Source organism: Suncus etruscus, chromosome 6 (genome assembly GCF_024139225.1).
Source record: "Suncus etruscus isolate mSunEtr1 chromosome 6, mSunEtr1.pri.cur, whole genome shotgun sequence".
Lineage (NCBI taxonomy): Eukaryota > Metazoa > Chordata > Mammalia > Eulipotyphla > Soricidae > Suncus > Suncus etruscus.
The window spans coordinates 110,085,504-110,229,682 of record NC_064853.1 but is presented as its reverse complement, the minus strand read 5'-3'; the positions used below and the strand labels follow the sequence as shown (position 1 = coordinate 110,229,682).

The 144,179-nt window shown below is 35.4% G+C and overlaps 1 protein-coding gene across 1 annotated transcript; it reads left to right on the top strand.

Moving 5' to 3' along the window:
* The first annotated feature begins 35,243 nt into the window (after positions 1-35,243).
* Positions 35,244-134,451, top strand: LOC126011858 (interleukin-1 receptor accessory protein-like). The gene is made up of 5 exons (XM_049775627.1): positions 35,244-35,415; positions 90,178-90,242; positions 129,947-130,232; positions 133,551-133,763; positions 134,436-134,451. The coding sequence occupies exons 2-5, from the start codon at positions 90,179-90,181 to the stop codon at positions 134,449-134,451; spliced, it is 579 nt and encodes a 192-aa protein (XP_049631584.1). The 5' UTR covers positions 35,244-35,415; position 90,178.
* The last annotated feature ends 9,728 nt before the right edge of the window (positions 134,452-144,179 follow it).

Sequence of the window (144,179 nt, the reverse complement as noted above, 5' to 3'; positions counted from 1 at the left end):
AAGAAGACATATGAAACCGGTAGGAATATAAAGACTAGTTCATGTGACTTATCAGGAAAACACAAATCAAAACAACTCTGAGCTCTCATTTCACATTATTTAAAATAGCATCTATCATAAGACTAGAAACATTTAGTGTTGAAAATGTGGTGAAAGGTAAGTTTCATTCACCATTGGTGAGAGTGTTTTCTTTCAATTTCTGTGGAAAACTATAGGGATATTCAAAAAACACATGAAAAAGAATAGAACTCTCGTATGATCCAGTGATTCCTCTTTTTAGTATCTACCCTCTAAATATAAAAATACTGATTTAAAAGGATATATGCACTCTTATGTTCATGGCAGTGCTTATTATAATGGTTAGGCTATGGAAACAACTCAAATATCTAAGAGGAAATAAATGGAGTATAATACAATATATATGCTATATATTAATAATATAATATATACATGCACAAAGGAGTGCTGTGGAGCTTTAAGAAAAAATGGAATCTTAAAGTTTGTTTCATTGTGGGAACAACTGAATGGTAATATATTCAGCAATATAAATTAAAAAAAGAAACACCCTCTTTCCTAGCCTTCACCCTATGACCTATGCAAATAGCAAGATCTTCAGCTACAGAGACAGAATGTCATCACCCACATTTGAGCGGAAAGTCTTCTGGCACCATAAAAAGACCGTGGGGTGTGTAAAAGAGTGAGTACAGAACCTGTAGTTATTCCCATGGCAGTATGCTTCAAGTGCAGAGAAACCCTGTATCTCTTAGGCCAAGAGAATTTCCATTCTAATTTCCCCAATGTTTACTGTGCCTATGAAAAAAAAGAAACACAACCTTTTTTTTTTGTTTTGTTTTTTTGTTTTTTGGGACACACCCAGCAGTGCTCAGGGGTTACTCCTGCTGTCTGCTCAGAAATAGCTCCTGGCAGGCACGGGGGACCATATGGGACACCGGAATTCGAACCAACCACCTTTGGTCCTGGATCGGCTGCTTGCAAGGCAAACAATCGCCGCTGTGCTATCTCTCCGGCCCGAAACACAACTCTTTTTTAAGAAGTTGCTGGTCTGTCATTTTTATCTTTTTTTCTTTTTTGTTTTAGGTTTTGTTTTTGTGTTATTTTTTTTTTGATTTGTTTGTTTCTTCGTAGCTGATGGATTTGGTTTTTGGTTTACACTTTTTTTTTATTAATGCTTTTTGTACTTTTTTTGTTACTACCTCATTGGTTTTTTTGTTTGTTTGTTTTGTTTTGTCTTGTATCATTTTTTGTTTTGTTACTTCTTTCTTCTTTCCCCTTTCTTCTTCCACCTAGATAGACTCCTCCCATGTCCCTTCTTATATCTCAAGTAGAGCCACATTACTGGAATCACTTTGATCAGCATCATTATTGGAGAGAGAAAAATGGATGGTAGCAAGACCAGACAGTTGTATGTCCATGTGGTGGAAATAAAAAAATGATCAGACTTGAATATGAAATCTGAAGTCAATGACAACAGAAAGAATACCCAATCTACATCAAGCTGTACATGGGGGGGGGGGCAGAGAACAGTTGCACTAGCATTACAGGGAGGTTGAGGAGGGGGAAGTGGGATGCATGCTGGGAACAGGGGTGGAGGGAGGACAACATTGATGGTGAAAATGCTCCTCATTCGTTATTACTATGTTTTAAATATTACTATTTAAATTTTAAACATTACTATTAAATATTACTGTGAAAGATTTGTAATTCACTTTGTCCACAATAAAAAATGATAAGGGAAAAATTCAGGATAATTTTACTCATCTGTGTAATAGAAAGCAAGAAAACAGGCAATAAAATGTATCATTCAATAACTAGGAAGTTCTCTTGAATTAGAAAACTGAAATCACCAGGCAAGACAGAGAAGGGTGGAAGAATGGTGGGGTGAAGAGGTAACTTAGATATAATTAGAGAAAGTGGTAGGAGGTCTAGGTACTTTGGTGGTGGGGAGGGCTGTGAAACTTTTTGCATTCATAGTATAATTATTAAGATTATTGTAATGATTTACCAAAACTGTAATAAAACACAGAGAAAATGTCATTTGGATATGCAGTTTTTTGAATTAGAATTAAAAATCAACGCTAAAGCTAAAGTCCAAAACTAACTCAAAATCCTGTTTTTAATTTGGTATTACTTGATTTCCACAGTCAGTGAATATGAAATATGAGGAATGCATCAAATTAAACAGGAAGGATTGGAAAAGTTTATGTGCAATTAATCTATTTTGTTTTATGTGGAGAGCTTCTGTGATATGACCTAAGTGTACTCCCTAATTTAGGACATGTTTCCAGTAAAAAGGTTCCTTTCATCATTGACATGTCATGTTTGTGTCCTTTTTGAACCAAATGTTTAAAACCTTTTCTCAAAAGCACTCTCCTCTAATTGTTTAATACACTTACCAGTATCTAAATCCCCTCACAATTTTATGGCTAGCATCATTCTGCCGTACTGAGAGAATGCTGAGTACAAAATGCTGGTTGCTAAGCCATGCCTATTTTTACCCCACTTGAGTAGAACAGAGAGTCCCACTCAATGAGAATTTATCACTGTAGTTTGCTCTTTTGCAGGCTTTTTTCACCCCCTGGTTTTTGGGCTACACTGGTGACCCTCAGGGGTTACTCCTGGCTATGCACTCAGAAATCGCCTTTAGCTTGGGGGACCATACGGGATGTGGGGGATCGAACTGCTGTCCATACTAGGTTAGCAAGTGCAAGGCAAATGCCCTACCACCTGCGCCACACCTCCGGCCCTTATTTTGCAGGTTTTTTTTACTTAAATACTCATCAGTATTTCTATATTAACTTTATAGACTGTATACTTTAGTATTCAAGATGAATTACAAGACTGAGACCAAGTACCTGCTCAAGGTATGTCTCAATAAAGTAGTATAAAAAAACTGTTAAAACATTAAATTATCAATTAGTTATTGAGTTTCTACTGTGGTTTATGGCTCTATCCAGGAAAATTTAAATTATTGAACTAAAGAATTTGGCCACTACTTGCTTATTGCATAAAGCTTTAAATGGAGAGTAAGACATATTATCAAAGGCACTCAAGTGACAATTTGCTGTTGTTATTATTGTTGCAGTTCCAGGAACTGAATTCAGGATCTTTTGCATGCAAGGCACATGCTCTGCTAGTGAGCCACATCCCTGTCCCTCCAAATGATAGATTGTCATAAAAATATAAATATATCGCTGAGGAAGAATAACAAAGAGAAAGAAAATTTTTTTCTATATGGAATAAAGAAGACAAGATTTCTGAAGTAAAGGTGCAGAGAGTAAAGATGATATAAAGATTTGAAATATATTCTGAATTAAAGTCATAGTTTAAATACATGCTGTGACTGATGCAGGGCCAGGGTGTGACCTGATTTAAAAAAAAGGAACATGGGGCAGGGAGGAAAAGAGTTTACCATAAGGAATTCATGCAATCAATATAAAAGTGACAGCTGTTTAGTAAGGAGATGAGGGAAAATTTACAGATAGGTATTTTATTTTTTTATACAGAACATCATATAACATTGTATTCCATTTATACAATTAAATTTGATACATGTACATGATCAAACTATGAGATATTTACTAGTAGAAGAAAATTAATAGAAGAAAAATAAAGCAGGGATACCTGTTACCAGATTATGGTTCAGGAGAAGGAATGAAAAACTTCATGATGAAGAGAGAGTAGAGATAGCAAAATGTAAATCTGAAATATAATTAGGAGGAAGAATAAAAGAAACTTTATGATAAATAATAGTGTTCTACTACACGCCTGTTACATTTATGAAGGTCCATATTTTGGTTTTTAGCCATTTTGACCTTTTTGTTTTAAAAATTCCCTCAAACCCTTTATTTAGCACTTAGTAGTCCATTAACTCTATACCAAAAATATCCACTAACTCACTAGTGGTGCTTCTACTGCCTAGTCAAATCACCATCATCATGCATGGAGACTATTTCAAAAGTCTCAATCTGAGTCTTTTTACCTCTTTTAGTTTGTAATTTGTAGCATATGACAAAACTCAGAAATAGACCTTAAAGATAGATCTGGGCACCAGAAAGACAGTACAAAAAGTAAGATGTTTACTTTGCACATGGCCCACTGTTCAGTCCCCACCAACATATATGGTCCAGCAAGCACTGCTAGGAATGTGTTTGTGGAACAGAAACTAAAAACAGATCATGATAATAATAATGTGTTCCAAATCTACTTTTAGTGGCAGCACTTTTCACTTTGCACAAGAGAATTTTTCATAATACTTAAAAGGCTCTAGAGAATCTGCAGCATTGATCTTGTTGCTTTTCTCAAAATTTGATTCTACCCCAAAAATTGGAGACTCAAAGCAATATTTATCAAATTTCAATGGCATTCCTTAATGGCATGAAACAATACTACTAGAGTTTATAAAGTCAGAAATCACTTCTTCCCGAAAATTTAAAGCAATACTGAGGTAGATGTGAATGGGCTATGAGATGGTGCAGCAAGTAGAGATGTAGAAATAGTGCTTAACATGTATACTACTGACTAGGTTGGATTTCTGGCACCATTTATGTCCCTGAGCTCCAGGCGTGATCTGTAAGTGCAAAGCAAAGGGTAAGCTCTGGGACCACCAGAATGTGATAAAGATATTCTAAACAAAAAGACAAAAAGATGTTAGGTGTTATATTACCCGACTTTAAATAATATCATGTTAAAAATATTCTGAGAGAGCATGGTACTGGAATTGAAGCTAACACTCAGAACAAAGACTAGAGTGACAAACAAGCCATAAATATAAAATGGAAAAAGGAAATCCTCTCCAATAAGTGTTTCTGGGAAAAATATTAACTACATTCAAAAAATGAAACTAGAACATTACCTTACATCATATACGCCAAACAGGTTACATTTTGTTATTAAGCTAAATTATCAAATATATATGCATATATATATATATATATATAAAATAGGACAAATAGTCTATGTAGTATTGGCTTCTGTGCCATTTTTAGTGATTCAACCCCGCTGGCAAGTAAACAAAACCAAAAATGAACAAATGGGATTCTGAACTATTAAAGAAGCTATCATGGAAACAGAAAGATCTCTTACAAGTTTGGAGAAATATTTGCACACCATACATCTTACAAAGGCCTTTATGGTACATATAAAACTCAACAACTACTACAATAAAATTCTATATTAAAAAAATAAAAAAGAGAAGAAAAATTTGAACAGAATAGCTTTCCAAAGACACGCTGATATTGAACACACAAATAAATAATGATCATTATTGTTATTTACCAGGGGAAAATACAAGGTACAATACAAAAGCATCTTGTGTGAAGATGGACTAAGTTTAATATAATAGCATTTATATCCTCACAGATATCAAGGACTGATAAGGCTGTGGAGAAAAGTGATCTATATCCTGTGAGTCAAAAAAGCAAATTAGTTCAACTAGTTTAGCCCCTTGGAATGTAATATAAGTATTTATCTCATTCAATTTTTCCTGTACTTGTCAGATATTCTTATGCTCTTTTAATACTTTATTAAATTTTCTATTACAAGATACTTTAAAATTCATCACACACATATATATAAATATATATATGTAGATATATATATATATATATATATTCCTGTTTTAGATACCTATCCAAAAAACAGCATCCAGAATAGTTGTAGCCCTGAGAAATGTACTATAAATATTTGTTGAATGAGGGAGTAAGAGAATGAATGGATTAGATGCAGATTTAATAAATAGGGCAGTTAGGGTATAATTTTCTTCCCACAATCTTGCCTTTTATGGTAACACCAAAAAATAACTGAGACTTTTGTCTAAAACATATTATTGGCAATATTGCTGCACCTAAATTTACTTCATTCTCAAATGCTATTGCTAAAAAAAACATTCTAAGAAAGGTGTATGGAAATTTAAATTTCATTTATTTTAAATTACTAAACTTTGCTTCCTTCAGTCAGAATTAATTACTTTCTCCTCATTACTTCCCGGCTTCTCATGCCCTAATTAGAGAACTTATTTTATTCTTCCTCAGTTGTCTTGTCTCTCTTTCTGTCCTCACTAGGGTACAGAGATCCTGACATCAGGGACCATGTCTTATTTTGTTCAGTGCCCATAGCACCAAGGCAGCTAACACACAGAAAGCTCTCAGCAAGTAGTTAAAATGGATGAAGCTCTACAAAGAGAGAATATGAGAATAAGATTAACAGCCATTGTTTGAAACAAGAATAATTTAAAGGACAAGGAACGCATAATCAAATATCTAAGTTCTTTAGCTGAATTATATTAAAAGGGTGTAATTTAAATTTGAATACTTATAGGTTAACAGGAACCAAAGGACTGAATCCAATTTCCCACAAGGCTAAATAACTATTATTTCTACCTCCTCTCCCTGATGTTTTCAGTTTTCCACAAATTCCAGTATGCCAGAGATTTTATGTTTTACATGCAGAATCATAAATCTCTTAAAATAATCTTTAGAAAAGGAATAGCACTTTTTGATTTAAAGAGATAGGAATTGTTGAAGCAACAGTGAATAAATAATGTTTTCATAGTTACATAGACCTGACATCTAAGCAACAGCCCTTTAACTACCAGGTCGTCTCTTCTGTCAATCTGCCAGGGTCTACTATCTTAAGATATGTTCATGAAATGCATACTTCATAGTTAACTGCTACACTATTAAAATACATGTTTCTTGAGCAAAACACAGGGCAGTGCAACTGAAATAATTTAATGCTCCAATCTTCAAAACGGTTGCTGTTCTCTTAAGTAGGAAAAAAAAGGGCATATTAAAAATGCACAAAGCTACTATTCTTAAATATCAATTTCCTAATAGGAAATAAATGAAAAAATAATAGTCAAGATATATCACAAATTAACATTATACAATATGTACAACTTACTTAGTTTGAGCATTCAAACAATTAGGCAGTATTACAAAATGATAAGCTAAACATTCCTAGCCACACAAATGTTCAGTAGCTGAGCTAAAATTCATACTTGTTTCTGTGACTTCCATCTATGACTATAAACTTTATAAAGCAGATTCTTCAAAACTTCAGTACTTGGGCTTCAGCGGTGGTGCAGAGCTGTAAGGCTTCTGCCTTGTCAGCTCTAACGAAGGACGGACCTTGGTTCGATCCCCCAGCATCCCATATGATCCCCTAAGCCAGGAGCAATTTCTGAGCAAATAGCCAGGAGAAACCCCTGAGCATCACCGGGGGTGGCCCAAAAAAACAAACCAAATCAAACAAAACAAAACAAAACTTCTGTACTTGAACTATTCTAATTGTATATTTAAGACCAGGGAGGTGGTAGAGGAGATAAGGTGTATGCCTTATATACAGATTACCCCTATTTAAATCTTGAGTACTACATATGGTCTCCTGAGTAATACCTGAGTAATACAAAATCAGTAATTATCCATGAGCAAAACCAGTGCACTAAGACAGGATAATGGTAAGGTACTTGCCTTGCATGGGGCTGGCCTGCTTTCAATTTTCAATGGTTTTCACGGTATAATATGCCCTGCCAGGAGTGATGCTTGAGAACAGCACCAGGAGTAATAAGTTCTAAGCAATTTTGGGTAAGCTAAAAAATTTTGTTTTAAAAATGATTTTAATAAAATAAACCATATGCCAAAGCCATACATTATGCCAACATTGTGATAATATAATTCAATTGAATTATATTCACTATTCCATGTAATGAAGTTTGAACACTATTTACTAAAGTGCTTTGTATTTGGAGCACTACATATTATGTATTAAGCAGAGAGTTATCCCCAAGTCCATAAGTCAGAAAATTGCTTATATTTAATTTTAATTGAAGAGATATGTGGAAAAAAAATTTTAACAGATGGGAAAAGAAGTATATGAAGTGTAATGCATGTGTGTATAAAAACATATACAGAGTACTGTCTGAATAATATGAAATATGTGTACTCTTGTATATATGCACATGATAATTCAACACCATATATTTATAGTTGCCTTATATTTTATGTATAAGAATTTAATTGTTTAATTTTAGCAATATCCTTAAATCTAGCTTTTTTAAAAAATGCTTAAAGTGGGTCTTTAGGTGTTTATGTGCTAATTCAGGGCATTACATAGGTTGCTGAAGTTTGAACATGTGTAGTTGCCAGACAATACAATGTATATCACTCAGAAAAAATTGCGCTTGACTTTAGATATTATTTTCTATGATAAGATAGTACTGATAATTTGACCATCATTCAAGTTTTGAAGCCATAGGAATCCCAAGAATAATTGCATAAAATATGAAAACAACTGACCTTTAATTTATAAAGATAATATAAAAAACTTTTTAAGAGAAGGCATTTCTTTACAAGTACTTGAAATTTTCTAATCAGTTCATTTTTTAATTTCAGACTTGGCACATTTTATGAGCATGCCTTATTGTCAAATTCCAAATTTATAACTCTTCCTATTCTCTAGTCTCAAATTAATTTTTTCTGTCATACCTTAAAGAAATTCAGGGAAAAAATGCTCTCATTCTGTTCCATTTGTCTTGACATACATAAACTGTGAGTTTATAATAGTCATTTCATCCAACTAACCTCTTAAGAACATTTTTATGTTAGTCATCATAAAATTCACATGTTAGAGCAGACCACTTGCAGACCACTTATTATATTCACATGTAAGAGCAGACCACTGACCTTTAAAACTCTCAGCAATGAGCAGCACATTTTGTGATCAGATGTTGTCTCTCCACTAGTGCCCTTTGTAAGACATGGTCCTAAGTCAGAAGTGATGAAGTTGTGTCAAGAAAGCTAGACAAAGTCACTGCTGCTCTAAAAAATATACTAAAATTTCATCATTTCCAAGTCAAGATTTTTGTTGTGAAAAATAATATACAATATTTAAAACCACCTTATGTCTAATTCTAAACCCTTTCACTCTAAACAGAAGATACAGAAATAAAAATATTTACATATTGTTAAGGTTTCTAATATTTTGAAGTTTTTCTTTTTTTAAAATTAGTATAGAACCTTTACTATTTTTCCTTGTTAATTTAAACACCATGTTTACAAAGTATTTTATGATTGAGTTTCAGTTTTATATTGCACACCACCAATTATCCATGAACATTTATGAACACTAATGTCTCTAGTTTACATACCACACTCCTTGCATGTCTCTGGTGCAGGCATTTTACCCACCTGTTTTTCTTTTTATCCCCTTCTAGGAACTGTGGTTTGTGCTATTGTTAATGAAGGGGTGCCATGCATATCATTTTATCTTCATTCAATACCTAGCTATTGTTCAGAGTGATCATTTCCAACTATCATTGTTATAGTGGTCCATTCTCTACCATAACTCTCCTCTCCCACTTTCCCACTATTGGTGGCAATCTTCTTACCATGGACTGGTCCTTCTGGCCTTCATTTACATTGTCTTTGGATATTATTACCAAAATATTTTTTTCTTATATCCTACAGATGAGTTAGATTATTTTATGTCTATCCCTCTTTCTCTGACTCATTTCTCTCAACATAATATTCTCATATCTATCCATGAATAAGTACATTTGATGATTTCTTTTTTCTAATAGCTATGTAGTAATCTATTATGTAGATATAACTCAGTTTCTTTAGCCACTTATCAGTTTTTAGGCACTCTGGTTGTTTCCAGATTCTGGCTATTATAAATAGTGCTCTGATGAATATAGGAGTGTAGAGGGCTTTTCTGTATTGTGCTTTTGTGTTTCTGGGGTATAATTCTCTGAGTGGTATTTATGAATAATATGGGAACAAAATTTCTAGTTTATTGAGGAATATCCATATTGTTTTACAAAAATGTCTAGTCTCCATTCCCAACAGCAGCAAATCAGAATCCCTTTTTTTCCAGCATCCACACCAGCATTGATTTTTCTTGTTCTTTATATGTGCCAGTTTGTGGTGGGAAATGATATTTCTCAATTGTTTTGATTTTGTTTTAATCCCTAATGCTTAGTGATGTGGAGCATTTTTCCATGCCTTTTGACTAACTATATCTTCTTTGATGAAATGTCTGTTCATTTCTTCTCCCCATTTTTGGATGTGGTTAGATGTTTATTCTTGGTGAGATCTACCAGTGCTTTTAGATATTAAGCCCTTACCAGTTTGGTAAATAGTTGCACCCATGTTGTAGACAGTTTTAGTATCCTAGTCAAAGTTTCTATTGAGGTGCAGAAACTTTTTGGTTTAATACAGAGTTGGCGAACAGACGGCTCTCGAGTCGCATGCGGCTCCCAGCCAAAATGAATGCGCTCTTTGCCTCTTATCATTCTTTTGTATCCTGTGGCTCTTTGTCAAGTTTGATTTTGCTCTGCTGCTTCTGAGGAGGGAACCTCTGAGGAGATCTCCGAGCATGTAGTCCCGCCCCAGGCTGCGTCCTCCAGTCTCTCATTCCTCGGAAACAACTGCATGAGCCAGCGAGCGGGGGACCCGTGTGGCACATGTTGGGTCACATCTTGCTGTTCTTTCTTAGTGTGGAGGGCGCAGCACACCCTCACCATCACTGCAGAATTTTTACCCTCACTCAAAATGGCAAAATGCAATATGTGTTTAATAGATTATTGTTAAAATTAGATGTTTTTGTGTGTTTGTCTGTTTTTGCAGGTCACTGCGTGGTGTGGCTCTCTGACTCTCACAGTTTAAAAATTTGGCTCTTAGTGTCGAACTTGTTCTCCACCCCTGATTTAATATAATCATATTTGTTTATCATTGCTTCCACTTGCCTGACAAGTTTCATCTTTGAAGATGCCACAGTTACCCAATACCACTTGTTGAAGACGATTTCCTTGCTCCATTTTATATTTATTGCCCCTCTATCAAAAATAAATTATTCATATATATGTGGGTTAGTTTTATAATATTAAATTCTATTTCATTGATCTTAGGGTCTCTTGTTATTCCAGTACCCTGTTGATTTAGTGATTACTACTTTACAGTACATCTTAAGGCTAGGGAAAGGATTTCTACCATCTTCTTTTTCCTAATGATTGCTTTAGATATTCAGGGATAATTATTTTTCCATATAAATTTCAGGAGTGATTGATACCTTCTTTTAATAATGTCATGGGTATTCTTATAGAGATACCATTAAAGATGTATAATATGGAGCCAGAGAGATAGCATGGAGGTAAGGCATTTGCCTTTCATGCAGAAGGTAGATGGTTCGAATCCCAGCATCCCATATGGTCCCCTGAGCCTGAAAGGAGCGATTTCTGAGCACAAAGCCAGGAGTAACCCTTAGCACTGCTGGGTGTGATCCCCCCCAAAAAAAAACAAAGGTGTATAATACTTTGGGAAACATTACCATGTTAATGATAATAATCTCCCAATCCATGAGCAGGGTATATGTTTCCAGTTTCTAGTATCCTCTTTCATTTCCTGAGGCAGTGTTTTGTAGTTTTCTATGTGTAGATCTTTCACCTTTTTAGTTAAATTTACTCCAAGATATTTGTTTTTCTGAGGCACAATTGTGAATAGGATTATTTTAAAATATATCTTTCTTCTCTTTCATTATGTATGTAGAAAGTCATGAATATTGCTGCTTTTTCTAAAATTTATTTTTTCTAAAAGCATTTTTGTGGAATCATTATGATTTTCTAAATACAATATTATGTTATATGCTAAAAGTGGGAGCATGACTTCTTCCTTTCCTATCTAAATTAGCTTTTAGTTTTTTCCCCATTGAGTATATTTGGAACATACTTGTGCTAGATGGCTTTGACAATTTTGAGGAAAGTTCCTCCAACTCTTTATATAAATTCGAGAATCAAACATATTCTGATTCTGAATCAAGAAATAAAAGTACTGACAGAACCTAACAAGAAAAAAACATCTGACCCCATCACAAAATGGTGAGTAGAAATGAACAGACATTTTCTCAAAGAAGTACAAATAGCCAAAAGGCACATGAAAAAATGCTCCACATCACTAATCATAAGGAAGATGCAAAACAAAATAATGGTCTCATGCCACAGAGACTGGCACAAATCACAAAGAACAAGAACAACCAATGCCGGCATAGATGTGGTAAAAAGGAACTCTCATGTAAATGTACTGCTGGTGGGAATGCCATCTAGTGCAGTCTTTCTGGAAAACAATATAGATATTCCTCAAAAAATTGGAAATTGAGCTCTCATATGATACAACAATACCACTCCTAAAGATATACCCTAGGAACAAAAAATAAATCACAATACAAAAATGACCTCTGCATGCCTATGTTCATTTTAAACAATAGTTCTACCACTTTTGTGACTATCCCTTCACCAGTATTCCCAGTCACTCACCCACATAATTTGTGGAATTATGAAATTATGCTCAATGGAAGCACAAACAAATTTATTTCATACTCCTTTTTATTTATTTTTCTTGTGTTTTTATTTTTGGTTTTTGGGCCATACCCAGTGGTGTTCAAGGTTTACTTCTGGCTCTGCACTCAGAAATCACTCCTGGCAGGCTCAAGGGACCACAGGGGATGTTTGGAACTGAAACCTTGGTCTGTCCTGGGTTGTCTGTGTGCTATCAGTCCAGCTCTTCATACTCCTTGTTAAAATACAAAGAGACTAGTAAAATCTAATCTTAGATAAAAAGTATTGAAATTATTGTTATAACTCCCTATGGTATTACTAAAATAAGTGTCTAGGGATTTACTGGGCTGTGATTTGGTGCTATTTGAGCTTCTATACTACTGGTTAGGCTCCCTGAAGTGGGTAGATTACTATGACACTTTCTGCTCAGATTTTCTGTGAAATTACTGGGCTGACATTTTGTGGGCTGTTATTGAGGTATCATGCAGCAGCTTGAGGTCAAGCAGCTCAGGATTTATAGAACTAAAACAAATTAGATGGCTTTGAAGTTTAATAATGTTAATTTGTGAGGTGGCAGGGAAGGTGTTGGGCTGCTACCATTCATGCATAAAGAGGAAAGCTCCTTCTTTCTGAGACTGGCATAGGCCATAACAGCAGCCAACATTACTTGGACACCTTCTGACAGAAAGGGCCCATCTCCACATGAAATCATACATTATGACCAGCTAAATTATCGTTTGAAATGGGACTACAGGGCTGAAATCTCTGGGCATTTCTGGGTTTTTCTGGAATCGGGTGGAGCCAAGTCCTCTTGCACCAACCTCAACACTGGAAATCCCATCATCCCTTGTCTACAGCTGCCATGTTCCCAGAGAAAAACAGATTATCTATGTCACCTTGCTCCAGAAAAAAATAATGGCCACCAATATTTCCTAGGTAGTCGGGTCTGGGTTGATACTTGTGTAAGTTTCAGAAAGGAGGGAGACAGATTCCCCTTTCTGCATATAAGACCTTTATTTTTTCAAATAGTGACTGATTCAGCAAGAGTCAACACCAGATACAAGTCTCAGCAGACTTCTTTAGAACCTAGGAAGATAAATGGAAGAGAACATTTTTCAGATGGAGACAACTAGATTTAAAAAGATCCTTATAACTAACTCCCTTGCACTATGGAGTAGTGTGTAATTCTCATTTTATTTTCCTTCCATGACATATACTTTGTACTCAATTCTCCTCTGATATTAGAACACTTTGTTGAGAGTAACACTGCAGATGGTTTGGAATATCATTTTATATGAGGCCTTGGAGTACTTTGAACATAGTAGTTGCATGTTGAACAGTAACTGGATATAGACAAGAGAAGGAATGCAAGACTATTCAGGGCATGTCAATTATAATGAATTTTCCCCAAGTCATTATCTAGTCAATCAGTTCCAGATAATCATTTTTTTTTCTAAAAGATATGCCAACAGAATGAGAAAGAGAGTCATAGGATTGTTTTCTAATACATCCAGGTTTATTACTGAAAGATATCATCTTATTCTATCAGTACTATTCGCCCGATGAAGCCAAGTCATCTGGCATCCAGTCTCATGTCAGATAGTTTCCATTAGGGCTGTTTGAGAAAGAAGATACTGCGAGTCTTTGTCTTGAAATGCCACTTTCATTGCAATCTAGACATTTGCACCCACTCATTCAATTCTATAACTCTTTGCAAAACCCGAGCTTTAAATTGTGGGTCTTCAAAGCTGAATACATTAAAATAATGATGCTTACCTAATATAAATAAAGAAGGCAAAGAACTGGTTAAGAAATCCTTATGAAAAAGTAATATTTCAATAATTTAATGAGAGCATCTTTTTTACGGGAAAGTAAACTTTGTCTCATTAAACGTCAATCTGTTACTAGATTGACACTCAAAGTTAAATGGTATGAAATCTACTGATTAATAAATTTTCTAACTCCAAACAGCCTGGATGATAGACAAATAAAGCCAGAACAGTAAGCCTCATGACCAACCAAGACTATGCCAAAGATGCATTATGAAGGGAATTTGGTGCAGCAGTCATAGATTCTGGTTCCTTTGCTAATATTTGTAGTGTTTCCAGATACTTTACAGATTTGTGCTTCAGAATAAGTTGTAAATAATACATCCTGGATCCTAACTTTCTAATATAATTGTTCCACAAATTAAGTTATAAATAAAGATGTTCTGAAAAGTATATTGAGAAGTATAGTAATTCTATAGACACAAGTAATTGTAATTATTACAATATTTCTAGAAGGAATATTTCTCAGTTCTCAAATAGTAATGTGGAATCTGACACCATACCTATTTCACTTCTAGATCTTGGGACTGCTTACAATAAGTCATAGTAAAACTTAGTAAACATAGTAAATAAACATAGTAAAACTATATATCTTTTGTTAGAACTTCTTATCTGTTGATAAAAAGTGCTTCTGAACTGTATTAACCTTTATGAGGCAGGGTTTCTCAAACTTTTTCTGACTATGGCTCTCATCCAGCAGTTTCCTTTTCCTTTATCTCCATGTTGACTTCATATTGTTATGCACAAGAGCTCTCCAAACCCATTCAACTTACAACATTTCACATGTAACCATTTGGAATAACCTGGGAAATTATTAGTGGGCATATAGCCCTCAGTTGGAAAATGTTAGTTTAGAGTACTATTAATTAATATGTAATGGTAATTATATATTTAACATATAATTATATATTATGTATTCAGGATATTTAAAGACATATGACAAGCTTTGTTTGGAGCCCACAACCAGCTGTTCTCAGGACATATACCTGGTGCTTTCTGTCCAGGAATCACTTGGATCATTTCTCATGAATTGTATTCAGTGATGAAGATTAAACAGGTCACCATGTGTACAGGTCTTCACCCCTATACTATTACTCAAAACTATTTTTAAAAAACAAAAATATATGGGGTTTTGTTGTTGTTGTTTTTATGCCTCACCTGGAAGTGCTCAGGAATTACTTCTGACTCTGTGTTCATGGATCATTCCTGGCAGAGTTGGAAGACTACATGAATTTGGTTGTCAAGCAAGCACTGGGGAGCAAGGCAGTGCCTACGAACTTCATTATCCCATAGTTCCCTAAAATGTACAGTTTTGCTGTGCAAACAATATTTATAATGTTAAAAATAATTAATTTTTCTTTAGCTTAAAAGCTAAAATATTATATTCACTAAATAACAGTTCCATGTTTTCTCTTACTCAGAGTCCTAAAATTTTTTTCTAAAATTTTTATTGAGGCCACTGTGAATTACATGTCTTTCAGTTTTATTTTAGGTGTTTAGTGACAGTGAATTAGGGCCATTCTCACCACCAATGTTGACCTCCCTCCACCATGGTTTTTCACATGCATTCCAAACCTCTACACGTAGCCCCTGGACTACTGGTGTAACAGGTCCATTTTGTGTTTAGTTTGTTATAATTTGGGTCTCTTGATTCTGTTGTCATTGACTTTGGCTTTGTTATTTAGATCCGACCTCTTTTTTTTCCACTGAACGTTCCTGAGAACACTTGGCTCCTGGACCCAATCCACTTTTTTTTTCCTTTTCTCAATTTGTAAAAAAGACAGAAATATGAGACAGAGCAAAGTGATTCGAGTTTTATGGTTCTAAGGAAAAGCAGGAGCCCCTATCTTAGTATAGGTAAAATTAAAAAAAGAAAAGAAGAAAAAAATGGGGGGGGGAGTAGAGGGGCAGGTGTGACTTTTTTAATTTCATAGACACATAAAACTTCGGGGAAATTCAAAAGAAAATTCCAGGGGCTGGAGAGATAGCATGGAGGTAGGACGTTTGCCTTGCATGTAGAAGGATGGTGGTTCGAATCCCGGCATCCCATATGGTCCCCAAGTATGCCAGGAGCAATTTCTGAGGGTAGAGCCAAAAGTAACCCCTGAGTGCTGCCCGGTGTGACCCATAAAAGAAAAAAAGAAAGAAAATTCCACTGGCCTAAGAGAAACAGGGTGTCTCCACCCTTGAAGCATACTGTCTTAAAGACCAACTACAGGCTCTGAGCATGTTGGTTGTCCAGCCCAATGTACTCTTTAGAATCTAAGAAAAAATTCTGCTCAGTTGCAGTTGACAAAGTCAGTCTTTTGTGTTAGAAATCTTGGTATTTGTACAGATCCTAGGATGAAGCCTAGGATAAAGTCGTTCCTTGTGCTCCCAGAAAAAGTTCGCTTAGTTACGATTGTTGTAGAAAGTCTTTTGCAATTAGAGATTTTGCTTCTTGCACAGATCCTAGGACAGAGCGTCTCCGATTTCATCTAGCTGTTGGTTGGTGAGGTAGGGCAACCTGCCCTTAGATCAAATTTTTGCTGTTTCCTCATTAGGGTGTCTTATGAGTCTATTATGGAGCAGATTGGTGCCAGGGCAGCATTTGAGCCTCCCCCAGAGAGAGTTAAATCTTGGTGCTGGTTCCATAATCTGTGCCTGTACCAATATCTGGATCTGAGGTTCTGAGTTGGATGATCAATATTCAATCCATTGGGGCCTAAGTCATGTCTCCATGACAAATTCTCAGTGTAAAAGGCAGACCTGCACTATAAAATTTATATATTCCTATCGCTATTATATAAGAACTTCTTTCTATATGTAAGATTTCCCCATATTAGTGTGCCTATGCAAAACTGAACAATACTATATGATTAAAAATAATTTTTATACTTTATGTTTTTATGAATTGCTATACTTCAGAAATCTCATATAATTTGAAACATACTATTGTCCACCATTTTATCTCAATACATTTCATTAATCTAATGTCCTTAAGTTTTATTATTCACATTGGAGCATATGTCAGTGAGTTCCTTTTAAGGCTATATTATAAATTATATGTTATATATGTGCCGTATAGTATTATAAATGTGAGTTAAATATGTGAGTTATATATAGTAAATCCTAAATTTTGTGTGTCTATGCGTAAATAAGTTTACTTTTATTTTTTTACTATTGAATAATCTTATTTGAATTTTAGAATAACAAACACCTATTAAAATACTGCTTTCAGTTATTTTTGAATATATATACAAATCTGGAATTGCCTAATAATATAATAATTCTATTTTATTTTATAGTCAGTCATCATAGAGTTTTTCATAATTTTACATCTCACCAGTATATTGGTCATAGCACTAAGGGATAACTTTTCACTTTTCTTTAAATTCTATATCAACATCTGTTGCTTATTTTATAAAATTTTTTGTTGGAGTGACACACCCCTGGGTGTTCAAGAGCACATCCACTTTGTGTCTAGAGATCAATCCCAAGGATACATGAGACCATGATTTACAGATGTCAAATTAGGATTGTTTTATGTGAGGCAACCAACCAAACATCTGTACCATTCTAACCCTGTTTATTAAAAATGTCACTCCACAGTAGTATGAAACTGTTATTGACTTATTCATATATTTTTCACTGCTAGAAATATTGAACATCTAGTATTTGCTTATTGGTCATGTGTTTTCTCTTTAAAGAAATGTCTAGACAAGTCATTTGACTATTTTTAACATGGTTATTTGGTTGTTTTAAATCATAGTAGGTTTTTATAAATCATGCATATTTACTTCTGGTTAGCATTATATTTTAGTATATACGTGAAGAGATATTTTGATCTTTGAATGTTTTTAGTTAATATTTCTAACATTAGCATATTAGGCCTAAAGAATATTATCTTGACCATTACTGTTAAATTGTTTACTTAGAGCTGTGCTTATTAACCTTAAAAACATGGAAATTAAACACTGTACCCATAATACCAAAATTTTCTAAGCAGAATTACTTTTAAGGGTGGTGTGGGTGTACCTATTTAAGACCCTAGACCCACCCTTTTCTGGGAGGGGTCTTGGGAACCGGATAATAGGTGTAACTTTACCTGCGAGCCCCTCCCATTCCTGGGAGGGGTCTGGGAAATGTTAGATAAGGCGGAACCAAGGGGATTCTGCCCTTTTGGCTTTTTGGCCTTTTGGCTTTTTGCCGCTTTTGGCTCTTGGCCCTTTCTGCGCTGCTGGGCGCTCTGAGGAAGATGGCTGAAAGGAGTTTAGATGCAGGGCTAAGAATGGCTAAATGCTTGAAAGGTTATGAATAGGCCATACACACGTGGTGGCTAGGGCTTAAATAAAGTTGATGCTTCCTGAAGCCTGCCTGTGAGTGAGTCTTGATTACGCCGATTACCTGGGCCTGAAATCCGCCAGCTGGATGGGGATGAAGCCACGTGGCTGGGGCCTAAGCACAAAGGCCTCCATCCATCGCCATCCAGCCCCATCGTTAATTATTTCATGCTACAGGGTGGTTTTTTTTTGCTAGTAGTAGTGTAAAAATGTCCTTCATTGTATATATTTGCATTTACTTGGCTTACAATAAAATTGAATACTTCTTATATTTTTCCTAGCTACATTCTCTTATTTATTAGTAGTATGATTATCTCCAGGCCTATTTGACAATTGGAAATTGGGTGTTTGTCCCATGAATTTCTGAAACACTGTCTGTATACAGATATTTCTTGGCTATGCCTTATTTTTTATTGTAAAAAATGTCACATATGTGCATGCTTAATAGTTAATTGCATCTTTGTCTTGAAATGGGATGCTAGATTCGACTTTCTGCTTCATTTTCTCTGATTTTATATTTTCTGATTGTTTTTAAAGCAAGGTCAACTTGAACAAAATTTTTAGGTACCTCACAACTGACATTCCAGGATGTGGAATTTACACAATCTCCTGCTCTCTTGAGTGGTGACCAAAATGTCAGCCTATGCTATTACGTGGCCAGCTGAACATATTGGGGAAGGAAATGCATCTTTTTGAAACATAGTGCCAATAAATAAAGTGGCCTTCAGGGGCAATGAAAGTGTCCTGGTGTCAGCAGCAGCAATCAAAGCTGTATTGGAAGGAGAGCGGCCAAAAGGAAAAACAAACATACAGGTAAAAAATCCTGGTTTGTGGGGGAAAGCTGAGAAATGCTGTCCCAAGAATTTCATAGAAGCAATAAAATTAAGGCCTTCGACTAGAGAGAGTTTTTATAAAGACCCAGTTTATATAAAGATTTTACATTCTGAGACCTTGGACAAATCCCAACTTGATAATTGCATTACGTCATTAAATTTCCTCTGTAGTTTCTAATGCAATACCTTTCTGTGCTTCCTGATGCCAACCTACAATATATTGTTGCTCTGCATTATGTAACCAAGGCCTCTGCTAACCTCATTTCTTAGAAGGCCTGGAAGTTACCAAGAGAAAAGATATACATTTCCTGTTATGCATTTCTAAAAATCCTGCTTCCCAATACCTGGGTTGTGTTAGAAAAGTTCAGAAAAAAATTTAATACTCATTAGCATGACTATACTTCCATGACAGCTTAGAACAAATTTTGGTTGTTGGGTACTGTATAAAGGATCTTTTGACTTTGGATTAGACCTTCTGAATAGTTGTCCAACTCTTCTAACTCTTATTCTATGTGCTTAGAGACAGTTTATTCTTTAATCATCAACTTTTAAGGGCTTCACTTGATTTCAAATAAATAATGACTTTTATAATGCCACATCTGCTGTAACTGGTATCTAATAAGCTTTTAACATTATATCAACCTAATTCTAGAGTTACAGATTGTCATCAAGAAAACTTAATCAGGGCCCAGAGAGATAGCACAGTGGTGTTTGCCATGCAAGCAGCCGATCCAGGACCTAAGGTGGTTGGTTTGAATCCCGGTGTCCCATATGGTCCCCCGTGCCTGCCAGGAGCTATTTCTGAGCAGATAGCCAGGAGTAACCCCTAAGCACCACTGGGTGTGGCCCCAAAAAACAAAAAAAAACAAACAAAAAAAAGAAAACTTAATCATTTCTTTTTTCCTCATTGTGTACATACATACTACTATGCCTCTTTGTTGAAGTTTCTACTTCTTAAATGTTCCCTTTTCCTTATCATCTCAATGAAACTTATCAATTTTTCAATACTGACCTGAACATTCATATCCAATACATTTCAGCTGGATATTAGTTGTTTCTATACCAAAAGTATGAATCTATAAAATAATCCACATTTTGACATAAATTGATCTAATGTTGTTGTGCATTTCCTGTGAAAAAAATGAAGAATTAAATACAGCATATTTGATTTAATTTATACATTGCTTTAATCTTTATTTAATGTGAAAACTTAAATATTAAAGCAAATATTAATTACACAAACTATAATAAGATTTAAGTTTTATAAGCTTATATAAGTGCATTCAAATAATCTCTTAATTGAATTTTCTGTGGATTTTATGGCATTCAGATATTATACATGTAAAAGTTAACTAAGTATATTTTAAATTTCCTAATCTCTTAATCTAATTTAGTGAGTTTTTCTTTCAGACAAATGCATGCAATCAAAATTACTCATTTCTAAGCAATTTTTTGGAGTCAAAGCAAGTGACCATTTGTGAAGCTTTCTAAATTGATATTTGAACTAGTATAGGACCTTTGACATACAGCTCTAAGTTGGATGATAACTTGAAAGCAAACAAGTCCAATGAATATTTTCTATATAGAGTTTTTATTTAGACAGTGGTCACACTTGGGGATACTCAAGGTATAACCTCTGGTTCTGTACTCAGGAATTACCTTGCAGTTTTCTGAGAACTGTATGAGATTCCAGGAATTAAACCTTGTTTAACTGCAGACAAGCTGAATGCGCTGCTTGCAATACTATTTCATAGATCCATACAGTTTCAAAAATAGTCTCACAAAATTCCCACAAATGTGTATAACATAAGTACTACTAATTTATTACAAAAATAATCAAAATAATAAGCAAAATATAAGTGCACAGTTAGTTTAGATACTTAGATGATTAATTCAAAGGCAAGGAATCAACAAAGTGGAAGTGCTATTCATGAAAATGACTGATAAACAAACAAAAAGGATCACTGAGAACTATGCTAGAAGGGAGTCACTAGCTAAGTGTCTCCTGCTGCCTTTCAATGCTTTAGAACTCAAATATTCTTTTTCTTTTTTAGTCTTTCTATATAAACAAACCCTGCTTACTCTCATTTTTATAGATGACATATATATGTCATATATATAGAAATATAATCATATTTACAGGTTATATCTATCTCATATATATTTATATCTACATATACATACATTTTAATGAGATGAAGAAGATCTCCCTGGCCACTTCACTTTTTGCTACATAAGACATCAGCTTTCCCCCAGGCCAAAAAACTCAAGATGTGACTATGGCACTATTGTTTAATAATACAGTACATGGGGCCAGAGAGGTGGTGCTAGAGATAAGGTGTCTGCTTTGCAAGTGCTAGCCAAGGAAGGACGGCAGTTTGATTCCCCCGGAGTCCCATATGGTCCCCCCAAGCCAGGGGCGATTTCTGAGCGCTTAGCCAGGAGTAATCCCTGAGCATCAAACAGGTGTGGCCCGAAAAAACAAAACAAAACAAAAATAATACAGTACTGACTTAAGGTAGCAAATGTGCTTTCTAAGGAGAAGCTATCTGTTACTGATTTTCCAAGCAAGGTAGGACTCAGTAACTTATGATTTCCCATGAATATTGAATGCATGAGTGAAACTACAGGGAAAGCTTTTTACAGCCAGAGAAATAAAAATACTGACTACTATATAAAGTCAAACTCTATATGTTGCCTATGGTAATGTGATTGTTAAAAATATACAGATTCCAGTTACACATAGGCCTGCATTTCTTTTTAAAAATCCATCATGTTGTATACAAGATATAATTTTATGCAATAATTTTATGCTTCCATAAAATATTTATTAAAAATACTAAATATACCAATAGTAGAGCCTGGCATTTAGAACAGGACAGATTAGGAAAATGACAAGTTCTACAGTCCAACTTTAAAACAAAGGCCTTCCTCTTTATGACCTTGTGATAATTAGCTCACTGAAAGAACATCCTATATCATAAATTTTGGTATCTCTCAAACGGGAAGTCATAATTTATGAGGTGCTATGAAAATAACCAGATATTTTCAAGAAGCTTCAGAATTAGAGAGCATCTGACCCTCAGCGGGTGTCACCAATTTGTTTAAACTATATTTTTATGTTTAGCATTCCTTCGGAATAAAAAGATTAATAAATCAGAGTTAATATTAAATTCAATATTTTCATTGCCCTTTACTTTCTAGTTTTTTCTCCACTCCCTCTTATAGTCTCTACAACTAGAGTCAGAGAATTCACCCTGCTCCTAACTTCCTACCATCCAATGCCACGTACAAACATACACACTATATTTATATGATGGATTTTGCTTTCTTTCTAAAGCACCCACAGTTATCATGTTGTAACTACTGTGTTCCTTTAAAATGTATATGTGTATACATACATAGTAATAGTTTAATAGAAGAAAGAATGAATGTCTTTCAGTGTACTATAGTTTCTTACTCCTCTTTATCATTATAGGTATTAATTAAGCATAGATCCTCCAAATGGAAGCATTTTTCCTTCTTACATTAACACTATGAATACTTTATTTAACATCATATATTTTATTTATACCATCCCATTTATAAAAATGTGAATTTTATAAGCTGGTAAATGTGGGCTTGCCAATGGTCTCAGTATTAATAGGCACTGTGGCCTTTGGCAAATAAGTTTTTTGACTGATTTCCTTATAAATAAACATGAAAATTCTTCTATAAGCTTTAGAAAATACTATGTGTTTGAAGGACACACTTCTTAAGAGTTTGTCAATGAGAATAAAAAAATATTTAAATCTTTTAATACTTATAAACATCATGTCTTCAGTAATAAAAATATAGACTATCTCAGCATATTTCATTGTCTACATATAGAGCAAATGTTCAACAAATGTTTGAATAATTGAGTAAATAAGAGATAAAACTCATTTCTCAATGCTGAAGACACTGTGAAAATAACATACAAATCTCTTGAATCCCAGAAGACAATTTGTAATGTCTCTTGAGATAGTATAACAGTGACTTACCAACTAGGTGATCATTAAATATTTTTGTTGCTGCATAAATAAGAGCTGAATAGCACAACCTACTAATATTGATGTTTGGACAAGTAAGTATTAGCATGATTTTAACTGACACTCACTGTTGCTCTTCACCAGATGGTGACCAATTAGATTGTCAGTCATAAAGAAAATTAGAATGCTTTGGCAGCTAGATAATACAAGTGATGGTATATAAACAGAATATAAACCCAATTTAAATTGGTTTGTGTTGAATGGAAACTAATAAATGTATTGTTAAGTACTTACAAGGCCAAGTTAGAACCTTAAGAGTAAGTTTCCTCTTTTTGCATGCAAAATTCTTAAATTTCCTGCTGTTGTGAAGTGTCAACATTGCATAATAACCATCCTCCAAGACTTTATTAAAATCCTGACCTTTGCTTCAAAGCCTCTGTTTGAAAGGAGAAAAGCAAGATGAAAATATTAGGTATTTTCAGGATTAGGTGATGACTGGAGCAATTTTGGATACACATAGGTTTCGCCTCTTGAGTACTAAACAATGTGTTAGTAAGGTCTATCTATATAGGTGGTTACCCTATGCAGTATTGTCCACAGTACCTTGTGTAGCGAATTTCCTTTCTTAAAGAGGAAGTAACTGTGTGGTTTTTATTTGACATGGATTGAACTGGTAATAATGAGGAGGAAAAGGTAAAAGAAGAAAAGGGAGAAAGAAAGAAGTAGTGAGAAGAGAGAAGCAAAGAGAAAGGGAATGCTAGTTTGCTTGAATGTGTTCGATGAGTAGGTCTTATAATGTAGGTCTGTGAATCGCAGTTGCCTGCTTCAGTGGTCTGGCTGGTCACATGCTTCAGGTCCTAATAGAGGGCATAATCTAGAGATAAAGGGTATGTTAAAGTGTTTTATCAAGACATTTTCATAATGCAAACTGAGTATGGTATCTAGTGTGGCTGAGCACCGAGGTGCTCCAGTCATCACCTAATCCTGAAACCCTCATTCAGGGAGGCCCAACCCTATCACTATCAAACTCCCTAGAAATTGAGAAAACCTCCCAACTTCGACACACTGGCCCAATCTCTCTTAGTTGATTTATTAGTTTCTTTACTTACTTGTACTATATTTACCTATTTTTCTGTTCTCATCTTATTTCTTGTTCTCCCCTTCTCTTTTTCTTAAGATATACCTAAGCTAACTATTGTATGTTTCTATGTGGGCATGAGCACATAGAGATAGGGCTCCTCCATGAGAGCCAAACCTAAATTGTAAACAACCCATGCCTATAGTGTATATAACCCCTCCCATATATTATCCCCACTCCTCCTTTCAGAAATCCTACTATCCCTTTACCCCCCAATTCCAACTTGATTTCCCACCTTATTAAAACTCTTTACCCTCAGTTCTTAAGCCACTAAGCATCAAGATCGACTTCCTGCACCAATAAGTCATTACCCAGCATAACTCATCCTGTGTGGCCCTCCTTCTCACCTCTCCCTAATGTGGACTGTTGATTGATACCTGACTCAGCTCCAAAATGATCCCCATCACAAGAACTCTACCCAAGACCTCTCTGCCGCAAATCTTTTCTCAATCTCAAGAACACTGGGGTGTGTGATAAAAATGCGCCTTGGATTCCACACTCCACAAGAAAATCTCAAGACAATGGGGAAGCCTATACTTTCTTTTAAATTTAAGACTTATATAATACTACTTCTTAACTTGTTTTTCCCCCAAATGTAAGGTAGTCTCCTGCATTGCTTTGTTCCTTTAATTGCTTTTTATAATTCATTTTAAAAATCCTTTTTTCTTTATATATATATATATATATGTGAGTATATATATTTTTATTTTTTGTCTTGTTTCTGTTTCCTTCTCTTCCTACCCCCAAATACAATAGCAATATAATGTAACACCATTGTTTCCTGCAAAGGCATACTAAAAAAAGGGGGAAATTTTACATATAAAAACAAGCTCTTATCTACTAGGGATAAGAACTCATACTTTATTCTTTTTTTTTTTTTTTAAATTTATTTTATTTAAACACCTTGATTACATACATGATTGTGTTTGGGTTTCAGTCATAAAAGGAACGCCACCCATCACCAGTGCAACATTCCCATCACCCAAGTCCCAAATCTCCCTCCTCCCCACCCAACCCCCGCCTGTACCCTAAACAGGCTCTACATTTCCCTCATACATTCTCAATATTAGGACAGTTCAAAATGTAGTTATTTCTCTAACTAAACTCATCACTCTTTGTGGTGAGCTTCCTGAGGTGAGCTGGAACTTCCAGCTTTTTTCTCTGAAAATTATTATTACAAGGGTGTCTTTCATTTTTCTTAAAACCCATAGATGAGTGAGACCATTCTGCGTTTTTCTCTCTCTCTCTGACTTATTTCACTCAGCATAATAGATTCCATGTACATCCATGTATAGGAAAATTTCATGACTTCATCTCTCCTGACAGCTGCATAATATTCCATTGTGTATATGTACCACAGTTTCTTTAGCCATTCGTCTGTTGAAGGCCATCTTGGTTGTTTCCAGAGTCTTGCTATGGTAAATAGAGCTGCAATGAATATAGGTGTAAGGAAGGGGTTTTTGTATTGTATTTTTGTGTTCCTAGGGTATATTCCTAGGAGTGGTATAGCTGGATCGTATGGGAGCTCGATTTCCAGTTTTTGGAGGAATCTCCATATCGCTTTCCATAAAGGTTGAACTAGACAGCATTCCCACCAGCAGTGGATAAGAGTTCCTTTCTCTCCACATCCCCGCCAACACTGTTTATTCTCATTCTTTGTGATGTGTGCCATTCTCTGGGGTGTGAGGTGGTATCTCATCGTTGTTTTGATTTGCATCTCCCTGATGATTAGTGATGTGGAACATTTTTTCATGTGTCTTTTGGCCATGCGTATTTCTTCTTTGTCAAAGTGTCTGTTCATTTCTTCTCCCCATTTTTTGATGGGGTTAGATGTTTTTTTCTTGTAAAGTTCTGTCAGTGCCTTGTATATTTTGGAGATTAGCCCCTTATCTGATGGGTATTGGGTGAATAGTTTCTCCCACTCAGTGGGTGGCTCTTGTATCCTGGGCACTATTTCCTTTGAGGTGCAGAAGCTTCTCAGCTTAATATATTCCCATCTGTTAATCTCTGCTTTCACTTGCTTGGAGAGTCCAGTTTCCTCCTTGAAGATGCCTGTAATGTCCTGGAGTGTTTTGCCTATGTGCTGTTCTATATATCTTATGGTTTTGGGGCTGATATCGAGGTCTTTAATCCATTTGGATTTTACCTTTGTACATGATGTTAGCTGGGGGTCTAAGTTTAATTTTTTGCAAGTGGCTATCCAATTGTGCCAACACCACTTGTTGAAGAGGCTTTCCCTGCTCCATTTAGGATTTCCTGCTCCTTTATCAAAAATTAGATGGTTGTATCTCTGGGGAACATTTTCTGAGTATTCAAGCCTATTCCACTGATCTGAGGACCTATCCTTATTCCAATACCATGCTGTTTTGATAACTGTTGCTTTGTAGTACACTTTAAAGTTGGGAAAAGTAATTCCTCCCATATTCTTTTTCCCAATGATTGCTTTAGCTATTCGAGGGTGTTTATTGTTCCAAATGAATTTCAAAAGTGTCTGATCCACTTCTTTGAAGAATATCATGGGTATCTTTAGAGGGATGTCATTAAATCTGTATAATGCCTTGGGGAGTATTGACATTTTGATGATGTTAATCCTGCCAATCCATGAGCAGGGTATGTGTTTCCATTTCCGTGTGTCCTCTCTTATTTCTTGGAGCAGAGTTTTATAGTTTTCTTTGTATAGGTCCTTCACATATTTAGTCAAGTTGATTCCAAGATATTTGAGTTTGTGTGGTACTATTGTGAATGGGGTTGTTTTCTTAATGTCCATTTCATCCTTATTACTATTGGTATATAGAAAGGCCATTGATTTTTGTGTGTTAATTTTGTAGCCTGCCACCTTGCTATATGAGTCTATTGTTTCTAGAAGCTTTTTGGTAGAGTCTTTGGGGTTTTCTAAGTAGAGTATCATGTCATCTGCAAACAGTGAGAGCTTGACTTCTTCCTTTCCTATCTGGATTCCCTTGATATCCTTTTCTTGCCTAATCGCTATAGCAAGTACTTCCAGTGCTATGTTGAATAGGAGTGGTGAGAGAGGACAGCCTTGTCTTGTGCCAGAATTTAGAGGGAAGGCTTTCAGTTTTTCTCCATTGAGGATAATATTTGCCACTGGCTTGTGGTAGATGGCCTTCACTATATTGAGAAAGGTTCCCTCCATTCCCATCTTGCTGAGAGTTTTGATCAAGAATGGGTGTTGGACCTTATCAAATGCTTTTTCTGCATCTATTGATATGATCATGTGGTTTTTATTTTTCTTGTTATTGATGTTGTGTATTATGTTGATAGATTTACGGATGTTAAACCAGCCTTGCATTCCTGGGATGAAACCTACTTGATCGTAGTGGATGATCTTCTTAAAGAGGCATTGAATCCTATTTGCCAGGATTTTGTTGAGGATCTTTGCATCTGCATTCATCAGTGATATTGGTCTGTAATTTTCTTTTTTGGTAGCGTCTCTGTCTGGTTTAGGTATCAAGGTGATGTTGGCTTCATAAAAGCTATTTGGAAGTGTTTCTGTTTGTTCAATTTCATGAAAGAGTCTTGCCAAGATTGGCAGTATGAGAACTCATACTTTTTTCAATACAGGAGCACCTCCCACCTTGAACATATGTCATGTGGTCCCAACTTAGACTCCAGGTTATTAGACAGAGACAGTCCAACCTTGAACACTGGATCCCAGACATAGAAATGACACAGCTCTCCACAACAGCTCCAGGAACCAAACCCCCTCTGGGATATCTTTAATACTTCTCTGGCACCAACATGTGCCAGTTTTGATATGATATCCTGAAAATGAGGAAATGGTAACAACTTGATCTAAGAGCAGATTGTCTACCTCACCATTTAACAATAAGAAAAATCAGAAGACTTGTCATCCTTTGATTTGTGCAAAAGCCAAGATTGCTATCTACAGATGACTGACTGTGACAACCATGACTGGGCAGAATGTATCCTGGGACCAATAAAAAAGCCCTGGCTTAGTTTTTGGCCTATGATCTGTATATTAACCAAGATCCCTAATTCCAGAGGTCTGACTGAGACAACTGCAACTGAATGGGTGTTCTGGAAACATAACGAAAGACTCTATCCCAGGCTTTATCCAAGTTTCAGCACAATGACCAAGACCACCAACTACAGAAGACGGATTAAAACGACAGTGAAGAAACAGAACTTCTAGAACCTTTACGAAAGACTTCATCATAAGCTCCATTCCTTGACCTGTGCAGATACCAAGATCTCTAGATACAGAGGTCTAATTTTATCACCCATGATGGAGCAGAAGTCTTCCATACACCACACAAGGACCTAGGGGAGAGTAAATGAACATGCAAGGAGTCTGTAGTTATTCCCATGACAGTATACTTTAAGGGCGGAGAAACCCTGTATCTCTTAGGCCAAGGGAATTCCCTTTCTCATTTCTCCAATATTTACTGTGCCTATGCAGAAAAAGAAAAAGCACAAAATAATCTTTTTCTTATTTATTTACTTTTTTTTGGTTTTATTATGTTGTTGTTTTCATTGTTTTATGCTCTGTTTTGTTTTAATCTCAGGACTGTGGTTATTATGTGGAGCTTGTCTTTATTGCTGTGGTGGACTCTGCCCACTTCCAGCTTGTTAGATTTATACCCCATTTTATTGCTTTTCTTTTCTTCAAACAGAACCACATAACTCGAACCATCTTGTTCCACCTCTCAAATTGAGGGGAAATTATGGAGGGTACCAAGACCAAACAGTTGTATGAGCACTAAGTGTGACAAAAATGATTGGAGTTAAACACCAAATCCAAAGCCAACTACAAAAGAATCTATACCCAATCTACAACAAATTAGACACAGAGAAGACCACTTATACTAGCAGCCTGGAGGGTAAGGGAGGGGATATGGAATGCAAGCTGGGGTGGAGGGAGGACAACTTTGGTGATGGAAATTCCCCTGATTCAATGTTAATATGTACCTAAAATATTACTGTGAAAGATATGTAATCCACTTTGGTCACAATAAAAATTATTATTATAAAAATTAAAAAAGAAAATATTAGGTATTTTCTAACAGTCTTCTGAAGCTTTACTCCATAGGCCAAGAAGACTTAGTCTGTTTTGGAAAACATGTCTTTGCCTGTTACTCCATCACTCATCTAGCTCTGTTCCTATGGTGAACTGGAGAAGCATCATCATGAAGACAAGCATTCCAGGGGAGGTTAAGTCTGTTTTAAAAATGAAACAAATGGGGTAATTAGGTATTGATTTTCTTACTTTGGGTGTTCTGTGAGTCAACACACTGACCCTTAAAATCTACAGATCTCTTAAGATTATAACAATCCCATTCAAGCTCCACCTCTAGATTTAATAAAAAGTCTAGCAAACCCTCTAACATCCCAGCCTGTAGCTTGCAGTGCCCCCAGCTGTGCCCTAAAAGGTTAACCTGAAAAACCTCAAAGCTAACAGGAAAGTTTGCTCTGTGTTTTAGCCAATATCTGATGACAGAATTCTTCTGCTTTTCCTATTGCACTTATCACAAAAAGATTCACAATTGTGAATATGTACATCTTACAATTTAAAAACATCTTGGGCAAACCAGGAACACAAGGCCTTTAAAACATAAACATTAGATAGGATAGGGTAACTCTCCATTAGTCTCTACAACAGGATGCAACTATAATTTCAATAGCTATCACCATAATATATAAATGACTTAAGTGTACCTAGACTGTCCACTTCTTTGTAAAATTGTTCACTTCTCGGTTCCCAGCTGAATCTCTAAATTTTTCCCTTCTTTTTCACCTCTAACCCCTCCTTATAAATCTTGTTTTCATAATCCCAACTGAAGCATAGATTTTTTGCGCAATGTCTGTTATTACTGAATAAATTTTGATTTTACTGCTTTAATGTCTAGTTATATTTAGTTTTGTTACCCATTCTAAGCCCAGGTGAAAAAACACCCAATGAAGGGTTTAATTTTTCATTACTGGGCAAGGAGAGTTGTAGATAATATCAGGGATTTCCTTATCATCTATGTTTTCAAGTTGAAACAATGTGGCCAGCTAGACTGAGGGGGTTAAATAAAGAGAATCTTCCACTGGATAGCTTCATTTTTTCTACTAAATGTATATTTGGACAAATGAGCAAACACTTGAGACTAGAGAAGGGTGAGTCTATAATAACCTCCTCCATTAGGTGGCTGTTCAGAGTGCAGTTAGAGAAATAACTACATCGAGAACTATTAACAATGTGAATGAATGAGGGAAGTGGAAAGCTTGTCTAGAGTACAGGCGAGGGTGGGGTGGGAGGAGGGAGATTTGGGACATTGGTGGTGGGAATGTTGCACTGGTGAAGGGGGGTGTTCTTTACATGACAGATTGTGGATTTATAACTTTAACCAAACTGAAAGATAAAAGAATTTTAACACTTTATTCTTAGGATAGAGGCAGGATAAAGGAAGAGACAAAAATGAGAGAACATAGAGGGAGCAAGTCATGACTAAGCACTAAAAGCATTCAGAAAGCAGATATGGGGTGAGGTAATGGGAGTAGAAAAGTTACAAAAATAAGGGAATACTAAAGAATTGGAAGTTACTTCCTCTCTCCCTTTTATTACATGTTTCTTCCTTTTGTCACAATCCTAATGCTTACATTCCTACAAGAAACTTAAAATGTTTATACACAGTACTTTCTTTACCCTGTTCACAGCTAAGAAAAGCAATTATTGTTTTTACTTTATTGCTTTCTATTCCTCTGACCTCCCAAAGTATAAGTCAAAGGACAGAAAAAAAGTAATCTTTGGTCTTACGTTAACTATGTGAGCTGGATCTGGATTAATTTAGCAAATTTTATTAAATAAAATTACATGCAAAGTGCTATTTGCCAAGGAAACCACATAATATCTTCCTTTGCATTCTAGTGCAAGAGCTACTTAATTAAAATGAAGAAAGCAATTACAACGAAGGAAGTAAAGAAGTCGTATTTGATATATGGATTGGAGAGATTTTAATGAGAAATTGAACAAGTTGTTTGCTATAAACATGAATGAAAGGAGGCATATTCCAAGAAGAGAGAGTAGTGAAAAAGCACCATCAGTTTGAGAACCCTCAACATCAGCAAAGTGCTTATCTTGAACATTCTAAAGACTCTCAATATCAAATCGTAGAGGCCATGGTAAAAAGTTATAATGACCAGTTATTGACTATTAAGACCAGATTATGTCATATCATTGCTAATAACAGCAAAAACTAACAATTATATAGTCCTATATGAGTGTAAAACCAACTTTAAGGTTACTCATTATATTAAGCTAAGTAACTTGATTAAGTTTCAACAACATGGCATAGAATTTGAATTTGAAGCCGTCAGTCTAACTACACAGTTCTTGATCTCAACAATTGCCCTCAAATCTCTTAATTTCCATTTAGAAAGAATTTAATCATTCTACTTCTAGGACAGAGAAACATAGAGGTAAGAGGGAGAGGAATGGTTGAGAACACATCAATAGAGCAAGTCATGATTGCATATTAAAAGATGTCATAGACATCCAGAGAGCAGATAGGGGCTTTCCTCATGCTGAAGTGTGAGAAATAGATTCTGAGGCAAGAGCATAAACAGAAAGAAGTGAGAATAGAGATGTGGTGGCTATAATGTAAGAAGGACATAATGCTTAGTTGGAGATATGTTTTGAAAGTGAAGAGAACAATAAGTTGGTTAATGTATTGCCTCTGATTTATAAAATAAGAGGGAAGGCTCCATTTTGAATCCAATAATTTTTGGCTCAGCAAAAATATGATATGCATCTTTTTAATTATGGAGAGGCCTTGAGTCATATCCAGCAGTGCCCATGCCTAACTCTTGACTCTACTTGTTCAAGTCACCATAAGTGATGTCAGAGATTGAACTATGGTTGGTCACATACAAGAAAATTATTATTTCTAGCCTTGAAAGATAATTTATTTCTTAGATATTTGGGAAACTAGGGGGAAGGTAGTTTAGTGAAGTAGAGAAAATTATTTTTAAGATATGAAGTTTAAAATGTAGAAGAAACATTTAAGAAGAAACATAAAGGTGCGTATAGTCTGGGTGTCAGGGCTCTTAGATTTAAATAAGCAGATCTGTATCATATACATATTTGAGAACCGAAGTGTCTATAGTAGAGTTCCCTAGAGAGGGAGTATAGCACACCAATGACTGAGTGCCTGGGACACAGGTAATGAAAGGGTAAATGATCCAGTCAGAGTCTTGAAAGGAGCCATTGATGAAATAATAGAATGCAAGGAGACTGAAAAGAAATGTAAGTTTGGAACTAAAGAGACTGCCTGGTCAAAATGCAAGCCTTGCATATAGTGACCTTGGTTTGATCCCCAGCACTACAGGGAGCCACAACACACATTATTATGGAGTTTTACTACACAGAGAGCAGAGTCCTCTCTAACATTAACATGTTCCTAGTTTCATTCATTCCTTCACTCATTCACGTGAAGCTGTTTATTGAATATCTAGCCTATGAGTTTTAAAGTATATTTGTTTTTTCAATAATGTCTTGATATCATAGCAAATTTTAAGAGAAAACATATCTAAACTCCCATAACTTTAATAATGTATTGTTTTCACTTTCCTTTGCCCATGTTTTCATAACTTTTATATAACCTTATTAAATTAAATTCTGAGCTTTTCCCTTTGCAGTTGTTTACATAATGTGTTAATTAGGGTTGCAAATACTTTATTATATGAACATTCAACATTGATAATTCAATGGTTTTAATTTCTGATCATATGGAATATTGTTATTATTTATCTAGGAGTCCATCAAGCTCATAAACAATAAATACACAGACTCTCAAATTTAGGAGTCTTTTCTGGCTCAATTCTCAACAACAGAATGATTCTGAGATAGCACAGTTTTTAAGAAGCATATGAGACTTGAGTTAAGTAGTTCAATGTGAAGGTTGATTGTCTCAGGTTTCCCTTGCTATCTCCACCTACGTGTATGTAGCCTTAGAGCCTTTGGAAAGATAAGGATTGGGAATGATAATGAAAATACAGAGATTAGAGTACATGCATATGGCATAGATTGATCCAGGGTACCACATAACCTAATGAACAACAGCTGGGTTCCAAGCATTTTCCAATCTGGAGGTTCCCAGGCATTACTAGGTCTGGCTCTAATGCTCCCTGGACTACAGGGCCCAAAGAACACCACAACTATATTCCATTTTGGCATTGAGTGACTAGCCCCATTATTTGAACATCACCAATAGTGGCCTAGGTCTTCTCTACACCATTTGGAAGTCACTGTCCTCCATTCCTCCAAATTATACAACTTCCTTTGTCTTACATACAGTTTTAGGAGAAAATAATAGCTTTGTATAGGTTGCTATGACAATAAAAAAGCTAATATATAAAAAAATGACTATTACAAAGTAAAGAATAAATTACACATGTAATTTGTTGTCTTACTACAGAAATATGTTGATTCTTGAATATAATCCATGAGTGAATGACACATCCAATAAGAGTTTTATTTTTCATTTATGTATGTTACTTTTAAAAATTCTTTTGAATGACTTCCTTTTTCGTTTAAGAATCAAGCTGTGGGGCCTATAGCATATGAAGGTATCCATAGATGAATACTTTTATCCTGGAATTAATTTTCATGTATGATATCAATCATTAAATTTCAAGAACCTTTCTAAAGGGACAATTAGACTGTCATCTTACCATGGAGGGTTAAGCTCTGAGGCGGAAATAGTATTTGACTATTTCTGAACTGTTCCCTTTCGCTGCTTCTTCTCTGAAGTCCATTTCTTCCGACACATATCTACTTACCCTTCTTCTCTCTCAACTGCTTGATCCATAGTATTTCTACTTCTCAAATCAACATATCAATAAGATTTCATTAACTCTAAGAGAGCAAGAAAAGCCAAGGTGGTGACAGTAAACCAGATAATGTGTGGAGGCAAGTCACTTGGACAGGTCCTTCTATGACAGAAAAAGCTCAGAAATTGGGACAAATGAGGAGGAGCTCCTGGGGAGCAGGAAAAGGAATCAGCAAAGAATAAGAGCAAAGAGAAGGCTCTAAGAGGTTGAAGAAAAACTGACTCCAGGAAATCATACAAACCTAGAGTGGTACAGGACAGGAGAGGTTGATTGCAAAAACAACAACAACAACAACAACAACAAAAACAGAACAAAAGCTGGGGTCAATAAAACAATTCTTTTGAGATGATCTCCTCCAGTAAGCACCCATCGTCTTCCCAATGGACACATGCCCACTGCCTACTTTGTGCCAGACCCTGGGTCAGACAGTGCCCACATTCCACTGAAAACCACGACATCTCCAAGGTGAGACTTGTTCTTTTCTTGCCAGGCCTCACAGAGCCAAGAGTAAGTAGCTGGACCGGGTTCCTCCTGCCTCCCTGGGACTCACACTTGCTGAGGGCGCAATCCTGTCGCCTGCACGGATTCTCAGCCTGGCTGAGGGATGAGTCAAGGCCCTCGATGACTAAAAGGCAGGGACAGGAGGATCTCTCCTGGGAGGGGGAACCGAGAAGCCAAAGGCTGCGCAGCCCGCGCGCCAAGCTGGGTGCCAAGACGCAGGACGCGCGCTCGCCGTGCCCAGCGCCGGTGGGGCCGGTGACAGCCACCCAAGGGCGCCTCGAAGCGCTTGGGGGCGCGGACCGGTGCCCCGGCTCCTCCTCTCCGCGGGAGGAGGAGCTGCCCGTGGAGCCGCCCGGATCCGAGCGCGGGTGGCGGGTGGAGCCCGATCCCCGCGGCCGCCAATCGCGGGGCGCTGGGGGAGGAGCCCCCGAAAGGGGAAGAAGAAAGTGCAGCGCCAAGTAAGACGCTCGCGGGGGGAAAGGCTGGCCGGGCCGGGTCGCGCGTCCCCGGGTTGCTCGGCGCCCTGCGCACGGACCGCAGCGCTGCGGGGAGACCCCGACGCCCCAAGGGGAAGGAAGGTGAGGTTCACGTGGAGGGTGGGGGGATCGGATCTTGGGCTCCCGGGGTTCTCCCAAACCTCGCCTCGCGGGCCGACCCCTGGCTCTACAGACGGGTAAACTGAGGCACGGGCTCCAGACTCCAGCCCGGGAGTGAGTTCTGTAGCCCGGACTCGAACGCGCCGACTGGCAGAGCCGCGTCTTCTTCGCCCAGGGGGTTGGACGGATGTGCCGGCTCGCCGCCGCGGGGCTCCCTCGCCTTGCAGCCAGCCCTGCCGGGGTCTCGCTGCCCGGTTCCCCCGAGCGTGGTGACATGACAGCCGGGCAAAGGCTCCCTGCAGCGAAAGCTTCGCTTCTCTCTCTCTCTCTCTCTCTCTCTCTCTCTCTCTCTCTCTCTCTCTCTCTCTCTCTCTCTCTCTCTCTCTCTCTCTCTCTCTCTCTCTCTCTCTCTCTCTCTCTCTCTCTGTCTCCCCCCTCTCTCCTTTTTCTGTCCGTCTCCTCTCCCTCTCTTATCTCTCTCCTCGCTCCTTCTCCTCTCCCTCTCTCCTCTTTTTCTCTTTTGCTTCTCTTTCCTCTCTCCCTCTCTCCTCTCTCTTTCTCTCCTGCCTCTTTCCCTCTCTCTGTCTCTCCCCCTCTTTCTTTTTCTCTCCCTCATGTCTCTCCCCTTCTCTCTCTTCTCTCCCTCCTCTCTCCTGTCTCTTCCTTTCTCCTCTTCCTCTCTCCTCTCTCCCTCTCCTCTTTCTTCCTGTTTCTTTCTCTCTCTCCTCTCTCCTCTTTCTCTCATGTCTCTTTTCCCTCTCTCCTGTCTCTCCTCTCTTCTCTCTCTCTCTCTCTCCTCTCTCTCTCTCTCTCTCTCTCTCTTCTCTCTCTCTCTCTCTCTCTCTCTCTCTCTCTCTCTCTCTCTCTCTCTCTCTCTCTCTCTCTCTCACTCTCTCTCTCTCTCTCTCTCTCTCTCTCTCTCTCTCTCTCTCTCTCTCTCTCTCTCTCTCTCTCTCTCTCTCTCTCTCTCTCTCTCTCCACACACACACACACACCCTCATTTGCTCTGTGCCTTGGCGGTCTCTTGGATTTTGGGAGAGATCATTTGGGAGAAGTGGGAACCACCGACACCTCGGTGCTGGTGATCTTAGGGGCTCCTGGTTCTCTCTCCAGCCCGGGAGGAAGCTGCGCTGCGGGCATCAGGATGGGCTCTTAAATATTTAGGAATGATTGATTTGATTTGCTCCTAAAGCCGAAGCCCTCTCCCCTTTAGGAGTTCTGGGGTCCCAGGAGAAGGGGGGACGCCTTGAAGGGGAGGGAGATATCGCAAGCACTAAGGGAAACTTGAGCGTTCTCTTTAAGACGATTCCCGGGGTTTCTGGCTTCCACCCACCGGTTGTGAAACGAGGAACCCCGGTTCTTCTGGAAACCTTGTGTGGCTTCACTCTGCAGATCTCCGGGGCTGACTATGGGCTGAGCAGAAGGGTTTGCCAGGTTTTCAATGACACTAGCTCTGTGAACACGGGCAAGTTTTCTCTTTCTTTTCTTTCCTACTGGGAAGGCTCAATTTCTTTTTCTTTCTTTCTTTCTTTCTTTCTTTCTTTCTTTCTTTCTTTCTTTCTTTCTTTCTTTCTTTCTTTCTTTCTTTCTTTCTTTCTTTCTTTCTTTCTTTCTTCTTTCTTTCTTTCTTTCTCTTTCTTTCTTTCTTTCTTTCTTTCTTTCTTTCTTTCTTTCTTTCTTTCTTTCTTTCTTTCTTTTCTTTCTTTCTTTCTTTCTTTTCTTCTTTTCTTTCTCTTCTTTCTCTCTTTCTCTCTTTCTCTCTTTCTTTCTTTTTCGCTCTCTTTCTTTCTTCTTTCTTTCTTTCTTTCTTTCTTTCTTTCTTTCTTTCTTTCTTTCTTTCTTTCTTTCTTTCTTTCTTTCTTTCTTTCTTTCTTTCTTTCTTTCTTTCTTTCTTTCTTTCTTTCTTTCTTTCTTTCCCTCTCCTCTCCCTCTTCCTCCCTGCATCCCAGTGGCTGGGAAACCACTTGGAGTTCTGGAGATAGTCAGCCACATGCAAGGCAAGTGCTCTACCTAGTGTATCAGGCCCTTTCATATGTTTTCCCCCCACTTAAATAAAAGAGATTAAAGTGTAACTAGAAGACTGCCATGGAGTAACTCAAATAACATGATCACAAAGCTGGGCTATAGTCAGGCTGAAATTAATAATAAGTATTATTGACAGTGTTATTGGTGTTATTTAATAACCAAGGAGAATGTATTTTGAAAACAGTGATTTTTGATAAGTTATTTCATGCTACCAAAAAGTTATTTAAATTCAGAAAGATTTGATAAGAACCAGAAAAATCTTTACATTTCCTTCCTTCCTTCCTTCCTTCCTTCCTTCCTTCCTTCCTTCCTTCCTTCCTTCCTTCCTTCTTCTTCTTCCCTCTGTGCTTTTATATTGTGTTTCCTAAAGGTTGCCTATCTGCAACTCTGAATATGGCATCCTGGCTTGCATAAAATCATGTATTATAAAGTTACTCAAGGATACCTCTTCCTTGATGTATTTAGATTAAACCTTAGGTCTGTTGAGTCTCTGATTTGGGATTTTCCTTAGGAGAGGTAGGAAGATAGGCAGAGAAGTTGGAAATTTTATCTAAAATCATAGACTATTTTAAGTCTATGTTAAGTATTTATTTCACTTATTCCTTATAAAGGTCAGACAAGCACCTTTATAGAGTTCAACTCCAATAGGAATACAACAAATGTTTCCTTTATTTCTTTTGGAATATGCAGTGATATTATCAGATCCAGTTCCCTATCAACACACACTTTCTTATTTTAACACAAATAACTCTCACAGGATCATCCTAGTCTGGCTTTATAATTGACATATTAAGATGAAATATCTCCCTCATGCACACCCACCTACTAAGAACAATTGATTTTATTCAGATTAACTTCATACAGTTATGATTTACTTCATACCATTATCTCTTAGCTATGTTCTAAGTGCCTAAGTTGAGCATCCAGCATTTTTAGTTGGCTGCTTCCTTCACAGACCTTTGCATTTGCTTGTGGCACTGAAGAGTGCATGAAGGGGTGTGATACATTTTGAAGGATGGAGGGAGCTTGGTGATGCCTTCCTCAGTAGCTGCTGCACTAAACATTTGCAGAGAATATGCTCCCTCCATACTGTCAGCCTATTTCATGTGCACGCATTGTGATGAGCTGGCCAGGATACATCTGCACACAAGCCTGAGAGATTGGGAACTTGTAGAGAAAAGGAAAAAGGTTCAAAATAAGGTCAGAACAAGGGGATGGAAGGGAGATTGAAAGTTAATCACCTGGTTTTACTGCTATTTTTTTTTCTTGGACTGTGGCAGTGCTCAAGACTAGTTGACTTTGAGTTCAGGGATGTCACAGATCTAATTCTGGTTGGCCACAAGCAAGGCAAATACTCCCTAGTCTGGTTCTCAAGGAAAGACTACTTAGATGTAATGTTTCTCTTTGTTCAGATTGTTGCTTCCTTTTCACATTCATGCATAAACTTCGAAATTTTCAAAGTGTATGACATATATATTACATTCCAGGCTCATTTTGAATAGCCATGACAGAATGAACCAAAAACTGAGAATGAAAGGAATCCAATAGTTGGGTCAAATTAAAAACCCAGCCTCAGTTTCTGTGTAGCTACATAATACTGAGAATTTAATCTTACCATTTACAGCTTCTGTTTTTAATCTGATTCTAAAATAGGGTTGAGGCAGAGAGTTTACCCCAATGACTTATGGGAGTATTATATTAAGTGGAATAAAGTAGTTTACCTGTACTGAGAAGGTATGCATTAAATGATATCTTCTCTTTGCTGATGTCAGTATTTTGAGAAGAAATTGATGAGACTGAATAATGGGCAGTCACCATGAGTGACATGGTTATTTTAGTGTCAGATTAGGAATAGGGTTCATATTTTCTTCTTTTTCTTCTTCTTTTGCTTTCCCCATCACACCCTGTCACCTCTTCAAAGAGATCTTTAGCAGTTTCTTTCAGTTATTAGATTGATCTTTTTGGGTGGTGATAATAATGTTTCCTTTGTGTCCCAAAGAGGAAAATTTCCCTCCTAAATCAACCATTCTTAAACATGCTCAGTGAAGTTTATGGGGCCAATTCTCAGAAGTTTCAAAGCAATGACATAGCCTTCCTAGTCTTCTATGTGTGTTGTTAGCACCCTAGGAGGCGGGTTCTTTGACGATACAAATTCTTTGTCACGTTTCCTTCCTGTTTTGAGTACATTTTCCCCTCAACCTTCCTCAGATTATTTCTCAGATTAGTAAAAAGATTGAGGAACAAACATCATGAATGACCATAGCATTTTCCACTTCCTTTCTGTGGGTTAAAGGATGAAATAGAACTGTAGGAAGAGATGGCATTTTCAGAAAAAAAAAAAAAAAAAACCCACAAAGACCATGACTTGCTTGAGAAACTGACTTTCAGATCTCCCTGTGGAAACCGATGGCTGCTGGCTTAGGTAGGAAAGAAAACAGATCTGGTTCAGTCCAGGCAATGGGGCCATTTATGTGTTGAAACTCCCCACAGGCCATCAGGCTGCTTTGCTTTGCTACAAGCAAAAAGGCTTGCAAATGCAGTCCTGGGAGAAACATTTTGCTCCTTGCTTTTGGCATTCAGAAGCATATATTTGCTTTTGCCAAAAGGTAGGCAGCTAGCATCTTACCTGGCTCAATTAGAAAAGCAAACTATGACTGGAGGAAATCAGAAGAGACAGATGGGAGAAAGAAATCTCTAATATAGATACAATTTTACCTATTGCTCAACTTTGTTAGACTTTTGCTGGAGACACAGATGTAGGATCTGGTGAGTCACTGTTACCTTGCTGGTGAAATATTAAAGAAAGCCACCTACCTTGCTCTGAGCCTGTTTTGGAAATTGTACTGTGAGAGAAGTAGATTCTCCAAAGTAGATGAAAGAAGGTAATCCAACTTTTGGTATCTAGTACTTTGGGGGATTAATTCAAGTTAGCCATTCCTTGGATCAACTTCCCTTCTCCACCATTTTTGAAAATGAGAATGCACGGTTTCTTTTTTTTTTTTGGGGGGGGGGCACCCTGTGATGCTCAGGGGTTACACCTGGCTCTGCGTTCAGATATTGCTCCTGACTTGGGGAACCATATGAGATCCATCCTGGATCAGCTGCATGAAAGTCAAGAGCCCTGGTGCTACCTTATATTCCTGCCCCTGCATAGTTTCTACCTATAGTGTGTTTCTATTTCCTAGATTAACTTTATTCTGATGAACTCTTGCAGCTGAGACCATGTGGAATTTGACCATGACTAGCATCTGAGGCAAGTCACACTGTTGAGATGGCATCAATCATTTAGCTGAGAAGTGGGACATGGAAGGAAGTCTATTTGGAAGCCCTTATCTCAGAATCATAGAATCATAGCGGACATTTAATTTCCATGAAAAATCATTTCTTTCGTCACTGGTTCTAATGTATAAATTTCTTAATTTGCAAAAAACCCACAGTTAAGTGCTTGTCAATTACTGAAATCCATATTGATTTTTATTGTTTTATATGTGCAATTTTATTCAGCCTTGGTGATCAGACCGTGACTATGTTTTAGCAAATGAGACAAAAAGTGTGAAAGCAGTGTAATCTATCTCACAGCAAAAGCAAGTATAAATGCTCAGTCTCATCTATGAATTTCATATTTTAGGGCTGTAAGTTGTGTGGCGTCTGAGGCTAGAATTGACCACAACTTAAACCATCAGTTAACCCCATTGCTATCTGCCATTCAGAACTTCGGATGCCTTGACCATGATGAAAAAGTCACTTTACCTTTGAGTCCAAAATGGAGAACACTGGAACTAACAATTTCTTAAGTTTCTTCCGCTATTTTTTCTTTAAAATTACTTTCTCCTCTAAAATTCTGTCCTCATATTTCTTAGCAAAAGCCAAGGCTAAAAGGGGCAAAAGGGAATAAAGAAAAATATCCTTATTGTTTTATGCCAGGAAATCTATTTTTCGGTCAAACAGAGGAGGGCAAGAAAAATCAGCATTCATTGGTGCATGTACTTCTGTCATTTCATTTAAGTTCATAAAAAGAACTCTCAGATATATATTATTGCCTGACTTTTACATATGAAAGAACTGAGGCTCAAGGAGACTGTGTCTTTCTCAAGGTTACCCAATTGGAGTTAGAATCACTGTGTGACTGAGGACAAAGCTTTTGGTCCAAATTATGGTGTTTACTAAGCACTCTTTAAAATTTGAAGGTATAAGACTAGATTCATTAATACTTCCTCTCTATTTTTCATATTGCACCTTGACCTCTGCTAATATTCTCTTTACTTCCTTCCAAACTTTCATCTCAATTTTTTTCTTGATATTTTTTTAGTTCTAAAAACACATTGAGATGTTTATAACATCTTCTATATCTATTGTAATTGATTGATTGATGGTTTTCTCTGAACTAGTAATATGTCCCTTTGTGACTTTGCCCAAGTCCTTGATTAGTGACTAACTAAAGGCATTGTTAATCATGCAATTGCCTAGCACAGTGCTTTCAGTTGGAGAGATGTAGAATTGAATGAACAATGAATGGACTAATATTATGTCAGGTATAGTTTTTTTTAAATCCATCATTACATCTTTAATTATCTTAAAGGCTATCTCTACAGACTAATAAATTTACTTTAATTTTCTTAATCTTGTTGTTAGACATATGATAAGGAGTCATAAACATTAATGTGAATGGGCACCCTGGCTCAATGATAAAAAAAAATCCCAATAATAAAAGACAGTCAGCAAACACAGTGAAGGGTGACACTGACTTCCAGGCCTGTAATATATTGATAACAAGACCATTGTCAAGTATCATAAGTATATTTACCTGCAAGAAAGTAGAAAGTTTAAGGAAAAGTGGGCAGTTGCAATGAACTGTAATCTCAATATTTATAAAAGCAGTGAAGAACTCACATCAGTCCAAACTATTATTTAATGTAATAGGACAAAAGAATGGGTGAAATTTCCTGTTGAGTTTATATCTAAAAGATGCCTCTGCTTTCTACCTAACTGACATCTCTAAGTCCTTATGATTACATTGGTTTCCACCTTTCTGATTCAATGCTAAAAGCAAAAGAGCAAGCAGTTTATAAACTCTGATATCTGAAAAATATATGACAATTATGTAACATAGTTTTTTAAAGCAGTTACCTTACATGCTATGGTGACCTAAAATTGTATCTCCTCTGACTTGGACATCAAACCAATCTCCCTAGGTTTGATTTTGGCAAAGATTTTGGTTTCATTTTTGTCACATAAAAAGAGAATAATAGAACTCATTTCATAATCCCTTTGATGGCTATCATATTTATTAAAAGTAAGATATATGCAGTTTTAAAATTTATTATATTATAATTAAAATGCATGTCTAAAAGGATTCAGTGTTGTAAAATTTTTTTTGTTTACCTAAATGTTTTTCTTAAAATGCCTATTTTGTATAAATTTATGTACACATATATGTACATACATACATTTATATTTATTTCAAATATGAAAGTATTGCCAATGATAATTTTTATGCTCTTAGAGGCTAACTATATGCTGAGTCTATACAGTCAGCCTGTAGTGGATCTGGGCTTGAAATCTACCTTTATTACTTGAGCTTATGCATTTTCCCTCCTACTTGTTCAGTGCACCAGTCCTGATAATGGTTAGCTGCATTTCTTTCTCCAAATGCTATTTTTTTTATCATCTTTAAAATTCAGGTTTAAGTTGAGGCATTCTCTTGTGGTACATTATTCCATGAATCTATACTATAATGACTTGGGAGATGCCATTAAAGACTAAAAGCAGAGACTCTGATATTAGTCTCTCCCCGCTTCCAGTGTGAGAGCACAAACCTAGCATGTGTGGGGCAACAATTATTTTCTTCAAAATATCATGTTCTTGACCCGACTTAACTGAGGCAACTCCCCACTACCCTGGTAACTCCCCACCATCCAAGGGCTTTAGCACTATAAGTATTGAGCCCCAGATCACAGATATTTCCAAAGAAGCAGACCTTTATGGCATGTCAACAACATGACTCCCACTTATACAAGAAAGCCTGATTGGTCTCAGTGAGAATCATAAATGAACATTACACAAAGAGTCAGATCCACAGAGACATTTTGTATAAACATAACGAGATGATTTAGAGCCTTTGCTACATTCCCAGACCTGCAAACTGTTTCCTCTCTCAGATTTAGAGTTGTAGATATTAGAAAAAAATTTTTTTTCATAAATATTTATTATTTGGAAAATGAAATAAAAGCTCTTGTATATAAAATCTTTATTTTTTTCTTTTTTTTTGGTTTTTGGGTCACACCCTGCAGCGCTCAGGAGTTACTCCTGGCTCTAGGCTCAGAAATCGCTCCTGGCAGGCTTAGGGGACCATACAGAGTGCGGGGATTTGAACCACCATACTTCCACATGCAAGGCAAACACCCTACCTCCATACTATCTCTATGGTCCCATATAAAATCTTTCTACCACTTTTAATCACCAAGTTTTCTATAAAGAAATAATGGGGTACAATGTTTTCTTTTATTTTGAATTGAACATTTATGAGTACATATTTCCTTTAATTTAGAGGGGGTTCTCCTAGTTGATTCTGAGAAGGAAATCCAGCGGTTCCCTTTCTCAAGCTCTTTTGTGGTATGAATGATCTGCACCCTCACCCTCTTGTATGCAGTTACTTTATTGTTTCTTCAGTCCCCTTTTCTGCTTCTTTTGAATTAATTTAGTCTTCATGGAAGAAACTTCACTTTGTAGAAATAAAAAAATGAGTTCTTTTTACCTTATGGAAATATCACTTAAGTGTGATAATGTGTACTAGCTAAATATTAGTTTTGTGGAAGATCAGATGTCAAATTGTCAATTACTGATTAAGGTAAATAAATATATGGGTGGGGATATTTACTGGGTAGTGAGTGGATAGTGAAAAATTAGTTGTCTTTGGAATTAGAACTAATTTAAATTTTAGATATTGCTGTTTTCTCAAACTTGCCCAATTAGTTTACTCATTTATTTTTACTTATTTTTTAATTTTTTGAGGTGAGGGTTAAGTTGTAGCACACTCAGTTGTGTGCCTGGCTAACTTCTGGCTCTATGCTCAGGGATAACTTCTGGCAGTGTTTGGTGTACTCTATAGGGAGCCAAAATTAGGCCTGAGTCAGCTGTCTTCAAGGAAAACTCCTTACCCATTGTACTATATCTCTAGTTCCTTTAGTCTACTTATTGATTGCGGAGTATGAAAGCATACTCTTTCTCCATACTAAATCTGTTTTAAGCTTACATAATATATAATGTCAGATATTATTTGTATAATGTGTATGTGTATATATTAAGTACATAATATTTAATATCTGGAACCTAAAAAGACATTTCATAAATGTTAATTTCTTTATATTCATCCTTTTTTTCTTGAGGGGGTGCCGTGCAGTGGGAAAGTTGGGCCACATCTAGCTGTGCTTATAGCTTACTCTTGGCTTTGCACTCAGGAATTACTCCTGACAGTGCTTGGGGACGATATAAGGATCAAATTTGGGTTGGTCATGTGTGAAACAAGCACCCCTTTCATTATATTTTCTCTCTATCTTTCCGTTGTTCATTCTGTAGAACAATTTGTCCCCAAATTCAGTCATTTGATGAGATTCAAATGGAGAAGGGAAGTAAAGTGAACGGATGTCTCAGCTTGTCTATGGCAATGCTTTCCAGTTTAGTAAACAATGAAAAGGGAAGATTAGGAAGTTAATATGCATTTACTTAAAAATATCAGGAAAGCTTTTCATGTGGAGAAGAAATTTGACCAGTGACAAATTGTGGTTGCATTTCACCGTGCTTTCCATCCCTACTCCTGCTATTTATGATTCCTGTCCTCTGATTTATGCTTTCTCCAAGTACTTGCTCTGTCTTCAATTTCCAGAAGCATCTTAAAATTAACTCATTAAGATTTTTCATATTGGTTTACCATGATGGATTTTAAAGGGTTTAGATTCACATCTCAATATATGTGTGATTTTTCTCCACTCCCACCACCACAGTCCCAATGCCATTCAACTAGCACATAGACCCATCTGCTCATTCCTCCCACCTCTTCTTCCTTTGGTAACCACCATATTTTTTTTTCTGAGCCTAAGAATTAGTTTTGTTGTTTCTGGCTAGTTTGCTTGTTTTACATATTCATGTTCTGTACATGAGTAAAACTATATGATCATAATCTATCAGCCTACTTATTTCACTTAATGGATTCAACACATGTTCTGTCAATATTATTCCAAAAGATATACATGAATCATTGTTCTTATTTTTAGACCACACCTCATGATTGTTGGGGTTACTCCTACCTCTGGGCTTGAGGACTCAGGGAAACATATGTGGTGCAAGCATACAAATCAGAAGTGCTTTAATGTAAGGCACGTGCCTCAACTCCTACTATCTCTCTTGTTTTTATAAGATCTTTTAAAAGCTTACATATTCCATTTTATATACTTATAGACTATCGTTATATATCACATAGATATGAAAAATATCGATTCAATTAATATTTTCATTACTTCAGAATGATTTTGCTGAGTCAGATGAAATTTGCATATTGTTAAAGGACCCTTACTAATCTTTTTTAATAGGCTGCTTTATTTTTCTATTATTACCCGCAGTGGTATAGGTTTACTTTTTCATTGCAAATTCACCATCAAACAGTATTTTTGGTTCAAACCATTCTCTCAGGTGTGATGTAATTTCTCATTTTCTACTTGATTTGCATTTCCCTGATAACAAGTTATGTTGAAGATGTTATTGTTTGTCTGTGGACCACCTGCATACTTCATCTTCTTTAGAGAAGTATCTATTTAGTCATTTATCATGCCTTTTGCTCACTTTAAAAAACTTAGTTGCCCTTTTCATCACTCTGATTGTGTTACTCTATGTGTGTAGTCCTGTGCATTTTCTCTCATTTTTGGATATTAATCTTTTGTCTTATACATCTACTTTTAAATGTATACTCACATTTTTACATAGAATTGCTATAACTGGTAATGCATGGAGCTGTTCCTGATTAGGGACCCGGCTTTTGGTGGACCATGAAGTACTGGAGATTATTCTCAGGATTTCTGCATGATTGGCATATGATCCAGCTCTTTTAGCAAAATTTTCACTCTTAACGTTCATATTACATTGAATTATTTAGACTTTGCTTATTTACTGCTCAAGAATTCTCAACTGTAGATAAAAGTCTAAAAGAACTGGGACCTTGGTTTTGCTCACTGTTACATCTCAGCTGCTTAGATTATTTGTGTCTAAAAAAGTGAGAAATGATAAATACATAGATGTGTAGATAGATTTTGAGTATAATTAATTGTTCACAAGGAACAGAGAAAAATAGAACTGGAAAAAAGCAAAGACAATGTAACTATCAAAATGAAAAAATGTGTTATGCACATGTATGCATATATATTTAGAATGCTGAATATACATCTAGAATGTTGTTGGAATAAGAATGAATCAGATGTAGGTGCATATGCATATTTATGTATTTCTATTCTTTTTTACCTATCCCATATATAGCATAACTGTAAAATACTGATCTATACAATATTGTCCAAAAAATAGGAATCAGAGGTTTCAAGTGATTTCTATTTAGGATAATTTGAGAGAGGAACATAAAAAGAATAAGCATACAACAAATGGACAGAAGCAATAAAAATGACTTTAGTATAAGAAACTAGTGACTCAAACCAGGGAAACAATATAGGATTAATGCTCCTGATCCTGGTTGGATAACTGAGTACTGATAGGTGTGATTGTGGGGTGTCTGAGCATATCCTATGTAGGTTGGCTAGTATCTGGCACTGCAGGGTTTCACGCATCACTCTAAGTCCCAAGCAGCATCTCATTTTTAGCCCTACATTGAACCATCATTTTTTCTAATAAAGGCCTGCTGCTGAGAATTGCTGAAAACGACCTCTGTGTCTCCTAAACATTTTCCCCACCCTTAAAGAAATTATTAACCAAGAAGACAACATTAACAACAATGATTCATCAATATGGGAGAGGACCATTTTAAAAGACAGGGTAGGGTGGGATTTTTCTGAGAAGATAACGTGGAATAAAAAGTTGTATAGAACTAAGATGTCATGATTAAGCTGACAAATACAAGGAAGGAGGAAGATAAATACTGAAAACAAGAATCTAAGTAAGCAGAGCCTTAATCACAGTGTTTTCTCGCTCTGGTAGGGTGCTTGAATTTGATGCAAAACACAACAAAATATCACTAAAATTAAATAGGATGGCGACCAGATTTGGCATTCTTTGGACCATCAGTAGCAAAAAAATAAAAAAGTGGAAACACTTATTTATAAGATGATAAACAGTTTTGCCATTATTTAGGCTCCTAGGAAGCAAGGAGAAAAAAAATTGAACTCATTGATAGATCTTTCTTAGCTTTTTTTACCTTGAGAATTTTTACGTCATTTGGTAAAACCATATTTCTTTCTTATCTCTTAGCCAATGCCAACTTATTCCAAAATGATTAAGTAACGGTTGAATGCTTCATGTAATGTTGCATGAAACATGTAGTGATGCGAAGTTCAAATAATCTATAAACTATTGTTCTTGTGGAGGTGCTTTATGAAATCAGTATGTCAAAACACTGGACTTGGAGTACTTTTCGTTGTTTTATGGCTTTGGGCCACACCCGGTGATGCTCAGGGGTTATTCCTGGCTATGTGCTAAGAAATTGCTCCTGGCTTGGAGGACTATATGGGTCGACCAGGGATCTAACCAATGTCCATCCTGGGTCAGCTGTGTGCAAGGCAAATGCCCTACGGCTGTACTATGGCTTCAGCCCCTGGACTTGGGAGTATTTTCTTAAGTTGTGGGCATCAATTCCTGAAAAATGCTATACTCAAGTGTAAGCGCATGGAAGACAAGTTTACTCCTTCCTCTACGAGATCAATTCCTTCTTCTGAACTCTTAAATCTAAACATACTTGATTCTTCAAAATGTAAAGTTCCTTACTGGCTTAGTAATGAAAATTAAAGGTATCTTTATAATGAATATATCAAACATCTCTTCTGTTTGTCTTAGGTACTTTATATTAGTCTATTGAAATCTTAAAATAACTCAAAAAGGCAGGTGATATTATCACTACTGTTTCATAGGAAACTAAAACCTGAAATCACAGGATCAGTCAGTGGTTGAGCCAGTATTTGATCTTGGGCAAGTTGGATCACTGTACTATTTTCTTCTTTGATTTTAAGATATGTCCTGAATATTTTAATCGCCTTATTTGTTGCATTTCATGTGTGTTATGTTTGTTCAAAAATTGTATCAAATTGGTGAGGGAATGTGTAGTCTTTCAAATAGTGTAATAATCATGAGCATATTGTGGGAAAATATGGGGCTTAGATTAAGATGTGAGGATAATATTATTCTCTACCTCTGGGATATGAAACAACTATTTAATATCACTAAACATGTTTGTTCATCTGCGTTGTTGGCACTGGAGTTGATCTGTTGTTAGGATTAACTATGTACATGAAGTGCTTAGCACAATGCCTGCAGCATAGTTTGTGCTTAGGCCATTTGAGCTGTTTTTGAACAAAATAATTTTTCTACACTTGATTCAGTACACAGTTTTTTTTCAGTTGTACTTGTTTAATTAACTTTTCTTGAAAAATATTAAAGCTCAAATCATATAAACAGTGATTAACATCCCCCCAACCCCCCAGGGCCTATTCTAGCACTCTGGATACTTTGGAAGGTAGAAGTCAGTCCAGGGGATCAAATGACAGCAGTAAAAAGCACAAGTTTGCTTTCTCTTGCCTCCAAATATCTGCTGTAGATTTCTTTTTTCTTTTCTTTTTTTTTTTTTTGTTCTGGTTTTGGGCCACACCTGGTGATGCTCAGGGGTTACTCCTGGCTATGCAGTCAGAAATTGCTTGGTGGACCATATGGGATGCTGGGGGATCGAACCAAGTTCTGTCCTAGGTCAGCCGCAAGTGAGGCAAATGCCCTATTGCTTGCTCCACTGCTCAGGCCCTGCTGTAGATTTCTAAACATTTTCCTTTAAAGTCTGGACCTGGTTTGCTGGAAAATTCTTTAGCATTCTAGTTGTAGCCCCAGGGCATTCTTGGTAAGTAGGCAAAAGCAGCACACTACTCAGTTTTTACCCCAGATAAAACTTAATGGGACTAATTTAGAGTTTGCTGGAAGTTTAGGACCTCTTGCTTGTCATAATCACTAATATTGATCTAGTATTTCTTGAGTGCCTGGAGCTATGTTTAGTGATTAATTAAATTCTTACTGCAATCCTATGAAAGTTTTAAATTTTCGTTGCAAGCCTCAGAAAATTAAAGAGTGTCACAGTTTCTAAAGTGTACATTGGGGGGATGCTGTGATAATAGAATCAGGTATATTTCCCTGTGATTAGCCACATTTTCATTCTAAAACAAATTGTATTGGGTTGTAGCACCTTTATGGTCTCCTAGGACATATCCTGCTGTGTAGAGATGTCTGGCAGAGAAATAAGTCAAAGGTTGTATGCGCAAGAAAAGAAGTTGCATTCTAGTTGCAGTTTATTTTGCCCTTGAAGAAGATAGTAATGATTCATTCAGTCCTATTTAGTTGATTGTTTTGCTTGCTTCTTTATAAAGAATGAATATTGTGCTCATTTACAATACCATTTTTTCTTTACAAAAATATGTGAATTTTTATCTTTCTACATCTACATTTGACAATTTTCTTTGGCGAAAGGTCTATGCACAATGAACATATATATATGTGTATATATATATATACACATTATTTTTGTTTGCACATTGTGTATAGGGAAGTATCTTAGGATAGTTGACATTCACTACGGTAATTTTTTGAATGCATGATGAAGTAAGCAACATTCTTTATCTGAGACTGTCAACTACCACAGGATTTAAAAATGGTGTAATTTCAGACAGATCAATAGTATAGTCAGAGGACTATTGAACACAGCTGAAGTGGGTTCCATACCTGGCACTACATATAGTCCCCCAACTTCTTCTAGGAGTGATTCTTGAATGCAGAGCAAGGATTAAGCTTTAAGAGCCACTGGGTGTCTCCTCCCAGCCCCCAAAATTTCAATGCAACTTGTTCTTTTAAAATTTTGTTGCAAAAATAATTTCAGAATATTATTTTAAAATATATAACAGTACTTAATCTTGCTGATTCAAGACATTATATTGGAATAGACCATAAAACCTTTCAAATTTATTGAAGTGATCTCATATACTCATATACTAAATGGTGCAAACTGATATCCTTTTAAAATTGTGTCATCTATCATAAATTTTCTATCCTTTTCCCCTTTCATTGTATGCTGTCTCTGTTTGCTTTTGGCACATATTTCTTTAATGATTTTTTCATTATACTATGTGCTTATCCTGCTTTAATATATACTAGGAAATCTATGAAAACGTTTAAAATTATGTGTATGATTAGAATAAAGAATAGAAAGGTAAGGTGAGTATTGGAACTTTATATATGTGGGACTATGTCATGTATTGGGTTTTAGTGACCTCTGATTTTATTTTATTTTATTTTATTTATTTTTTTTGGGCCCATATAGTGCTCAGGCCTTACTATTGGCTCTTTCCTCAGATACCAATTCTGGCAGGACTTGATGACCATAGTGGGTACTGGAATTAGAATATTGGTTGTTTATCTGAAAAGAAGGCAAGCAACCTATGTCCTGGATTATCACACTGACCCCATCAGTGACCAGTGACCTTTGTTTTTAAAAAGGAATAGGGATGGGCAGCTCACTTATTGTGTTGGAATGCAAATATTTTCTGAGTACTCTAGGCAAAATACTGGCAAAAAGATTAAAATTTAATCATTACAAGCACAGTTCTTAGGGAGTAAATGTTCATAAATATTATGATAGATAAGATATACACAGGTGTATAAATTTTGGAAGAATGTATAAGTAACTTAAAATATGATAGGCATTTTTGAAACTTAGATGAAGACCATTATTTAGAAAAAGTGAATGAGGTACATTTGATGTGCTAAACATTTTGATTCTCTAAAGAGATGAACAGGGAAGATGTACAGACTTAGGGTTTGATAAAAAAAGCAAATAGTATGTGCATGAATGTAATGGTGAATGGAATTTATTATAGGGCTAAGACTATAATTGTTGTATAAGCAAAGAAAGATTCAAAGTGTAAAAAAGAAAATAGTCACTAAGAACCTTGGGGGAAGTGTCTATGAAGATGGTAAGATAATTTCTGTATTTGTGGTAAGCAGAAAATCAGGGTGAGAAACTGAATATATTAGTAGAAGAGAGCATTCTGGAATTTATGTAGACAAACTTTAGCCCTAACTCCTTCTTAATCTATTTATCTTGGCACTGTGGTAGCCTACAGTAGAACTTAGTACACTTAATCATGGTATTTTATACTTGCCTAGTTTTAGACTTAGAGAAGTCTAATAAAGTTAATGAGATAAGTTTGCTACCTGTATGTGGTGAGTTATTAGATCAGTAGGAATGTGCTTGATATTTAGTGGTTCTCAGGTATCTTTTGAACTTTCTCAAAGATATGGCCCCTCCCTCTCTTTTATCAGCATCTTCAGCACATTTCTTCATGTCCAGTTCTAAATAGAGCCATGCAGAGAAGAGACTAGAAAAATATAATTTCAGTTTAGCTATATGAAAATAGTTAAAAAAAAAAGTGGTTCTCTAGCAGTGGTTTTCAAACATTTTAAACAGGGGGACAGTTCACTATCCCTCAGACAGTTGGTTGGAGGGCTGGACTATAGAGAAAATAAAAATTATGAACAAATTCCAATGCACACCGCATATATCTTATTTTGAAGTGAAGAAACAAAACTGGAACAAATACAATATGTGGCCTGTGGGTCGTAGTTTGAGGACCACTGCTCTTTAGAAGGATCTCTTTAGAAGAGATCATGATGGATATCTAAAGTGACTGAGGAAAATTGAGTGATTAAGAGCTGCTGGTAAGAGTTGGGAGATGTTTGTTAATCTTGGTAGGTTTGATTGGAAGATATTGTATTAGCCCAGAGTCACTCAAGATTAAATTTAATAAAGGTAATCAGTTGTTTTATTATTGAGGATCTTAAAAACCCTACTGGGGAAGAGAATTTGTTCTTAATCCTCTATGCAGTTTCTTTGACAGTTTTCAAAGTATGCAATGTCCCCTTTCTTGGTGCAATTGGAGTAAAATTTTAGATACAATTAGAAGTATATTGTGCTTGCTTTCTTACATGGTAGATTTCTAGGGTGTGCTGAGTAATTTTTTTCCTGGAAAGGGGATGATGGGCTAAAAAAGTTGGGAAGCTATTCTCTTGTAGTGATGCATTCAGAATTATTAATCAAGGAAGGAATATTATTAGATTTCTGTATTATACTGGTTTGCATTGGGTGTTAAAGCATTTGAGCTTAGAAGGGACATAGAAAGGACATTAATGAGAGTTCTATTATAGTAGATCAGATAAGAAAATTTTGTGTCCTAAGAGAGCAATCTTCTTCTGTTCTCATGAAAGAAGATGAGTCAGAATCATACCTAAGTTGTTCAGGCCTTTTTGATAGTTCCTCCCACTTTAGCCTTTGGACTTCATAAGTTTTACATTTTTCCTCTCAGGCATATGTTGCAGTTTCAACTGTGATTCTTTACTAAACCCTCTTGTTGGGTTTTCACCACCATATATCAAAGTATAGAGTAAATTTAAGGTAAAAACGAAAGCCTTCTTTTTAAAAGCTTACTTGAATGGGAAAACTAACTTGCCCCGGATATCCCTACATCTTTAAGTTATTCCATAAGTTTTATTTGACAACTCCAAGTTCATATTTCTCAGTGTTTGGAACATAAATCTTCTGGATTCCTGGGCAAAACACAACAGCACTTGTTCAACTATTTTGACATATTTAGAGCGCATGACTACAAGACAAACTGTATCACCTGAAATTTCAGCAACCAACAAGTAAATACAAAACCTATAAAACTCTACTTGGTTGATTGCCTGTAGAATTCTGGGATCCTAGAGGAGTTCTTAAATATTTCCTTTGGGGCATATGGATGATTCTAGTTACTGATGTCCTGAAGTGGTCTTAAATAGTAGGAAGAAACTAGGGAATTCAGATTTTCACAGTTGTTCTTAAACAGAGTGCTATTAACTTTTCTCTAGGAAAAATTGTATTATAGGGGTCAAATAAACCAAAGCTAGCTTTCTTCTTTAGAGTTAGTCAAACTTTTATACAAATGATTACCAAGTTCTCATTCAGTGTACATTCTGTTTTGATATGATGTTTCTCTTCCTTTGATCCCTTCATGTTAGTAATATCTTCATTTTTCCTTACATACATGTACATATTTTGAATCCTTATATATGTTGCAATGTTGTAGAGAAAAGTTTCAGAGCATCAAAAGTTAAACTTCTAGTAATACAAAAACTAAAAAAAATTATAACAAACATTTAATGATAGACTTATTATAAAATTATTTTATATAATCCTTATAGCTAATTCAATGAGATGGTTTAATGACCTACTCACCAATAAGAAACTGAGATTCATCATGTTTAAAAAATGTACACAGCATGGAAAATTGGAGCCCAGATCTGTGTAACTCTAAATCCCTGCTGATACCTTGTAATTCCTGTATATTGCTGAGGTGTGTCTTCTATTCCATAGGCTCATTCAATTTGTTTATATTGTATACAGGCATCTGATAACAGACGTTTAGTCACATATCAATTTGTCTCAGAAATTACTCCAATACTCCAATATATAGCTTGTACTTGTCATTGGAATTTCTTTTTATTGCTTTCCATTCACCAAACTATCTACTCCTTCTATAGCATAGAAGCTATATTAATTTATGCTAGTTTTTTCTGATTTTAATGACATTTTGATTTCCGCTATAATATTTTCAAATTCAGGGGTTTGGAATGACTAGGAAATGAATAACTACTTCCTTAAAAATCCTACTGTCTTCTCTTTGAAAATGAGACATAAAGATGTGAAAAATATACTTTCAATAGGAACTCCTGGGTTCTATGTTTATAATTTTCTGAAGAAGAGGAAGGCATTTTCCTAACATGATTCAGAAACTGATTTGAACAGGTGGGTAGAAATTCCAAGAATCAGAATCCAGCTCAACATAGTATAACACACAGTCAAATTCTTGCCACATGAAAACCAAAGTTTCACTATTGAGGTCACAGTCAAAGATATATTTAAAAAAGGCCCAGATATCTGCTTGGTGAGGACATAACAGAAAGTTGATTACTGAAACAAGAAGTTTGATTTCAAATGACATTTAGGGCCTTTCCGGCCTTGAAATTCAGACTAGAATACACTTGGAAACTTTATATTGAGAATAAAGGTTTCCCCTTGTTATAATTAACATCAATGAGTGATGTTGCCTCCTCCCTCCCCCTATGCTTTTCCTGTCTGAACAACTACTCAATTTAATAAGGGGCCTTAGGATGAGGAAGAATGTGGTTCCTTTCCTTTTGGCAGCACTCCGGGTCAGAATGGAAGACTTGTGTCTGGACCTGGCACGGATCTGTCCGGCCCTCTGAACTAGTCCAGTGGTGTCTGTGACCAGAGCATGTGGGCAGTGCATGTCCGTGTGAAAAACCTACCACAGCTGCCAGCTCTGGAGTTTACCCCCAATTACTAATGAATTCAGTCTTGCCCAGAATTCTTGGGGGAATGAAGACATGCTCTTAAACAAGTTCAAGTTAAACCAGACAAGCATCTCCTGCAATATATTCTCTGCAGTTTGGTATGTGAGAATGTGTGTTTGAGAGCAGTTTCCTCTTGTCATTTCAAAGGAGAGCTGCTTGCAGGCCAGGAGTGCAACATTTCTTTTCCTTCTTCTATTTTCCTTATTACTATTTTTTTTCTTTTCTTACATTGACTTGCTACTAATCTGAATAGTGAGATGTTTTAATGTTATTCCCTATGATTTAAATCAGAATTGAGATAGCTCTTTATTTTTTGAATTGAGGGGTACAATAATATGAAGCACCCAGAAGATGATTAATTGCTTTGATTTGAAAGAACTAAAAGGAGAGATACTAAAGCTAGAAACAGGTCACATTTACCAGTGTATAACCAAGAATGGACCACTTTTTTCAATTAAAAATGACCTTTACCCTGGTGAAATTACAAAAACACACTCCCAATTTCTAACCCAGTTATATATATATTTATATATATATATATATATACATATCTGCATGTATATATATGAAATGTACATTATATATAATTAAATTATAAATGTATAAATCCCCCTGAAATGTTGTACATTTTATATATATATTCTATATAACATGAATTATATATAATGTATATTTCATATATATACATATATATGTATATATTCCCCTAAAATGTTGTAGCTAAGTGTGCTCTTGTTCAAATATAACAAGTTTTGAGGGATCAAAGTATGAAATATTAATCTATGGGGAAGCTTTGGGAACTCACAGCTTTCCAAAGTCAGGTCAGCCCCTCTGTCTGCTAGAAATAAACAAGATGAAAAATTCATAGCTGCAGGGATTCTTCTGGGATCAGGTCTAACACTTCCCAGAGGCAATCGGATCATGATTTTTCATGCACACCATAAATATTTACCAAGTACTGCAAAGAGAACTGAATCCTTAGTGCCTCAACCAGCTCAGTATATTGTTTCTGGCTACATGGGGCTGTTTTGACATAGGACCATTACCTGGTTACACATGACACTTTCTCTTGATTTAACTGGGGTTTTATTTTTTGGGGGGGAGGGTTCTATTTCTTTGAACATTTTTAGAGTTGGGAGGCAGAATTGAAAAGTTGTCTTCATTGGAACAAGTCGTGAGTCAAATACCTGCTCCTAATATTTGAACAAGTCATCACTGACTTCATTGACTTGCCGACTAAGTTTCTGTTTCATGAATGTTATCTCAGATAACATCATCTGACCTCTAAAATTCTTCCTTATTTTTTGGAGGTCACCTTATTAAGAGAAAGTTGGAGAGAATTATAAAATGGCTAGGTCAAGGTAGATATTAGACACATAATTTCTTTATTTTAACTAAAACTTGAAAATTCTGTTACAGATGTATGAAAAACTTGTGCATGTATGTACTTTGGATTATTCTGATTTTCCTTACTTGTTTTATTTCTATTTGCTAAAACCTGACTAGAAATCTGAATCATAACTATGAGGATGTGGAGAGATCAGCACATTCAGTTCACTGATTTCACAACATAATAACCTCAACAGTCTTGTCCACAGTGAACACAAGAGCCTTGAACTTAAGTGCCCAGTAATGTTGTGTAATTTATTTAAAACTATATTGCCTATGCTGATTGTTTAGCAAGAAAGTATTTACAGGGGAAAAACAAATATCAGATTCAGTTATCAAAATTTACTGAATCTTTATAATAGAGCTTACTAGACAGATAAACATGCTAACAAGGAGATGTACCTCAAAATTTATAAATCACATGTTTTCCCCATAAAAAAAACAAAATGTTAGACATTTTAAACAAAAGTTCCTTTTGTGTAGCTGAAGTCTTAATTAACCAACATTGCCATTGTTTCTCATTTGACTGTCTTCTCTTTGGAAAACGGTGCCTTCTATCTTACTCTTAGATCTCAACCAAGCCCTTCTCCGATCATAGTATTTTTTTCTTTCAGTTAAAAAAATTAGCTTTCTTTGAGTATTCATATATCAGCTCCTGATTTCCAAATTTATGATTGTGGGATTTCTCCTAACAAAGTAGGTAAGATGCACTAATCCCAAACTACAGCTCTCTGACTATTTCTAACAACTAGATAACTTTGAATCACTCATAGTGTCTTGGTACATTTATTTTCCTGACTCTCAATGGAGCTAGTGGGTTCAAAGGCATCCTAGGTTTTGCATGATTTAGGACTGCATTGTAACTATTTCAATAGAATATCTTTCTAAAGTGAGCCCAAATCACATGGAGAGTATTCAGAGAAATGATACCTTCCATTAATAATGTACGGCTATAATTTTGATTAATTAATTATTTCTTATTGTATGTATTGATGGTGTCAGCACTATTGAAATATGAAATACTCTATTTCAGATGGTCTCAAACACCCTTGTCACTTTTGTTTGTTTTTGTTTTTTGTTGCTTTGTTTTTAATAGCTAAGTGTTTTTACTACCATCAAAGTGGAATGCTTCTCCCCTTAAATCTAATTTGTTGTTTTTATTGTCTTTGGGATAAGGATTCAAATACTAAAGTTATTAGAATCTGAAAGAATGTGCTACCAATGGAGTTGTTTTTTTTTAAAGGCCACTACTGCAGTTGCTCAAGGTTTACTACTGGCAACATTCAGGGAAAGATATAGGGTACCAGGGTTGGAACTCTGGTTAGCTGCATGCAAAGCAAGCATCATACCCACTGTTCTATCTATCTGGTCCAAAAGTGAAGGTGTTTTTTTATTTTTATTTTTTTAACCTTTTTTTTAATGGTTGGTATTAGGAAAATAGTTTTCCCACTAGTTGCAGCAGGAAAAAGTCTACACATGGTACTTTAGTGATAGTTTAGTAATTGTATTACTAGTATAATTTCAGTCTTTTCTCAAGATATTCTTTTATTCTGTGTTTCTTCTCTTTTCTATAGATATGAAGCTTCATAGTTACTAAAAACAATCACTATTTAATTTTATCTTTTGGTTTCAGAGAACCTAATGAATTTTTAAATCAATACTAATGGAAAACTATTATGGCATGAAAAACAAAAATGGAAAATTAAAAAAAAATTGTTTGTTTTTGGGTCACACCCGGCAGTGCTCAGGGGTTACTTCTGGATTTATGCTCAGAAATCACTCCTGGCAGGCACGGGGAACCATATGGGATGCCGGGATTCGAACCACTGTCCTTTTGCATGCAAGGCAAACACACTATCTCCATGCTACCTTTCTGCCCCCCTAAAAAATGTCTTAATTATGAAATGCATAGAAATACATAACAATGTGTTAGACAATGGAATTTTATGTAGTTATTGTAAAAAAAGTTTTGTGCATTGATGTCAAGAAATGCAAACGGAATATTGTCATTTAAAAGAAACAGCTTGTAGACCCACATATATGTTGTATTTAAAAATAAATAAAAATGATAAATGGTGAAAATATGAATTAGTAGCTATATGTGCTTTTGATAGTAATGGGATTATTTAATCTTGGTTAAAAGAATTAGAATGGAATATAATGTTTTTGATTCCTTTATCCAAATATTACAGGATTAAAAGGATTAAAATAGTATTACAGGCAACCACCAACATTTTATGATGGCAATTAAAAACATTAAGGAAATTAAAAAATGTATAATAGATACACATAAAACTTCCATTAAAGTTCTGCTATTAACATTATGTACTATTTCCCTAATCTCTCTCTCACTCTCTTTCTCTCTCTCACACACGAACACACACACACACACACACACACACACACACACACACACACACATTCAATTCTATCACTATGGGTGGATCTTGTGCTTTTAAATTTTTCACAATTTTATTTTACTTTTGGGCCATGCCCAGTGGTACTCAGAGTTAATTCCTGATTCTGTGCTTTAGGGTCAATCCTGAAGTTTCTTGAGGGCCTATATGGGATGCTGAGGATTGAATCTGAGTTAGTAAAATGAACAAGGCAAGTGCCCCAACTACTTTGCTATCGCTCCAGCTCCAATTTTTTACAATTTTTAATGGAATTGACCTTGCTAAATGAAACAAATAATCTACTCCAAAGAACCATAATACCATTTGTAGTATACCATATGTACCATATACTTAGATATATTTATATATGCATATGCATATTTATATAATATATCGCATGACATAAATAATATATATTAATTTTGTTAAATTACTTTATTTAAGCACTGTGATTTAGAAGGCTGTTTATCATATAGTTGTTTTTTTTCCCTTATACATATAAAGTTGTTCAGTCATATAGTGTAAAGCAACCTTTAGCAGTGTACATTTTCAATCTCAGTAACATAGCTAGTTTTCATCTTGCAAGACTGAAACTGAATAGCCATTAAATTGTAACTCCCCATTACCACTACTCTTGTTCCCTGCCAATCACAATTTCACTTTTTAATTCTATGCATAGGACTACTACTGATTCTCAGGTTAAAAATGAATCATCTATTTTTATTTTTTAAATTATTTAGATACCAAGTTTACAAGGTTGTTCATGATAGGTCTTTTTTTTTTTTTACAATTGAAAATTTGGGGGCCGAAGTGGTGGCGGGAGTGGTAAGGCATCTGCCTTTCCCCTTACCAGCTAGTGCTGGCCTAGGACAGGACCATGGTTTGATCCCCAGGCATCCCATGTGGTCCACCAAGCCAGGAGTGATTTCAGAGCGCATAGCCAGGAGTAACCCCTGAGCATCACCGGGTGTGGCCCCAAACCCCCCTAAAATAAAGAAAATTTGTTCATGATTAAATTTCAGTTATATAATGTATACCACTCTTCACAAGTGCACATTTTTCACCCACAATGTCCCTATTTTCTCTCCCACTCTCCTTCCTGGCTGCCTCTGGGCAAACATTCTCTCTCTCTCTATTTCTCTCTCTCTCTCCTGTCTCTCTTCTGTCTCTCTCTTCTGTCTCTCCTTTTGTTTCTATTTAAACTTTTTGTTTTGCAATATTTTTGCTGAATCAGTATCATGCATATCACTTTATCTCCTTTCAGCACCTAGTTCTTGTCCAGAGAGATAATTTTCAACTATTACTGTCCTAGTGGTCCTTCTCTGCCGTAACTCCACTCTCTATTTGTGGCAAGCTTGCTACATTGAATTGGTCCTCCTGTCCCTTGTCTCTATTGTCACTGAATATTAATGCCATACTATCTTTTTAAAAAAAATCTCAAAAATAAGTGATATGATTTGGCAACTGTAAATAATTTTTATAGAGAGGTTACTCAATGCCTTTACTTAGATATTTTTTATTATTAAAAATAATACTGACAGAAAAGTCTCAGGCATTGTGAACTTGAATTAGCACTGAATCTGAATTATATAAATGTTTTATGCATTATCCTCTCATCCCCAGACTGGTCCCTTCCAACTGTGAATCAACTCTGCTAAGTTTTTTCATGTTGGGTATGGGGCTCTCTAATATCCTCATTTATTTTCTTTTGTTAGGATATGTTATTATGAAATGTTTCTGGAAAATATCAGTTTTTAAGACTAATAAATAATTTGTAATTCTGTTACTTGATTGTAGGGTTCTGAGTGTCACACAATGCAAGGATCTTAGAATAGATCTTAGATGTGTTAGATCTGTTATATCTAAAGATCTTAGACTAAGGCCTGTTTCTGTCCTACACAGTTTCTTTTGAAGAAAGGTTATTTAGTTGAGGGACAAGTGTGCTTTGTTGAGAGACAGTTGTATTGAATCATAATTGTTTGGGGTGCTTTGAAATAAATAAGAAAATGTGAAATGTGGATGACTTTGGACCAGACTAAAATTCTAGTATATTTTGTTCCTCTTACTTCTTTTTAACAGTTGTAAATGTCCTCCTTTATGGACCCCAGATTCCTTATCTGCTCTTTGTAGATGCATTCTAGATTCACCAGGTTTCTCCTTTTCTTCAAGTAAATATCTCACCAACTTTTCTGCTTTCAAAATTGCTCAAATTATTTTCTTCCACTTTGTAATGTCTTCTGTCCTTTTCTCTGCTCTATTTTCTGTTTACTTCCTCCCTCTGTGTGGTCATTCCCTCGCTCCCCCCACCCCCGCCAACATACATTCACTCTCACACTTACTACATCTCTAGATACCTGTTTGAATGTAGCTTTTCTATGAAACCTTTCTAAGCCTATCAGCTACACACAATCACTTCTGCCTTAGCCTTTCTATAGCCCTCTATGATATTTTATCATGAAGTTGGTTGCTTTTCAATCATTTGTGGAGGATCAACAACAGCATCCTCTGGGGGCTGACTAGAAACGCAGAATCTTGAGCCCTGTCTTAGACTTACTGAATGATCATCTCCATTTACCAACATCTCCAGCACATCCTTGTACACATTATTATTTGAGAATAGCTGCCTCACTCATACCCAACTTTGTCTTTCACTTGATTGCTTTTGTGCCAGTGACTCTGATAACTGTGTCTTGTGATCAGGGATTGTGACTTCTTCATCTTTTATGCTCAGGGCACAGCAGAGGCTCTACCCACAGCAAAGGCTCCTCAGTGTGCATTGTTGAACAAAAAAGTCAGCTTTGCCAAGGAAGGCTGTGTGAGAGAAATGGCATGAATGCTGGCTATTTGTCAGAGAAGTGTCTTTCAGGTTGTCTCATTTCTGTCATTGTTACGGTTGGATATTACAGACCCTTATACAATAGGGCTTAACCCATTATCAGATGTTTCCTCCTGTCATTTCTTTGAGAAATGCCACAGTGAGAGGGGATTTTAAAATCCTCAGAAGCTCATGTGAATTTGCTGTCTGCATGTAAGCCAGCAGGAGCTATTCTGCATTGAGATTTTGTTAATTGGGTTGCACATGCACAACAGGCATAGCTGTGTATTTGTTTCACACATGGGATGATGGACCACAAGGTTGGAAATAGATTTCGGTGCATCTGACCTCAGTAAAATAATATTGCTTTAGGTGATCATATTTGCTTTTGGAAAACATGGAAGGACAAAATTCAAAATTTCATTAAGGAAAGATGTCGCTGCAGGTTGCGACACATGTTTTTTCTCCTGTCTTCCCTGCAATGCATGTTCCCCTGACAGTGTAGGCAGGAGTAGCAGTGCCATATGAGACACTCCCAAACAAACAAACAAACAAAAAAAAGAAAAATGAAAACTCTTCTTCATATTTGTTAGACTCTTTTTAGATTTCTTTTCTTCCAGAATCTTCATTGTTCTCTCTTCCCCTGACATTGTTGTCTATTCTCTGTTAATTCATATCTTTCGGTTTTAAGTGACTTTCTCTCCTACGGTTTTTTCATTCACTCCACTCATTTCCACACTCAACACTTTTGTATTATTCTGAATTCTGCTTCTGTTCACATTCCATCACAAAAATCGAATTTAATTAGGAAAATGGAAATAAATAAAATAAATATATAAAGAATAAAAATAAAGAACAGACAATAATAAAACAAGTAAAATGAAATAAATTTAAGTAAAAGAAAGAAGTCATTAAAATGAGTATGTGACTTATATAATATAAATTTTCATAGAAACTTGCCTTTTAGTATTTTCACTTCCTTCCTGCTGTCAAAACCAAAGCTTGATTTTACAATACACATTGCATCCATTTCTTGCAGATTGTTAAACTTTTAAAGCCACTTGAATGCTGTGATATTGTGATTATGAGAAACACATTTGTAATTCCTCATTCACAGATTCCAAACATCGTAGAAATGGCTAATTTGTTTTCTAAGTGATACTCTTGTTTTTGGCTATGCTGCATGCAGAGGCTTTTTGGGGGGAAGCACCTTGGGATAATATTTGTCTAGCTAATCAATTATGTTATTCAAGAACTGGATCTTCCTTAGACCTCTGAGGAGGGTTGAAGGGCTGGGGATTAAGTTTAAAAGAATGTCTTTCAAAACTAATTAATGAAGCCTACATAAAATCCCCAAAGGAAGGCTTTAGCGAGTTCATGTTGGTGAACATGAGATTTTGAGAGAATGACATACTTGGAGAGAGCTTTGAAGCTTTATGTCCTTTCCCTGTACCACACCCTTTTTATCTCTCCAAGCAATAATTCTGAAAGCTGCATTTTGTACTAAATGGATGATCTAGTGAGAGGCTTTCTAAATTCTGTAATCCACACTAGCACATTAATTGAAATCATGGAGGGATTCCTGTGACAACTGATCAGTTAGAAAACATATCAGTTAATTTTAAGGAGGAGCTAAGGGAAGCATCAGTCTAGAGCTAATCATTTATAAAGCGAGGTGATTGCTGGACTTCTGCTTGACATCATTAGTCATGAGTTGTCCTGTAAGACTGAGCCCATCTAGTCTAATACTTACTAGTTGAGTTGGACACTGAGACACCTTTTTAGAGTCTGGTAATTGTTATTCTATTTTTTTTAATGTGTGAAAGCTTCCAAATCATTTACATTTGGGATGGGGTCCAGAAACTCCAAAGCAAAACCATTGTTACTTCAATTAAAATTTCAAACAAGCATACTCAAATATTTCAATCAAGAAATCCTCTTATAAAACTAAGAGAGAGGGAAAATATATAGCAGGCACTTGTCATGCACTTGGTCAACTCAACTTCAATATCCAGCATCCCTGATGGTCCTTCAAACACGGCCAGCAGTAATTCCTGAGTGTAGAGCTCAGAGTTTACCCATTCAAAAAAACCCACAAAAATAAAAAAAAAAGAAAGCACTTTTTTAAAAAGTATTTTATATTAAACCAATATGATGTGCATATCAGCTAGCTAGCCAAATAAATTTCAAATATCACAAAGAAATCTCACTCCTTCCTACTGCCAAGTAATGGTGCACATATTTTTAATAGAAATAATGATATGACCTCAAAATGACTTGCTAGTTATCTTTTTACTACTTTATAAAACTTTATTTTCATTGTTACTGTTGACTCTGTGTATGGTATTTTCCTTAAGATTCCTTTAGCTTCTTCATCTTTCTTGACTGAAATTTGGTGACTTCCTCTTTTCCTTGGAGCCATGGCAACCACATGTTTACAGTTGATACTATGAATTTTACATTTGATAGTTATAGTCCTGGAAGTCTTCAAATAAGGCATTTCCAGGTCACAAAGATGACAGAATTCACAGATAACTCAAGTAAGTGGAATTGTTTATTTGACTATCTTTGACTAGTATATTTCACATTGTATGTATTCCAGGCTCATAATTTGTCTCATGTTACAGAATTTACTTTTTTAAGCCTGAATGGTATTAAGTGGTATATCTATGTAACATTTTGTTTATCCATGCATCTCTAAAAACATTTAGCTTGGTTCCACATTTAGATGTGTGAAAATATAGTTGCAATGAAATGGGAATGAAGAGAGTTCTTCAAGATGCTGAATTCAACATTTTGGGATAAATACTTCAAAATTAGGTTGTCAAATCTGAAAAAAAATAAGATGGTTTGTTGCTTGGAGTCAAGTACCCTGCAAAAATTAAGCTTGTGCCCTTTTATACTGGATACTGGAAAATAGAGTGAAACTTTTCTTTATTTTCATTCAAATATGTTATTCCTAGGTCTTTAAGTAAAATAGTTCTATGTCAAAAAATTGACAAGATCTATCTAGTTTACAGAAATATTTATGTATATCTCAGAGAGGAGAAATTATGTCACAGTTGCAAGTTTTCAAAAGTGTTATGACATATATAAACATATATATAATACATCTCTACATATTCCATTTTGAGGTGACACTGGTTTAAAAGAGTGCAAATGTTTATATGTATAAGGGCTACATGCTCTGTATACTCTCAAATTGTCAATACCCCTCTTATTTCTATTTTGGAGTTGACTTTTATGAAGGTAGGGAATATTTCGTTTGCTTAACTAATCTCGTTTCTATTCATGTCTTATATATTTATTTAAGGAGTACACTTATTTTTATATAAGATATATAAATATTTATTTATTAAATATTTTATATAAGACATGTATTTTTATATACTTGTGCTGAAACTTGAGCCTTGTGTACCTTCATAACAGAATATAATTAGAAAACTCATTAGCCTGTAAAATGTTTATTTCATATTGTGGTCAAATATACATATACATCTCCATTTCAACACTTAAAAAGCATTACCATTCTGTGACACCGAATACATTTCCAGTCTTATGACAACCATGCTTCTATCTATCACCTGGATTTTTTTCAACTTCCTCAATGAAACTGTATCCTATAAACACTAACCTCTATTCCTCCAGGGCTAACTCTCTCCCAGAAACCACTGACTTCAGCATTTTAACTTACCTACTAAAAACTGCCTGTGAAATTTCAATATCCTGCCTATAGGAAATAAGTAAAGTTCTGTTTGTCCAGAATTTAAATCACAATTGTTTTCTTGGGAAACTGACGGGGTAAAACAACTTTTAAAACTTTTAATGCTTTCCCTCACTTATACAAGGGATGCTGCACTAATTACAAATTATCTAAGTCCATGCAGTTCCCAGAAATGTCTAATTTGTGCCACTCCATTACTTTCAAAGTAATGAAAATCACTTTTCCAGAGAAATATATTTTTGCTTATATTTATTTCAATGATTTTCCTAATGTTGTTTGGCATTTTTCATGACCTTTGCTCCAGTGAATATTTATCTCCCTTAATTGATCTTTTGGGTTCTTTTGTGAAATACTGAAAATAAATATTGATTACTTTCTTCTTATATTTTTTCTTAGAATCTCTCATGAGTATTAAAGAGAATGATGTAAAACATAGGGCAGATAATCTTCTGTAATCAGAATTCTATTTAAGACTAAGGTCTACTATTTGATTGCTGTGATATCTTGAGTAAGACATTTTACCCTTTTGGCACCTAATTTCTTCATCTATAAAACAGGAAAATTATATTTCTTTCTGAAAAGTGTTGTGAATATCAAATAAAGTCAGACATTTAGAGAAGCACTATATATTGTCAATGTATACATTATTTCAGTTGAGTAATGCACACAGCACTTAGTAGGGACTTTGAAAATATTCATTCAAATGAACAAGTATTATTCTCACTGTTAAATCTCCTTAATTTCTTTCTCTCTGCACACATCTGTATCTTGGTCAGAATCCCTCCACTCTTTGCTTTCCCCACCTTTCTGAATACATTTTTTCTTTTCTCCAAACTTTAATCAAACCTCAAAAGACAAATACTAAACTTCCAGAACTTATATTTTGAAACTGATATGAAGGAGATAAAAGCATGTTCAGGGCCTCCAAACTACCCCCTTTCACCAAAGAGTAGTATTCAGGGATCACTCCTGACTCTAAATTAAGTGATCACTCCTGATGAACTTGGAGAAACATATGAAGTGCTGGAGATCTAACATGGATCAGTTGCATACAAGTGAAGTGCTCTAACTGTTGTACTTTCTATCCAGACTCCAGTTATCAATCTTTTCTAAGTCTAAATAGATGTTTCCTCAGAATTTCAGAAGGGTTTGAAATGGCAATTAAACATCTAATCATTTTATGGAACATGTATGAGAAGGAAGGGATTATTGTCTACAGTAGTAGAGTGTTCAGGGGGTTTTATATGGAACCAAAATAATAATCTGCAAAAATGTCAAATCAAATTTAATTACAAATTAACTTCCAGGGTTAGGCTCAGACTTTCCTTAGTAAATGCTTGGAAAGAAATTCAGTGAAAGACTCAGTTGTTCTTTTCATTTACATGTGCAGGTTAAACACAGTGCCTATATTATAAGGGATAATTAAACCTTCCACGGATAAAGAAGATGAGGCCTCCTATAGTAACCTTGGAAACAGTATTACAGATTTTAGTGAAAAAAAAACTTACAAAAATGATTTGGATAAATAAATGAGTGTAAGATGATAGGAACTATAGAAAACAAAGAGTTATTATACTTTCCAGGATTGCTTAACAGCCAGTGCAATCAGTCTAATCAAAATTCAGCAATTATCTAATATATGATCTGAGCACTTTTCATGAGCCAGGATTTGAGTTAATCCAGTAAATTCATGATATAAAGTGTAAATAATTATCTGTAGCACAAAGTAAAGGGTTGCATTGCTGTGACCATAAGAAAAGTTATAAAGAGAGGATAAATGACCTCTGGTGAAGGGTAGGAAGAATGTTTAATGAAGGAAGTGTTTTTGGAAAGGGCTCTTGAAGGATGGACAGTGTCAGTGCATATGAAAGGGGAAATGCAGGCATTTCAGTCAGAGCAATGATTAAAAGTGAAGGGAGGAAAGGGGTGATTTATTGAACCATCTGTATGTCTACCAATGACCAGAATCCAGGTTATATGAGGAGAGTCGTAGAAAAAGGTTTGTTGCCAAAACCTGGAGGATTTGGAATGTCAGATCAAGGACATCAAGGGAGAGAGAATTAAGATGTGCTGGATAGGAAAATTGATTTGACTCAAACCATCCGTCACCCTTTTCAGGTGTCTCCATGATACCATTTGGGCTTTAGAGCCTTTATGCTAGAGGTATAGTAAACATCTCTTCCTTGAGTGTTAGAAAACAAGATCTCAGTCTATTTTATATCAGCATCAGTGGATAGAATATTTATGTGAAAAAGCTACTGATTTTTAGGTCAGCCTAATGAATACATAATTTTTTTCATTTTTAAAGATAAGGGCATACCAATTAAAATAATAGCACTTGTATTTTTTTGCATATTTTTCAGATTCACAGAAGAGACCCATATCTTTTTTTTTTTTTTTTGGTTTTTGGTTTTTGGGCCACACCCGGTAACGCTCAGGGGTTACTCCTGGCTATGCGCTCAGAAGTTGCTCCTGGCTTGGGGGACCATATGGGACACCGGGGGATCGAACCGCGGTCCGTCCAAGGCTAGCACAGGCAAGGCAGGCGCACCTTACCTTTAGCGCCACCGCCCAGCCCCCTGAGACCCATATCTTTTCTGGGTCTCTTTGAGTATTTTGATTCCTTTTGTGATCTATAAACTTGAACTACCTTCGTTTTTGACTCCTTGTCTGGTGTATTTTGCTATAATTTGGCAACTCTAAGCATTCAAACATTGGAAGTGAAATCAAAATGATCAGAATCAAAATCAATTAGCTATACTGATTGAGAGCAAAACATTCCATACTTATATTCACCAGCATGTCGTGTGTCTCCTCTTAGCTAGTTATTTAACTATTGTTTCTTTATCAATTTGCCAAGTGTATATAGCTTCTCATATTAGGAAATTGATTGGAGTTTTCCACTTTTTTCCTTAAACAAATATTAATGACCCTATCCTTACTAGGACATTTTCTAATACACTTCATAACAAAATTTACAGAAATTTCTAAAATTTTATAAGTAAAGCTAAACCTCATTTTGAAACTGTCCATCAGCATTTTTTTTATTTTTAAAAATATTTTTATTGAGGTGCTGTGATTTACATTAACAGTGCTTTTAATGATAGTTTGTGCACATATTATTCCAATACACATCCACTGCCAGAGTGCATCAGCATTTTTAAACTGAGTCAATAATCCTCATGCTTGGGAAATACTTGAATCAAGGCTGCTTAATGTCAATTAAGTTTGAGGAACATTATAAATGATTCTCAAATAAGTTAGTATTATGGTATAAATAATCATGCAGACACTGAGTCTTTAGTCCTGTAGAAAAGAATCGTTTTCACCTAATTGTTCTTCTAATTTTATTCATCTACTGAAATATTTTTAAAATGAGGTTTTCTTGAAATAATTTTGAAGTATTTGTGCAGATGTCCAAGCTGAACGATATGGATAAAAAGGTGTCCATCAGCATGTCTAAATAATACTAAAATAAAATGTAAAAAATAGATATGTAAAGAACCTAATTTTTGGAAGTATAAGTAGGCTGTGCATTGAAATTATACCATTTCTACCTACCATGATTTATATGAAAAATTTTCTTTTTATTAACTTAAAATCTTTTCTGCGTCAACAGAGCTGCTACACCTGATATTTTTCTGGAATCTAAAGAAAAAGCAATGAGGTCTGAACTACTGAGACAGTGAAGTCCTCTGCAGAATGCATGTGTTGCTCACCCTGCGGGGTTATTGCAGAGTGAGATTAATTATGCAGATGTGCCACCCTAGGCTTTGGAGTTGAAGTACCCTGTTGTAATTCATTGCAGGATCATTCATGTAGCCAGCATATTGATATGATTATTATTCCACTAAGGTTTTATCTGCCCCTAGACAATTACAGAACCACTTACCAGCATCTCTCATTGACTTTTTATTTAAAATTCTCGGGGCCACAGCAGACTTTTGAGTCCTTTTGTTGGCGACAGCTACAGATCAATGGCTTGAAGAAACATGAGACTGCTCAGGATATGATGAATACTGGAGAGAGTTTGCTAAGGAAACAGAGACATTCTGATTCTAATAGAAAACACTAGTTCGCTTGACCTCCAATTTCTAACACAAGCCTTTTTTCATTTAAAATATCATGTATTATGATAAATAGAGCAATTATGTTCTAGGTGTACAATAATATTTTATCCCACCACTATCAAACTTCCAATATCCACTTCCTTCCCATTGTCCCTATGTTATACCCACTCCCTATTCCCTTTCACTCTTTCAGTTTTGTTGACAGTATCTAAGCTTGTTCATATTATTGTTGTCTATTTCCTAGCCTTTATAATTCATAAAAAAGAGATAAATTTGTCTTTCTCTTTCTGATTCACTTTACTTAGCATAATAGTAAAAGTAAGTAAAAATAGTAAGTAAGTCTTCAATCTCACTTTTTTTTATATAGTTGAGTAGTATTCTATTGGACCAATATACCTTATCTTTCTTTTATCTGTTCTTCTGTTACTGGGTATGTCAGTTATTTCTACATATCTGTATTGTAAGTACTAATGCAACAAATATGGTTCTGAATATATCTTTATTAATTAATGTGTATGGTTTTCTCTTGAGATAGACACTTTCTTGTAATGGCTACAAGAACAAAGAGGAAGCCAGTAGAGGATAGATAGTGATATTTGGTTTCTTTGTCTGAGTTTGACAACTAACTAAAGTATGTATTATGTTTGGAACGTGGAGAAATCATCATTTCTTCTATAAAATTGGATTGTTATTAAATACTGAAAATCAGGCAGTCTTTGGAGGTTGAGATTAATATGTATGTGTGAAAAAATGTTTCATGAATGATAAAGTGCTTCAATTTTTTTGTGTGAGAATGAGAAAAGCTGTTCATTCTTGAACTGGCACTGTTGGTATAATGGAACATACCTTTTATAGCTTCATTGCATGGGTAATGTCCTATTAAATTCTACAGTCATGGTACTTCTACCTAGGGCAGAATGTGGCAACCATGCATAGATATTATTAGTATCTCCAAGGACCACATGCCCTTGTAATGTTATTTAGGATAAAATTCCCATTCTTAATCACTTTTCCTAATTGTGGTTTTACAGACTTTATATTTGAGACAATATTCACTTAATTTGAATGTTCAGCAAATTTCTGTTCCTATTTTATGCTCAGTCTATATAAAGTAATATGCATTTTGTTTTGATTTTGCCCTAAAATATCTGTTAATTTCTTATGCATGACTATATTCCAGAGAGTGTGCTGTCTCCAGAGTCCAGCTGTATTGCCATGTTATGTAAGGTACAAGGATTCTCTCCTTTCCCACTATTCTCCTTTTCCCAATAAAATGCGAATAATTTATTCTTCATAGTATGTTACTTGGATTAATTGTTGTTAATAGCTACTGTAGTTGTTTTGGGGCCACACACAGTAGTGCTCTCTGCTGTAGAACTGTATAGGGTTTTGAGGATCACATCCAGATTATCTGCATTCAAAGCAATCACTTTACTTGCTGTATTCTCCTACCCTTTGAGCCAAATTTGTATATTTAAAAATGCTCAAGAAAGCATAACTAGACTGTTTTGTACATTTAAAGAACTTAAAGTATAGATTAAAGACAAAATAAAATTATATTGGACATATAATATATGTTAAATAATATTGTTCTCACAATAAACAACAAGTTATTCCAATCTTACATTTGAGGTAGTTAAGGCACAAACCAATGAAGTAACTTGTGCAATTTGTCATATATACTAATTTAGTAATATATGTATTGGAGTTCCTAAGTGATTGGGACTTGTTAACATAGGATCTATACTTTTAACTTTAATACAGAGAACATATAGATTTTGTTATTTTATTAGCATTTCTTATAAAAATATCTTTGGAAAATATATGGGATAGCAACAAAATGCCATACTTGTGTTCTGTATATAATTTATATTTTTTAGAATATATTCTGCCTTTCTGTTTGTTTTGTCAATGCATTTAAAACAATATATTATACTGCTTGAATATCTCTTTTTAGGACACTGTTACTCTATTTTTTCTCTTAAGCAGCTGTATAAAAAGATAGACATACTTATTGAATTAAGGTCACTTGATTATTTTAGGGTCTTTTAGTATTGCTAATAATTTATAAATCAGTAGATAACAGCACTGTAAAGTCCTTGCTTATTCTCAGATAAAAGAGGGAATGGTATGGACCTACTTTATTTGCAATGGAGTCATCAAATGTCAAATATATACATGAAGCACTGTGACTGAATACCCCACCCCTTTCTTTCATCCAGACTGGTCTGGTGGAATGAGGTCACGTCCCAGACTAGGGGATTGGTGGGTGAACATTGCCATCTGTCAGGATGATCCTGGTGTCCAAAAATCAGTGAAAGAAGCCATAGAATTTTCTCAACAGGGACAAAGACTCATACAAACCTCCTCAGTGTTAGTTCATGAGGGGATTTTCTTTAACACTTTAGAGACAGAGAAATAATATTTTGTTTAATAACACTTCTAGGTTTTAGTTTACATGGGTTCCTATTAAGACTTCAAATACTATCTTTGTATTTTGGGGATGAGTCTGAGAAAGTTTCCTAATGTTGTCCAATTGATAAATACGTGAGGGAGAGCAAATTTGACATCCCTATGCTTTATCTCACAACTGCCACAATACCAACTTGTAACCTCTTGTCATTTTTGTGAAAGTTTTAGTTGTACCTGTAGCTCTTTTGAATAAATTAGTTGCAAAATCTAAGGCATTTGGCTAATAAAGTGTATATAGAAAAAATCATAGAGCTAATTCTTCTGTGAACCCTAACTCATCCGTCCTAAAATGATTCTCTCTGTACTCTTAAAATGAAGAGTCCTCAGGTGCAGAAGGCAATGTTTGAGAAGATAACCCTGATTCAAGGTTTTATGTTGGTCAACAGGAAGTAAAGCCAGTAGTGATATGCTATTATTATGATGTTTCCTAGGAAGTCAATCTGAACAGAGGAAGGGGTGAGAAACAATGACCCAGGACAGTATTTTTTGAAAAGAAAACCACCTGATTTGTAAGAAAAAGATGGCTTAGATCAAATTCAAGTCTAATCTCTGAGGACAAGTTTACTTAGTAGGCAGTGATCTTGAATCAGGCAGAACTCAAAATGATATCTGCTTAGATTTCCCTGAAGGGACCAGAGTTGATAGCACAGTGATAGGGAGTTTGCCTTGCACTCGGCTGACCCAGGACAGACCTCAGTTCGACCTGTGGCGTCCCATATGGTCCTCCAAGCCAGGAATGATTTCTGAGTGCATAGCCAGGAGTAATCCCTGAGTATCACTGAATGTGGCCCAAAAGATAAAAAAAATAAATAAATAAAGCTTTATCCCTGGAGTATATTGAATTTTCTGGATTGCTTTTAACCCCTCACTTTAAAAAACAAAATAAAACAAACAATTAATCCAAGGTGCTTGCAAATATGTGAGTGAAATAAAACATCAGCACTTCATAATTGAATTACACTACATGCTGAGACTTCTTTATGAATAGTTTCTAAATTGGTACATAGGGCATCCTAGGAAATAGTTGTCATCTTGGTCTGTTGGTAAATAAACAAGGCTTATTCCAGAAAGCTATACAGAAGTTAAGGCCTATGTTGCTTTGAACTTTGATACAGTAGAGATGGTCTGAACGTTGAGTACATTTGGAAAGAGATCTGAGCAGAAGAGTCATGAATAGCCCTTGAACATCACTGGATGAGGCCCAAATATTGCCTCTCCCCAAAATATAATGTATTTTTAAATTAGGGTACCAGGCTGTTGATTGGCCTTAAGTAACTTATTAAAAGGCGCAAGGTTAAGAATTACCAGCATTAAACTAGAACAGAACTCAGTAGTGTTCTAGGAAGCTGTTCTTTTGACTACTGCACAGTTGTACTTTTTATAAATATTCATTGTGTAACAGCTTTGGTCTAAATACTTTGGGCACAAACTTGGAGCCCTAGTTTTAAAAGGGAGGTGAAAAAACAAAATACCCTAAATAACACAGACCAGGTCTGAGTTTTCTTAGGGCTCTAAAGAACTCAGTGTAGAGTTTCTATAAAATGTATTTAAAGTCACTAGCAAAGTCAAAGCAAACCAAGAAAGAAGTTGACATTGTGTAAAAGTTAGGAATCATGTATTCATGATTCATGTACATGCCTAGCTAGTATAGATACTTAGTACAATCTACTGATGTGGTCCTAAAACAACAAAACAAAATGTCACCATATTTTGTAAATTTTCATGAAAAAGATATATTCCATGTAACTTTTCAAATGTGTTTGGCCGAATAGTTTTTCTTAAAGAATGGTTCTTCTGGAAGGTAATAGTTTTGAAGATGCATCTTGTTCTAGTGATATCATATTTAATTTACTTGTTCTTTTTTTTCTGTGCTCATTTTCCTTTAGGTTCTTTTTTATTGTGTTATATGTTTGACTTTGTTCCTAGATTGTGAGATCCATGATTATAAGACTGGTGTCTTCATTTCTGTGTACTGTAACGTTTTTATTAAAGTATATGAAATAGAGGTTCAGTAGATACTTCTTGATTTTGAACAAAAATCAATTCTGCAGATTCAGAAGCTCGAGTTACAACGACTTTATGGTGAAATTTATGAAAACTTGGCCACAATTCTGATATTGTTTTCTTTCTAATAGTGAGTGGATAGGTTTTTTAAGAACCTCACTGACAGGTTCATGACCTATACACCATCTCTTTGAATTGGAGAATTTATTAGTGATGCTGCTATGCTTTGAAATTTAAGGAAAGAAAATTATAGCTGCTAAAAAGATTTTCTACAAGAAAAGCAATGTATATTTTTAAGCCAAACAAACTTTAATTTGTCTACCAATAGCTCCAAACTGACCGTTTAGGGTTGTCCAAGATTGTCTCTTGAAGGAGACAAACCCAATGTCATGATTCAGATTATATAGGGAAGAGATATAGAGAGGTTTTAGCTGTTTGATGATCTTTAAAATGATTGGCTATTGTCTAGGATACCTTACTATTACCCCCTGTCCTTTTCTAATAGGCTACTTGGTATGGCCAGGTAGCTTGGGATAGTGTTAATGGAAACAGGCTTGATGAAACCTAACATGTGGTTTACATGTGGCCTTTACAAAACTGTGTGCCTCCTTATTCAGAACCCAGGACCCCACATTCCTTCCTCTACTATTGGACCTGAGTCAAATCCTTGAGGTTCTAAGTCCCAGTCCCTGCTTATGGGCACATACTAGGACCTTAACACAAGCATCTTAATAGCACCTATGCATGCTTGAATAAAGTGGGTGAGAAAATTAATTATGTAAGGACCTATTGAGAGCATAAATAATAAACAGTAGCCTAGCCAAGAAAGTTATCCTAGGTTATAGAGTGAAACATTGCTCAGACTGGGAGGCAGAATCTTTCCATTCCTGCTGCAAACTGCCCTTCACTTGCTACAGCATCCCCTGGATGACCCCTGCCCCAATCTGTTCCTTTTGAGTCATACACAGTTCACCTTGTTTTAGGTCCAAATTGCTCATGTTTTGTAAGCCCAATTCTATTAAGGAATCCAAAGAGTACTCTGGATGTATGCTGACAATTTCTGGGGCAGTCTAATCCTATGTTCTTTTCTGCTCCTTGCTTGATGGTGGGACTTACACTGGCACCTTAAGGCAGTATTGAGCTGCTATCTCTCTCTTCCTTATTTGCCTTAACTAATGCTTCCCTACTAGGAAGTTAGTTTGTATACATTCTCCCAAAGGTCCTACTGATATTTGGGCTAGGCAGCTCTGGTTAACAGCACTCCCCAAACTCTGCCTCAGACCTCTGTCCATAGCCTTAGGTTCTGGCTCCTTCTGTGTTGCCAGGTGACTTCCCTGACAAATTTCTATACCCTGCAGAGAAAGTCCTCTCTCCCATATTTTTGGGGACTCTATTTCAGACAATCATAAAATGAAAATGCTCTCAGGGAAACTTCCCTATCCAAGGACCCGAATCTATGGGTTAGTACCCATTTCTTTCTTTCTTTCTTTCTTTCTTTCTTTCTTTCTTTCTTTCTTTCTTTCTTTCTTTCTTTCTTTCTTTCTTTCTTTCTTTCTTTCTTTCTTTCTTTCTTTCTTTCTTTCTTTCTTTCTTTCTTCTTTCTTTATTCTTTCTTTCTTTCCTCTTTCTTTCTTTCTTTCTTTCTTTCTTTCTTCTTTCTTTCTTTCTTCTTACTTTCTTTCATTCTTTTTCTTTCTTTCTTTCTTTCTTTCTTTCTTTCTTTCTTTCTTTTTTCTTTCTTTCTTTCTTTCTTTCTTTCTTCTTTCTTTCTTTCTTTCTTCTTACTTTCTTTCATTCTTTTTCTTTCTTTCTTTCTTTCTTTCTTTCTTTCTTTCTTTCTTTCTTTCTTTCTTTCTTTCTTTCTTTCTTTCTTTCTTTCTTTCTCTTTCTTTCTTTCTTTCTTTCTCTTTCTTTCTTTCTTTCTTTTCTTTCTTCTTTCTTTTTTTTCTTTCTTTCTTTCTTTTCTTTCTTTCTTTTCTTTCTTTCTTTCTTCTTTCTTTCTTCTTCTTTCTTTCTTTCTTTTCTTTTCTTTCTTTCTTTCTTCTTTCTTTCTTTCTTTTCTTTCTTTCTTTCTTTCTCTTTCTTTCTTTCTTTCTTTCTTTCTTTCTTTCTTTTCTTTCTTTCTTTCTTTCTTTCTTTCTTTCTTTCTTTCTTCTTTCTTTCTTTCTTTCTTTCTTTCTTTCTTTCTTTCTTTCTTTCTTTCTTTCTTTCTCTTTCTTTTCTTTCTTTCTTTCTCTTTTCTTTCTTCTTTTCTTTCTTCTTTCTTTCTTTCTTCTTTCTTTCTTTCTTCTTCTTTCTCTTTCTTTTCTTCTTTCTTTCTTCTTTCTTTTTTTCTTATCTTTCTTTCTTTCTTTCTTTCTTTCTTTCTTTCTTTCTTTTCTTTCTTTCTCTTTCTTTTCTTTCTTTCTTTTCTTTCTTTCTTTCTTTCTTTCTTCTTTTTCTTTCTTTCTTTCTTTCTTTCTTTCTTTCTTTCTTTCTCTCTTTCTTTCTCTCTTTCTTTCTCTCTCCCTCTCTCCCTCTCTCCCTCCCTCCCTCCCTCCCTCCTTCCTTCCTTCCTTCCTTCCTTCCTTCCTTCCTTCCTTCCTTCCTTCCCTTCCTTCCTTCCTTCCTTCCTTCCTTCCTTCCTTCCTTCCTTCCTTTCGTTTTCTTTCTTTTTTTTTTTTAACACTTATGCCTCAGTAGTGGGAGATCTTATGGAGCAAAACCAGAAACCCCCAACAAATCACATAAATCAAGGTTAGAAGACAGCTGGATTTTTTAAACTTGAATCCAAGGGATCTTGTTATGCATGCTACTGTGACTGATTTGTATATGGTGATTATTCTCTTATTTGATATTCATATGATATCATAGTCCACTAGCAATTGTTCGCTGCTCTGTACACTCTCAGGACTGTGCAATGCCTCAACTGCTGCCTTGTTTTTGAAGGGATCTGTGTGTTGGTGTGCTGCAGGGCTGAGAACTCCCTTGAAAATAGAGATGTTTCTCCTCTCTTTATTTTCTCAAACTGTGATTGCATTTCTCACATTTTTCTTCTAGCCTTAAAGCTCCAGTAGTTGACTTCTCATTACATTCTCTTTGTGTTTTAAGCTGCTATCACTTTAAAATAGATGTTTAGTTTAGTAATGTGGCTACACTTGAAGTAATGATTATAGTTTCATATATAATGTCATTGAATTACTATAAGTGTGCTCATGGCCACCATCAGTGAAATAAAAAAAGAACTCTGATTATTAAGATAAATGTTTATAGTATTTGATACTATGACTTTGCTGTTTATAATTATCTCTCCTTACAAAACTGTCTACGACTCTCTACCTCTGTGCATATATTAATTCCAGTTCATCTCATTGTTCCTTTGTTGTCTGCCTATGATCTGATATTTTCTGCACTATAATCCAGTTTATTATCTATTGATATTGGCTATAGTCTTAATTTATTTTGTATAAATTATAGATGAGTGTAGTTATTTATCCATCTTTGGTTTATTTTACTGAACAATATATTCCTGTAGACCCCTCCTCCAGTTTCATCTAAGTTTCTGTCGACTGCATAATTTTAATTTTTTCTTGTGTTTACAAAGTATTCTAGTTTTGCATATGCCATTGAATCTTTTCTCTTAGGGAGGCATAGTTTAGGCTACACCAAATTGTGCTTAGGGCTTCCTCCTGGCTGTATTCACAGGGATCTATCCTGGCAGTGCTCAAGGGATCACATGTGGTGTTAAGGATTGAATATGGTTTGGTTTACATACAAGGCAAATGGGCTATAACCTGTTTGATCTATTACGCTAGCCTTAGAGATACCAGTTTTCTTTTTGTTTTTATCTATTAATCTGCTTTTGTATATGTGGGTTGTAGCAATAACATTTTTGCATATTTCTTTCTCAATTAATATTTTTAGGGTGTAAATGGCAAGAAATGGGATAGTTCATATGTACTTTTTGGAGAAAGCTCTATTTTGCTTTTCATGGAGACTAGACCAAATGACATTTTCACCAATAGTGACTATGAATTGCTTTTTATAAACCTTACCAACACTGGTTATTTACAATTTTTTCTTCATGTGACATTTTTAGCACTATTCCTTTGATTTGAGTTTTTTTTTCCTATTACTAAGAGATGATGAGCACCTTTTCATATACTTTTTTTTCACATACTTTTTGACAAAATGCATATCTTCTTTTTTTGAAATGTCTTTTCATCTCTCCTTTCTTTTAATGGCATACTTTCTTTATTTCTATTTTGTTGTTGCTTTTTCTGTATAAATTGATTTCTTGATTAAAAAAAATTGTTCTTAGGGGTCAGAAAAATAGGACAGTGGATAGTTTGCTTGTCTTCCTTGTATCTGACCCACGCTTGATTCTTGACACACCAGATGGCTTTCTAAGCCTTTCCAAGTGTGAAAACTGAGAAGATAGCCAGGAACAAATCCCGAAGACTAGAAGATATGGCCCCCCCAAATAAGCAAAAAAGCTGTTCTTAGTGATTTTCTCTATCTTTCATTACCTTTTTTATTTAGCATTTTTCTAATCAAAACTTTTTCCATAATCTTTAAGATAAGCATAACATCATCACTAAGTACAACTACACATTTATTTATATAAATTAGATAATGTTTATAAGTATATTGTTATTCATTGTCATATCTCCCAAGGTAATCTAGAATTTGAATGAAAAAAAGAAGATTTTCTTTTTTCCTTCAAAATACTCACATTTTCTTTTTTTTTTTTATAATTTTTTATTATGAATTATGATAACAAAAGATGCAAAGAAAGAGGATAAGGTAAAGTTACAGTGGAAGGACAATCACCCATAACATAATTATCAGAAGAAGTCCCCTTGCTGATATCTTAACTTTGAATTTTCACCAAAGAAAGTTAAGATAAATAAAACAGAATCCATGTGCAATTACTTTGTCCCTCAAGTCCCCAGATTGTAGCACATTATAATATTTCTTAACAGCACACAAGGCAATCTAAAGCCATCAAACTTACGTAACTCCTTAAACATTAGAGGCATAGTATTTTTTACATTTCCATGTACATGCATATTAGCTTAAGTTAACCTCAAATTTTAAGTGGGTGTGTTTTAAGGATTAGAGTCAAAGGAGCACAGTAAAAACGGTGTTAGAGTGGCAATTGTTGTTTGCATAGGCCCACCAAAATATGAGAGGCATGGAAAGGAATAGCCTTGGCCTAAATACAAAGAGATCCTACCCCTGAAGTTTCCTGGCATAAGACCAGCTCTAGGCCTCAGGAAAGTTATTGTTCGCTCCAAGACATTGTCCGTAGCGCCAACACACTTATCACACAGTCTCTGTTGTTGGTCTCATGTTTCTGTATTAAAGATTCTGGAATCTGCATGTCCTACATTGAAGTCATGATGTGGAGTGCCTTTTCGTTTCACCTCACCATGAAAGGGGAATGCAGGAAGCCCTGTCCTTTAAGCAGGTTGTTGTTGTTAAGTCTTCTCAGTGTTAAGGGAAGTCTCTTTTGAGCAGGACGATGTCTGAGCAGTGGTAGGATTGCTTCCAGGTGATGTTATAGACAAACCTCACCATGAAGGGGCAATACAGCAAGCCTTGTCCAGTAAACAGGTCATTGTTCTTGTTGTCTTCTCAGTGTTAAGGGATGTCTCTTTTGAGTAGATCGATGTCTGAGCAGCTGTAGGGTCGTCCCTGGTACAGGAATGCCTCCGGGTGATGTTATATACAACCTTGGATGTTTTGTAAATGTCTTCTGTAGATCAAGGGGTAAATGGAGAATGCCCATTCTTCTGAGGCCTGTGCCAGGTCTTTATGTCAATGTTCAGGGTGTAAGGTCTCATTGCACTACAAGATTTGTGAGTTCCCATTTCTATTAGATAAGAACTTATTGGTATGTATAGTATTTTCCTATGTTATTGTGCCTATGCAAACAAGATATAAAGCCACGTGGTGCTATCAGATATATGGGGGCATAAGAACATTTCCAACAAGACCCATGACTTGGTTCAAACATAAGTATTAAACTGAGGGATTCTTTTACACCAAATTCCATATTGAGCAGTTCATAAAGAGAAGATAAAAAAACATGGGGGGGGGATCATCACTGTATAAGAAAGTATTTAGCAAAAGTTATAGCCATCAAAGAAAACACCCATAAAATGTTGAAAAGATATGTGTCCTTTTTATGCCTTTTAAAATAGTTGGGTGGGTGTTAACTCTAGGGCACCACTTTGGTCTGTGAATTAGGACTCAACAGTACTTAAGTTAGAAAGGGTAAAAAAGGAGTAATGATGATAGGAGTTAAAGAAGTTAAAGAGAAATATGAACTTATGAAGGGGTATGCAAAAGGGCAGAGTACAAAATGGACATTCTGCATACATAAAAACATAATTCAATGATAGTGAGTACGATTAATGTTTCTTGTGAGAGTATTATTAATGTTTCTTGTGCGCGCGGGGGGCGATAGCCCCCGCGCAATTTTGAAAATGTAGACCGGACAGAGATTACCAGTGCCAGCCAAACCTCCTCCTGCTAGACTCCCGGCTCCCAGGAAGGAGGGATCCTTCAAGAAGCTGGGAGAACAGAAGTTCAGAGCCCCACCCAGACCCTCCCTAAGGAGCCGCATGGATAGTGGGGGAAGGCCTAGGGTACCTTCAAACTCCACCAAGGGACCCAACTCACCAGCTTGCCCAGGGGTGTGGCCCGGGGAAGCCCTGGAGATCTGGAGCAAGGCGGCAGAGGGGTGCTGGGGTTACCCAAATCCCGCACCCCCCCCAGGCCTGGCCAAGCAGGCCTCCGGCATGGCGTGGGCCTGCCAAACCTCTTCCTGCTAGACTCCCAGCTCCCAGGAAGGAGAGATCCTTCAAGAAGCTGGGAGAACAGAAGTTCAGAGCCCCACCCAGACCCTCCCTAAGGAGCCGCATGGATAGTGGGGGAAGGCCTAGGGTACCTTCAAACTCCACCAAGGGACCCAACTCACCAGCTTGCCCAGGGGTGTGGCCCGGGGAAGCCCTGGAGATCTGGAGCAAGGCGGCAGAGGGGTGCTGGGGTTACCCAAATCCCGCACCCCCCCCTAGGCCTGGCCAAGCAGGCCTCCGGCATGGCGTGGGCCTGCCAAACCTCTTCCTGCTAGACTCCCGGCTCCCAGGAAGGAGAGATCCTTCAAGAAGCTGGGAGAACAGAAGTTCAGAGCCCCACCCAGACCCTCCCTAAGGAGCCGCATGGATAGTGGGGGAAGGCCTAGGGTACCTTCAAACTCCACCAAGGGACCCAACTCACCAGCTTGCCCAGGGGTGTGGCCCGGGGAAGCCCTGGAGATCTGGAGCAAGGCGGCAGAGGGGTGCTGGGGTTACCCAAATCCCGCACCCCCCCCTAGGCCTGGCCAAGCAGGCCTCCGGCATGGCGTGGGCCTGCCAAACCTCTTCCTGCTAGACTCCCGGCTCCCAGGAAGGAGAGATCCTTCAAGAAGCTGGGAGAACAGAAGTTCAGAGCCCCACCCAGACCCTCCCTAAGGAGCCGCATGGATAGTGGGGGAAGGCCTAGGGTACCTTCAAACTCCACCAAGGGACCCAACTCACCAGCTTGCCCAGGGGTGTGGCCTGGGGAAGCCCTGGAGATCTGGAGCAAGGCGGCAGAGGGGTGCTGGGGTTACCCAAATCCTGCACCCCCCCCTAGGCCTGGCCAAGCAGGCCTCCGGCATGGCGTGGGCCTGCCAAACCTCTTCCTGCTAGACTCCCGGCTCCCAGGAATACTCACATTTTCAACTTTAAAAAGTGACCTATAAATGAAAAATGTCCTGCTAATTCCAATGCAATGCCAATGTCTAACAATTTATCTTAGTAGAGAACTATGAAATAAAAATTTTCCTTTAATAATCAATGAATTCCCTATGAAACTATCAGAATAGATGTTGTCACTCCCCCTCCTTTTTATTTTTGGGCCGTACCCGGTGATGCTCAGGGGTTTCTTCTGGCTCTGGGCACAGAAATCTCTCAGAGAACCATATGGGATGCTGGGGGATCGGATCAGCGTCCATCCTAGGCCAGCTGCATGGAAGGCAAACACCCTTCCACTGTGCCATTGCTCTGGCCCCTTACTTCCCTTTTTTAAGTGATAGATCTAAAGACTGAGAAGGGAAACTTCAATGAACCACAATTTATCCAAATTCAAGCTTCATTATAGAGCATCTTATAAAAATATTTTTGTTTTTGTTTTTGTGTCACTCTCAGTGTTACTCAGGCCTTGATCCTTTATCTGTGCTTAGAGATCAGTCTTTGTTTGCTCAGGGAATGACATAGGATGCCAGATACTGAAGCTGGGATGGCATTGTGCAAGGCAAACATCCTATATGCTATACTATTGTTTTTGTCCCGAAATTTTTTTTGTCTTTTCTGCAACATACAGAACCTGGACATATAAAAATGACTATCTCCTCTGAAATATTTGAGGGATAGAAGAATACATTTAGACACAGGTTCCTCAAAAATTATAATACAACAAACTTTGCTCAAATAATTAACCTGAACCAAGTAACAGCCTCATCTTTATAAAAGATAGTAATGTGTTTATAAATGATGTTCATGTGCTGTTCCAGTTTATCAAGTGTTTCAGTTATAGTATATCTCACTTAGTGAAAGCTAATGATAACCATCATTTGTGGAGAGCTATTTATGTTTCTGGACAGTGCTGTTATTTGGATCTGATCAAGTGCACTCTTCCCTATAAACCGATAAGGTAGGGTTACTTTCTGTTGTTCATTCAAATGTTAATCTGTTGGTACAAAATTCCCAAGACACTAGAATTCTCATTACAGAATTATTCAATCATGAAGTTGCTTGGGAGAGAATGCAATGGAACAGTCTTCCGTTCTCATTAAGAAGAGTCCACAAATACCTAACACATCAGTCACAAAGTGGTCTTTAATTACTTCAAGAGAGTGACCAGGACATAATGCTAAGTGGTTGCTCTGATTATTTCTTTCATCTTTCAGGCAATTTGAGATCATGCAGTCACAGTTATAAATTTAAATTAGGACTTATTTAATAGTGTTCTTTAACCTTCATCTCAATAAAAAATATGAATTCTAGTACTATTTTGTAAAGGATGAAAATATGATTTTATTTTGTCCATAATCTCACTAGATCATGTTGTTATTCATAATATTAAAGTAAACAATAATATAAACAAAATTATAAAATATATAAATAGAATGATAAAAATATTATAAAAATATAAATGAAATAATATAAATAAAATAAATATAAAAGTAAGTCAGTCTGTTTAAAACTTCCCAATATGGCAAATGTTATCTACAAATGGTATTATTAATATTATGTTATATATGTCTCTTAGAGTTCTAAAAACTTTGGGTTTATTGAATAAGAAAAGGAAAGGATATATCTAAGAGGAATTTACTGATGTTTTCTGATGGAAAGTTTTACTGTCTTGTTGTATTGAGGTTAGCAACTCTATCTTGATATGCAGAAATTTGGGACAGTTCATTGATCTCTCTGTGTGCCTACATGGCTAGATTTTTCTGGAACATTTAGCATCAAACTAGTCGGCTGTGTTATTTTCAAAGTAAATGTTGAGTATAGAAACAAGATGTAGGTTAGAACAGCTTTTATTTATCTAAACTGCCTAAAAAAATTCACAAATCACTTTTAGATGATTTAAAAAGAAAACCATACACTTGTAAAATATATTGTAATTAATGTACAATAATCGGTATTTCTTTTTTTTTAGTATATTTCTTTTTTTAATTTTTTTTTATTTAAACATCTTGATTGCATATATGATTGTGATTAGGTTTCGGTCATGTAAAGAACACCTCCTTCACCAGTGCAACATTCCCACCACCAATGTCCCAAATCTCCCTCCATCCCACCCCCCCCCCACCTGTACTCCAGACAGGCTTTTCAGTTCCCTCATTCATTCACATGATTATGGTAGTTCTCTGTGTAGTTATTTCTATAACTGCACTCACTACTCTTTGTGGTGAGCTTCGTGAAGTGAGCTGAAAGTTCCAGCCCTCCTCTCATTGTCTCTGAGGATTGTTGCAAAAGTGACTGTTATTTTTCTTAAAACCCATAGATGTGTGAGACTATTCTGCATCTCTCTCTCTCTCCCTCTGACTTATTCCACTCAGCATGATAGATTCCATGTACATCCATGTATAGGAAAATTTCATGACTTCATCTCTCCTGACGACTGCATAATATTCCATTGTGTATATGTACCACAGTTTCTTTAGACATTCGTCTGTTGAAGGGCATCTTGGTTGTTTCCAGAGCCTGGCTATTGTGAATAGTGCTGCAATAAATATAGGTGTGAGGAAGGGGTTTTTGTATTGTGTTCTTGTGTTCTTAGGGTAATAATTGGTATTTCTAATGATGACTTCATAATGCTCATCATTTATATAGACACATTTAATAATTTCTCTGCAGGACAGAGAACACCCCTCCCAGAAAACACTCCTGTGCTGTCCCTTTGCAGCTAAATTATTCTATAAATTATAACTCTTGGGCTGGAGCAGTGGTGCAGGTGGTAGGGCATTTGCCTTGCACATGCTAGCTTAGGATAGACCTCTGTTTGATCCCTCAGTGTCCCACATGGTTCCCTGGCCAGGGGAAATTTCTGAGCATATAGCCAGAATTAACCCCCTGAGCACTGCCAGGTGTGGTCTAAAAACAAAAAAACAGAAATCTATAACTCTTAGTCTTTTTTGTTTGTTTGTTTGTTTTTTGTTTTCGAGCCACACCCGGCTACACTCAAGGGTTACTCCTGGCTCTGCACTCAGAAATTTCTCCTTGAAGTTTCAGGAGACCTATGGGATGCCAGTCTCAAACCTGGGTCCATCTTGGGTCTATAGGGTACAAGGCAAATGCCCTACTTCTATGCTGTCACTCTGGCCCCTCTTGGTCTGTTTTCTGTCACTCTAGTTTTATCTTCCTGGGAATGTCACTTAAGTGAATAGTCATTGTCTATTTCAAAATAATTGGACTTCTTGAGTTTTATTATTTAATGATACACGCTTTTCTGTGAAAAATGCTAATTTGTTTTATGTTTTACAAAAGCTTATTGTTATTTGGAAAAAGAGTGCAACCTCTTCCAATTTCATTAGTATATTAGTGAAATATAATTAAGGACGTACATGAGATCACTATGTCAGAAAATACTTTAGATGCATCACAATGGTTATTCCGAGTTTGTGTTTTGGTATTAATAGCCAAGGTTTACCTGTGAAGGCCATAGAAAATGACATACGCCAATTAGGAATAAAACAATGATAGTAACTTCTTGGGTAAAGTTTTTTTTTTTTTTTTTTACCAGCATGTACCAAGACAGTAAGGGGAAAAAAAAATAGAGGTTCTTCAAAAAAAGAATAGCAACATTTCTATTTTGAAGATCAAAGCTCCAGATGGAGCTTTTGAACTATATAGATTGATTATGATCTAAGTATGTAAATTTATTGTGGTGTAAAAAAGAAGTTAAAGAGGGGCCAGGCGGTGGTGTAAGAGGTAAGGTGCCTGCCTTGCCTGCGCTAGCCTTGGACAGACCACAGTTCGATCCCCTGGCGTCCCATATGGTCCCCCAAGCCAGGAGCAACTTCTGAGTGCATAGCCAGGAGTAACCCCTGAGCGTTACCGTGTGTGGCCCAAAAATCAAAAAAAAAAAAAAAAAAAAGAAGTTAAAGAAGAAACCTGGTTCTGTGAACTGGTGAAATGCTGCTCAGCAGAAGGCTGAACAATCCATGATTCAGAGATAGCACCCTTCTTGTGACAGCAAGCATAATTTTAGCCTTTCATTCAACTGGCCGAATGAAAGAAATCACCATCAGGGATGACTCAGAACTAAGGAATACTGAAGCTTATAGAGTCTATAGAATGCTTGCATAGAAATATTTGCATATAGTATTAATAGTGATCTATGTACTTCATTTTTCCCTCTCCCCCCGCTCCTCTGTATTTGATTTTTCCCTTCCCTTCCTGCTCCTCGTTTCTCCCCTTCCTTCCTTCCTTCCTTCCTTCCTTCCTTCCTTCCTTCCTTCCTTCCTTCCTTCCTTCCTTCCTTCCTTCCTTCCTTCCTTCCTTCCCTCCTTCCCTCCTTCCTTCCCTCCTTCCTTCCTTCCTTCCTTCCTTCCCTCCTTCCCTCCTTCCTTCCCTCCTTCCCTCCCTCCCTCCCTCCCTCCCTCCTTCCTTCCTTCCTTCCTCCTTCCCTCCCTTCCTCCCCCTCCCTCCCTCCCTCCCTTCCTTCCTTCCTTCCTTCCTTCCCTCCCTCCCTCCCTCCCTCCCTCCCCCCTCCTTCCTTCCTTCCTTCCCTCCCTCCCTCCCTCCCTCCCTCCTCCTTCCTTCCTTCCCTCCTTCCCTCCCTCCCTCCCTCCCTCCTTCCTTCCCTCCTTCCCTCCTTCCCTCCCTCCCTTCCTTCCTTCCTTCCTTCCATCCTTCCTTCCTTCCTTCCTTCCTTCCTTCCTTCCTTCCTTCCTCCCTCCCTCTCCCTCCCTCCCTCCCTCCCTTCCTTCTTCTTTTCTGTTTTTAAGAGAACTCTTCCCAAGTGGTGCTCAATGTACCCCCAAGACCATTTGAACAGGAGTTCAATACATGAGTCTGCAAAAGTAGACAGAGCTACTCGTGTCCTGCTGTGATGGGAACTATTACAGCTATGACTGAGTTGCTGGGTATTGGCAGGACTATACTTTCTTATGCTCCAGAGAACCTGTGATGCTGGAGATCAAACTAAGACATGAACCCTAATCCTTGTTTTATCTCCCTAGCTCCAAATAAATAGTCAAAAGTCATGTTCTAATTCAGATTATGAAGGGCTGGAGCTGTGGCGCAGCTGTAGGGTATTTGCCTTGCATGTGGCTGACTTAGGATGGGCAGTGGTTTGACCCTCCGGCTTCTTATATGGTCCCCAAACCAGGAGTGATTTCTGAGAGCGTAGCCAGGAGTAACCTCTGAGCCCCTGAGCATCACTGGGTTGGTCCAGAAACCAAAACAACAACAACAAACCAACAGCAGATTATGAGAAACTATGCATGATTAGGAGGATCTTTTGCTTTCTGATATTTTCTCCCTCTCTGAAAATTTAGTGCCCCTACCCCCAAGAATAAAGTAACAGTGTATTACTAATCACAGTAATACAATTCCAAGGCAGAATATATGACAGTGTTAAATGAACCAGCCTTCTGAGAGGTTTCAAAGCAACTGCCTCCCTCTAACCTTGGTACATTTATTCTGTCAAGACCAGCCTATACAATCAAATTTTCTTTTCAGTCTGCTTTATTTCTAATTCATCACAGGCCAGGACTTCCCCAGGTTTTATGTGTGCATAGGTTACTTTTACATTAGCCTTAACTTAGTGACTTAACTCCTGTTGCCTTGGGCATAATCCAGTTACTCAAGAGAATATCAATTAAGCCCCTCAATCATACTAATTAGAATGTCTTCTAGACTGTGCCACAAGAATTCAGCAGTTTATACACAGACAAATTGGGAAAATCAAGAAGTGTGATTTTTTTTTTTTAAAGAGTCAAAAGCAATTTGGGAGGCTTGAGTGCTTTAGCATTGCTGAGTACTGAGGCTGAAATTACTGTGCTTGCAGTGAAATCTCTAGCTTCTTCTCTCCATTGTCAAGGATCAACGCAGAATTATTCATTTTTTTATTAATGACTTGTGTGAGGACATAGGTGACACATTGATCATGTTTATAGATGGCCCAAAGCTAGAGGGAAAATAATTATGATGATATTACCCATAGGAGCCAAAATAATTTCAAGACAAAAATTAGTGGCAAGCTATCCAATTCGTGCCTAGAAGAATGATTCCCATAAGCCACTACTTGATGAGTACATCATTCCCCTAATAAGAACCCACCAGTTGTTCCATATTTGCAGTTTAAATTAAATTTCAAAACCTTAGCCTGATGCTTACCACATTCTGAACCCAGCATTCCTGCTTCCCAACAAAATCTTCTATAGTTCTTTCTGTAACACCCTGTACTTGAGCCAAACTGAATTATTTATAGACTAGTTCCTATTTATACTTCATGCTTTCCTTGTTCTTGAGTATCATTTTCTTCCCCTGAGTTTCTTTCCCCAATGCTTTTCTTTGTGCTGCCATTCTAAATTTTGCAACCCTATTCACTCAGTTCAAAAGTTACTTTGACTTCCTTGTCTTGATTATTATTTATTTCTTTTGCTAATCTTTGATAATCACTTACCTGTATGTATTTACTTATCACTATTTACTCTGTATTGCAGTTATTTTTGTGTTGTTGTTATTTGAGTTTTGGGTTACACCAGTGGTCTTCATGGCTTATTCCTGGCTCATACTCAGGGATTACTCCTGTTGGGGCTCAGGGGACAAGATTAGGTGATAAAATCAAACCTGGATTGGCTTGTATAAGGCAAATGTCTATCTGCTGTACTGTTTTATGGATTCTATGTTTCTTCTAATCTAGTACTATCTCTTCTGTTGATAAATATTTTCATATTTTATCATTCCTTTGCACTTGTCTTGATCGTAGTTGATAGTGTAGGGCTACATTGCATGTGTTTTATCTTCTCTAACTAGAGAAAAATAACTTGCACTTTGCTTATCAGAGACTTCTGAAATTTGACTCACTCATAAACATAAAGTGTTCATCTCATGTCTTATAAAAAGTGAATGTAATACGATTTTTGTTCTTTATTTTAAAAGGTAAAAACTGGAAATGCCATAGTGGGTAGCAAAAGGGAGGCATGCAATCTGTGTTATTAAAATGATTGTTCAATGTTTAATAAATTTAGGTGTGATTCATGTGCAACCATGTTAATGATGTCAACGATGCAAACTACACAATTTTTTGTATGATGCATAGTCAAACAGGTAATTTCTTGGAAAGAATTTAGCATATTCTTTTAAATTGTCCATTTACTCTGGACTGCTTAGACATTACTAGTTTACACATTTTGTTTTATTGTAGCTCTCCTAAAACTGTTCCAATTTAAAAAAATAATTATACATGCACCTAATAAATGCCTTTGAATGTTTTTAGATCAGTAGGTCCTGGTGGTAGGGAATTTTTGGCAAAAGCTAAGATTTAGGAAAATGGAGATCACATCTGATCTAGAAAACTTTCAAGACCTTTGTGAGCAGCTTTCTCTTTTGTTCAAAACAGAAAGTAGAGGTCTTGAATGCAGAGTTTCACAGTATATCCAAGTTCAGTATTTATAGCCCTACAAACTTTTATCAGGAGCCAAAAGATATCTCTAGGGTGATAGAAAAAGAAACATTCTACAGAGTTCTTAAATCCCCAAACCTTTTGCATTAAAGATCACACAAGCAAGTGTAAGGGCAAGATTCATGCTAGTTGGCTGTTTCATCAGGTTATCAATGGAAAGGCTAAAGATCACAGATATTTGAATCCAGTTTTATTATTCTTATTGAGATTACTGCAATGAGGTGTAGGGAGTTGATACAATGAAGAAAAATGCACACAGCAAACCACAGTGTTTATACACCTGAGTTAATGTAAATTCAGAGTATTGCAGCTGCAGAACAATTCTGAGTTCTGGAATTCTAAACTTACTATTTATCACTTAGAAAGAAAAGTACATGATCATATTATGCTTTCAATTGGGAATAAGTCAAATAAATGCAACAATAATTAACAAGAGCAAGCTTACTTGTCATAATGGAAGTGATGTAGAAAAAAATCCAGACATTATACATAATATTTGTATGTGTAATATATGTATTTAAAACAAGTAATTATAATTTGTGATTAAGATAAATATATAAAGCTAGGCTATTGGAATTTTATCATACTTTTACCAAGGTTGGCTATAGAACTTGTTTTTTTTTAAATTGTATTATTATTTCACTTCTCTTATTTTACCTATCGCCTCTAATAATTTTGATTCTTTTCTTTGTTTGTTTTTGTGGCCATATCTGGTGATGCTCAGGGGTTATTCCTGGCTGTGTGCTCTGAAATCAGTCTGGCTTTGGGGCACATATAGGACACTAGGGGATCAAGCTACAGTCTGTCCTAGGCTAGCATGGGCAAGGCAGATGCCTTACCCCTTGCGCCACCACACTGGCCCTAATAATTTTGATTCTTAATGTTGCAAAATTCATATAACAGTTAGTAGTCACTAGTAAGCACGGTAGTGAATATTATTTGACAACTTTCTACTAATAACTATTCTCTTTTATGTATTTCTGTTGACAGGATGGGATTTCTCTGGTGTTTAATGAGTTTATGCTTTTATGGGATCTTCCAAAGTGATGCCTCAGGTAAGTGCCTTTTGGCAATGTTATCCATAGAATAATATCTAAATTATTTTTTAAAGTTTGAGTTAAGAACATGTCAGTTATTTTTTGCATTTGTACACAATATAGAGGGGCCCTCTGACATCACTAACTTTTATGAGATACACATTCTGTGGTTGTGCTCTTGACCATAAAAATGAAGGAATTTTCTACCATCTCCACCAACTAGTCGAGTAGAGTCCTAATTGTTTCTCCTAACTCAATACCTATGGGAAAATAAATGACATTGATTCTGTTTTCCAAATTTTAATAAAGAGAAGAAAAAGTCTTGGGAGGGTCACAATCCTTAGAGTGGTTATACAAATAAAGAAGTAATAATGAATGTGTGTATTATTTCTACATAGGAAAAGAAGAATCTGTCATTAAATATTTTATTTCTTTCCATCTTGCTTCTAAAGGGGAGCCAGCCAAAACTGTCATTGAAGACAAATAAGTAAACTCAGCCATCACAGACCTTGATTTTATTGAACAAGATTATAAAGGCTGTTCAAGTTTGTCTTTTCGGACCTTGTCTTATCTCCAGACATACTATTTAACATCACTATGATTCCTATAGTTAGTGATGATATAAATAAAGCCATCATGTTTTGGAATTGATCAGTTTTTTGAGGGGGGCATATTTGATGATCCTGGCTCTCTGATCACTGATGACTAACTCTGAGCTATGATACCACTTCTGATGAGGCTTAGTGGACTATGATTTCTGGGGTTGAACCCAGGTCTGTCAAATGCAAAACAAGCATCCTACTCACTATATAGTCTTTCCAGCCTTGAACAAAACAAATTCCTAGAAAAATTATTGATACATATAACTAAAATCTTTTCCTGATGTTTTTTACAGGCAACCTAGGGAATTCATTGAAAAATACTTCCCATGTATCTTTCCTTGAGGACTATGGACCACACATTCCATATTATTGCTTTAATACCTCTTCTTTGTCAGTGATTTTAGAAATGTTTTCATAGTGATCATCTAGGCAGCTTAGAATTCTCCAATATATGCCATCAACATTTATTTACCTGGCATGAATTTGAGCCCTCTTATAGTTCTGCCTATTGTATAGCATGTTTGAGTTTTTCTATGCCATGGAAAGCATTTTCTTGAAATTAAAAATAGAACTAAAAAGTGAGGAGATATAACTAGGCCACTGTACAGCTCAGATTTAGAGATAGAGATAACATCACACCTTGTTGGCCCTTTGATCTTCAGGAGAAAAAGACTATACTAGAGTATGGGCTGATTCATCAGAAATACAGCTGATACTTGACTTTACTCTAAGTTCAATCAATTTTCTCCCTTACTTGATTGAGTGTGCCATGATGCCCTGATTTTTAAATATGTTGAACTCAATTCTTCACTTTAATTTATTCTTTTAGGATTTAACTCTGTGTTTGAATGTTATCTGCTTACAGAGGCTTCCCTGTGCTATGGTATCTAAAATAGCTCTGTCACGCACTCTCTCCTTTTAACCTACTTTACTTATCTTCATAAAACTGATTGTTTCCTGACATTACCTTTGTATCCTCCGCTTCTTTCTCATCTCTTCCCTTCTCTATACTCCTATCCTATCATCATTCATGAAATATTTTTCTCTCCTTTGCCATTTCTATGTTTAAGCTACTTGATGATAGAAATTTGTTCTTTTGTCTTCAGTTTGTTATCCAAAGACCCTACATACCTCTGATACACATATTCTATGTACTACTATGTGTTATGTACTACTGCTATATAATGGTACATATAATGGATTTAAAAATTACTTCTAGAGCTGGAGATACAGTGTAGATATGTAGTCAATCTGAGTTAAATTTTGGTCAGGATATATTGTTCCTTGAGTACCAACAGGAGTGTTCCCTGCAGGAAGGGGCAGGAATAGATTCTGAGAACAGCTGGTAGTGGCCCAAAAACAAACTAAAATGATGAATATTCCTATTTATAAACTATCCAGTTTTATAATGGAACTTGTTTGGCATGTTTTTATTTTAATAAAAATTAACCTTTATTTTTTAAATTAAAAAATAATTTTCTTGAAATTCTATGGTTAACAACATTGTTAAATTTAGGGTTTTGTGTGCATAATATATCAACACCACAGTTTTCGCCAGAATATCTATTTTCTTCCACTGTTGTCCCAATGTTCTTGCCCACCTACCTGACTTCCTTTTCTGCCATGGTAAGCTCAGTTCTGTAGACCAGTTTCATGTTCTTTTACCTTTGGACATTGATTATTCCATTATTCTTACTCTTCATATCAATTATATGAGAGAGATTTTCCAGGTCTTTCCTGCTTTTGAGTATTTTCATTCAGCTTGATACTTTCTGGAGATTTCTTTAAGGTAGAAGCAAGCTGCAAATAACATGATTTTATCTTTTATTTTAATAGAGTAATATCCCATTGTTTATATATACCTCAATTTCTTTCTTCATTCTGTCATTTTTCCTTTTTAGTTTTTAGGCCATATCCAGTGGTGTTCAGGGGTTACTCCTGGCTCTGCACTCAGAAATCGCTCCTGGCAGGCTCAGGGGACCATATGGGATGCTGGGGATCGAACCTGGGTCAGTCCCAGGTAGGCAGTGTAGTGCTATGCTGTCACTCTGGCCCCCCTATCCTGTCATCTGTTATTGGACCTTTGAGTTGTTATCATATTTTGTCTGCAATGAACATAGGAATGCAAATGCTTTCTTGGAATAAGGCTTCTGGGTCCTTGAGATAGATGCTAAGTAGTGGAATTTAAGAATCATATGGAAATTCAGTTCTTCATTTTTTGAAGTATTCATATTATTTTCCAAAGAGGTTGAACCAGATGCCATTCAGTTTACTTGTATTCTTAGCAGTAATTTATCAATGTTGCTTTATGTTTTCTCTCACCTTGAAGGAAAATGGAGAGGTGATTGGCTTAATCTTTTTGAGAGATGCACCAAATTAGTGGACACTGATGGCTCCCAACAGCTATGATAGTATCATTTGTCTGAATGACCTTTAGTGTAATCCTTCCCCAAAAGTCCCTCCACCCTCATGCCAAATGCTGTTGAAAATCAAGTTTTTACCCAGAAACTGTGACTCATGATTCTGCTTGGTTAGCTGACTTCTTGAATTAGATAAGTTCTCATACCAGCCCCATTGAGTCACTATGGGGGCAGGAAACATGTTGTAATCCTTTCAGCCCATCTGGCACATATTCATTTGCCTTCCTTATGAAAAGGTATATTGTGTCTGTGTCAGAGATGCACTTCCTAGTTGGAGGGGAGGAACAAAAAGGAAGCGTTGTTGACAAAAATAAAAGGGCTAGTTGGCACTGGGCTCCTAAGGGGAAAAAGTGATCATTACACATCCTGAGGGATCAACCAACCTCTTCTGCATGAAGGTATTGTGTCTTACAGTGATGTAGGTACTGATTAATTTGTTCGTCTGTCATGAATCTTTTTCATGCTTTGGACACCCATCCTTATGGACTTGATGTAGAAACATGAGAAAAACTTCAATGAATTACATGTACTTGAGATATTATAAATAATTTTTCTTATGATTTTTGGTCCTTTCTAACTGACTTCTTTTAGTGAAAATTCCTGATTTGATAAGAATCATAGCAAAGTGAAAAGTTTCAACCCTTTCAAAAAGTCTCTGTTAAGCAGTAAGGTGACTCCTTATTTGCTAAAAAGTGTGAATATAACAAATTTATCTTACAAGGTAATAAAACCTGGGCTGGAGCCTTGAGTGTGGTAGCCTAGGACAGACCGCAGTTCTATCCCTGGTGTCACATATGGTCCCCCCAAGCGAGGAGGGATTTCTGAGTACATAGCCAGGAGTAATCCCTGAATGTCACTGGGTGTGGCCCAGACCCCCCAAAAAAAAACCTTGAATAAATATAAAAGTAATATTATGGTGTTGCATTTATATAGTAATATATTATGATGATAGCTCTCTTTGCTTAAAAAAGTGCTTTGAATTTTCTGTGTGTCATAGCATTTGCTTCTTCCACCTAAACCAGTTGGTATTAAGGATATTGTAGCTCGCTATTTTTTCTGGTAACAAGCAAAATCAAAGCAGTTAGGTGAATGGCCCAAAGTCATATAGTAATTACTTTGTGTAGCTGTTATTAGAACTTCGTTTTTTGGGTTCACAATATTATTGTTATTTTAACTTGGCTATTTTAATCCACTCATCTTGAACCATAAAAGCATAGAAATAACTCAGATTCAAGGTGTCAAAGTCATTTTTGTTTTGTTTTGGGGCCACACCTAGCAGCACTTGGGATCATTTCTGGCTTTGCTTTCAGGAATCACACCAGGCAGGCTTGGAGATGCTGCAGATTTAATCCCCACGGGCCATGTGCAAGGCAAACACCATACACTCTGCTATCATTTTGTCCTCTTTTTATTTCTTTATAATGTTATAGTCTTTTCTAATTATTAAAAAACCACTCAATTTCTGTACTAATCAGTTTTTGTAGTTTCTAGAAAATAAGTATTTGTAAACTTAATGATTCTCTTTACGTCTCTAACCTTTTCCCATTAAGATATTTATTATATGTAGGGCCACAGTGATAGTTTAGCAGCTAAGGAACTTGCCTTGAACACAGCCAACTCAACTTTTATTTCTGGCACTGTATATTTTGTCGAAATTTTTAAGGAGTGTCCTTGAGTGCAGAACCAGGAATTATCCTGAGCACTACAGGGTTTGGTCAAATGGAGTGGGAAAGATATTTTCTGAAGAAGGAAAAATCTATACAATGAAAGTTAATATTCAATATTTAGATTTTATAACATTAAAACAGTTCTAATATTAACCCCTTAAGAATTTATTTTTCTTCAAGAATTATAAAGTAAAACTTTTGGAACTCATCATACATTTTTCCTTTGGTGTATTTTCTTAGTATCATGTTAGAAAATCAAACTGTTCAGTCAGCCGTTAAGAGGAAGTAAATATTTGGAACTTGTGATTTTAAGTTGAGTAGATAGTGAGAATGACATAATGTATAATATAGTGAGTTTCAAATATGCCACATATTTGACTATATTGAAAATGGCAGCAATGTATTTCTCCTCTCAGAATAAGTGTGCACGTACTTATCTTTGATAATTTTGTTTATTATTTAATTGTAAAAGAGCAGTTTGCTTTTGTTCACGTGTAGGGTTAGATTTCACACACATTATCATTAACTTCAAAGAAAACACTTTCAGGCAGAGGAAGTGAGACTCGTATTTTCCTTTTGTAGTTTAGTAAATGAAGAGCTACAGAGGTGACCTAAGTTAATGGTGTTCATGTTGGGATGTCTGATCAATCTAAATTTTGAAGACTGCCTTGATTCACAAAGCAGTCTTTTTTCTTTATATCACATTTTCTTCCTTTCAGAATTTGTTCTTTTATTGGAGATTAGTATCCTTGATTTCTTTTTATTTTGAAAGAATACTCTGTGATATACAATGAATCAAGAAATGGATGATTTTTTCATTTCTGCTTTCATGCTTTTCTGTATTTTACTCAGATTCAAGGGGCCCATACAATTTTAGTAAAGTGAGATCCAATTTTATTTTCTTAAGCCAAAGATGATGGTATTAATTCTGAGTAATAAAGAATGATTTAATCACGTGTTACTTACCTGTAAACCACTCAACCAACCAACCTCCTAAAACTCTTTCTTTTTGATTTTTAATTAATGAGTATAGTGGACATTATTAAAACAGTCTGGACCTGAACAGCACATTCATGTTCCATTACTAAGTTAAACCATTTATACTTGGAAGTGTTTATCTTATACTAATTGCTCATTATTCAAATGATGAAACACTCAATGACTTATTTTATTAGAGACCAGATAAGAAATGGTTTTATTATATGTATCATGCAGTAAAGTCTGAAAGAAAATAGAAAACAAGTGTCAAACACAATACTGTAAGAAAACAGAAAAAGTTACTGATCCTTTATTTAGAGAGGTATTGGAGAAGACATCTCAAAGCACCTTGGCTTTTTGCTAGGATAATGTGTTTGTGATTTAGGGACCAACTAGTACAGTGCATCTCAAAAGAAAACTTGAAAGTATTCAAAGTCAGGCAAAAAGACAAGTCTGGCAACAGGTTTCATAGCAGAGCAATTCTCTGCTCATACAGAAAGTATTTGTTATTAATGTATACAGATATTATTGGATAGTTTATATCACTTTTAAAAAATTTGCCTCTGGTGCACATATACTACCTGGACCCATGCATTTATGCTGTGCACACTGGTCCATGTCTATGGTGCTTCAGCACACTTGATGTGGAAGTCCAGTTTCATACTGTGTTGTGAATGGGTACTTTTTCACCTTTAAAGAAGCTCGTGTTCTTTCCTGTTTGAGTAATTCTCTCCCTTTCTAATCTTCTTCCTTACCCTCAGTATCTCTGAGTCAAGTTTGTTTTGACTTTAAAAACATCTGCCTCTGCAAAGACTTATGGTGTTGTTTGTTTGTTTGTTTTGTCATTTGAACCATTCTTGGGCTCAGTGCTTCAGGGCTCTTCCCAGCTTTGCTTAGAGTACCATGTAGTGTGAGGGATCAAATTTATGGCTTCTGCTTGCTAGTCATATGCTCCAGACCTTTGAGCTATCTCCCATCACCCTGAACATATATTCTGAATGCTATGTAGGCTCTTACAGCTTTTGGTCAGGATTCAATTTGTTGTCAGTCCCAGTGGCCTCATTATTTGAATGTGCTGTTTGAAAAACTCCATACTCAGATGTACTTGTGACATTCAGTCCTGTCTCTGTTGCTCATGGCTGGTCATCCTGAACACAATTCATTTCTATGCAATTCAATCCAAATATTCAGAGAATGTCTGAAGAATATAGCTTAGTTTTATTCTTAGACTTAAAGGTCATTAGAATTATAACATTTCACCCGGTTGTCCTTTAAATGCTGTCTTTTGGGACGGATAATCTTCACAATGTTCTGTTGAAGCTGTATTTGTATGCTGAAACACATTGATCTTTATTTTTAAGTTATTAATTCTTCCTCAGAGCTGGTGTCCTTCAGCCCCATTGGAAAAAATATTGAGTGCCACGCCACATCTTTCGGTTTGATACTGTTTTTAATATATATTTTTATTTGATTAACTTCTTTACAAAATAAAATGTCAAAATGATGTCACAATGATTGCTTTATTCTTATGTGCAATGAGTGCTGAGATCTCACTATTCTTGAGGGACAGAGGGAAAATAGATTTGTTCTACAAACGATCTGGGGACCTTGGTCAATATCTTCAAGCACCTGCCATACAAATCTATAAAACTGATATACAGAATTGCCTTCTTATGTCTTTCCATGTTTTAGAGGGCATAGTGTACCCTCTAAATGAGAATGAAAGTATAGGATGGCTGAGAAAAATAAATGAGAAAAAAAGGGATAAATTCTCCCTCAGTAAACTAGACAAGGCTACATTATGTTGATTTCCATGTCTCTATCTTCCATAGGAATACAAAATCTTGTTATAGTGAATGTATATATATATATATATATATATATATATAAGGTTTTGGATTAGTAGCTTAAGGATATTTGCCACTCAGCCTTCTTTTTTCCTTGTCTGAGAGACTTTCATACTCTTGAAGTGCTTTTTTGAAGTAGTCAGGAGTGTGTGTCTTTGATAGGTAAGCAATATACTATAGTTTGCATTTTTCCTTAACTTCCATAAATGAAAAAATTTGGACTTTCCATGCCAGCCAAATGGATAAAGTGAAAAATATTTGGCAATTACACTTTCTCATGGAATTTATGGGCGGAATCCATAAGTGTATATATTCTAAAAGACACACATGTAAACTTCAATCACTAATATTTTATACATAAATGCAATTCTTTATTAATATAGTGTCATGCATTTGATTTTATGAATAATTGCCTATACTTATATACAACTATAATTCCATTGGAAATAAACATTTTAAAATTAAACACACATACAAATTGTTGTCCCCAAGTGGATCTCAACCATTTTAATTAACTGCCAGTTACTATAGCTTTTGTTTGACCCTTTTTACCTTAGGGGAAAAACTTTAATCAGTCATTCTACTTGTTTGCTGTTTAAACACATTATTCCTAATAGCTGAAACTGTTGTACTTGAATTTACTGTCCTCTCAGTCCTCTGTGACTTCAGTCTGCTCCAGCTTGCCTTGCAGAGGAAAAAATAATAGCATTAATTGCATCACTATATTTTCAATTTTACTTTGGAGTTTTAGATATATTTGGTCCCTAGGGCAAGACTAGATTTTTCTTATGAAAGCATTGTTTTAATTTCATGACTTTTTTTAATGCCTCTTCAGTGTTTTTAACTGAAATGTCAAGAGAAAAAAGTAAGTGTTATGGGGAAGAGAAAAAGGGAGAGAAAAAGAGGGAGACGAGGGATCTAGCTATATCTATTTTTTTTCTATCTAACTAACCTATCTTTAAAGTGGAAAATACAAAAAGGAAAGTGGAACTGAGAGACAGAGGCACACATGGAAAGACTAGATTTGATGCAATCTTCAAAATGTAATTGATAATAATTAAAATAGTCCTAAGTTGATCCTATTTAATATTTTCATCAGCTTTAAACAATTCATTTTTTATTTTATAATATAAATATTGAGTGATGCTTAACTTGTTTAAAATATTAGGGAATTTGAGATGTACAGCATCACATTTATGTGGATATAATATTTACTCAATGTATAAATTATAGATGATGGAATTTTTTGCATAATTTTAATTTTTTCTACTTTGGATATTTTTCCTTCATTTCTAGTCTATTTAAATAAGAAAATAGAAGCATTAGATATTATTTTAGTTTTATTTATTTATTTAGTTTGGGTTTTGTCTCAGTATTTCCTCTATGCTCATACACTTCTCGGAGTGATTGGGGGACAATATGTAGTACTTGGAATCATAGGTGGTATTGAATGAATGCAAGCAAAGTACATTGATCCCTGTGTTATCTCTCCTGCCCAATTTTTTTCATACGTTTAGTGCATCTCCAGTTACAAGAGGCATTAATATTTTTAGCAGTATTCTATATCTGAATAGAACATTGGTTTAAAAGGATAGATCAGAGATAGACTTATAGTCTATAAATTGAATTTAAAATAAGAAAAAGTAGATGGTAGGCAAAAATGTAGAGCCATGAAATATTTTTTACTTTGTGTTAATAAGGTATAAGCAAACACAAGCCACTGGTAGTAGTATATTGTTAGAGGTTCACTAGAACCTCATCTTGTTTACAAGTCTAGGAGGACATGTAATTTCCCTTCACTGCATTCCATATCCTTATTAAGTCATAGAGAGGTTTTAAGGAGAAATTGAGATGAGGAGTTTGTTCCCCATTCTTTATTGATTAAATTCTTACTCTTCTCACCTTTTTTATTGAAACACTGTAATAATGATTAGTTCTCCAATATATAGAACAGCAATAATTGGTGAGTGCAATAATAGCCATGAAGCATTCCACTGTAATGACTTTTTAATCACTAAAAGAATATCATGTTAAGGTAAACATGTCTTTATATTTCTTTTATTTTAACTCTCTGTAAATAGGCAGTAACTAATAGCATATTGCTATTTGTTACTATAGCTATGTTACACTACATAATTTATAACTTTATAATGTTAGTAAAATATATACATATATATTTCAAAATGCATATTTGGGCCAGAGAGATAATTTGGGATGTAAGATATTTGACTTGCATAGAACTGTAGTGACTGGACTCTGGTTTGAATCCCAGGCATTCCAAATATTCTTCAGAGGACAGATATAGCTGGCCCATAAACATTGCTGGATTTGGCCTCAAAGAAAACAAAATAAAAAAAATTCATACTATCTGATGATACTGTGCTATCACTGAATCAGGATTTAGACTCATCATATGTATTTGTTTATAATCTTAAATGCTTAAGTTTATTGTAGTGCTATACAGTATAAAATTATTGCATACCATCACCACTAAAGAGCTCATAACCTTTTACTCCTGTTGTTATGCCACTTCTGCTCTAAGCCTCCAGCCCCTATGCTCCCATTATTTGTTGTCTGAAAATTATAATTTGGGTGGATACTGTTACCTTTTGTAGATACAGATGTTTTTTCAGAACCTCCATCTAGGCTCCTGTGTTACTTCTAGCAAACCTAATTATTTTCTGTACCTCCACAGCAAACTGACACTTTCAATCTCTGATCTACAGTCGAAGTTTTCTTATAGATCAATATTGTCCACAACCTAGAGTTACATATCTTTGAAATACAGATGGGTGAAATTATCTTGTATTTGTCCTTCTGCTTCTAGCTTCTTTGGTTCATCATGATATCCTCGGTTTCTTTGAAGTGACTGTAAACAACTTGGTTTTTTTTTTTTCTTTTTTTTTGTGACAGTGTATAGAGTCCCTTTGGGTGTGTATGTGACCAGTTCTTTATCTAGGTATTTGTTGTTGGATATTTGGGTTGCTTTAATATATTGGCTACTATATTAAGAAATATAAAGAACATATGTCTTTTTAAATTAATATTTTTGTTTGTTTTTTGGGGGGCCACACCCATTTGATGCTCAGGGGTTATTCCTGGGTAAGTGCTCAGAAATTGCCCCTGGCTTGGGGGGACCATATGGGATGCCGGGGATCGAACCGTGGTCCTGATCCTTGGCTAGCGCTTGCAGGCAGACACCTTGCCTCTAGCGCCACTTCGCTGGCCCCCTAAATTAATATTTTTCTGTTTGGGGGTAGATGTCTAGACGTGGGATAACTAGGTCATAAAAATTTTATTTTTAGGGGCTGGCCGGAGTGGTGTCACAAGCAGTAGGGCGTTTGCCTTGCAAGTGGCAACTTAAGACCAACCGTGGTTAGATCCCCCAGTGTCCCATACTGTCCCCCAAGCAAGGAGCGATTTCTGAGTGCATAGCCAGGAGTAACCCCTGAGCCACCTGGTGTGGCCCAAAAACCAAAAAAAATTTTTTTTATTTTTATTATTTTTGACGGGGGGAGGGGGCTGGTGCTCAGTTTGATCTCCGAACTGGAGGAAATCTGGGTGTAAGCCTTGGAAGATGCTTCGGCCCGTGTCGGCCTTGTCTGAAGCGGTGCCTAGGGGCTGTCTTTGTGTCAGCCTTGGTAAGCTAGTGTCCACGCAGTTCATCTTTATATTTTTTTGGAGAAGTTTTTCATTGTTTTCCAGACAGTTGGACCATAGTACATTCCTACCAATAGTAAAGGAAGGCTCAAGTTTCAACACGTCCCTGCCAGCACTGATTTTTTTCTAGAGTTTTTAGATATATATCATTTCCAGTGGTGTAAGTGATATATTATTATAATTTTTATATTTTTGTTTGCCTGGTATTAAGCAATAATAAACATTTTTGCTTATTAGCCATTGCCATTTATGTGTATCTGTCATAGGTCGATTGTACTCCCAATTTTTTGATGGGATTATTGGTTTAAGTACACTTTACTTTTTGAAATAATAGTGTAAGGAGGTTGATACATTGGAAGTGTATGGTGTTGGAACATTGGATGCACAACCCTAACATCAACAGTGTTGTAAATTATGGTGTTTCATATAAAAATTTTATTTAAAAAATAAAAATAAAATAAAACCGTTTTAAATATGTCAACTCAAATTTCTTTCAATAATTTGTAAATAAATTTGTAAATAAAAGTTCAAGCCATTGAAAAATATAACATTGGGTACAATTTTCATGTTCAAAGTACTATTTCAAATTTATTTATTATGTTTTGTGGAACATATACAGGGCACTTACATATTTCGAATTATAACCATATCCCAAGATCATGCTTTTTTCCCAAGGGAATATAATTTTGGGTAAGATTACAGATGGTAGCAGAAAAGGTGGTTTCAGATGAACTGAGTTTGAGTGGAATGCGAAGCTGTTAGTTTAGCTTACTGCAAGGTTGCTTTGGCATTATTCATTTTGTTTCCCATCTGGCTAACTCAGAGATAATTAACTATAACTTTCTATTTCATTCTCACTCAGCTAAGCAGTTTGTATTAAGGGACTTAGAAATAATAAATGCATGTAGCTTAGGAATTTCTTTGTATAAATTCTAGAAAATTATTTTCCGTTCAAAGATACAATCTTTATTCTGCTACATGTTGGTAGTGATAGGTATGAATTAAAAATTTTAATGGTGGTTACACTTCTACATTCCATTTAATTCCTGATAGAGCTGAATGCTTACTTTCTTAGAAGCTACAATTTGTGTGTGGAGTTTGAGGGTGTGAGGGTACAATAAAATAGCTAGAATAACCGTCACCTGGATTTGAAATTGTACAGAAAATTGAGCCATGGCATAATAACCAGCTTTACAAAGATACCCTTTTCACTCCCCCCCCACTTTTCTTTCCTTTTTCTTTCCTTTCTTCTCTTCCATTTGCAAATTTTTCAGAACTGAAAACCTAAAAATGCATTTACTGTATAATGCATGAGTCCTCCAATCCCAAAGTAATAATGATTTTCTAGGTGTAGCTATTAATTTTAAGGCATACAATATGTCTATAATAAAAGGGAGAAAAAGTATTTTCTTTTTATATTTAAAATCAACATTATGATTTAATATAAGAATTTTAAGATATATATAATTGCTTTACTTAGGGTAACTGCTCTTTTATAATTATATGTGAAATTCATCTTAACTAGTGTTCTTATATCCCGATATGCCCCAAGGAATGGGAAAACCAAATAATACAGATTGATTCATCCATCTATTCATAATATATGATCTAGGTAATCTATATTACATTATGATCTAGGTACTGAAATTATCTCATTATATCAATTAAAATTTTATTAAAGAAAAATTATTAAATTATTAAAAATTATTAAAATAAAAAAATTATTTCTGCCATCATGATGCATATTGTCTTAGGTAGACAGTTGAATTTAGGCTTAGGGAGAGTAATAGAAAATTAGTGGAAATTTTATTATTTAATCTATGATGATATTCTCTGGGGCATTATTTTGAGGGAATGTAATTAGACAGTTTCTTATGTCAGGTGGTTAGGGATAAACTATTTGAGGATATAACACAGTTTTGAAGAATAAAGAAACTACTAAGAAAAGCAGAACTAAATTTGTAGAATGACATATATGAAGACCCTATATGTCATTGAATTAATGCTCTGATTGAGCCTATAATTTTAAGAAATACAGGTAAAGTAAGTGAGATGAGGAAGAAGATATAGAGGGTGCAATGCTTAGTAAGAGTATTAGTACATTTACCTTCACAACAAATTCTCATCTAAATGCAAAAGTGAGTTTACTTGTCTTTAGACCAGGGGTGGCGAACAAGTTCAACACGAAGAGCCAAAATTGTAAACGGTGAGAGTCAGAGAGCCACACCACGCAGTGACCTGCCAAAACAGACAAACACTCACACAAAAGCATCTAATTGTAACAATAATATATTAAACACATATTGCATTTTGCCATTTTGAGTGAGGGTCAAAATCCTGTTTGCCACTCCTGCTTTAAACTATGGGATTGTGCTTGAATTTATTTCCTTCTTTTAAAATGATCTCACACAAACATTTACATAGTGATATAATTGCATTTATAATTATAAAAAATGAATGATTTAATTAAAATAGATGTATATGAAAACCTGAATTATTAAAGTTTTGAGGATGATAAGGTGGGGTCAATTGTGAAAGATATTAATGCTTAAATAGTTACTGTTTTACAATTTAATGTCAATAGCAGGGTTATTTTCAATATGTATGAAATGAACTCCAATTTTTAAGGAAACATTCTTTTTTTACTGTTGAATCCATTTAGTTTTATTTTGTAATTAAAATATTTAGATGAATCAACTTGAGATTCACAATTATAAAATTGTTCATGATTGTCTTTCTTTTTTATCACTCTTTTCACTGTTTTCTTTTTTCCTTTTTAAAAAAATTTTTTATTTAAGCATCATGATTACAAACATGATTAAAGTTTTAAAGTTGAGTTATAGTCACAAAAAACACCCCCCTTCACCAGTGCAACATTCCCACCCCCAATCCACCCCCTCCTTCCCATCCCCTGCCTTTATTCGACACAGGCATTCTACTACAGTCATTTTTTTTTAAAGTTCTGTAAGCTGTTTTTTTTTTTTTTCTTTCTTAAAGGATAAGTGTTAAAAAAAATACAGTAGTAAAGGTGTGATGTGGCTATCGCCATTGTTTACATAGGCCCAGCAAAATATTGGGAAAACGGAAAAAAATCCTTGGCCTGATTACAAGAAGACTTCACCCCAGAAGTTTGTTATAAGACCAACTCTAGGCTCCAGGCATACCAGTCTGTCCAACCCCTGAGTCATTCTCTCTGGTCCCGGTGAAACATTTTTGCACTTTAGCTGTTGTTGGTGTCAGGTTCCTGTATTTAAGGATTCCGGATTTGGTGCATTTCCTTCATCAAAGTCAGGCTGATGTGGAGCATCCTATAGTTTCACCTCACCATTAGATGCTAAAAGACCTGCCCTGCAAGCAGGTTGTTGCTAAGTCATCTGTGTGTTGAGAGCACTCTTTGGAGTAAGTCAAAGCCAGAGCAATGTTATAGTCTTCCCTGATAGAGGTTTGCATCCTGGTAGTGTTATAGACAATTGTGGTTGTTTTCTTAGATGGTGTCCATTGTTCAGATGTGTATGGGCAATACCCATTCTTCTGAGGCCTAAGCCAAATCTTTATACCAATTTTCAGGGTATAAGGCCTAACTGCATTACAAAATTTGTGTCTCAATCTCTATTAGATAAGAACTTGTTTGCATATGTATTATTATCCCATTTTAATAGGCCTATGCAAAAGTGAAACAATGCCACAAGGTATTGTTGGTGCATCTGGCGGCTGAGGGATCAAGACCAACATTTCTTGTAACTTGGTTCTAACATGAATTCTCTACAGAGATACTCTTCTACCAGCATTGCTTATTGAACAGATCTCAAAGGGGAAAAAGCAAACAAACAAACAAACAAAAAAAAAAACAAACAAAAACCAGGAGATACAATGTGTCCCTTTTATGATTTAAAATAGTCAGGGGTTGAGGTGTTCTTTCCGGGACACCACTTTGGTCTGTGATTTGGCCATGTGGAGTCTGTAAACAACTCCCAGCACCCCGTATTAGGAAATGTCTTTGACTGGGAGCGTCTCGGAAACTGATTATGGTAGCAAGCACAGGTACCCAGTGAAGGAAGTTGGAGGATAAGAGTACGTTGAAAATAGATTGATAGGAACAGAGTTTTGGTTTCTTTTCAGGCAGAGAGTCTATTTTTTCATGTTGGGAGCTGGCTGGCAGTTAGTTTGAGAGAGGATAATAATCTGCTTCATTAGGAGAAAAGAGCTGAGAGTAAAAATGGTTCCATGTGGGGTAATAGACAGTAGGGGTGAGAGTAAAGGACTAGAAATAAGCCTGTAAGGTGGTGGGCCAATGGGGGAAGGGAATAATACAACATAGACATTCTGCATATTGTAAACATAGATGAACACCTAAGATATCCTAGTTAACTATCTGTACCGTATAACACAGTGGATTAAACTATGATATCTTATAAATCTATATAAATTTAAAGCGCGGTTTTAGAATGGGGATTGAGAGAAGTCTGTAGGAGTTTGGATCCTTAATTATGCTGGAAGCCAGAATTCACCAGTTCCATCCCTTCACCCCTGGTGCAGGATAGGGGAGGCCCGGGGTCTCCTTTAAACTGCTTGCTGGAACACACTTTGCTTGCATCTTTGGCAGGTGGCCAGGGGTAACCCTGGGGTCCAGGGGGAAGGAGAGAGCAGGAGGCCATATCTAAGGAAACATATTCTATTATAGAATTGCCTGCATTGCAATTGTGGTTGGTATTTGTATACTTGTTCAATACCTAATGACAATAAAATAGACGTTGGACACTAAAATTGTGTTAGTATCAGGAGGCCATATGTCTTTGAATCACATGTTATCAATACTGGATGCTCAGATTAAAGAACAAGCAATGTGTCTGCTTCTTGTTTGTTTTATCTTCATATTTAAGCATTTCTATTATTGAAAGGAATTTTTTGTTTCATTTGCTTTAGATATCAGTACTGCAGAGAAGGCTTAAAAACTGTCAAAGTTTCACTCTCTGTAGTCATGGTTTCATTGTGTGCCACCTACAGTTTCTATTTACTGTCTTAAATAACATCATTACACAGTTTTTATAGTTTTAAATTGTCTGCATTATTTTCTGAACAGAATAACAACATATATTTTTTACCACTTTAAAGATATGGAAGTAGAGATTTGCAGAAATTAAATGATTTAGTCATTGTTTTACAAATAATAGACACAAGAACTTTGTCTCAAGCTTTGTTTTTTCATCCTAAGAGTATAATTATTTTTCCTCACAAACCCACAGGATCCCACCACTTCACGACTAAGGATAAACTTTGTTTTATTTTTTTGAAATATTCTCTAAGTTGAAATCAGTAAAAATCAATCATGTTAACCTTGCAACTATCACTACAGTCTAAGTTAAGAACATATTTATTACTGTACAGAGAAAAGTGTTATTCAATTTAACTTCTCTATATATTATGCCATTCTAATCTGCTATCACAATAGATTTTTATAGTTGATAAATTTCATAGAATTGTATATATACATACATATATATATATAGTTTTGTAACTAGCATAACAATGTTTTCATAGTACAACCACATTGTATCTTGTTTAATTGTGTCCTGATGACAATATTCCATTGATGGTCCATTCACATAAGTGGACTTGTGGATCATTTTCACTTTTATCTATTATGGATAATATTTCTTAATGTATGCCAATGTACAAGTTTTTTAGTGGACATATGCTTTTATTTCTTTTGAATAAATACTGGAAATGGAATTGTTGGGTAGTAAGATAACTTTATATTTAACATTTAAAGAACTATTGATCTATTTTACGAAACAGTGTACCATTGTGAATGCAGATGGGCATCAGGCTGGATACTCTATGACAGCTGCTTTTCAGAAAATTTTATTTGGTAAAGCACATTACATTAAAAAAGTAAAGTTTGGGGGACTGGAGAGATTTACAGTGGGTAGGGCTTTGCCTTGTATGTATGTGTCCTACCTGGGTTTAATACCTGGCCTCCCATATGATACCCTGAGCACCACCAGGTGTAGTTCCTGAGTACAGAGACATGTGTAATCTCTGATCAGTGCTGGTGTGTGTCCCCCAAACAAACAAATAAACAAGTAAAAAAACTACAAAAAACACAAAATAAAAAAAAGAAAAGATCATGTTGAATTCAGAAGTATTCCTAGTAATGTGGTTCATGAGAAGGCCATTTGAATGTTTCTTTTATCTGTTAGTACAATGTCAGTATTAAGGGAACTCAGAAAAACCCTGGGCCATAAAATACCTTGAATGAGTCACATTATATATCATAGAATAAAAAAGGAAATAAAAGTAGATTCAAATAAGATCCTAGTTCTATGTGACAATCCTTATCTATAAAATAGATAATAATATCAGTCCAGTTTATCTCAGAGCTGCTATGGAGACTCAGTATGATAATGTATTTCAGTTTTTCTGAAAGTCAGCAGAAACATGTAACTAAGCAATTCAGTCCAATAAGAATGAAAAGTGGCAAGATATGCTTGGCACATGGGTAAACGCCAGTTGATTCTCTGTATTATGTGGTGAAATTTTTGCATTAAAAAATAAGAGCTTGCCTTCAAGAATTTACACTTCCAAATGAAATTAAACCCTTGCTCATAGGGGTTTCATTTACTCTGCTGTTTCTTTCCTTTCTTCTTATTCTTCATTTATTTTTATAAAATATTTATTTAAGCACCATGATTACAAGCATGATTGTAGTTTGGTTTCAGTGTGTTTCTTTTCTTAACTGGCGTTTTTCTTTTCTTAAAATGGTGTTTCTTTTCTTAACAACTTTCTATTAATTTGAAGTAAAGCAGTAGCAACTTATTAAAAAACAGTTGCTATTATCCCTTTGTTCTCTTTGGCCATTTTTGACTTTGATATTTTAAATTAGTTAATATTTGTAATATTTTTAATTTTTATTTTCAATATAATTTTAATAGAAAATCCATTTTTTAAAGAATGATTTGGGTTTTTTTGTTGTTGTTGTTGGGCCATACCCTATTGCACTGAGGAGTTACTCTTCACTCTGCTCTCAAAAATTGCTCCTGGCAGGCTCAGGAGACCTTATGGGATGCGGGGAATCAAACCCTGGCTGTTCCCAGGTTGGCTGCATGCGAGAAAAATGCCCTATGCTGTACTATCACGCAGGCCCCAAGAATATATACTTATTGAAATTGTTTGCTAAGCCAGGCATTTCTACAAGCCAACCCTTAAGATAAAATGTTAAACAAAATAGGGTATATTTTTATCTTGCTGTTGGTTATAAATGTGTGCATTTTAGACATTTAAAAAGCTGTAATCAAGATAACATGGCTAGAATGTTTATTATCATGCATATAATGTAAAAACTTACTGCCTTTCTAACACACCAGAATGCTTCAGATGCCCCACTAATTTGTTTCAATATGTTGGTTGTCTCTGTTGACTCATGAATGGCACAAGTGTCGTCTTTGCTTTAAAAATGAAAAGTACGTCTTCCACAGAGATAGTCCAGCAGTTAGGGTGCTTGCTATTTATGAAGCTGGACTAGGTTAGATCTACAATATTCCATATAGTCCCCCTGAGCACCACCTGCAGTAATTATTGAATTCAGAGCCAGGTGTAACCCCTGAGCATTGAGAAGAGGCAACATTGATTTAAAATATATATAAATATAGATACATAAAATAAATAATAATTATGATTAAGATAGAGGTTCAATTCAGACTTTAAAAGTATAAAGGAGAAGTAATACAAAGAACAAAGAGATTTCAATAATTTAGCTCTGTTAACAGCTGCTTTATTGGATGAATATGAACAAGTTACTTAACCTTTTCTCAGCTATAAAATTGCCTAATGCTTTAGAATTCTTAGTGTCTAGGATTTTATAAATGAACTTTTAAGTTGAAGCTTCAAGGAACTAATTTTAGTTGCTATTATATTTTATTGAACTTGTCATCAATATGTTGATTTTGCAGTTTGCCTCATTACTGAGAGTTTTTTGTTTCTAGTAATTTTTTGGAGATTCTTTTTTTGGCTTTTTTGGCCACACACTGATGATGTGGTGCTCAGGGGTTACTCCTGGCTATGTGCTCAGAAATCACTCCTGGCTTAGGGGACTATATGGGACGCTGGTTGATCAAACCGGTGTCCGTCCTAGATTAGCAAGTGCATGGCAAATGCCTTACGGCTTTTGCTACCATGCTAGGTCCTTTTTGGAGATTCTTTATGGTTTTCTTTTTTCTTTTTTTTCTTTTTGGTTTTTGGGCCACAGCTGGTGACCCTCAGGGATTACTCCTGGCTATGCGCTCAGAAATTGCTCCTGGCTTGGAGGACCAAATGTAATGCTAGGGGATGAAACCAAGGTCCATCCTGGGTCAGCTGCATACAACACAAACTACCTACCGCTTGCATCACTGCTCCAGCCCCTGTAATAGCCTTTTTTTTTTACAAAAAGATACACTTATATGACTTATTTTTAAATAATAAATATGACTTATTAAATAATATGACATATTTTAAATGATAATTTTTATTATTTAAATAACAATTCTTGCATTTATAACTATGTAATTACATAAGTGTCTGTTACTTTCTTGTTTTGTTTTGGAGTCACACCTGACAATGTTCTTAGATGACTTTGAACTCATAAATAACTCCTAGTGGGGCTTAGGTTGCCAGGGATTAAATCTAGGTCATCTTTAGGCAAGACAAGCACCGTGACCTTTGCACTCTCTTTGGAAAACTTATTACCTTCTTTGAAAAATATTATTGGTAATAGTTAAAGATTACTGACCTCTATATTTAATGCACACCAGTAGGTTGGCTTATTTATGGATATAATAAATGATTAAATTTTCAGTCATTATATCAACTAACATAGTTTGTATTCTGGAAAGATCTGGTGTGTATATCTGAAAGATCTATGGAAGAAGTTTTCATCTCTATATAGTAGTTAATTTCTGTTTTTATAGTAATATTCTCATTCCAGCTTATTAAAAATTAATCAACAACTTTAGCAAAATAAATTTACCACAATAAGTTTGAGTAGATAATCCCTGTCTCTACTCAACTACAGTTTGTAGTCTATTTTTTAACTCTTTCAGACACAGTGGGGCCATGAAACCAAAAATAAAAATTAATAAATGGACATTAGACCTACTAACAAGGATCTGTTAGGTAGTTGTAGAGAGAATCCAAAATATCCATATATCTTTGACTCATGGAATGGTGTTCAAATGATAAAACATTCATTGAAGTTTATGGTTACCAGAATACCAGCATGCAGAATCTACAATAGAGAAATAATAAAGGTTGTAAATAACAGGAATCCAGAGACTATGTTATGACTGTGTCTCTTCTATAGCCCTACATATTAACAGTGATGAAAAGAAAGGTTGGAAAATGGAAAAGCAATAGGCACCTGATTCTATTCTTCACAACTTGATAAATCATAGTCTTCACTTCGACACTTGTAGAGTCATGTTCTATCTCAGAAGTCATTAACTTCACTATCTTGCCCCCCCACCCCAGATTGCTATAATTGCCTATTTTGTCTTCATTTGTGAGGTATACACGTAGAAAGAGAGGCAAGAGGTGATTGAATATATTTCATTTTTGTCACATGTGGAATAGCAAACATACACAAACTATCAGATGTCTTGAAGGCACACAGTATGACTCTTAACTGATTTTTCATAAGCCTTCACTCCACTCTATATATCTGTCAATACATATTCGGTTCCTTAAAATTTTTCTTTTTCTTTAGTTTAGGTGATATGGTTGTAATAGTGTTTATGTATTAGTGTGAGTTACTATACTCTTCCTCCATCAGAGTACCAGAGATCCCTTGTATTATTTTGTCAGCTTTAAATTGGATGCTGTCTTTTCTACGAGGGCTTCCTTATTCCTCTCTTCTCCCAGTCACATTTAAGACTACCCTCTTATCATGCATTGTATATTTTATTTTTACCATTTACTTCATTTTGCTTTAAATTGTGTTTTCCCTGTCAATTCTGTCTAGATGGGAGCAGAGACCATGTCTTCTTTGTATCTAATCTCCTTATCAGTGCTTATTAGAAACTGGTGCATGTATTAAATTCTCAGTGAGAGTTTATTGATTGAAGGACATGGCATCACCCACAGCTCACCTTGCTTTCTGACCCAGATAGAAGAGGTGGCTGAGTAGCTGATAGTTGTAACTGGGGCTGACAGGGTGAGCGGATATGTTCTAAGTAAATACAGTCTTGTTTCCCTATTGGCTATGATTATGCTCTCCTGTCTAGGATAGGAAAAGGATGATTTGATTTTGAGTAATAAGCAACCAGCTGCCTCTACCTTAAATGCCTTCCATTGTTCTGCTTTAGGTGATTTTCTACCAGCATGAAATGTTCTCCTTCTCAGACAGTTGATGGAGGAGCTGAGTCATGCCTGACTATACTTAATAAGAGAGAAGCAGTTAATGCCTGAGGGAACTTGCCTTAGAGGACAAACTGATATTTCTGACTCCTCTGCTTTTTAGAAGTAGGTGTTATGGGGGAAAGTAGATCATGACAATAGTTCCAGAGCTGCTACAGGAAACAGAACTATATGATACCAATCTCTAATTCAAAGACATATTACCTGACTTGCTACCTCTGATTGTGATGTGCCTTATGATGTAAGAAACCTCTAACAGAGGGTTTTTTATGATCCATACTCAAGAAAGTCACAGTTTGTTACGCTACCTATTAACTAATTCATACTTATTCCTCCTCAGACATTTTTTGTTTGTTTTTTGGGGGGGTAAACCCAGCAGCGCTCAGGGGTTACTCCTGACTCTGTGCTCAGAAATTGCTCCTGGCAGGCTCAGGGGACCATATGGGATGCCAGGATACTAACCTCTGTCCTTCTCCACGCAAGGCAAATGTTTAACCTCCATGCTATATCTGTGGCCCCTCCTCAGACATTTTTCCCCACTCTCTTTTATTTCTGAAAAACTGGGTTGCTTTTGTGTTTTGTAGACTTCAGATACTATAATAATCCCCAAAGTTCGCATTGTACTTTATTATTTGCTTATAGTAAAGAAGTTTTTGATGAATGAAATTGACTTAGATGTGAGTAAAGAAAAAGAGAAGATTTCATTTGTGTTTAAGAGTGAACATAAGGGGGCCAGAGAGATAGCAAAGCGGTGTTTACTTTGCAAGCAGCTGACCAGGAACCTAAGGTGGTTGGTTGGAATCCCGGCCTCCCATATGGTCCTCCATGCCTGCCAGGAGCTGCTATTTCTGAGCAGATAGCCAGGAATAATCCCTGAGTATCACTGGGTGTGGGCCCCCCCAAAAAAGAGAGTGAACATGGGCTTCTTCAGAGTTGAAGCAAGCAAAGATTCTTGTTCATGGAAGAATACAGGCTTTAAAGAACCTGATTTGTTTGTTAAAAAACAAACAAACAAACAAGCATTTTTTAATTTCTTTTTAAATTACTTTATTTAAGCACAGTAATCACAAAGTTATTAAAGATTGAGTTTTACTTATAGAAGTACACCCCACTTCACCAGTGCACTTTTCTCACCACCAATGCCCCACATTTCCGTCCCACTTATAGGTGCTTTCCTTCTCTCTCTCTCTCTCTCTCTCTCTCTCTCTCTCTCTCTCTCTCTCTCTCTCTCTCTCTCTCTCACTACTGTTAATACCCAGTTCTTGTTCAGAGTGATCAGTACAACTACCATTATCATAGTGGACTCTAATTGCACTAATCCACTGTTTGTGGCTTTCTAACATGGACTGGTCCTCCTGGCTCTCATCTCTATTGTCTCTGGATATTATTACCATACTGTCTTTCATTTTTCTTATATCACATAAGTGAGTGAGATAATTCTGTTTAAAATTTTGTTTATCCTTCTCTCTGACTCATTTTACATAGCATAATACTCTCTATATCCATTCACATATAAGCAAATTTCATGACTTTCTTTTTCTTTTTCTTTTTTTTTTTTTTTTTTGGTTTTTGGGCCACACCCAGTGACTCTCAGAGGTTACTCCTGGCTATTCACTCAGAAGTCGCTCCTGGCTTGGGGGACCATATGGGACATCGGGGGGGATCGAACCACGGTCCATCCAAGGCTAGCGCAGGCAAGGCAGGCACCTTACCTCTAGAGCCATCGCCTGGCCCCGACTTTATTTTTCTTAATGGCTTTAATGGACATAGGAATGCAGAGGGTTTTTCTGCATGGTGATTTTGGGTTCCTAAGGTATATCCCTAGGAATGGTATTGCTGGATTATATGGAAGCTCAATTTCAACTTTTTTGAGGAATATTCATGTGATTTTCCAAAAACGTTGAACCAGTATACATTTCCACCAGAAATGAATGATAGTGCTTTTCACCCCACATCTACCCCAGCACTGTCTGTTCTTGTTCTTTATGATGTGTGCTAATCTCCAGTATTAGTTTTTAACTAGTTCTGTTTTAGGGGAAAGAGCTTGAACATCTTTGTCATCTTGTTTTTTATAGGATAACTGAATAAAGTAAAAGAAAAGTTACTTTATTAAATTTTAAATTAAATTTTAGATTCTGTAATGAGTGGGTTTTCTTTTTCTAAAGTGCTTGCTTGTAACAATAACTACAGCAAATAAGAATTTTAAAGATTTCATTAGACAACAATATCGACAATAAAAGGAAAATCTCAATGCTAATTAGGTAAAAAGCAAGCCAGGATTGAATAGGGGTTCTCTCTAAAGAATGGGAAATTAGAGTCAAAACTAACAGAAATTAGCCAGACACAAAGCAAGAAAATTAAGTGATTGAGTTGGATTTTTTGAGGTTGTATTTGTTTGGCAAAATTTAGTTTACTATAATTGGTCACTATTAGATTTAAAATTTATGAATTTAAGATCTTACATTCTCTCTACTGATAAATATAAGAAAAATATTCACAACCTTCAGAGTATAATGAATCATGAAGATACATATAAACCTGTTAGCAAGAAAATGTATTTTTTCATTTTCATTCCAAGAAAACCATGAACTGGTGGGTCCTCAGAACTGAATGAAAGATTCACATACATAACCCAGAAGCTTAAGAATTTTGAACTCTTTGTAGAGTTCAAGTTGATCGGTCCATATCAAATGCTCGGGTCTCTCCTCTCATCTATATTCAAATTCACTCAACCTGTTAATAGATGTCTGCCCAGTCATATCCTTATGTCTTATCATATCATATGTCTTAAGTCATATCCTTTGCCTTTAGCTCCTGCCAATGTTCCATGGTTTGGCCTTTTCTTTTTTTCTTTTTTTAATATAAAATATTACTGTGAAAGATTTGTAATCCACTGTGGTGAAAATAAATATTATATAAAAAATCTTTATTTAAGCACCATGATTACAAGCATGATTGTAGTTGGGCTTTAGTCATAAACAGAATAACCCCCTTCACCAGTGCAACATTCCCACCGCCATTGCCCCCTCTGCCTCAATTCCTTCCTGTATTTGAGATAGGCATTCTACTTCTCTCACTTATTAACATTGTCATGATAGTTGTTAGTATAATTATTTCCCATATGCACTCACCACTCTTTGTGGTGAGTTATATATTGTGAGCTGGAATTTGGTCTATTCTTTGTGTCATTCTCTATCCAGGATATTCTTTCCTAGTTTAAAATTGCATAATTGGGCCTCCATGTCTATACCCCAAAGATTTCCTGGTGTCTTCAATCTTGTTAGTCTCATGTCATGGCCATGAGTGGGTGGGCAATTATATGGGATGCCAAAGTTATGTACCTGGTGATGGGCCTTTCTCGGACTGTACCACAGAGATTTTCTGACTTGGATACAGTTGAGGAAAGATTCTTGCTGTCCTATTTTCTGTCTGTGCATAAGAATCTTGCATGCGATTCAACTATATTTTAGTACTTGACTTTTTAGGCAGAAATAATGGGTAATATAATAAACTGCAAAGAATCCAGAGATTTTACTTTTCTAGTGCTAATAATCATAATTGCTTTATATACTATATAAATATGGAAATGGATGATTACTGATGCCAATTTCCACTCAAATATGAATAGCATCTAAATTACTAGTGGATATTAGGTGACTTTAATATTTATAAGTTCTGACCATTTTATCTTGGCATATATTTTCCCCAAAGCATCCTACTCCCCATGTGCTCTGGAGAAGAGACCCCAGATACTTAGAATTTCTACTTCAGTTTCTCCTGCCAACTTATCATTCACTGCCAGGCATTTTCCCAAATACCATAACCCATGTTCTAGCTTTAATGATTTCACACCCAATTTTCTCTTGGAATCTTTTGTTTCTGCATGTCACCACTAGCCTTCAAGAAAAATCTACATGTTTGACACATTATTAAAATTGAATAAAATTTTTCTGGCATATATCAGGTAATGCCTCTCTTAAATGCAGTGGCAGTATAGCTGCCTTTGTCTCTTCTTTTGTCAAGTGATGAAGATCTCAAACATCCTTTTACTCTAGGCAGTTTCCCCAGAATTGCCCAGAAGGTTTCTGGCACAGCTCACAAGATAATTTTCTTTTCCTTGACTTTATAGTTGCATTTAGAATATGGCTACAAACATTGAAGCTGAGAAATAATACATATCTTAATTGAAAGTTGATGTCCTGGATGTTCTTTTATTAATAAGTTTCCCTGACCCTTTAATTGAGAGGTGAACTTTGGGGTACAGGGATATAAGTCTGATGAATACCTGGAGAGCTTTAATTTTCTATTATGTTTTTGAATGGAAAAAGGCTTGCTTGAGTTATTTTTGTTAATTAAGAAGTTACTTCATGCTTAATTTGTTTTCTGTATTTTAGGATTAAAATCTTAATTTTGAATTTTCTCTCCCTAGCTCTGATAAAATACAATAAAATCAAATAAAGAGAGACAGTTATTAACTTTCCTTGTTACTTTTTCACATCTTATTTTTCTTCTTTATAAAATCAACATTGTAATTGTAACATTTATTTAATCTGTATTAAGTTCTTGCTATGTACTGGAGGCTGTGAGATATTTTCAAATATAATCTTTTAAAATATCTTTTAGTGGTCCTATGTGATAGGTTTTTAATTAGTTTCATATTTTATGTTATGCACTTATGAGGAAACTAAGTTACATAAGTCTTCCCTCCAGGTACAACAGTATCAAACATTAAGACTGAAAAACACACCTAGTGCCTTCTTTACCTATGAAGTAAAAAGAGGAAGGTGGATTGTGTGACTCGATCATTTTAACATAAAAAGTCAACGTCTAAACTCCACTATTGACATTATCTATTCCAACATTGCTTGGTTTTATTTCTTGCTTATTGCACCCTTTACCTTTCAAAGGAAATACATTATTACATGCTATTGTAACAGTTCAATGTTAATTGGAATCTGTGCATTTATGAACTTGATAATTTGTCAAATAATGTAAAGGACCACATGACTAAAAAGCGATGCATACCTTCCAACAATATTTTTAACCACATTCATTAAGTCAGTTTTGTTTAAGCCACATTTGTAAAATTAGGTTTGTTTCTAAATATTATTAGATCTCTTCATAATTTAATATTCTCAGATATTTTGCTAGAGATAAATTCCTATGAGTTCAAAGTTAACATTTTCTGGGACAATTTCATCTTGATTTATTGTTCATATATATTTTGAAATTAAAAAAGGGAGGCATGTAATAGTAATGATAGTAAGGATTCTTAAACATTCTCTGCCAAATACTTTAAAAACATCATTTTATTTAACCTTAAAACCAGGCTTCTTTGACATATATGAAAACTTAATTTAGTTATATATTTCTATGCAAAAAAATTGTTAGGCCACAGCTATAATGTAAGGTCTAAGATTCCCGAAACAATATATTAAATATGGCACAGGAAAGCAGTTTTAGAGAATTTGAGAGAATTTGTTCCTCCCCACCTCTGTCAGATATTGTTTGCCCACTTCTCAGATGTCTTTTGTTAATACTTATTATTTATCCAAAAGGAGTAAAATTATAAATGAAAATATCTTTAGTTTTAATTCAAAGAATATATATATTGTTTTGGAGTCATACTAAGATGTGCTCGGGGATTACTACTAGTATTCACATTATTCACTTCTGGAGGACTTGGGGAACCATATGGGTTTCCAGATTAGCCATATGTGAGAGAAGCACCATACTTACTGTATTATTTCTCTGGCCCCCAAGGATATTTTTTCTGTCATGGAAATTTTAAAGCATTTTTATCCCCCCCCCCCCGACTCCTACAATTTGAATGTATTCCACAGCTTTTTTGAGACCTTGAACAAGCACCATCTAATAATGAAAATAAACAGATTGAAGAACTTGATCACCATACAGGAGACTATAATTGTATGTTACATCTTAATCATGGATTAGAAAAGATTGCATGGAAGGTGGGGATACTCACAACCCCCAGCAAATAACAGCTTAGATTTTCCTTAGTGGACTGTGCCACACTTGACATAAGCCTGTTTATGTATTGTCATAACATCCTGCAAAGAAAATAACTCCCTTCAGCTGTATGAAGATGCTCATTACAGTAATTTTTTTTAAAGAAAATAATGATGTTATAGTACAGAGGCAGCTCACCCAGCATCCATTTAGCTTGCTAACCCCTGCTGCCACTTTAATGAGAACAACACAACTTTTTCTAGGTGGCTATTAGATGATGCTATTCCACATTCGTTCTATTATGCACAACAGTGGGAAGGATGACTGTTGGGCCCTTCTTGGACACTAATACATGTTGATTAAAGGTCCTTTTGTTGGTGCTCCAAAAGCCAAATGAAAGGAAGAACTAGGAGACCAAGAAAAATTGTGACTTGTAATGTCTCCTCTGTACCTGAGAAAAAAACCTTCTCTACAGAGTCTAGTGTTTTTCCTCAGGTACTCTGCCACAGGGAAATATTTTTGGGAAGTTGCACCATGCTCACGGACTGAGGAACCTCATAATATTTATTGAAAGAGTGTTTAGGGTGCAGGCCTCATAACAAAGACTAGATTCCAAAGTGGCCCAAATTCCAAAGCGACTCTTCTTGATAACTTTATTTCTAACTTGAAGTTTTCTATTTTAACTGTAAATTTTGCTTTCTTGATTGTTTTTCCTCCAGAAGGTTTCAATTCTTTCTTTGCGTCACTATTGTAGTTTTCTTTGTTTTCACAGTTGTGTGTAAGTGGTTTTTCATTTTTTTACAAGCCAGATATACCATTTATAATTTATATAACAGCTTTTTTTTTTCTGGGGGGGGTCATACCCAGCAGTGCTCAGGGGTTACTCCTGGCTCTATGCTTAGAAATCACTCCTGGCAGGCTCTGGGGACCATATGGGATGTCAGGATTCGAACCACCATCCTTCTGCAGGCAAGACAAATGCCCTACCTCCATGCTATCTCTCTGGCCCATATGAGAGCATTTTTTTGGTTAGTATAAAGTTAAGTGTTTAGTGTTGCAGAAAGACATAGAATATTGTATAAAATAAACTGTGTTCTAGAAAAAAAATCTCTGGAAAACTAAACAACTTTTTGAATTTGGCAGTGTTTCCTTATCTGGCCAAATCTATAATTTGCTTGATGTTTTTCACCTATTGTTTTCAAATTACCCAGTCATAAAACACTTGTAGACATATTCTATATCATCATCATCATCATTATTATTAATTTGGTGAGAGAAAGGTATGTCTTAATTATCTGTTCCAGGAAAGCCATCTGCTTAGTCACTTGCTCAGTAGACTTGAAAATTGTAAACAAGTTGAGGATACGTGTTAAATGCTTACCGTCTTTTTCATTTTTCCTCCTCCGCCCTTTACTTTTCTTCTCTGCTTTGAATGGTTTACTTGACAAGTGTCAAATTTCAGAAACATTTCTTAAACCTTTATTAGAGTAACTCTCCTCTGAATATAAAGTATCTGGTAATATTTTCCACTTAAACAATATTATAGATAACACAGTTTTTAAACATTTTTGAAAGCCAAAAATTTTTTTAGCAGATAATGCTAAAATATTCAGAAATTATACATACTTTTTCTATTTAAAGGTAAATATGAATATAGCTTTTATTATAACTTATCAAAGAGATATGCTTATGGAGTCCATAAAACATCAGAATTTTTTAAAATATCTTCCTTATTTTAAGAGCTTAAATAGGAATTGTTAATAGAGTGCTGATCAACTGAATAAGGAGAATCAAAATTGCATAGATTCAAACTAACACTTCTCTGTTGTTACTATGCATAGGAAATAACTTGGAGAATAAATTGCGGTTCTGATTCAGTTGGTCTGAGTAGGGCCTAAAAGTCTGTACTTCTGAGATACTCATTAGGAATATTGATGAGGTTGGTAGCTTGTGGTCAGTTCTTCAACTAGCAAGGCTCTAAAAGTCTTATAATAAAATGATAATAAGCACTTGGCTTTGGATTACAAAAATGAGATTAGTAAACATGGGTAGAAAGAGGACTTGAATTAATGTGGTGAAGGTGTTAAGGTAGAAGGAGAGATGACAATCATACCTTAAACATTAATGAAATGATGTACAAACCATTTTTCTTAGATTATGTTAAATATTAAAAAAAACTACAAGGAATCTAGAAATAGAAGTTCAAACTTGGTAAGACAACTCTGTTATTCAAGTTTTTACTTTCTTACATTTTTGTGTTCTGGAACCTCTAAGATGGGTCTTTTATTGTATAGTTCATGATAATTCCAGCCATCATTCATATACTAAGTGGCATATTGCAAAAATAAAAAGTGATGGCTTTAGAAATACTGAAAATATAGAATTATACTTCACAAATTAAACATAAACATGTAGAAATAGCATGATGTTTTGTGGACTTTCAAATCATGAATGATTTTAAATATATTCTAAGTCCTGGAGAACTTGTGCACTTAAAGACATTCAAATGGGAGAAATGATGGGAAGAGTAGGTCTTATTCTGTTGAGATATTTAGACTAAAAATCCTGTACTGTAAATGATTATGGTTGGACATTGAAAATAAGCACACGAAGTTGTTTTTGTCATAGATCTAGAAAAAGAAAATTGTTTTCTAGAAGTCATATGGAAAATGGTAATCTAGTAATTAATGATAATTAAAACAAGCATAGAACTGCATTTCTTAGATTCATTCAGCTTTTACATTGTGCACTTTAATTTTGTGGGCATAAAAGCAAGTCTGTATAATATTTGTGAGACATACTGGCTATCCTCTTTAAAATAAATATAATTGGGGCTGGTGTGAAAGCACAGCTGGAAGGAAATTTGCCTTGCATGTGGCCTACTAGGGTTCAATCCTCAGCATCCCAGTTGGTCCCCCAAGCCTGCCAGGAGTAACCCCTGAGCACTGCAGGGTTTGATCTCCAAAACAAAAAAATTAAAACAAAATAAAATAAATACTATGGATTTTTCTCCAAAAAAAAGTAATAATATAACTCCCATATGACCCAGCAGTCCCACTTAGACTCAATATTTTTTTTATTATAGCATTTAGTACAATAATCAGGATATGGAAATACCCAAATAAGTTCAATGACTTAGTAGATAAATGAACTATGATATAAATACAATAGAATTCTATGTTGTTGTAGGAAAAGTTTGAAATTATGCAGTGGATGGAACTGTGATATTATGTTAAGCAAATCAAGTCATAAAGATAAGAATACATTCTGGATGATATAATTGTATGTTGTATAAAGAGACTAAACAAGGAAACAAGAGTATCAAACAATGACAATTTTTGGCCTAGATTCAAAAACTTAGATTTTTAAGCAGTAATAAGTTAGAAGATCATGGAGAATAATGAAGAGACAGAATAAAGCTAACATATGGGACTTGCTCATATACTTATTACTAAGTAATTTAAATTTTCCACTCTAGGTGTTATTTATTGTTTTGACCTGTTTGTCATTGGATTCTCTTGTATAACAAGATAATATTTATTGAGGATCCATACTTATCACCATTTGAAAATCAAATATAAATAAAATTTTGAAAAGACTTAATGTAATCCTGACCCTTCAGTTAGACTAAATTTCTGCTCTTAAATTATATAGAGCTACTAAGATGTACTGATGCATTTTGGGTTATAGAATAGTGTCTTCACCTCTACTGCATACTTGTGTGTTATACCATATTATATTATGCTAAGCTCTAAATATAATTGTTATATTTTTGTTTAGAAGAACTATTTTAACTATTGGTTTATTCTAAACAGTTTTATTTTGTGTATATACATTTCTTTTTTCAAGGCTGGTTGACTTCTTTTTCCTTTTTCTTTCTTGTTTTGGGGCCACACCTTACTGTGCTTGAAGCTTACCTTGGCTTTTGTCAGGCTACAAGGGTCTTAGGTGATGTTGGTTATAGGTTCTGGATTGACCTCATGCTTGGAGGTCAATAATTATCTTATTTTTGTTTGTTTGGGGGGGGGCATACCTGCAGTGCTCACAGATTATTCCTGGATCCGTGCTAAGAAATCACTTTCGGTAGTGATCTGATTATCATATGGTAGCCAGGGAATCAAACCAGATCAACTGTATAAAAGGCATTTGTCCTACCCACTGTACTACCTTTCCAGTTCTAATGGTTAACTTCGTGGCAAGTATATATACATATCTATTATGATGATGCATATTTATTTTTCTGAACTTTTTTATGTAGTACGTTAGACCAGGCTTTTACATTTTCATACAATAACATAAATTAGGCATGTACATATACAATTCCTGAGTTAAAGAGAAGCATCTTATTCAATTTAATAGCAAGTAAGTAACACAACACAATTAATTACAGATTAAAAGTAATTCTATCTAACTTTCCAATATTTAAATATTCCTTTCTTTTTTCCTGTGCCTGAGCTTTCTGAATTTCTTTTTGTCTCTACCGCAGCACCCAGCAAAGTGTCTTAAAGCAGCTTTTCAATAAATATTTAATAGATACAAATTATGAATAGCGTTCCTCTGGGAAATATCTTGCTTTAAACCTGTGAGCATAAATTTTGGACTAACATCTTAAATCTGTGTTCAGGCAGCTTTTATTTGTGCTACCACTCAGGCAAAAGTAAGTCAATTAATCTCTCTGTCTCCATTTCCTGGCATGTAATGTGGGAATGGGCATGAAAGCCCAAGAGGGTGTTGTGAGATTAATTAGTTAAAATGTATACCCTGCTATATAAATGCTAATTGCTGTCAGGAGCGTGGGCTGGATTTTCCAGTGACTTGGCTTTTTGAGGCTTTGAACATTTCCATTAGTTCTCTGTACTACCAAGCTCCAGTCTTTAAGAAAATCTTTGGCTAGGGGAAGTGATGGCATTATATTTTTCTTATATCGAGGACCCAATTTTGAGTGGACTTCCACTGAGGGTAAACTGGATATGAAGGGACATTTTAAACAAAAAAGTAATTTGCTGTGCTAGTAATTTGCTAAATTCCCTATGCTGCTATTAGAGACAAATCTATTTGCATAACTGCCTTTTCCCCAGTCTTTTCTTAGTCTGGTGCCTGCAGTGAATCATATAATTAATTTGGTATTACATGACACTCCAGCCTGTTGCCATAGGTTTTATTTTTAATTTTTAATTGAGTAATTTAGAAAACTCTGAAAAAGTACCCTAAGGTGAGTGGATGGAGAAAGATAAAATCTAATAGAAATGAATTTAAATGGATTGATACCTCCAATAAAATGTTTTTAATTGTGACATTTTAACTAGTGATTATGAATACTAATATTAATTTGTAAATTCATATTATAAGGGAGCATGATTCATTTAAAATTTTTGAGTTGGTCCATGAAATATTCTGTAAAGGTGATATAGCATTTATGTTACCTTTATTATATTCGATCTGATTGAATACTATAGTTTTTGGAACTAGCCAAAATTCAACTCTGTATTTCAATTCTAATGTAGAATCTTTAACAAATGGCATCTCTAAGAGGTGCATGCTCTAAAGATATATCACAAAATGATAAGTCTTTCTTTTTTCATGAAAATCTATATCTTAGCTTAAACTTTGGGTCATGATTCCACAGGGTTCACATAATTAAATGTAAGAATCTCAAATATCTTAAAAATTTTCAGGTAAATTTTATTATGACTTATCAGTATGTGTTTGATTTGTATACTCATTTTATTTTTCTATAAACCGGTGGTATGTAAAAATTTCTTGGGCAAGTGAAGACATTTTTAAGATGTCTTAGAAACTAGGCAGTACTACTTATTATGACATTCATATCTTAAAATCTCAGTTGCCAGTAAGACATAGACACCTTCTGTGATGTTGTTTTGTGATGTTAAGACTCCTTTTGTGATGTTAAGCTTAACAACAAGCTTTTCTGACTTCAGGGTCTCTGTTTAAAAGTATGAATGACTAAGCAAATATGCCAGGAAATTTTGATTATATGGTGTCCTTTCTGGCAAAATTCTATTGACCGGAGACCCATAGTCCCAAAACACTTGTTTAGAGTATGCAAGTTTTCTATAATCCAAGGAGAGAAAAAGGATTAATGAACCTTTACCCCCTATTAACCAGTGTCTCCAATGGATACCACCAAATAGCTATATTGCCTTCTGAATTATCCTGTTTGGAAATGTTTGTGGTTGTTTTTATCATTCCTGATACCTTTTCTCCATTTTCATAATCAACATTCTCTACTTTACAAAATAAAAATATACTAGTCACCTATTTATCTAATAAACCTGTCCATAACTATTGTCTTTCCTTTTTTCTTTTCTCCTTCTCTCCATTGACTCTTTCTAAATATTATGTTAATTATTTTTAAAGCAAGAATTGAATGAAAATAAAACTTTCCTGGCTTATTATTGTTCTATGATACCATAAAATTTTGGAAGCACACCATCACCATCACGCTTCAGCGTGTGTGATTGTATGTGTCGTCACGCTAGTTATCCATCACTAAAATCTCACCAAATTTCCATTGTACTACATAAACTACACATTTCTTCTCCACTTCCCATTACCCTCTGATAAGTATTATATGATAGAAGGCAGTTTTTGTCCACATGTATGCCATTTTATTTATGCTGATTACTTATATGACGTGTACTAGTGAAGACACAGAGTGCTGTTTTCACTTCTTTTTTTTTCCTTAGTGTAATCACCCATTAGCATAATTTGTGAAAGATAACTGGTATTTCATCCATTTATTTACACTTTCATCTATTTAATAGCAGAATAATATTTCATTTAGCTTATGCACCTGAGCTTCTTTATCCTGTTAACTGCTATTGGGTCTATTGATGGGCTTTAACAGTAATTCTTTAATATAGTGAACAATGTTCTGTGACTGTAAAATGTATACCCTGCTATATAAATGCAAATATTCTTTTATAGATTTTTTCATATCTTCCAGAAACTTGCATAATTTGATATTACTGAATCATGTATATTGAATGGAATATCCACTTTAATTTAATTTTTTAAAGAAATATCTGTATCTTTTATATATAGCATCTTTACCAATTTAAATTCTATGAAAAACATAAGAGTGTTTTATCTATATATTGTTATAATATTTGTTCTTTTTAGTCTTTATGATATAGGACATTCTCTTGGAAGGGTTGCAACTTCTCATATGGTTTTGATTTTTATTTCTTTAATATTATTAGTGAATTTGAACATTTTTTATGTTTTTTATGTTTTTATCTTTAAGCCATTGGCCTGTATTCTATGAAAATATATCTATTATGTATTCATTCCATCTACGTCCCTTTTGGAATTTGTTGCTTTATTTTGCTGTTGAATTATGACTTTTATTTGAATACAAGTTATTTGTGGGACATATACACTGAGCTTTTTACAAACTAATATGGTAGTGGGTACATGCTAAAATAGTTCTACTCTTTCTTCTTTAACTTATCTTAAAATTAGTAGTTCATATCTTCAGAAATGGTCAATTTTAAGTGTGTTTGAAAAAGTTTTTAAAGCCACACCTGATAATGTTCAGCACGTATTCCTAGTTCTGTGTTCAAATATTATTCCTCCTACTGGTTCCCAGAAGAATATGTGTAGGACTAGGGATTAAATCTGGTTTGATTGCTTGCTTACAAGGGAAGCTCCTTACTGGCTGTATTATCTCAGTCCTCCTTTTTTTGGCATTTCCAGCCCACAATTTGGTAGGTAACATTTATATATTGTTATTTTTGATTTAACTAACTATAGGCTATTCATATTTTGTTTTTGTTTTTGGGTCATATCCATCGACGCTCAGGGGTTACTCCTGGCTATGCGCTCAGAAATCACTCCTGGTTTGGGGGACCATGTGGGACGCTGGCGGATCCAACCATAGTCTGTCCTAGGCTAGTGCAAGCAAGGCAGACACCTTATCTCTAGCACCACCACTCCAGCCCCTAGGCTGTTCACATTTTTATCATTATATTTTCACTTTTTAATTTTCAATTAAGATTATTTCTTTTTTCTTTTCTCTTCTTTCTTTCTTCCTTCCTTTCTTTCTTTTTTCTCTTTTTTTCTTCCTTTTTTTCTTTCTTTCTTTTTTCTCTTTCTTTCTTTCTTTCTTTCTTTTTCTTCCTTCCTTCCTTCCTTCCTTCCTTCCTTCCTTCCTTCCTTCCTTCCTTCCTTCCTTCCTTCCTTCCTTCCTTCCTTCCTTCCTTCCTTCCTTTCCTTATTTATTTATTTATTTTTAGTTTTTCAGCCACAACTGTGACGTTCAGGGGTTACTCCAGGCTGTGTGCTCAGAAATTGCTCCTCTCTTGGGGGACCATATGGTATGCTAAAGGTTCTAACCATGACCAGTCCTAGGCTAGCACGTGTATACTGCATGCACCACTGCTCCATCCCCAATTAAGATTATTTCTTAAATTTCTGTCCTCTTTACTTTCTGTACCCTTCCCTCCATGCAGAGGAATATTACAATCTTTGGTTAGACACATTATCTATCAGCATCATAGCTGAAACATATTCTAATTTTGCTAAATTTTAGCTTTTTTAATTTAGGTAATCATTTTAATTTTGGTGAATCTTTCTCACCCTCAATTCACTTACCATGCCTTTGCTATGTAAGTTTATTTTTCGCTCTGCTGTTAGTAAAATAAAGTTCCCTCTCTTCTAGAGGCTATCAATAATATTTTTGAAAGGTTTTACTTTAACAATAGTGGTTGTCTTAAAGCTACTTTTGTGTTGAATCATTGAATATTAATTTTTGTGATGGAAATTTTTCTCAGTTATCTTCTGGGGTTAACTGTTCATACTTCAGAAGTGATTAAGAAGCTCATTGAAAATTCTGAATGTCACTGTGAGGCATATTAGCCTTGAACACTTTTGTTGGAAAATGCGACTGTATGATATTTTATTTTACATTAAAGAAAACTCTAGTATTAACATTGTTAGAGCTTCTTGACTAGTTAAATTTTCTATTGAAAAATAATTTATTCCCTTGCCCGAGTATAAATGTCTCAGGACTTTCATCCCTGGATATTATTGTATTATGAGTTGAGCTAAAAAAAGAATAGCACCTCTTGATGTAGCTTATGTCTTAGTCTCCTTGTTTAACTGCTTAACTCTTCCACATACTAATCTTTGAGATACATTATTGCATTTTTAGGATAGAATGGATTATTCAAATAGGGAGCAATCAAATAAAAATTTTCTCTATGACTTAAAATGGCACAAAAGAGACAGCTGAATAGGGCGGTGGATAAGGTATTTGTTTTGCATACATCTGACATGTGTTGATCCTTAGTCTTGCATAAGATCATGTGAGCCCACTAGGAATAATCTCTGAATGTATAGCCAGAGGTAACTCTGAGCACTGCCATATGTAGTCCCCCAAAATAGAAAAGTAAAAACTAGATGGCAAAGATTCGCTCTTTGATTATATAGAGGGATCCAAGCTAAGATAGTCCTAGTCTGTGCTTTCATATTTCTAAAACAGAAGAAAAGAGAGTATGGTAAATATATTTTAGGCCTTCATATATGCATTGTATGTAACACTTAGACATATGTTGGCCAAGTGAGTAGTCATATGGTCTCTCCTACTTCAGAGGAAGGAAAAATACAATCTTAGCATGCTGAGGAGGGGCCGGAGAGATAGCATGGATGTAACGCGTTTGCCTTTTATGCAGTAGGTTGGTGGTTCAAATCCTGGCGTCCCATATGGTTCCCTGAGCCTGCCAAGAGCGATTTCTGAGCATAGAGCCAGGAGTAACCCCTGAGCAGAGTGTGACCCAAAAACTAAAAAAAAAAAAAAATATGCTGAGGAAACTCAAACTATTGTATGAATAGAACTGAAAATAAGTTTACCTTGATATCCACCATCCTCCAGGTATCTTCAACATTTTATATCATAGATTACAGTTATTTTTAATTTGGTATCTGATGTTAAGTTCCTACATTAGATTGTTTTTCTAATGAGATCATTGGGTACCACTTGTTCGTTTTTATACTGATATTGTCTTTTCTATTTTCTTGATATATTTTAGTTTAAGTCTTAAATAAGTATCTTAGCTTAGTGGAATTTCAGAAAGGAGTGAAATTGGATGAATAAATATTGTCAGTGGATCTGACTCATTTCAAGTTCTTGTGGAAAGTGAGTAAGAATAGCATTCTTAGCAGATGTCTTTCATGCCATGTCTCTTTATATATAGCATACATAGGTATGTCTCTGTGGGCTGACATTCAGATGGCAAAAGCAGCAAAAGCTGGAACAGAATTCCAACAACAGCAACATCCAGAGCAGCATCAACTACCATAAACACTAAATAGTGACAGCTTATATAAATTGCCTTATCTCGTCCCCTTAGCTGTGTCTACTGTCTGATCAGTCATGCCTTATCTAAATGATGCTTTGTGGAAGATATAAATCATATTGTATGTGTAAATAAAGGCCAATCAGAAGCTTTGTTGATCTGGTTCTCCTCTTCTTCACTTTCTTCATAATATTATGATGTGCTACAGTTATATGAACAGCTATGTTTTTTTTTGAACAGCTATCTTTTTAATAGCCTGTCAAGTCAATGTGCTAATTCTGTAAAGCATAAAAATTAAGCATGTGTCAACTAAAATAAATAGATTACCTTGTTTAAATGTATGTATATGTATATACACACAAATGTTTATTGGTCATAGATGAGGTATAAAAAGAAAATATAAGGTATCCAGGATTCCCTCACCCTCTCTTCCGTTCTTACTGCTCTATAGTGACATTGAGAATATTCCATTCAGGTAGAAAAAAGTCATTTATTATTATGATTTATCTTGAACAAATAATTGATTATTATTTCCTCCTCCCCAAAAAGCAAGTTATGAAAGCCATTAAGCATTTTATTTGATTTTTGAGTCATTTGAACCAAGTATCTTTGATTTTCATGATAACTGAGACCTCTTTAACTTCCTGAGTTCTATAACTCCTCCTCCAATACAGCAGCCAATAATCTCATGAATAAATCAAATCAATGTGCAGTAAGTGTAAAATGTTTTGAAGCTTTTTATAGAAAATAATGTAAATATTAAACAATTTGTTAATATTTTGTATGTTCCAAGTTTTATAACATTTAAAATAATTCTACATAATTTTATTTCTTTATTTTATTTATTTTTTGCCACACCCAGTGGTGTTCAGGGTTTACTCCTGTTCTGTGATCAGAAATTGCTCCTGGCAGGCTTGGGGACTAAATGGGATGCCAGGGATCCAACCTGTGTCCGTCCTGTGTCAGGAGTGTGTAAGACAAATGCCCTACCACTGTGCTATCACTCTGGCCCTTACATGGTTTTCTTTATTGCTTAAAAATATGTGGCAAACCTGGAGACATAGCATAGCAGTAAGGCATTGCCTTGCATGCAGCCAATCCAGGAAGAATGGTGGTTCAAATCCCGGCATCCCATGTGGTCCCACGTGCCTGCCAGGGGTGATTTCTGAATGCAGAGCCAGGAATAACCCATGCACGCTATCAGGTGTGCCCCCCCCCAAAAAAAAGGCACTTTCCAGGGCTGGGAGCAGTGGCGCAGAGGTAGGGCATTTGCCTTGCTTTGCCTGACCTAGATGGACCATAGTTCGATTCCCCGGGGACCCATATGGTCCCCCGAGCCAGCCAGAAGCGATATCTGAGTGCACAGACTAGAGTTAGTCCTGATAGTCACCAGGTGTGGCCAAAAAAAAAAAAAAAAGGCAAACAGGCACATCCAATTTTATATGGAACTCACATGCTATTGGGTAGGGCAGTTCTAGCCTCCAAATCAGAACACTAGTTATTTTAGACTATTGTCTTTTACATCACAGTTTTCTTCACAACACTTTCTTTGTTTCCGCAAGAGTGAAGGAGTTCATAATTTCTTTTTTTAGCACAAACCACCCATACCCCATAAAGATTTAGTAGCATCAAGCTATCAAATGAAAAATTTTGTTATACAAAATATTGTGAAATAATAGATGAAGAGGAAAGTCATTGATTCTCTACACTCTGGCCTATTACAAACATGACTCTTACATCTGTTAGAGAGATTGACTATGGCATTTCTACAGAAAAAAGGCTGTCTTAGAAAGAAAAAGTGTATTCTAAAGAGAAGGTATATTTTTGGGGGGATCTATACTCAACTGTCTTTTCTTGTTGATTTTTGCAGAACGCTGCGATGACTGGGGATTGGATACCACAAGGCAGATGCAAGTGTTTGAAGATGAGCCAGCTCGCATCAAGTGCCCACTCTTTGAACACTTCTTAAAATATAACTACAGCACTGCCCATTCTGCTGGTCTTACACTGATCTGGTATTGGACCAGGCAGGATCGAGACCTGGAGGAGCCAATTAACTTCCGTCTTCCTGAAAACCGCATTAGTAAGGAGAAAGATGTCCTTTGGTTCCGACCTACGCTCCTCAATGACACAGGCAACTATACCTGCATGTTAAGGTATAACTTTCTCTTTTCCTTTTAGTTCCTATCACCTCATAAATGATGCATTTACTGGGGCCAGAGAGATGGCGCAGTGGTAGGGTCTTTGCCTGGCACGCGGTTGACCCAGGACTGACCGAAGTTCGATTTCCGGGCATCCCATCTGGTCCCCCAAGCCAGAAGCAATTTCTGAACTTATAGCCAAGAGTAATCACTGAGCATCACGGGGTGTGGCCCCAAAAATAAAAAAAAAATTCCTATAAAGCTGTAACTTCAAAATAAAAATGTATAATGAATTATATATAAACTCATAGTTAACTGAGATTGACTGTAGGGAAGGGCAGAAAAATGGTTGTGTTTTTGTGGTTCTCCACTTTCTGTAAGTGATTTCTTTGCAAACAGTGATATACAAAAAGGTCTCATTTTCTTCATTTGCCTTATTTTTCTTGTCCTCAGATCATTTGCCAACCTATACCTATAGGTATCTGTTCTAGACAATGATCTAATCACAGATTCAAACCCATATTAAAATTATTTTTGGGAATACCTGGCATAAAAGTGCCAAATCCATTGATAAAACAAAATAAAAAGTACTAGGGTGGCATCAGATTTGGTGACAGTAATATTTTACAAAATTTCCTAATAAAATTTCCCTCTTACCAATTATTTTTTATTGCAAATACCAAAGGCAACAGAACTTGAGCACTGGTCTATAGAGTTGAATTTACCAATGGGTACAGTGGACAATTGGGGGCAAAAGGCACTATGTTGGAAGTTATGGCATTGAAATGCTGCTTGCATGAAACACTATAATTAAATGCATTATAAATCACAATGCCAAAGTTAAAAATAAACTTTATAAAAAAAGGATATCAGATCCTTATGAATAGCAGAAGACCCACGCTATTATTGCTAAGTTAAAAGTTTTCCAATATATTTTTAATCCAGAATATTTTTGTAGAATGTGTAGAAATGCCTTTCACTCCATAAATACTACCTTTTTTCTTCTTGCTACAGAATAATGTTATTTTGAGTTGCCTTTTTCTTATTGTCTCATATTAAGTTTCCAGATTTTATTATTATTATTATTATTATTATTATTATTATTTGTACTTCCATATAGAGAGTTGCTAAACATTAATCTCTGGAGGGTTCTGAATGTTGGAAATCCAAACAGTGTTATATCTACAAAAAGCAAGAACATGCTGTACCTTCTAATTCATTGACTGAATTCTTGCTTCATAGTCTCTCTAAAGATAACATGCAGATAGAATGTTTCGAACCAGTAAATTTAGTTTTACTACTTTACTACTATTAATTACTATGTTTTCTTAATCATGATATGTATTTTCTTTTCTTTCTTTTTTTTTTTTTTTTGTTTTGTTTTTGGGCCAAACTCGGTGCACTCAGGAGTTACTCCTGACTATGCGCTCAGAAATTTCTCCTGGCTTGGGGGCCATATGGGACGCCAGGAATAGAACCGAGGTCTGTCCTAGGTCAGCTGCATGCAAGGCAAACACCATACCACTGTGTCACTGCTCCGACTTCATGAAATGTATTTTCTTAAACATTAAAGTTGCTTTCTATAACTTTAACCTATTAAATATGATTCTATGTGGATAATATTGTGTGATTTTTAGGTAGAGATCATGTTGGCCAATTTTCCATACCAACTTTTTCCCATTCATTGATGTCATCCTTTATTTTATTTAAATAAATGTTTTGTTTGTTTTTGGGTCACACTCAGAAATAGCTTTTGACAGGCTCAGAAAACTGACCATATGGGATGCTGGGAATTGAACCCAGTCAGCTGCATGTAAGGCAAATGTCCTACCATTGTGCTAGCTCTCCTGGTCCTCCGTCTATCCTTTAAACCACCTCTTTATGTCTTGAGAAGTGGGATATATTCCCCCATATCTTCCACTCTAGTTAGAGTTAAATAATGAATCATGGAATATCTACTATGTGTGTGACTCCTTAAATATAAATGACCAAAGTGTGATTTATCCATGACCATTCATCTTAAAGTATCAGTTATTTTTTATAATTATACCACATTTGTTGTCTTCTAGTATATATGCATTAAATAAATTTAATAAAATTTTGATTTTTACCTTTTGAAAGTTCAAACACTATATTAGATGCAGAGCATAAAAGAAAATATACATAGTCAGGTTCTATATGAAGGATTAGAAAATTCAAGTATTAAAAATTAATTAAGAAATTCTGGATGCTCAGAGAATAATAAACATAATTTAGATAAGTAATGAGTGTAGAGAATAATATAGAACATCTCTGAAAAAACATGAGGAGAGAAAACCAAACAGCCTGTAGAGATGTTAAAATATAAATATAATTATACAATATTTTTGCTTTCATGTTTGGTTTCAATTTTTCATAATTATTTTGTACATATGTCTAACAATGTTGAATTATTTTATTTAGTCTTTGGTCAATGCGTTTAAGTTTTAGTCAATTTAATTTAATGCTTTTTTTGCTGATCTAGTATTAAATATACTTTAGAAAATAGTGTGGAATAATTTACTTCCTTATTTTAGGTTTTTATACTTCAGTTATCTGAGGTATTCATAAATAGGATTTCTAGAGCAAAAAACTAAAACTTTTATAAATAGTTCTGGAATCATCTATTGTTAAAAACTTTTTATAGGGCCCGGAGAGATAGCACAGTGGCGTTTGCCTTGCAAGCAGCCGATCCAGGACCAAAGGTGGTTGGTTCGAATCCCGGTGTCCCATATGGTCTCCTGTACCTGCCAGGAGCTATTTCTGAGCAGATAGCCAGGAGTAACCTCTGAGCACCGCCGAGTGTGGCCCAAAAACTAAAAAAAAAACAAAACTTTTTATATCTATGAGCTAATTTATTACATTCCACCCCCCATAAATGTGTGTATATATTATACATAATATACCACATCATATCATACAGGTATGTTCTTAAATTTATAAATATATATATGCATGAGTATTTATACAGACATTATCCCCATCATAAATTTGGATTATGTGCGTATATATACCTACATAAGTGTATAAATTTTGTATCACAGTGCGTAATATGTGCATAAACACATGCATTTATACACATGATATATGTACTTAGGTTCCTATATCTACCTAAATATTTAAATTTCTAGCGCGATGTTAATTTATGTATGTCATCTAGGAGAGCCTTCAGCATAAGTAATACTTTCTAACAATATTAGTTCTTAAGTAAATTTCCACATATAGATTCTAAATATATAAAATTATTGTACTTAAACGTGTTTATATTATAGCAAATGCAAATGAGACTTATTTGTTTCATATTTCTATTTCCAGGAATACAACATATTGCAGCAAAGTTGCATTTCCTCTGGAAGTCGTTCCAAAAGATAACTGCTTCCGGTCTCCCATGAGACTCCAAGTACATAGACTGTTTCTGGAATACGGTATTCAAAGGATCACTTGTCCAAATGTAGATGGATATTTCCCTTCCAGTGTAAAACCAAACATCACTTGGTATATGGTAAGCAAATTAAGATATTTTAATTGGCACTCAACTAAAAATTTTAAAGAATTAACATTGCATAAACTGATATTTTTCTTTTATTTTAAATAATATTTCTATTTAAAGACCATGATCACAAACATGATAGTAGTTGGGTTTCAATCATAAAAAGAATGCCCCTCTTCACCAGTGCAACATTCCCACCACAAATGCCTCCCTATCTCACTCCTCTCCCACCCCCTGCCTGTATTCTAGACAGGCATTCTACTTCTCTCACTCATTGACATTGTCATGATAGTTGTTAGGGTAATTATTTATCTAACTGCATGCACTACTCTTTGTGGTGAGCTTCATATCATGAGCTGGTCCTTCCAGCCCTCATCTCTATTGTCTCTGGGCATTTGATATTTTATGTAAGTTTTGTTTCTTCTGTAGTACTTGTAAATGTATTTTATTGTTCTATCATTTATTATCATTTCCAAGAAAAGGTGAAAAATGTTGTGCCTTGACCTGTTTTCTGAAATTGTGTCTACTTAAGTAGAAATAACACAAATTCTATGAAGTTCTTGCACAATCTGAGAAATGTCATCTAATTCTACTACTGCTAATGGAATCAGGAACTACTAGTTCATAAAGTAGAGTTCAACTCTTTGATTAGTCAGTGGAGTTTTTTGTTCCTCTTATATTTTTTTTCCATTTTTTACCCTTATTTATAGGCCCACTCTCCTATAGTTTCTTCAATGTCTGAACTATTGGACAGTGCTTAATCAAGAATAAAAGTATTAGGGGGTAAGATTTGTGGCAGCAGCATAGTTTTTAAGTGTCTTTGGATATCCATACAAATCAAAGTAATAGCTCCAGCATTTACAATGAAATTCACTGACAAGTGCTCAACAAAAACCACTTTCAATAGAACAAGGAAAACCAACATACAGTTCACATAGGCATATTGTCTAGTGGAAAAGTGCAGATATATATACATATATAATGTTGTGTTGGCAAACTGGAGAAAAGGCAAAACAAGTAACAAAAATAAATAATGAATAATCACGGGGAAGTGTATTGTGCCAATTGGAAAACAGCAACTGAACATGGGAGGAGTTTTACAGTCAAGTAGAAGATTAGTTCAAGATGCCTATTGTTAACAATTCTGAAGAAATTGAACAATATGTAGTGTTTTGTAACTTCTGAATGACTAACGACATTGAGGAGAAACTTCTAAGGGGATAAAAATAATTGAATCAGGATGCTATAAAGGAAGAAAAGAGAGGGTACAGTTAAAAATGGGCAACAGAACAGAATCAGGAAATCTTATACCACTTATTTGAATGATCTCTGTGAGGTTATACTGTAATATTGAAAAGCTCTGAATAAACGCATTCACAAAAACAAAGAGTAATCAGATAATTTCATTCAAGTTATAAGGAAAGTTAGAATAAGAATAACATGATTAGAATAAACCCCAGTCATAAGGTGATTTTGTAACTATTATTTGAAAAATTAGCTAAACTACATTATGAAGGTCATATAATATGAGGAAATAATCAAGAAATGAAATAAAAAATTTTTAAAAATCCAGTAATATGTGACTCAGAAAATCACATTATTTCAGAAATGAAGCTTAAAAAGTCCATAACAGCAAAAGAACGTAATATGTAATAGCATAACACAATAAAAAGTAGAAACGCTTTAATAAAAATTGAGATATTAAATATTAAGCAAATAAAAAAGAGTTTTGAATGGCTATCTTAGTATTAGCCAAGTAGATTTATGATAAGAAGAGTTAATAAAAATGAAGACCATTCCAAATTAATAAAACATTCAATTAGGAAGGCTTAAAATAACTATAAGTATATTTGACTAATTGTGCTTTGAAATACATGAAGCACAAGTTAGTGGAATTGGGGGAGAAATAAACACTTATATAATCTTATTTGAAACTTTTAACATCTTTTATTTTAAGCAGTGATAAAATGACTTAGGAGCCCAATATTAAGTCTTCCAGATAATAAAGTTAGATAAAACAACTAGGATATTAATTGCCATGGGTTTACTACTGGGAATTATTATTTTTTTTTTTTTTGGTTTTTGGATCACACCCAGCAGTGCTCAGGGATTACCCCTCATTCTACACTCAGAAATTGCCCCTGGCAGGCACGGGGGACCATATGGGATGCTGGGATTCGAACCACCGTCTTTCTGCGTGCATAGCAAACACTTACCTCCATGCTATCTCCCTGGCCCTAAATTTAAACCAATAAATTGATCATTATTTTCAGAAATCAATTGATCTCTTAAGATCTGTGACAGAAAATCTGTTCATTTTCTTGAAATTGGTAAAGGATGAAATTCAAATATTTAGTGAGTTAATAAAAGGAAATGTAAATTAGTTAATTAACTAGTATAGTGTATTTCAAAATATTTCTACAATTTAAAAAAGTAATTGTACAATTAATTAGAATATAATTACTTAGCTACTTTTGATAAATGAATAAATCTAACCTTTAGCATCAGCAACTTAGCACTGCAATAAGAGAAGCAAATATATCCCTTCTGATAAATGAATAGAGAGATAATACATCACTCAAGAATTTTAAGCCAGGGAGTTAACACATGATGTTACGACATTTGCCTTGCATGCAGCTGACCATAGTTGAATTCTCAGTAGCACTTCTTCCCCTCATCACAACCAGGATTGCTCTCAGAACACAAGGGTTGTGAATAACTTTTCAGCACTTCTGGATATGTTCTAACCTCAAAATAGATAATCCTATAATAGAGTGGAAATCAAATGTATACAAGAATTTCAAAGAAAATTAATTCTTGGGGCCGGGTAGGTGGCGCTGGAGGTAAGGTGTCTGCCTTGCAAGCGCTAGCCAAGGAAGGACCGAGGTTCGATCCCCCGGCGTCCCATATGGTCCCCCCAAGCCAGGGGCGATTTCTGAGCACATAGCCAGGAGTAACCCCTGAGCGTCAAACGTGTGTGGCCCAAAAACCAAAAAAAAAAAAAAAAAAAAAAAAAAAAAAAAAAAAGAAAATTAATTCTTGGTTTTAAGAAGAGCATGTGCCTGCTCTCTGTGATACTATTTTTTTTGAGAAAAAAAGAATTATTAGCTCTTTTCTCTGTCTACAATTTTCCCCAGATTTATGTAGAAGTGTCAGTATGTCAGTATGAAATTTCAGAGGTGTATAGCAAATTTTGAAAGCAGCTAAGGGATTTAGCTTATGTGATATGAAGTTATATCTGCCTGTATAATTTTGAGATATCCAGAACTTTTCTAAAATAAAAATCTTAACTGGACAAAGGATTTGATGCATTTCTCTCATAGTTGATGTCTTAGAAAGATAAAATAAATTAATAAGGCAAAAATGCTATGGTCATAATATGCTAAATGAGAGTAGAATGTTTGGAAAAAACATGAAGACGAAGTTCAGCTGTAAAATCATTACCCATACAGATAGCCATTCTGGGCAATTAGATACCATCAAACTCTTTTCTGGTTATGAAAATGTTTCTACTGTATGCCATATATTAACTTTTTAGTTATACCTTTGGTAATTATGGACACCTTTAATACTAAGAGTTCTGTCATTTGGGGAATAAAATCAGGTTTTCCCCCTCCCCTTGTATGGCAATGATGAAATATCTTCCTTCTGTCTGTCATCAGCAATCATTTTTTTTGCCATTATTTTGTGGGCCATTCTATAGCAGTTTTCTTCCACTGTCAGCTGATTTCTTTACTGTATTGTGTAGAAATGGTCTTTTTAAAATAATACAAATAACTCTGAGAGTTAGAAGGTCCATGGGTCAGTTTCAGCAAATTTACTTTTCTGTTCCCGGGATGATGAAAAGTAATGAAAGAATAAAAGAAATATTTGTTTTGGTGTCAAAGCGGTGGCACAGCTCTAGAATGTTTGCCTTACACGTGGCAGATTCAGGATAGATCTGGTTTTGATCCCCGGTGTCTCATATGGTCCCCTTAGCCATGAGTGACTTCTGAGCACATAGTCTGATCATCACCAGATGTGACCCAAAAAATAAAAATAAAAATAAAAATAAAAATAAATATTTGTTTTACTTTACTTGTATATTCCTCTGTGCTAGATACTTTATGTGAAGGGAATGCTAATCAATTATTCAAATTAGAAAGCATCCTTTTATAGATTAGAAAGCAGATGCTCAGAGTGGTAAACAATTATACTCAACACACAAATACTTCCACTTTAACTGTTTAAATAAATCTCCTCAACATGAATCAGGTTCTTCCCTTTTCTGTTTTGTAGTTAAGGAAACATACAGGCAGTTGTGTGATCTCACAAAGGTCACAGAGCTATGAGTGAAATTTCAAAATTATGCAGTCGCTCTCAGTATTTTATCCTTTCACATTGTTTTAATATTTTATTCAAAACAATGAATCTGATAATGATAGAATATGATATTTTAGGTCATTTCTGCCTGATTTTCAAAACTATCTTAATTGACAGCATGTAATCTTCTGGAACTTGGGTCACTTGGAAAGCTATAGAATTTTTCAAACACTGATTGATTTGAGAATCAACAGAAAAGACGTAATGTAACCTTTTGGTAGACGGCCCTGGGAAAGGGAGGGGCTCTTATACAGATAGTTAGGAGAACAGAAAATCAGAAATTTCCAATTCATAAATGCAGGGGAACACAATAGGATTATGTTTACTTACTCTGCATTTCATCTCTTCCTGCCTACCCTTTTTTGTTTGGTAGGATTTTTCTGACATGCTCTAAGTCTTTAAAAATATCATGAGTTCAATTGATGTTCAGTAAAGGTTTGTTGAATAAACCAGATTTTGTAATTAGATAGGAAAGTAAACTATGTTTATGATTTACAGAATTCCAAATAGTCAATCAATAAAAGAATTTCTTTAACAGATCATGCATATAAGTTAGAGGCTGCCTATGTAGAGGAATACTTCTTCTTATATGACAATATGGGCACAGATTAGAAATATCCTATTGCTTTTGCATAATTATTAAATTTATTCTTAGGCTGGAGAGATAGCATGGAGGTAAGGCATTTGCCTTGCATGCAGAAGGACAGCTGTGCAAATCCCAGCATCCCATAAGGTTCCCCAAGCCTGTCAGGAGCGATTTCTGAGTGTAGAGCCAGGAGTAACCCCTGAGAGCTGCCAGGTATGACCCAAAATCCAAAAAAAAAAAAAAAATAATAATTATTCCAAGACTTGAGTTTCAAAATAGAATAAGCCACCTCAAGTTTCTTATTATTGGGAAACTTTCTCATTTTTGTAATTAGGTATTTGATTTTCTAATGATTTTATTAGTATTTATTTTATTGAAATATAAAAATAAAGGATTATTTTTTTCATGTTGACAATCAGAAGAAAAACTTTATTAGATATCTGACTATTATATTTGTAGTAGCTGCTGTACTGTTTCAGCAGCTTTTTTTTCAAAATTGGCATAATTCTTAATATCAATTTGCAAAATGCTAGTTTTCCTTAAAATAGCTTATTGCTGTGACCTCTAGTCCAAATTTGTTTGATATTTCCTATAAACTCCCAGAAATATGATAATCTTTGCTTTTTTCTGACAAAGTACAAGTAAGAGGGCACATTTTTTTTTAAAAAAAATATGGTTTTACCAATATTGCATTCTCGTTGGAATAACGTGTATTTCTCAGAAGTTATTCCAAGGTCTCTGTAATAGACTTTATTTTAAAGTGTTTGCTTAAATTATTTCTTAATAAATTCTTTATATCTTTCCATTTTCTACAATCACTTATTTTGTTATGAAGGATTGTGGATTTATTCTACATATTTTAATATATACATATAAAATCCAAAAATGTGACTAATATTTCATACATATAAATATATATTCACACATACTTAATTTTACATTTAGTTTTAAGACTTGTTAGGATTTGAGATTTATTTTTTAAACTTAAAGCCTGTTCAGAAACCTGACAAATCCTGCTCCTAAATTAAACTGAATTCTGTACTCTGATAGTATTTATATATCTCATCATTGTTGCTATCATGACTTCATTTCTTGCTTCTTACTATATAGTGGCCTATTTTATTATTCTTTTTTTTGAAAATCATTCATACAGCACAAAACTGAACAAAGATACTATTTATTTTAGAGCTGATTAAATAATTGAATTAATTAAATAGTTTTGAAAAATTTTATGACAATAAAGCTATTTACATGTTTATTATCTTTGTGCTAAGTTTCTAACACTTAAACTGATAGCCAAGATTTTGTAAATACTAATAGCCTAAATGCAAAATGACTTAGATTAATTTAAATAATTTGTGGGTTCTGATAAGCTACTACAGAAGACAGGATGGCTGCCTTCCATTCAGTTCACATGTTCAATCCTTAGAATCACATATAATTCCTCCAATTACCATTAAGAGTAATTCCTGATGCATGACTAGGAATAATAATGCTTGAACATCTGAGTGTGGGACCCCAAAAAACCAACTACAAAAGAAAAGTATTTAGTATATAGACCTCTAATGACTCTTTCTGATCAACCAGGATGCATTTTCTTCCTACTAAAATAGCCTTACAAAAATTAAAAAATAATTTATAATCCTAATATAATATCTAATTGTTGGGGTTTTTTTTTTTACTCTCGATTTTCTATCTTTTCTCTATCTCACCCACTAGTCTTAGATTTCACAAAATCATCTTTAACTATCATCAGTAAGTGCATAAGTAAGTAAGTGCACATTCTTGCTTTGTTTTGGTGTTTCTTCATATTTTATTATGCAAGATGGATGCAATTAACATTTACCATGTGCCAAGTAATGAGCAAACTATTGACCATACACATATTTTTTGAGCCCACTTGCCACTTGTCCCCACAAGACTCAAGTTTCAAAAGAAAAATATCAACATAAAAACGAAACTATTTTACTAAATTAAGTAATATAATTACCAAGAAGCCAAAGTGCTTTAAGAGTTCTAGGAAATTATTCACACTTTTTTTTTTTTTACTGAATGTGGAGTGTTATTTTCTCTTCCAGTGTTATTTTCTCTTTCTTCTTCCAGATAACTTTTAATATGCTAGTTAGCCTTTTTAAGTCTGATCCAAAGAGTTCATTTTAATACATTTCTTATAAACGGTTTTTCTTCGACTCTCTGCCAATCCTTTACCTCAACATGCCTTTCATCTTACTGTAATCTTCTACTAATCTCTTATACAATTAGGGTAGGAACTATATTTTTAGTTTTTATGTTCTCATAGGCTATTTACAAATCACAGGCTTATTTTGTGGAAAAACTTGCCTTTACTAGTGAAGACATGTGGCCAACCACATTCCACATTTCATCATTTAGTTTATTTTACCTTAAAGTCAATATTTTATACACACATATATTTTGTAGTAGGTTGTCTTGACAATAAATTTGAGGGTAACACGGGGCTTTCTTAGAGTAGAGAGGTAAGGCATTTGTCTTGCAGATGGCTGAACCTGGTGCAATGTCTGGTATCACATATCTCGCACTCACAAGAGAGTCAAGGACTGACTCTTGAGTACAGAGCCAAGAGTAATTCTGAACACTCCTGATGTGGCCTGCAACAACCCTCTCACAAAAAAACAAAAACAAAAACAAACAAAAAAAAAAACAAGTTTTTCCCCTGCATTACTTTTCTCTTTGAGTCTAGAATAATGAAATTAGGGTCAACCAAAACGATGACTTGTCTTCCAGTTTAGACAAGTGTTCGTTTCTTCAACACTTGATATTCATGTCTCCTACATGAATGTATTTTTTTCTCAACATTTTATGCTTTTTGCTGGTTTTTAACTGAGTTGTTTGGAGTCATCATAAAACTTGTAGGATTTATATTCAGTAAATCTTTCATATATTTATTATGCCCTGTATGTCTTTGTTGCCTATATCAAAGGGACTATAAATGCAGCTGCTTTTAAGAAATGGAAAGATCTTATCACATGTAACAATATCAAAGGACTCTTTATAGTTCAAGTATTTTTGGTGCTGGGGAGATAGCTCAAAGGGTTGTAGCACAAGCTTGGCATTCATGATGACTTAAATTAGGTCTCTGACAATGCATGCTTTCCCAAGAACCACCATTGTGACTCTGGCAACCTCAACTCTACTGGTTCAAGCAGTGTCCCAAAGTTCAACAGTTGACCCTGAAGTGACCTCCAGTTCCTCTGCCAGTGGTCCTCAAACTATGGCCCGCGAGCCACATATTGTATTTGTATCTGTTTTGTTTCTTCATTGCAAAATAAGATATATGCAGAGAGCATAAGAATTTGTTCATAAGTTTTGTTTTTACTATAGTCAGACCCTCCAATGGTCTGAGGGACAGTGAACTGGCCCCCTGTTTAAAAAGTTTGAGGACCCCTGCCGGGTCTAAGCACAACTTGGTAGGTTCTCTTGCCCTCAAAGAAGAACTAATGACAAATTCAATTTGAAGAACAAACTTCTCACCCTGCCAAGTTCACTTTTCCAGTATGCCACAAACTCTGAGAGTAATTTTCATATCAGAGATGAAGTTCATTATACTTTTAATTCTGAAACTGAAAAGCAGGATATAGGTTATATGTAATAAATTAAGGAGATATAGCTCATAGGTTATATACTTATTATATATTATTAATAAATAACTATATTTATTTTACCATATATATATTTATTATCTGAGTGAGCATGCCCACCTGTGCTCAGGGCTTCCACGTGACCCAGCTCAGGGATTACTCTGGAAGTGCTCAGGACTATATCAGATGCCAGAGGTCAAATCCGGGTTAGTCATCTGCAAGACAAGTGTTGTGGGTGTCCTATTCTCTCTCCAGCGCCCTCAAATTATATTTATATCTTGCCTAGTTCAGTGGCATTGGAAAATGTTTTAACATTTCTAAATCTTTGTACCTTCAACAATAAAATGAGATTTAGAGCATTACAATTTTTCAAAGTTTGAGGTAAGCTTAGAAAGAAATAATTGAATTACTTGTAATTCAAAATTTGTTAAGCCTGAACAATTTTCTGAGAAGTGTTCATTCCTAGACAAAATCCCATGTAAAGTCCTTTATTTTGACTGTCAGGAAAACTTACTTCAGCTCTGTATTTTTTTATCTAAAATATCTCATTGCCTGTCCCATATATTTATGTTTTAAAACTAGAGCATTTTTACTCAGACGTGTCTACATCTTAGGGATTTAAGAACCACTTAGCTAACAAATGAAGGAAGATTATAAGTTTTAACTTTAAATGAATGGTTCTTAAAATAAATCAAATAATGTTCTTTATGGAATCTAAATGCAAACCAAATCTGACACAAATTCATGGGAAGGATATAGGCCTTTGTGAAGACATACTTTGTAATCCCTTAAAGAGTGCTAAAATTGTATATTAATTTAACAAATATTTAGAAATTATGCATATATAAATTACACTTAAAATAACAACCTGCATATATATCAACTCTCTCTTGATTTATGAACCAAAGTTTAGTGCTATTATTAAATGACAGTTTTCTATTGATTAAGCATTATAATATATAACAGTTTGTGTAACTGTCACACTTCAAAGCACATTCTCCAGAGGTGGGAGCGATAGGACTGCGGGTAAGGCATTTGCCGTGCATACAGACAATCCAGGACAGACCCAGTTTATTTTTTCTTTTTTTTTTGGGGGGGGGGGGTGAGGGCATGAGGGTCACACGTGTCGACACTCAGGGATTACTCCTGGTTCTGCACTCAGAAATCGCTCCTGGCAAGGCTCGTGCATCATCTGGGATTCCAGGATCTAACTGGGTTCTCCCCTGGTGGCCGCGTGCAAGGCAAATGCTCTGCCTATTGTGTAATCTTGCTCTTAACTTCCAGTTTCATCTGGGCATCCAGACGGTGCCCTGATCTTGCCAGAGTGATTTCTGAGCTCAGAGTCAGGAGTAACTCCTGAGCGATGACCGGGGTGTTGTTCCAGAAACAAAACAAAACAAAACAAAACAAAACAAAACATAAGTATACATACTACAGAAATTGTTTGCAATGTATAAAAAGTAGTAAGCCTGACACAGAGGGGAACCACTCATTCTAGCATCCCCGGGTGGTGAGGGTATGGGGTATGGGAAACAAGATGGGAATGGGGGTGGAGAGTAGGACAACTTTGGTGATGAAAAATTCTCCAGATTCAATGTTAAGATGTAACCTAAAATATTACTGTGAAAGAGTATGTAAGCCACTATGATTAAAAATAAAAATAGATATAGATAACCAGACTGAAAGTTTTTAAAATAGGTTTCGAGTTTTTTGTTGAATATGTTAGGGATCAAAACATTTAAATTTAAATTCAGACCAGACATATCTCAAAGGGGAAGAGCATATTCCAGGTTTAGATAGCATTGTCCCCTCACATTATGGGTTTAGCCCAAATGGCCCCCAGTCACTTACCTCCTGACCCCCAGAACCATCAGGCTGTATATTTCTGG

Coding starts and splice junctions, on each gene's coding strand:
- LOC126011858 (XM_049775627.1), top strand. CDS start 90,179: ATGGGATTTCTCTGGTGTTTAATGAGTTTATGCTTTTATGGGATCTTC. Junction 90,243..129,946: donor CTTCCAAAGTGATGCCTCAG/GTAAGTGCCTTT, acceptor TGATTTTTGCAG/AACGCTGCGATGACTGGGGA. Junction 130,233..133,550: donor AACTATACCTGCATGTTAAG/GTATAACTTTCT, acceptor TTCTATTTCCAG/GAATACAACATATTGCAGCA.